At 50.7% G+C, this 143711-nt stretch overlaps 1 protein-coding gene and 1 long non-coding RNA gene across 6 annotated transcripts in view; both read right to left on the reverse strand.

The window, feature by feature from the left end:
- Positions 1–636: 636 nt before the first annotated feature.
- ADARB1 (adenosine deaminase RNA specific B1) lies at positions 637–90692 on the reverse strand. 5 transcript variants are annotated; one of them, XM_070378189.1, is made up of 13 exons: positions 90381–90692; positions 69213–69367; positions 47186–47221; positions 40680–40754; positions 40478–40516; positions 36015–36949; positions 32284–32398; positions 31411–31579; positions 30652–30800; positions 29191–29359; positions 23886–24067; positions 5500–5634; positions 637–2556 (listed from the first exon to the last, which is right to left on the reverse strand). In XM_070378189.1, exons 1-13 carry the CDS (start codon positions 90428–90430, stop codon positions 2156–2158), a joined length of 2610 nt encoding a protein of 869 aa, XP_070234290.1. In that variant the 5' UTR covers positions 90431–90692; the 3' UTR covers positions 637–2155. The 5 variants fall into 5 exon arrangements, 4 of the variants coding, with proteins under 4 accessions (XP_070234290.1, XP_070234313.1, XP_070234299.1 ...); XM_070378198.1 differs by having other exon boundaries at positions 2250–2556; positions 5456–5634; positions 90381–90677; XR_011465699.1 differs by lacking the exon at positions 637–2556 and adding an exon at positions 23314–23406 and having other exon boundaries at positions 5496–5634; positions 90381–90686.
- Positions 90693–135100: 44408 nt separating this feature from the next.
- The window catches only part of LOC138992075 (uncharacterized), an 11103-nt gene continuing 2492 nt past the window's right edge, over positions 135101–143711 (reverse strand). Inside the window, exon 3 of the long non-coding RNA XR_011467926.1 lies at positions 135101–135582. This is a non-coding gene — a long non-coding RNA (uncharacterized lncRNA). The remainder of the gene's footprint in view (positions 135583–143711) is intronic.

The following is a 143711-nucleotide window of genomic DNA, read 5'->3' on the forward strand; positions in this document are numbered from 1 at the left end:
TTAGCACTCCAGGCTCAGCCAACAAGTCAAAACAGTCCCTCCCATCCCCGCTGGTCAAGCTATCCTCAAAAATGTAAGATTTTTTTCAAAAGATCAAGTTCTTGGTTTCGTCAAATCTCTGTTTCTAAAGCCCAGATTAAGGACCCTAGATGTAAAGGACTCCTCAAGGGAACAGCTCCATGGTGACGCCATATGGGCATCTGGGAGGGGTGTGTAAGATGCTGGGCTCCCTGATTTCTTTGGGGGTTGAGGGGGTGCTTGCCCTGCTTTTCCTGCCTACAGACAGACAGACAGACACACAGATGGAGGAGACTAGCCACACTCAGGATGATAGGGCTGGAGACTTCCTGCCTATGAGCAGGGTCCAGCTGTCCTGTTACAGGAGCAGGGCTGGCCTCCTGCCCTGGCTCGACTCCCCCTGGCCTCACACAGGGGTCCTGCCCACCCAGGGCTCCCTGAACCCCTACCCCTGTGAACCTTGGCCACCTTCCCCCCAGCATCTCCCGAGGCCTGAGCACTCTTGGGGCGGGAGCCCTGTGCCAGGCCCGTGCTGCCTGGTGGCACAGATCCGCCTGGGAGAGGCAGTGGCACCCGGCTGAGGCCCTGGGGAGCCGCACATAAGGCATTCAACTATCTGGGGTGGGGGTGGGGAGGGGTCGGGCGTGCAGGGTAGCTTGTGTGTGTGCAACACCGTTCCTCTAGACTTTGTAACCAAAATCCACATATTTTTAAAAAACTAAGTCCATCTTCCACTCCCCATTAGAAAAAAATACCATCTATAGAGACGAGAATACAAACGCAGGGGCTCACAGACGTCTTTTCTGAGTGTGCAGGCCCCGCCGGCCCCTGTGCTGGCAGGGTCAGGCTAAGCCACACTCCGCAGAGGGAGGTGTGGGTCTCAAAGGACAAAGATCTGTCCTTTAACCCGGTCAGCCCGTGTGTGCACAGCACCCTCAGCATGCACCCACAGGGCACACCCTCTCACGTCTCTGTGGTGCGAGGGGACACCTGGAGGCCAGCCCTCTTCAGCCCCACCTCCCACCCTGAGCACAGGGGTCACGGCCAGGGCCACCCTGCTCCTGCTTATTAAGTCCATAGAGGACACCGCCCCCCAACACGCCCCCTGGGCACACAGTCTGACTCCTGGACTTGGCTGGGGAGTGGGGTCTGCCTTCTCACCCACAGCACCCCAAGACCAGGAACTGGCACTGACCCCACGAAGGGCGGGAAGCTCCTCCGGGGTCCTGAGTGGAAGCAGGAGGCAGTCAGTGTGGACTTTGTGCTCAGTGGGGATGGCCTCCCAAGGCCCCTCTGCCCGCCCCGACCCCAGACTCGCTGGCTCGGCCTGCCTGGGCTCGTCCCTGCACAGTGGGGTGCCGGCCCGTGTCCTGGGTGTCCCAGACGCCAGACCACCCCCTTCCCTGCCGTGACACCAACACCCAACCCCGGTCGAGACCACGTGAGCGACACGCTGTCTCGCTAGCTTTCAGCCTGAACACTTCTTATATTTCAAACACGTCTTTGATAAAGTGGGAAAGAATAATTTAAAAATATGCCCTCAGTGGCATTTTCCAAGAGTGAATATCTATGCAATTCATCCTATTTCCATCCTGCGAGGATTCTGGGATGGTCGTTCACATCCACACGATTCAGAGGAGGGACCAGAGGGAATCCTAGGCCATTTATTGTGCGGTCGGCCTGCAGACTCCTTCTGGTCCTTAAGAGTTAAACACTGCTTAAAAAACCCAAGTGAAGGGCCAGGCTCACCGGCCACGTTTGACCTGTGATTACTGAGAGGTTTTCCAGGACATGGTCCAACAAGGGGTACAGAAGCTTCTAGAAGAGGGGGCTCCTGGGCCACGGTCCCGGGGCCACCCAGCAGATCACTGTGCTGCAGATCGGCCTCTGTGGGAGGGCAGCGACTGTGGGGGAAAGGGCCACGGGCAGACAGGGACGGTTTCCTTAGGCTAGCTTCCTCGCTACTTCCTAGTGCCCTCCATATGGAAATGCCTCTTTGCACTTAAAACAATGTGGCATAAGAGTGACCTGGCATAATTATTTCTTATTTTATAAACCACATTCCTAGTTCTGAATAAATTATTCAAGAATTTCACACAAAGTAATTTCTATTTTCCTAAACTTCAGGAAGCCCTACTTAGTAGAACTCAATTTCTAAACGTAAACTGAGATTGAAAGCAGTCACTGGATGACTCAGAGGGGAAACGCTGCTGCTGAGATGCAGGTGGGGACCGGGACCCCGAGCCCACACCCACCACCCCACCCCCGCCCCGAACCGCACGCCTGCCCCCATGACGGCGCCCGCACACCCACACCGGCCCCAGCCCGGCTGTGAGGCTGGGGCTGCGCTGCACGCCGTCAGGGTGTGAGTGAGAACTGGTCCTGTTCCGTGGGCTTCTCCACCCAGGCGCCCAGCCCGGCCTTGATGAAGGCTCTGAACAGACAGGCCTTGGCAGCCTGGTACTCCTTGGCGACCAGCTTGGACTCGTGGTACACGTTGGGTTTGGTGATCTTGGAGCGCAGTAAGCTGGAGGGAACCTGTGAAAAGACAAAAAGGCAAGTGCAACTGTTCAAGCCGTAACAGGGGAAAACACAATCCAGGATGGTGTTCAAAGAGCAGCATTTCAGCCTGTGCTGCTTCTGGGGGACCCCACTGACCCCGAGGACCACATCACACAGAGCCACGCCAGACGCCCAAGTGTGCCGCGTCCTCAGCCCCAGTGGCGGCTTCGCAGTTAAACAGGCGGGCTGCTGGCGACCCACGAGCAGGGGACTCAAACGATACACCAACGCTTTCAGGTCTTGAGCAAACACCACTCTGCTGTTTGGTCACAGAGAACTCTGTGCCTCGGCCCGTGAGGCCAACACATTTCTGTGCAGCTAGGATCTGCAGGGAGGGCAGCTGCTGTGAGGCTGCCCGTGTGGTGACCCTCTTGCCACGTGGACACGGCAACTTCTGTCCATCACAGATAAAAGTTTCTGACTCGATGTAATAGGTGAAAACTGGTCACATACAGATCCACTAGAGAAGATTTTATCTGGGGAAAGGGGACCTGTTGCTGTAAAAACCCTCTAACTCCAAACCAAACCTCAAAATCAACAGGTTTAAGAGGCTTCCTGAAGGGCTGAGTGAACTCAGGGCAGCCCCAGGTTGCAGGGCCCAGGAATCTGCAGTGAGGGGGAGTGCCTGCCAGGCAGAGCTGGTGGGGGGCCAAGTGGAGGGGGTGCTGAGTCCTGGGTTCATATGGGCGTGGGGGCCGGGGGTTACGGGCTGAGCCTGCTTTGGATCTGAGGAGGCAGGGCCTGACTGCCAGCTGAGAGCAGCCCGAGGAGGCAGGAAAGGGTGGCCGCGAGTGGGTGGGGGTCTGGGCGCCTCACAGGGCAGGGTGGCCACGAGTGGGGGGTCTGGGCACCTCACAGGGCAGGGTGGCCGCGAGCGGCGGGGGTCTGGGCGCCTCACAGGGAAGGGTGGCCGCGAGCAGGGGGGTCTGGGCGCCTCACAGGGCAGGGTGGCCACGAGCGGGTGGGGGTGTGGGCGCCTCACAGAAAGGGTGGCCGCGAGCGGGTGGGGGTCTGGGCACCTCACAGGGCAGGGTGGCCATGAGCGGGTGGGGGTGTGGGCGCCTCACAGAAAGGGTGGCCGCGAGCGGGGGTCTGGGCGCCTCACAGGGCAGGGTGGCCACAAGCGGGTGGGGGTGTGGGCGCCTCACAGGGGAGGGTGGCCGCGAGCGGGATGGGTCTGGGCGCCTCACTGGGCTGGGGAGGGGGTCTGGGCACCTCACAGGGATCACAGGGCAGGGTGGTCGCGAGCGGGGTGGGTCTGGGCGCCTCACAGGGAGGGTAGCGGCGAGCAGGGGGGTCTGGGCGCCTCACAGGGCTGGGGGGGTCTGGGCGCCTCACAGGGAAGGGTGGCCACGAGCTGGGGGGTCTGGGCGCCTCACAGGAAGGGTAGCCGCGAGTGGGGTGGGGGGGTCTGGGCGCCTCACAGGGAGGGTGGCCGCAAGCGGGGGGGTCTGGGCGCCTCACAGGGAGGGTGGCCACGAGCAGGGGGGATCTGGGCCCCTCACAGGGAGGGTGGCCACGAGCGGGGGGGTCTGGGCGCCTCACAGGGAGGGTGGCCATGAGCGGGTGGGGGTCTGGGCGCCTCACAGGCTGGGGGAGGGGGTTTGGGCGCCTCACAGGGAAGGGTGGTCGCGAGCGGGACGGGGGTCTGGGTGCCTCACAGGGCTGGGGGAGGGGGTCTGGGCGCCTCACAGGGAAGGGTGGCCACAAGCGGGTGGGGTCTGAGCGCCTCACAGGGAGGGTAGCTGCGAGCGGGGGCAGTCTGGGCACCTCACAGGTAGGGTGGCCACGAGCGGGGGGATCTGGGCACCTCACAGATAGGGTGGCCACGAGCAGGGGGATCTGGGCGCCTCACAGGGGAGGGTGGCCGCGAGCGGGGGGGTCTGGGCGCCTCACAGATAGGGTGGCTGCGAGCGGGGGGATCTGGGCGCCTCACAGGGGAGGGTGGCCGCGAGCAGGGGGTCTGGGCGCCTCACAGGCAGGGTGGCCGCGAGCGGGGGGGTCTGGGCGCCTCACAGGGCGTGGGGGGAGCCGTATGGGCGCCTCATAGGGAGGGCGGCCATGAGCGGGGGGGTGGGTGGGACGTCTGGGAGCCTCACAGGGAGGGTAGCTGCGAGCGGGGGGGGGCGGGGGTGGGTCTGGGCACCTCATAGAGATCACAGGGCAGGGTGGCCGTGAGCGGGGTGGGTCTGGGTGCCTCACAGGGAGAGTGGCCAGGAGCGGGGGGTTCTGGGCACCACACAGGGCAGGGTGGCTGCGAGCGGGTGGGGATCTGGGCACCTCACAGGGAGGGTGGCCAGGGGTCTGGGGGTCACAGGAGGGTGGCCATGACAGGGCAGGGTGGCTCACAGGGAGGGAGGTGGCCGGGTGGGGGTCTGGGCACCTCACAGGGAGGGTGGGGCCAGGGGAGGGGGTGGCCACGGCTGGGGGGTCTGGGCGCCTCACAGGGAGGGTGGCCATGAGTGGGGTGTCTGGGCGCCTCACAGGGGGAGGGTGGCGCGGCGGGTGGGGGTCTGGGCGCCTCACAGGGAGGGTGGCTGCGAGCGGGTGGGGGTCTGGGCGCCTCACAGGGAGGGTGGCCACGAGCGGGGGGGTCTGGGCGCCTCACAGGGAGGGTGGCCATGAGCGGGGTGTCTGGGCGCCTCACAGGGGAGGGTGGCCACGAGCGGGTGGGGGTCTGGGCGCCTCACAGGGAGGGTGGCCGCGAGCGGGTGGGGGTCTGGGCGCCTCACAGGGGAGGGTGGCCACGAGCGGGGTGTCTGGGCGCCTCACAGGGAGGGTGGCCGTGAGCTGGGGGGTCTGGGCGTCTCACAGGGTGGGGGGGGTCTGGGCGCCTCACAGGGAGGGCGGCCGTGAGCGGGGGTCTGGGCAGTACCTTGCCGTGCACACGCATCCAGCGACAGTACAAGGCGTGCTTACACAGGCGTGAGGCGCGGCCCAGCTCGTCCTTCCCCGTGGTGGCGTTGATGACCTCGAGGGCCGAGTCGCCCACCGTCCAGTTGACGCTGAAGTTGGGGGCCTTCCCTGGCTGCCGCGCCTCCGCGTTGCTGATGCCTGGAATGGAGCGAGAGCGGGAAGGTGACGCGGGTGCTGTGGGGACAGGTCTGCGTCGTCAGCCGGGCACACCCGCCCCCCCAGCAGCTCAGTTCGGTCCATCGGGCACACCCGCCTCCCAGCAGCAGCTCGGTTCGGGTCCATCGCCCCCCAGCAGCTCCGGTCCCGGGCCAGCAGCAGCTCAGTTCGGTCCATTGGGCACACCCGCCCTCCCAGCAGCTCAGTTCGGTCCATCGGGCACACCCGCCCTCCCAGCAGCTCAGTTCGGTCCAGTGATGCAGCCCAGAAACACGCCCCTGTGGGGAGGCGAGCAGGCCACAGAAACCCCAAAACCTGAGACTTCATGCACTGAGTTCCCTTGGGGCCAAAACTGCTGACATCCAGGAGCAGATGGGCTCCGTTTCCAGGTTAATTCAGGGGCCACGTGGCTGTGCACCTCGGCATGTTTGTGCTTGGGCCCTGCCGCCGGGGCCAGGCAGGTTCACACCCCTCCCCACACTCATGACACTCAAGACCCAGCAAACTTGCCTCTTAGCGAGTGTGTCGGTGCATTCTCAGCAGGGTACAAGTCTCCTGTCTTAACCAGCCAGAGGCTTGTGCTGTGGGGCTGACAGGTGGACGCCCTCAGGTCACTGGGGACTGAATGCAGGTGCCCACTATGGGCAGAGTGACGCAACCCCATGGACCCAGACACAGGCCAGAGTGCTTGCAACAAGAGCTGGCTTACGGTTGCAGTGCCGGACCTCAGGGAGCTCCCCGGGGCTCCTCGCTCTTGGTGACCCCCTCCTCCCCCTTGCACAGAGTGTTAAAGCCAGGGCAGCAGGTCCAGGCAGCCCAAGGCTGGCACCCAGGCCTCGCTCAGAAGCCTCACTTCTTCAGGGCAAAGCAGCATGAGAAGGAACTGGGAAAATTCATGCTTACAGGCCACCAATCTCAGGGATTCATTTCAAGGGACAATATGTGTTCAATGTAAAGTCCTTGCCCCCTCCCCCAGATGTGCAGGGGAGGGGTGGGTGCCCACTGTGCCCAGCCTCCCCTTTGCCCCTCCACTGCCTGGTGGGTGCTGGCGTCTGAATCCACACTTGGATAGCACTGGGTGGAGCTTCCTGAAGACCCGGGTATTTTACACAGACCCCACAATGGAACCCCCGGGCTGGCTGCCCAGTGTGTCTTCCCCAGGTAGTCGGTGGGGGGGCGGGATTGCCACAGCAGAGGATAGGTACTGGGCACCGGAAGGGAGCTCGTGCTGGGAGCACTCCACCCTGGGTCACCTGCCCTTCTGAGGTGACTGCCAGAGTGACTTCAGGTCAGCAAGTGAACACTTGAAAAATGATGATTTGTCCCCAGGAAAGAGTACAGAATAAGAGGTGCACATCCCCTCGAGTCATCTGCCCACAGAACTGCCTGGCCCTGCTACTTGTTCTGACTCACAAGTCCTCCTGGCTACAGTGGCCACCTCTGAGGGCTTTGTCCAAGCCCCACGCAGGGGGTCCAGCTGCCTGACTGGCTGCACGCCCTCCTCCCAGAGGCAGTGAAGAGCCTCATGGGAGCGGTGAGAGCCCTCAGTGGGGCCGAGTGGAGAACCACCGCACGCACAGAGCAGAGGTGCGCTGGTCCTGGCCTCCGGTGGCTTCTCCTGCAGCCCCAGCCCGCCGACCTGCCTGTCTCCTCAGGTGTACACAGCACCCGCCTGCAGAATCCGCCCAGCAAGGCCAGTCCCCTGTGCAGGCCCCCACCGGTGCCCAGGGCTGCTGCTCCCCAGCAGCCTGCCTCCAGCTCGGCCTGGGGGACTCGACAGTCGCTAGGCAGACAGACCCAGTTCCGAGAAAATCTTCATGGTTTTTTTCAAGGTTTCTGCCTTCTCCGTGAAACTGCTGAATCGTTTTTTTTTCATTCTAAGACATGAGCCCTGAATGATTTCACTTCCCATAAATGTTTTAACTAAATTATTGGACATCTCACAGAGTGAGCAAACCCTCAATAAACTGAGCCTCTGGCCCCAGAGTCTGCCCCATCCCTGCTCCTCCGCCACGGCAGCCACCAGCAGCCCGACACCACATCACTGATCACTGCTGCCTGCCTTAGTATGTGTTACACAAGTGCTTTCCAGACCTTCGAATTAACGTGTGATCTCTGTACTTACTAAAAACACGTATTCATAAGGCTTATTCCTTACATCCTCTCTGTTCTCAGAGTTACTTTCTCTCGGTTGTGTTTTCTCATATAGATCACTCTCTTCTGTGTTTATTTTCCTCAGAAGTTTGATGGCCATTCATTCACATTTGTGAGTAAACATCTTGGTTGATGAACAGAGGCAGCTGGCATGGCCTCCTGAGCCTCTTTCTGGGAAGGGCCTGCACATACAGGGAGAGCCTGGACCCACGTCTGTCTAGACCAAGAGTCCAGAGTCCAGCTTGGCCCCTGTCTGAATGTTGGCACGGGAGGCTCACTGTGGGCAGGACTCCCACCAGGGAAGCTCTGGCTTCGTTCTGGGTGTCGCAGGGCAGCACATCCTCGACACCAACCCTCTGCCCCCAGGCTGCTTCTACCCTGCGAGCTGGGGCCGCCTCAGGCAGTTTCATCAGCTGCTGGGTCTGGGGCGGCTGTCCCGAGCACACGTGCGCAGATGCAGGTGGTTCTGCAGGTCCCCTGGCCAGCACTGGGTGCACTCAAGGCCACAGCCTCTTGAGGACAGAGTCAGGAAGAGTGGCTCGGGGAAGAAAGGCGGTCTGTCTAGGTACAACTTGTGGGGAATCTCATAATGGGACAGAATCTTCTGTGAATGAATGGATCACTTCAGTTCAGTTCAGTCGCTCACTCGTGTCCAACTCCTTGCGACCCCGTGAATCGCAGCATGCCAGGCCTCCCTGTCCATCGCCAACTCCCAGAGTTCACTCAAACTCACGTCCATCAAATCGATGATGCCATCCAGCCATCTCATCCTCTGTTGTCCCCTTCTCCTCCTGCCCCCAATCCCTCCCAGCATCAGAGTCTTTTCCAATGAGTCAACTCTTTGCATGAGGTGGCCAAAGTACTGGAGTTTCAGCCTTAGTATCATTCCTTCCAAAGAAATCCCAGGGCTGATCTCCTGTAGAATGGACTGGTTGGATCTCCTTGCAGTCCAAGGGACTCTCAAAAGTCTTCTCCAACACCACAGTTCAAAAGCATCAATTCTTCGGCACTCAGCCTTCTTCACAGTCCAACTCTCACATCCATACATGACTACTGGAAAAACCATAGCCTTGACTAGACAGACCTTTGTTGGCAAAGGAATGTCTCTGCTTTTTATTATGCTGTCTAGGTTGGTCATAACTTTCCTTGCAAGGAGTAAGCATCTTTTAATTTCATGGCTGCAGTCACCATCTGCAGTGATTTTGGAGCCCCAAAAAATAAAGTCTGACACTGTTTCCACTGTTTCCCCATCTATTTCCCATGAAGTGATGTGACCAGATGCCATGATCTTCGTTTTCTGAATGTTGAGCTTTAAGCCAACTTTTTCACTCTCCTCTTTCACTTTCATCAAGAGGCTTTTGAGTTCCTCTTCACTTTCTGCCATAAGGGTGGTATCATCTGCATATCTGAGGTTATTGATATTTCTCCCCACAATCTTGATTCCACCTTGTGCTTCTTCCAGCCCAGTGTTTCTCATGATGTACTCTGCATATAAGTTAAAGAAGCAGGGTGACAATATACAGCCTTGACGTACTCCTTTTCCTGTTTGGAACCAGTCTGTTGTTCCATGTCCACTTCTAACTGTTGCTTCCTGACCTGCATACAGGTTTCTCAAGAGGCAGGTCAGATGGTCTGGTATTCCCATCTCTTGAATACTTTTCCATAGTTTATTGTGATCCACACAAAAGCTTTGGCATAGTCAATAAAGCAGAAATAGATGTTTTTCTTGAACTCTCTTGCTTTTTCGATGATTCAGCAGATGTTGGCAATTTGATCTCTGGTTCCTCTGCCTTTTCTAAAACCAGCTTGAACAACTGGAAGTTCACAGTTCACGTATTGCTGAAGCCTGGCTTGGAGAATTTTGAGCATTACTTTACTAGTGTGTGAGATGAGTGCAATTGTGTGGTAGTTTGAGCATTCTTTGGCACTGCCTTTCTTTGGGATTGGAATGAAAACTGACCTTTTCCAGTCCTGTGGCCATTGCTGAGTTTTCCAAATTTGCTAACATATTGAGTGCAGCACTTTTACAGCATCATCTTTCAGGATTTGAAATAGCTCAACTGGAATTCCATCACTTCCACTAGCTTTGTTCGTAGTGATGCTTTCTAAGGCCCACATGACTTCACATTCCAGGATGTCTGGCTCTAGGTCAGTGATCACACCATCGTGATTATCTTGGTCATGAAGATCTTTTTTGTACAGTTCTTCTGTGTATTCTTGCCACCTCTTCTTAATATCTTCTGCTTCTGTTAGGTCCATACCATTTCTGTCCTTTGTCGAGCCCATCTTTGCATGAAATGTTCCCTTGGTATCTCTAATTTTCTTGATGAGATCTCTAGTCTTTCCCATTCTGTTGTTTTCCTCTATTTCTTTGCATTGATTGCTGTGGAAGGCTTTCTTATCTCTTCTTGCTATTCTTTGGAACTCTGCATTCAGATGCTTATATCTTTCCTTTTCTCCTTTGCTTTTCACTTCTCTTCTTTTCACAGCTATTTGTAAGGCCTCCCCAGACAGCCATTTTGCTTTTGTGCATTTCTTTTCCATGGGGATGGTCTTGATCCCTGTCTCCTGTACAATGTCACGAACCTCCGTCCATAGTTCATCAGGTACTCTATCAGATCTAGTCCCTTAAATCTATTTCTCACTTCCATTGTATAATCATAAGGGATTTGATTTAGGTCATACTGAATGATTAGTGGTTTTCCCTACTTTCTTCAATTTAAGTCTGAATTTGGCAATAAGGAGTTCATGATCTGTGCCACAATCAGCTCTCGGTCTTGTTTTTGCTTACATTATTTTCTTTGGCAATTCCATGACTCCTCGACATAAGATCAAAATCAAGGGTTACTCTTCAGTAATACTTAAACCTTAGAATTGCAACATTTTACATTAAAACTAGACATGGTCGGTTAACTAACTGTATAAATATTTTTCACATGAAAGTGCTAGTCACTCAGTCATGTCCAACTGTTTGCAATCCCATGGACTATAGCCTGCCAGGCTTCTCTGTCCATGAGATTCTCCAGGCAAGAATACTCAAGTGAGTAGCCATTTCCTCCTTCAGGGGATCATACCACCTCAGGGATTGAACCCACGTCTCCTGCATTGTAGGCAGATTGTTTACCGTCTGAGCCACCAGGGAAACTCCATAAATACTTTTCATATTCTAAGTTAAATAAACTACCATCTTTAGCAAGAATGGAGAAAATAAAGCTACAAGACAGCAGGCAGTCCAAGGTTTAGCACCAGCCATGTACTTTCTTAGGGCAGGGAGCCCACATGGGCCCAGGAGATCCTGTCTGTAAGTCTGTGGGGTCAGACACCCAGAAGGAGCTTGTGTTTCCGGGGCTGCAAAGTGAGAACTGGGGTAACGAACTAACCACAGGCTACTGTGCAGAAAACAGTAAAAGCAGCAAAAGCTTGGTGGTCCTGAGAGTGTGTCTGCTGCTGTATATCCAGCATGCTGAGTCAGAGCTTTTAGAGCAAAAGCATGAAAACTGTGAACCGGCCTAGTAACTGACACAAGGGAAACAGGAAACTTGGCTGGCGGCGCTGGTACTTCTCTTGCTTCTCTTGTAAGGGTGCTTCCTGTGCCACACACGGTGTTATCAGATGCATCACACACACAGTGAAGAGTGACGGATGCCTGGGGGACCAGGGCTCCTGTTACAGAGGCTACTGTTCACTCATTAAATGGCCAGGACAACGTGTAGTTACAATCTGGACTGAGTGTGGCCTTCATTCTGCAAACACACGAAACCCCGAGCAGAGCTAAAGGGGAAGGAAATCAAGTGCACAGCACAGTAATGGCCACTAAGTCCGTCGGCCAGGCCGTGTGTCCCGGGCCTGCAGCCCCTGGAGTGGAGCACCTGGGGATGTCCATCTCATTTCCCCTGGGCTGATGGAGGGGGTGGGAACCAATGGGAAACATGAGTCTGTGAGGGCAAGGTAGCCACACACACCCATTCTGTCATCTTCAGCTCCCCAACCCCAGACACAGATTGTGAGACTGTGGGCTCCACCTGGTGGACCTCAGGCCAAATCAGACCCCCTTCTTACACCAGCTTGGGGTGGGGGGTGTTTAAAGCACCAACTTAGGCGAAATACTGGGTGCTCCGGTCCACAAGGTGAAATGCACGCTGCTGACAACCTGGCCCAGAGGACAGGGGATCAAGCCAGCCTCATCCCAAGGACAACAGGGCTGGTGGGTGGAAGGGAAAGTGCCCCCACCCCAAGCAACACGCCCTGAGGATGAGAGGGGAGCTCCAACTGTGGTGCAGGGGGAAAAGGACATCTGGGCAGGGCAGGGCAGGGCAGCAGATCCCAGGACAGACACAGAACATGCAGCTCCACGGGACGCACCTCAGACAGGGTTCAAGTCCTCCATGTGCCATTATATCTACCGGTGTGGGCAAGAATTCCTTAGAAGAAATGGAGGACCCCTCAAAGTGAACAAGAGTCCTAAATGCAGTACTTGGGTACAATCTCAAAAATGACAGAATGAACTCAGTTCATTTCCAAGGCAACCATTCAACATCACAGTAATCCAAGTCTATGCCCCAACCACTAAAGCTGAAGAAGCTGAACAGTTCTATGAAGATCTACAAGACCTTCTAGAACTAACCAAAAAAAAAAAAAAAAAAAAAACATGTTCTTTTCATCTGAGGGGACAGGAATGCAAAGCAGGAAGTCAAAAGATACTTGGAATAACAGGCAAGTTTGGACTTGGGAGTACAAAATGAAGTGGGGCAAAAGCTAACAGTTTTGCCAAGAGGACACACTGGTCATTAGCAAACATCCTTTTCTAAGAACACAAGAGATGACTCTATACACGGATATCGCCAAATAGTCAATACCGAAATCAGACTGAGTATATTCTTTACGGCAGAAGATGAAAAAGCTCTATACAGTCAGCAAAAACAAGACCAAGAGCTGACTATGGTTCAGATAATGAGCTCCTTATTGCAAAATTCAGGCTTAAATTGAAGAAAGCAGGGAAAACTACTAGGGCATTCAGGTATGACCTAAATCAAATCCCGTATGATTATACAGTGGAAGTGAGAAATAGATTCAAGGGATTAGATCTGATAAGAGTGCCTGAAGAACTATGAACAGAGGCTCCTAACATTGTACAGGATGACCAAAATCATCCCAAAGAAACAGAAATGCAAGAGAGCAAAGTGGTTGTCTGAGGAGGCCTTACAAATAGCTGAGAAAATAAGAGAAGAAAGGCAAAGGAGAAAGGGGAAAATATGCCCAAGTGAAGGCGCAGTTCCAGAGAAGAGCAAGGACAGACGGGAACGCCTTCTTAGGTTACCAGTGCAAAGAAAGAGAGGAAACAACAGACCGGGGAAGACTAGAGATCTCTTCAAGAAAACTGGAGATACCAAAGGAACATTTCATCCAAGGATGGGCACAATAAAGGACAGAAACGGTATGGACCTAACAGAAGCAGAAGATATTAAGAGGTGGCAAGAATACACACAACTGTACAAAAAAGGTCTTAATGACCCAGATAACCTTGATGGTATGGTCACTCACCTAGAGCCATCCTGGAGGGTGAAGTCTAGTGGGCCTTTGGAAGCATCACTACAAACAAAGCTAGTTGCGGCTGCTGCTAAGTCGCTTCAGTCGTGTCCAACTCTGTGCGACCCCATAGACAGCAGCCCACCAGGCTCCCCATCCCTGGGATTCTCCAGACAAGAACACTGGAGTGGGTTGCCATTGCCTTCTCCAATGCATGAAACTGAAAAGTGAAAGGGAAGTCGCTCAGTCATGTCTGACTCTTAGCGACCCCATGGACTGCAGCCTACCAGGCTCCTCTGTCCATGGGATTTTCCAGGCAAGAGTACTGGAGTGGGGTGCCACTGCCTTCTCTGCAAAGCTAGTTGAGGGGATGGGATTTCAGCTGAGCTATTTCAACTCCTAAAAGATGATGTTGTCAAAGTGCTACACTTAATATATCAGCAAATTTGGAAAACTCAGCAGGGGCCACAGGACTGAAAAAGGTCAGTTTTCATTCCAATTGCAAAAATGGCAATGCCAAAGAATGTTCAAACTACTGTACAATTGCACTCATTTCACATGCTAGCAAGGTAATGTTAAAAATCCTTCAAGCTAGGCTTCAGTAGTACACAAACTGAGAACTTCCAGATGTACAAGCTGGATTCAGAATAGGCAAGGGAATGAGAGATTAAATAGACAACATTCAGTGGATCATTGAGAAAGCAAGGGAATTCCAGAAAACACATCTACTTTTGCTTCACAGACTATGTTAAAGCTTGACTGTGTGGATCACAAGAAACTGTGGTAAATTCTTAAAGAGGTAGGAATACCAGACCACCTTACCTGCCTCTTGAGAAATATGTATGCAGGTCAAGAATCAACAGTTAGAACCAGACTTGGAACAACAGACTGGTTCCAAATTGGGAAAGGAGTACGTCAAGGCTGTATATTGTCACCCTGTTTATTTAACTTTTATGCAGAGTATATCATGCGAAATGCCAGGCTGGATGAATCACAAGTTGGAATCAAGACTTTCGAGAGAAATATCAACAACCTCAGATATGCAGATGATACAACTCTAATGGTAGAAGGCGAAGAGGAGAGTGAAAAAGTTGGCTTGAAACTCAACATTAAAAAAACTAAGATCATAGCATCTGGTCCCATCACTTTTTGGCAAATGGATGTGGAAACAATGGAAACAGTGACAGACTTTATTTACTTGGGCTCCAAAATCACTGTGGATGGTGACTGCAGCCGTGAAATTAAAAGATGCTTGCTCCTTGGAAGGAAAGTTGTGACAAATCTAGATAGTGTATTAAAAAGCAGAGACATCTCTTTGCCAACCAAGTCAAAGCTATGGTTTTTCCAGTAATCTTGTATGGATGTAAGAGTTGGATCATAAAGAAGGCTAAGCGCCAAGAATTGATGATTTCAAATTGTGGGCATGAAGAAGACTGTTGAGTCCCTTGGACAGCAGGGAGATCAAACCAGTCAATCCTAAAGGAAATCAACCCTGAATATTCATTGGAAGGACTGTTGCTGAAGCTCCAATACTTTGGGTACCAGATGCGATGAGCTGACTCATTAGAGAAGACTCTGATGCTGGGAAAGATTGAGGACACTGCGAGAAAGAGGCAACAGAGGACAAGATGGTTGGATGGCATCACCAACTCAACGGACATGAGCTTGAGCAAACTCGGGGAGACGGTAAAGGACAGGGAAGCCTGGCATGCTGCAGTTCATGGGGTTACAAAGAATCAGATACGACTGAGCGACTCAACAACAGCAATAATAACTAGTGATTCTGGGCATCTCTTCCTGTTGACCATCCATGTCTTCTTTAGAAAAATGTCTGTTCAGGATTTCAGCCCAAATTTTGTTTGTTTTTTTAGTACTGAGTTGTATGCACTTTTTGTACACATTGGATATTAACCTCTGATCAGTTGTATCATTAGCAAATATTTTCTCCCAGTTGGTAGGTTGTCTTTTCATCTTGTTGATGGTTTCCTTTGCTATGCAAAAGCTTTTAAGTTTAATTAGGTCCCATTTGTTTAATTTTGCTTTTATTTCTTTCCTCTTCAGAGACTGATCCAAGAAAATACTGCTATGACCTTTATCAAAGAGGGTTCCACCTAGGTTCTCTTCTAGGAGTTTTATGGTTTCAGTTCTTACAATTAGGTCTTTAGAAACCATTTTGAGTTTATTTTTGGGTATGGTGTGAGGGTGTGTTCTAATTCACTGACTGCAGGCGGCTGTCCAGCTTTCCTAACACCACTTGCTGAAGAGACTGTCTTTTCTCTATTGTATATTCTTGCTTCCCTCCTCAAAGATTAATTGATTACAGGTGTGTGGGTTAGTTTCAGGGCTCTCTATTCTGTTCCACTGATCTATGCATCTCTTTTTGTGCCAATTCAACACTGTTTTGATTAACGTAGCTTTGTTGTATAGTCTGAAGTCAGGAAGCACGATTCCTCAAGTTTTATTCTTTTTTCTCAAGATTGTCTTGCCAATTCAGGGTCTTTTGTGGTTCCAGAGAATTTTAAGATTATTTGATCTAGATCTGGAAAATGTCATGGGCATTTTGATAGAGATTGCATTGTATCTGTAGCTGTCTTTGGATAGAATGGCCATTTTAATAATATTAATACTCCCAATCAAAGAGCATCACCCTCAATTTCCTTCATCAATGCTTTATAATTTTCAGGTCTTTCAGATCCTTGGTTAAGTTTATTTTTTTCTCCTTGATTTCTCCTAGAAGAAAATACTTCTAGGTATTTTATTCTTTTTGATGCATTTTAAATGGAATTCTTTTTCAATTTCCTCTTTCTGATACTTTATTATTAGTGTGTGTGCTGTGTGCTGCCAGGCTCCTCCGTCCATGGGGTTTCCAGGCAAGAAAACTGGAGTGGGTTGCCATGCCCTCCTGCAGGGGATCTTCCCAACCCGGGGACTGAAACCGCACCTCTCATGTCTCTTGCACTGACAGGTGGGCTCCTCACTACCTGCACCGCCTGGGAAGTCACTGTCAGCGGGCGCCGAAGGATCGATGCTTCTGAACTAAGGTGTTGGATAGACTCCTGAGAGTGCCTGGGCTGCGAGGAAACTGTGGTGTTGGGGAAGACTCCTGAGAGTGCCTGGACTGCAAGGAAACCGTGGTGTTGGGGAAGACTCCTGAGAGTGCCTGGGACTGCAGGGAGATCCAGCCAGTCCATTCTGAAGGAGATGGGCCCTGGGATTTCTTTGGAGGGAATGATGCTGAAGCTGAAACTCCAGTACTTTGGCCACCTCATTCGAAGAGTTGACTCATTGGAAAAGACTCTGATGCTGGGAGGGACTGGGGGCAGGAGAAGGGGACAACAGAGGATGAGATGGCTGGATGGCATCACTGACTCGATGGACGTGATTCTGAGTGAACTCCGGGAGTTGGTGATGGACAGGGAGGCCTAGCGTGCTGCGATTCATGGGGCCGCAAAGAGTGGGACACGACTGAGCAACTGAACTGAACTGATAGTAATCTTGGCTTCTGCAACCTTGCTGAATTCACTTATTAGTTATAATAGTATTTGGGTGGAGACTTTAGGGTTCTCTGTAGAGATTATCAGATCATCTGCAAACAGTGAGTTTTACCTCTTCCCTTCCAACCTAGGTACCTTCTATTTCTTTTTCTTGTCTGACTGCTGTGGCGAAGACTTCCAAAAGTGTATTAAATAGAAGTGGCAAGAGTATTTCCACTTGTGTTCTTTCTGAATTTAATAGGAAAGCTTTCAGCTTTTTACCATTATTATATTGGCTGTGGGTTTGCTGTAAATGGCCTTTATATAGTTGAGCTATGTTCCCTCTATGCTCACTTTAATGAAAGCTTTAATCATGAATGCACATTGAATTTTTTCAAATGCTTGAGTCTATTGAGATGATCATATGATTTTTATCTTTCATTTTGTTAATGTGGTATATATCACATTGACTGACATGTGAACATTAAACCATCCTTGTGACCCTAAAGTAAATCAATTTGACCATGATACATGATGGTCAAATTGCTGGATTTTAATGTATTGCTGGATTTGGCTTGCTAATATTTTGTTGGGGAATTTTCCATCTATATTCATCGAAGATATTGGCTCAAAGTTTTGTTTCTTTATAGCATCTTTGGTTTTAGCATCAGGGCAATGGTGGCCTCACAGAATCAGTTTGGGAGTGTTTCATCCTCTTCAATTTTGGGGAATAGTTTAAGAAGGATTCGTGGAAGTTCTCCTTTGTATGTTTGGTAGAATTCCCCTGTCAGGTCTTGAACTTTTGTTTGCTAGTTTTTTTTTCTAATTACAAATTCAATTTCACTTCTAGTGACTGGTCTATTCAAATTGTCTGTTTATTCTTGACTCCATCTCGCCAGGCTGTGTGCTTATAGAAATTTGTCCACTTCTTCTAGATTGTCCAATTTGTTGGCATATAACCATTCACAGTACTCTTATGATCTTTTGTATTTTTGTGGTATTTTTTGCCATTTCCCCTCTTTCACTTCACTTATCTTGTTTATTTGGATCCTCTCTCTTTTCTTCTTGATGAGTCTGACTAAAAGTTATCAACTTTGTGTGTCTGTACCAAAAAACCAGCTCTGGCTTTCATTTATCTTTTCTATTGCTTTTTAAAAACTATGTTTAAATTTCTCTCTCTGATCTTTATTACTTCCTTCCTTCTGATTTTGGGCATCATTTGTTCTTTTTCTAAATTTTTAGATGGCAGCTTAAGTTGTTTACTTGAACTTTTTCTTCCTACCTGAGGAAGGGCTGTGTTGCCATGAATTTGCCTTTAGTGCTACTTTTGCTGCATGCCATATATTTTGGAAAGTTGTGTTCCATTTTCATTTATTTTCTGATTTCCTCTTTGATTTCATCACTGACCCATTGTTTTTTTAGTAGCATGTTGTTTTGTGTCCACAGATTTGTTTTCTGTTTCTCTATCAGTAGTTGATTTCTAGTTTCATACTACTATGGGCAAAAAAAAAATCTGATATAATTTCTGCCCTCTAAGACTGCTGAAGTTCGTTGTGTGACGTAGTATGTAATCTATTCTGGAGAACATTCCATGTGCACTTAGAAGAATGCATGTTCTCCTGGTTTGGGACATAATGTCTTATAGATATCAATCAAGCCCAACCAGTCTAGTCTGTAATTTAAGACCGCCTCTGCCTCACTGATTTTCTTTCTGATCTGTCCACTGGTGTCAGTGGAAGGTTAAAGTCATCTATTATTATATTGTTGTCAGTTTGCTCCTTTACACCTGTTAGTATTTGCTTTATAAATTTAGGTGCTCCTGTATATGTTAACATATTATTGACTGGGGGTTTTTTGCAGAAACTAATTCCTGTGGCTGGCAATTTGTTATATAAGTAAATATTGAAACACTCCAGTTAATAACATTCAGGTAACAAAAGGCGTATTATCTCTAGTCAATACGTGGTTAAAGAATGTTATATCTTCCTCTGGTATTGATTTCCTTTATCACTGTATAATGCCATTCCTTGTCTTTGTAAATAGTCTTTGTTTTAAAGTCTACTTTGTTTGATATGAGTATTGCTATCTCCTTTTTCTTGTTGTCTCTATTTATATATCTTTTTCCATCCCCTTTCTGTCTGTCTGTGTTTTACCCTGAAGTGAGTCTCTTGTAGGCAGCATATTGAAGGGTCTGTTTATTATCCAATTACCACCCTATGTCCTTTAATCAGAGTATTTAGTCCATCAACACTTCAAGTAATTACTGATATGTACGTTTTTATTGCCCTTTTGTTACTAGTTTTCCAGTTGTTTTCATAGTTCTTCTACGTTCTTTTCTTCTTTTTGCTTCTCCTGTCATGCTCTGGTGATTTTCTTTAGTAGTATGGCTGCAATCCATGGGGTCACAAAAGAGTGACTAAACAAAAGCAATGCTTAGGTTCCTTTCTTTTTGATTTTTGTGAATCTATTGTAGCTTTTGGATTTGTTGTTACCTTGTTCATATGTGTTGACCCATAATCATATCTACTAGGTGTACACTGATAAGTCATTTAAGTTCAAACACACTGAAAGAGCTACATTCTACACTCTCCTTCCCCACATTTTGTGTTTTTGATATCATATTTTACATCGTCCATGCTTATCCCTTTACTGTTTTATGCTGTCAATTATGGTTGAATATTTACTATATCTGATAACAATATAAGTTGTTTTACAAATAGTTAAATCAAGATTATATATACATTAAAATGTTTGTCATTCAGACAGATATTAGGGGTTCACACTAATTTCTAATTCCTCAGAACTGACAAATGGGTGAAAAACATTAACCAAGTTTGAATAGGGGGAAATGTTCATTTCTTTGTGATTGATCTGTTTTGTTATGAATGGAAATTGTCATACTCTATGAGTTCTAAGCTGAAAAGCATGTTTGCCATTGGACAGAAATATGGGCATCATGATATATAACTCTATTCAGTGTCACTTCTTTTCCCATCAACTCGCTGTTAAAAGTTTATGAATATGCATACAAATAATATCAAAACTCACTATAAAATGCATTATTTAAGACAGTAGCATTTTAATCCATAACTTGCTATGGAAAATATAAATAAATAAGCCTCGTTTTTTTCATTTTTTTGTTTTCCTAATCAAATTACAATATTCCTGTACTTTATTTTTCACTGTTTATATAACTAAGTTACTACCTAAGGTAGAAGGCAGCACACCCTGCAAAGTCTTCACTATGTTAAGGTCAGATAATCCATTTTTTTATCCCAAAAGACACAACTAATACAGTACAGAGAATTACCACTCAATATTAGCAGCTGTTTTTGTTAAGATGAGCTTTTATGGGGAATACTACGATAATGGAGTAGGAAGGAAACAGAATTTCATGCATCTCTATCTGTGAATTCTGTGAAGCCCCACAGGTTGTTGTTTTTTTTTAACTTATCATTTATTTTTAATACACATAACACGTATCTATTCTTCTTTAAATTATTTTCCCAATTAGGCCATTACAGAATATGGAGCAGAGTTCCTTGTGCTATACAGTGGGTCCTTGTTGGTTATCCATTTTAAATGTAACAGTGTGTATACATGTCCACTCCAAACTCCCTAACTATCCTTTCCCCCCACTTCCTCCTTGGTAACCACATGTTCATTCTCAGTCTGTGAGTCTGTTTTGTAAATAAGTCCGTTTGTGTCGTTTCTTTTTGGAGTCCACAAAAGCAGTATCATATCACTTCTCCTCCTTTGTCTGGCTACTGCACTCAGATGACAATCTCTAGATCCAGCCACGTTGCTGTAAATGGCGCTATTTCATTCTTTTTACGGCTGAGTAACATTCCACCACGTCTTCTTTATCCATTCATCTGTCGATGGACATTTAGGTTGCCTCCATACCTTAGCGACTGTAAACAGTGCTGCTGTGAATGCTGGGGGTGCATGTGTCTATTTTCCTTTACGGTTTATCGTAGTCATAGTTGCTTTTATATTTTTTCGGTCATTTAATTACATACTGGATTATTTAAGTGATCGTCTTACTCCATATTTGCCTTCCTAATGGGATTTTCTCTTTCCTATATTTTCTTACTTCTTTTCCCATTTAGAGAAAGCCCTTCAATAATTCCTTTAGGGTACATTCAGTACTGCTGGAATTCTAGTTTTTGCTTGTCTGAGAAATTCTTCATCTCCTCTTCTATTCTAATCTTGCTGGGAAGCATATCCTGGGTTGTATGTTCTTCCCTTTCAGCCCTGTGAATATCCTGTGCCACTCTTTTCTGGCTGCTGATAGCCTTACCAGGAATCTCATGTAACCAACTCCTTGTTTTTCTCTTGTTGCCTTAAGAATTCTTTAGCTTTTGCCAATTTAATGATGTGTTGGTGTGGGTTTGATTGGGTTCATCTTGTTCGGGACTTTGTGTGCTTCCTGTACCTGGATATCTGTTTCCTTCTTTACGTTTGAAAAGTTTTCAGCCATAATTTCCTTGAATACACTTTTTACCCCTCCTTCTCCTTCTAGAACTCCTACAACATGAATGCTGGCACATTTGACGTTACCCCAGAGACCCCATATGTCCCACTCGTTTTTGTTTTGTTTTGTTGTCTTTCTGTCTGCTGCTCTGGTTGGGTGAGTTCCATTACTCTCTCTTGTGGACCATTTCTGTGTTCTCCTGGGTCATTCTGTCTATTATCCATGGCTTCTAGAGTGCTATTTAATTTCAGATATTGAATCATCTATTTCTGATTGGGGCTTCATTAAATTTTCCATTTCCTGTGCTTTTGTTCAGGCGGTAGGTGAGCCCCACACGCTCACCCCACCACCCTGTGCTCTTTCTCTGTGTGTTACTGTTTTGTGACACTGTTGGCAGTGAGATCGGCATAGTGGGTCTCACCCCACGACCCCGGGCATCCTGGCTGTGACCACGACAGTCAAGCCTCTTGGTCTTCCTCGCTGAGTTCTCTCAGTGTGCCTGACAGCAAGCGGGGCCAGGGAGAGACTCAGACCTGGGGGCCAGTGGAGGAGAGCCAGCAGCCAGAGCTGCCCTGCACTTGCAGGTGCTGGATTTGAAACTAATCTGAAAAGGAGAGACAAGAGCATTCAGAAGGATGGGAACGCGCATCACGCGAGTGCCCAAGGCAAAGGTTCACCTCCAGGAAGTTCTTTCTTAAACACACACTTTTCATGCTGAAATTAAAGTAAAATTCTCATTTTTAACCTCGACGGCATTTTCAAACACAGTCTGCTGATAAACCTTTTAATAAGTCCATCTAGATCTGCTCCAGTTTACAGGGAACCTCATTCAGTCACCTCAACCTTTCTCTGTGTGGCATTCAGGTCTGTTTCTCTTGCTCCCTGCAGACACTACCGTTCTCTCATGGCTGTTACACGGCTTTCTCGTTCCAACATGGGAATGACCTGCGATAAACTATGAGGTGAAAAAGAGCAACGAACAGGGCATGACCTGCTAGGCACATAGCCGTGCACCAGGTGTGCGCAGCAGGAGGACTGGGAGGGGACAGCCCAGGTGGACCTGGCCACTCACTGACTGTGGGGACTCCCCGTGAGCAAGCTGAGGGTGGTGCCATGGGCCCGTTTGAAAGGAGTGTGACCTCCTGCGTTACTGAGACACCGACACCCTCTCCTCCAGATTTCTCCTGTTTGAATCCTTTTGTCTGTGAAGATGCCCTGCGTGATGTCTGTGGGCCTCAGGGCAATACTGGGGAGGAAGAGGGAAGAACAGGTCTTCCTTATTTGTAAGTTCACGTTTCTAACAAACATACGTGGTGAAACACTGTTCTCCAGCAGGTGCTCATAGATCCAGACGCACTCTGTACACAGACGACGTGATCAAAGCACACCGGACTTCATGGGTGAGCAAGCCGGTCAGTGCCCAGGACTCCTTCAGCAGGTGGTGGAGCAACACACCCAGAGCCACCCAACTGGGCACTGGGCAGCGGTGACTCCCGAGGAGCCCCCGGCACCACGCCTCTCACATATGATGTTCTCAGTGGCTGCGAACACTCTAGACAAGTGACAGCTGATTGAATCAAAGCATGCTTGCCCCACACACAAAGCACAGACCGGACAAGGAAAACTGTTTTCTGACTCGTGTGAGATTCACACCCAAACACACATCCAAGTACACCTGCTTCACATCTACCAGTGTACGTTCAACGGGAGGGACGCTACAATTTCAACTTACCATCAGATTTTATCCGTCTACTTTTATCTTTTTTCTCCTAAGAAGATAACGGTTTACAGTAGAGAGCTGTGAAACTGAATTTGGAGCAACTTTTTCTCCATTCCCGTGTGATCCATGTGCTCTAAGAGACATGCTTTCAAACAAAGCTCCACGTTGCTTTTCTCAGTTAGAGATGGGCTAGTAGCAAGACCACAGACCACGGCAAAACACACACACCAAGAGGCATTCTAGTTCACGGTTAGGGTTTTAGTTCTAGCTTTAAAAGTAGGTAAAGCGAGATTTCCAAAGGATAAAAATACCTTAACTGTGTCCTTTTAAGTAAAGGTGAACTGAGAAGTTAGGGCCCTTGAATTCAAAAGCTCTTGTTCACTTTACTGCTAGCCACTGACATTCTAGAAGAAAAACAATAAACAACCAGTAACCCAGGGCGCACTAGGCAGGTGCACGTCCCACTGAGAGACACCACTGCCTGCCACGGGCACACAGCCCCCTTGCCGACCTCCTGCAGAGCTCGTCTCTGTGGCCGTGAATCCTCTGTGGGCTGGCCTAGCATCATCTTGGGCAGCTGAGGCCTGTGGAGCTTCACGGCTCCTGCAAGCCTCTACAGTGGACGAAGGACTCAGCAGCACGAGTACGGGTGAGAAGAAAGCCCGTAAGTGCCGCGTCTGGGCTCTAATTTCCCTGTAAATGGCGAGGTTTTCAACTGGCAAGAGAGGGGAACCTCGAGGGACCCACTTAAATGACCCATCCATTGCCTCCGCCCCTTTTGAATGGCCCAACACTCCCTGCCACCCCCCCACCTCAGTGCAGCCCCCACTGGTGTGTTACTCGTGAGACCTGCACGCTGCAGTCAGGAAGGGGGGGTACTTGCCACTGAGCAGAGGCTTGTTGAGGGTGTACAGCGGGGGCAGGTCCTCGATGTTGGAGATGCGCTGGTACATGGCCCTGGAGAGGTGGTCCCCGTGGTACAGGCTGCCCAGAATGATGCTGGAGAAGTAAATGGGCTCCACGAAGATGCTGAGCAGGGACCCCTGGATGCCCACCACATTCCACCTGGAGGCAGAGGAAGAGGCACTCAGCGTGGGGTCCCTTTGGCCTGGGCCCTCCATAGCACCATGCTCACATGGGCATACTGCTCATTCCATACAAGTGTTAACCAATTTAAAAGGCAGTTAAATAACTGACTTGGGTTCCCTGGTGGCTGAGCTGGTTAAGAATCTGCCTGCAATGCGGGAGGCCTGGGTTCGATCTCTGGGTTGGGAAGACCTGCTGGAGAAGGGAACGGCTATCCACTCCACTATTCTGGCCTAGAGAATTCCACAGACTGCATAGTCCATGGGGTCGCAAAGAGTCGGACACAACTGAACGACTTTCACTAAATAACTGACTTAGTTTAAAATTCTAAAGAGAAAAATCTACTTAATTATTTTATGCTGGAACGATCTTTTGCCTCCATGTTTCCCAAGATGACACATTTACTGAAGATTAGTTCTAAAAAGATATCGAGCCACGTTTCTTGTGAGAAAAATCAAAAGAAAAAATAAACCTTTATTTCATTACTTCTAATAAATAAAAAACGGCAGCTCCAGAAGGACGGAAACTGGTCTCTTCCTGCTCCCTGGTAGCGGCATCGACCGTTCTGACCCCGCATTTGGTGTGGGTGAGGTCACAGCACCAACCCTCCATGGCTTCGTCTCAGTGCCAACTCGAACATGGCCTCACCGCTCTGAGCCCCACAGACAGCAGGAAAGCAGCCCTCCATGGCCTCAGGGGTCCATGTCCCAGCACCCAGGGGGCAAAGCTCACTGGCTCCAGGGGTCTTCTCCCTCACACCCCTTCCCCGAGCCAGCAGCATGGGCATCCTCTGCTCCCTGCGGAGCTCCAGCCCTCAGCCAAGGGTCCCCAGTGCCCCCACCTTGGTCTGTGCAAAGTCCTTCTCTCAGCTGCCACTGGAGCCCACCAGGTGCCCTCTCTGCTGAACCCCTGCAGACCTTACCATCTGTCCCCTACCTTCTCCCATCAACAGGCTCTAAGCGGGAGGGATTCGTCTGTTTAGCATACTAAAACATCCCAGCATTTAGGGACCTGGCCTCACAGCTCAGTGTGCGCTGACTGGACAAATCCTCGGCTCCCCCAACCCTCTAAGAAGGAAATTAGAGCACAGGGTTCCTCCTATCTAGCAAGGAACAATAGGGAAGGATTCAGTGCACACAAAACCCACAGGGAGCCCTTTCTTATGTAAATCAGAGTCTTGTCAGGGGGGTTAGGCCCCATTAAGCTGAATTCAGCCTCCTGGGGCAAACTTGAAAACCCTGCTCTTGCAGAAACTTATACGAGTTACAAGTCATTAATTTTGAACACATGCTTCGCAGGCGAATCCTAGGCCCCGATTGCTCCACGGAGGCCCTGGTGGGAAGTGGTCCACCCACTCGGCTCAGCTCCCCTGGGCGAGCCTCACGGGGAACACGGAGGCGCCGACTTTACCAGCAGCAAACACTCGTGGGATGTGTGCCGTACAAGCCACCGCCCCCAGCAAACCCCTGTGAAAACTGGCTGTCCCCGTGACCCCACAGTCTCCCCACGGCAGGGGGGCTCACAGCCGATGCCCCTGGCCCCCTCTGTGTCTGGGGGAGGGGGAGGAGGCGGTGGTGGGGGACAGGGCTCTGCATGGTCGTGCACACTGCTGCCCTCAGGCAGGTGGTCTTTGCTTTCTCCCCAGCTCTGCGTGGAACACAGGCTGTGCTACCCCCTCCCATGGCCCAGTCAACAGAGTTCACTCAGAGGTGAGAGCCCCGGGGACCCCTCACCGCCACCCCCCGACTGTGGTCTCACCCGAAGCCCACCCACTGCCCTGACCCCTCTGGAACCGGAACCATCTGTGGGAGGCAGCCCTGCCCTCTGTGAGACCCAGGCCAGCCCCCCAGACCCTGTTCATGGTGACCACGTGACTGCCAGAGGCAGGGGCAGCCCTCCAGGGGCACCAAAGATCGATCAGAGGGTGGGAGCTCAGCCCTGCCCCCACTTCCGGGGTTGAGTGAATCACCAAAGACCAAGGATTTAATCATCTGCAGGGAGATTCCAGAGGACAGGGCTGGGAGTGTCCTCCATCCACGCCCTGCTGCCTTAACCACTCAGCGAGACTTTTTCACTTGATGTCAAGAGCTGTGAAAAATGATGAGATTTTGATCGAAGTTATAGATTTGGAAGAAAATTAAACTATTAGAAATAATATTGGATTTGGCATATACATGCATGTTTTAGATTAGAAGACGGCCCCCGTCATTTTGTTTCCCTTCCTGGCTTGGTCTGGGGATACGGGATGAGCTGGGGTCCTTCCCCACCTTCCTGATCTGTAGAAATGACTGTATGTATGAAGAGGATACCTCCCCAGAATGCAGAGAACTCACTCAACGGTCTCCTGCAAGAGCTGCATCCTCTTTCTCTGCAGCCACCTCTTTGATTTTCTCCAATTTATTTACTTCTTGGGAGTGAGGGCGTGATTGGTTTACTTTTTCTTAATATATTTGGAATTCCATTCAAATTTCTTACACATGCTTGACTCAATTTTAGGAACATACACATTTCTAACAAAGCTTTTATGTCATCTCGGTTTTAATGGTGTCTGTAACTCTCACTGCAGCCAGATGCGCACGTGTCCATTCCTACTAGATCCTGACACCCTTTCCTCCTCCCCTGACTTGGCTGCACCCTTTGTCTTGGTCAGACTTCCAGAGGTCTGCCAATTTTATTACCTTTTTCAAAGCAGCACTCTGGGTTTCTGACTGTTCGCTGCTCATCGCTGCTGCATCGAGTACTAATGTCTGCTCTGTGTCCTTCCCTCCCTTCTGAGAATTTGGACTTGCTCTCTTGTTCTCAGCTGTGGTGTTTTATGTCGTTCACTTACGACCATCTCTGAACTTCCCCTGCAATTTCTTCTGTGAGTTGCTGAGGCTTGATGGACACACAGTGCCCTGCCTGGTGTTAGAGCACAGAATTTGGGGAGTCCTAGCATGTAAACACCTTCCTTGATCGGGAAGATCCCCTGGAGAAGGAAATGGCAACCCACTCTAGTATTCTTGCCTGAAGAATACCATGGACAGAGAAGCCTGGAAGGCTACAGTCCATGGGGTTGCAGAGAGTCAGACACGACTTAGCAACTAAACAACAAAACCCCCACTCCCAGCTCTCTAGTCTCCTCCCCCCTTGCTCCAGGCCTTCCTCTTGCCCCTCCTGCTCTGCCCCATCCCTGGGCCACCACTGACCTGCTTCTGTCACATTCTAGAAATCTACAGCAATGGAATCACGTGGTAAGCACTCCTTTGGTTCCTGGCATGCTGCACAGTTCTTCTGTGATGTGTCCACGTACCACTGACTGAACATGACAGCTTATTCTGTCCCTTGCCTGAGCAGTGCCCCGAGGCACAGATACCCCCATTTAACCCTGTTTAAAGACTGACAGCCTTTTGAGCTGCTCCCAGACATGGAGAAGCTGCTTCAATCGCTCCAGGTGAGTCTGCATGGACAGTGCTTCCATTTCTCTCGGGAAACAGGAGTAAAGTGGAGGGAACACAGGCCAGAAACGCCTTTAACATCTAAGACACAGGTAAGCTGTCCTCACAGTTGGCTGCATCGTCTGTTCCCAGCCTGGGAGGATGACGCTCCAGGGCCTGGGGTCCCCACCGTACCCGACAGGGCTCTAACCCTGGAGTGAAGAATGTGCCCTCATAGCTCTCTGTACGTCCCCGTGATTAACGAGCTTCTCATGTGCTAATCTGACATCTTTTTTGGTGAAGTGTCCATTAAAATATTTTGCCCATTTTAAAAACTGTTTTTCCCCCTTGTTGGTTTCATAAGTCTTTGTATAGTGTGGATCTAAGTCCTTTATCAGATGTACGATGTGTAAATATTTTCTTCCAGTTGGTGACTTTATTTCTCATTCTTTTAACAGAGTCTTTCAGAGAAGCAATTTTTAATTTGATGATGTCTAACACCATTTTTTTCCTCTCAAGGAGTGTGCTTCTGGTGTTGCATCTCAGTGGCCAAGATTTTCTCCTCTTTTCTTCTATAACTTTTATGCATTTAGGTCTATGACACATTTTCAGTTAACTTTTGTATATGGTGCAAAATATGAAGTTCACTTGCTTGTTTTTACATAGGGATGTTCAGTTGTCCCAGCATCATTTGTTAAAAACACTATTCTTTCTCTACTGAACTGGCTTTGAACCTTGATCAAAAATCAGCTGTGACCAACAATGAACTTGTGGAACTTGAGTTTAAAACACAACACTGTTTAAATTAACACCTCCCAAAATTAAATACAGGTACAGATCTAACAAAAATACAAGACCTGTACATGGAAAACTATAAAACCGACAAAAGAATCAAAGAATTAAGTGAACAGAGAGATAGCCCATGTTCATGGAGAGGAAGACTCGATTCTTTCCAACCTGAGCTACAGACTCAGCACAAACCCATCAAGACTCTAGCACAGTATTCTGCAGATGCTGACAAACTGATTCCAAAGTTTACATAAGGGGCAGAAGGCCAGAAGAGCCCACACAACACAGGAGAACCAAGTTGGAGGACTCACTATCCGACCTCAAGACCTACTATGAAGCTACAGTAACTGAGCTTGTGATTTATCAGAAAAGTACAGTTGGTCACTCAGATGATCAGAAATATATTTTTCTTATATATGTTTGGTCTTCTTCTGGGGTTCCTGGCTCACAGCTCCCAGGCCCTGGGAACTCTCTAAGTGATTAACCATAAGGTGTCTATGTTAATGAGGTAGATTGTGTCACCTACCCGAGGACAGGGGCTGGTTGGCTGTGGAGCCAAATACTGATTACATACAGTGGGAACTTTCAGCCCCATCCTCTTGACCTCCCGGTAGGGGACAGCGGCTGGAGGTTGAGTTCCCATACCAACAGCCATGATTTTTAATCAATGGTGCCTTTGTAGTGAAGCTTCCGTAAGAACCCAAAAGGACCTGGCTTCAGAGCCTCTGTCCACAGAGAGCCCACCTCTCCTCTCAAGGTGGCCCTGAAGCACCTTTTAAAACCTGAGTCCTTCAGTGAATCTGTGGGACACATGCCCAGGTGTCCCTGGAAACACCCCAGGGCACCCAGGCGTGCAGGGGTGGGGACGGGCCCAGGCACGTGTCCGAGGGGACTTACCTGGCCATCTTGTCACTGCAGGACATGGTGAGCAGCCGCTCCCCCTGCAGCACCCCGTCCCACGTCTGGACGCTGGCGTTGGAGCGAACGGGGATGGTGCCCTCACCAGACTCTATCTTCGTCCGCAGCTGTCCACGGGCTTTTCGGTTCGGATGTCTGTCTGCTGGCTCTAAGACAGAGACACAAGGTTCTCTGGAGACGGTCTGCCGGTCGACCACCTATTTAACTCACCAGAAAGCATGTCTAACAACACTCTGTCAATTCAAAATATGGTTCTCACACGCACGTGTGCATGTGTTCATTCTACATGCACCCAAGACATGTGCGTATGATGCAAGCACAAAAAGTTGAACAGGAGGATACAATACAAACCAAATTCACAAAAGTGGTTTCCTTGGTGGTTGGGAGAAAAGAGGGCCTCCATTTTAACCAACTGATGTATTTCTAGGATTAGAAACTAGCTGAAGCAGACAGAACACAAGGCTGACATTTGCGAATTCTAGGTGATGGATATTAGAGTATTTGCTATATTTCTCTGCTGCATATTTAAATTTTCAAAAATAAATCTATAGGGATGTGGAAATAAATCCATAGGAAACATTCACAAACACCCAGAGGTTTTTTACATGAATACATTGATTTAAATGTTATTTTTTATGTTTTAAAAATATTCAGCAATTTCTAACAGTGCATATTTGTTACTTTAAAAAATTTTTTTTATAATTTTGTCTTTTCTTTTTAAAAATTCTTGTTTATCTGTGCTGGGTCTTCTTTGTGGAATGCAGGATCTTAGATCTTAGATCTTAGTTGCAGCACGCGGGATCTTTAATCACAGCATGTGGGATCTAGTTCCCTGACCAGGATTGAACCCAGGCCCCCTGCATTGGTATCGAGAAGTCTTAGCCAGGGTGACCCCACATGTTGCTTTTATAATCAATAAAAATAATGTAATCAAATGTTCTATTTGGAACAAATAATGCTTAAGCTTGTGAGCAGGGTTGTGGATACAAATTACTATGAAACAAGAGCACGAACAAGAATGAGAGCAACACAGAGGTCAGAGAGAGGCTGTCCTGCCCACCGACACCTGCTTCTGAGACTTAGTCACACTCTCATGATATCACAACCCACCAGAAACATGGACCACGACATGCATTTCCAATCTAGAGATGCGTGTCATCCAAATTCAAAATCTGAACACAATTTTAATATCCTCACTGTATTCTAATTTCTTGTTTGAATCCACATCTTCATTCATTAAAAATTTCAAATTACTAATTGAGAAGAAAACTTCATGTTTTTATACATCCCTATCAGATCCACAACCAAGGTGGAAATTTTTGAAGAAGAAACGATATTAAAAAAAAAAACGATATTAATACAGGTTTGTCCTTTTCTCTGTTACACACAGTCATGAACTTTCTTGGGAAGTGGCGGCTGCTGCTGAGCCTGGCATGGTACCTTCCAGGATGGGTTCATGTGGTGAGAAGATCCTGGCGTCCCCACAGGGGGAGGTGCTGATGTACAGGTGGAACTGGACATTCTCCTTCAGCTTGAAGCCGCCCCGCTCGGACTTCTCAAAGATGGATCTCTTTTGATCATCTTTGCTACTGAAAGGAGTAAGTTGCAAACATAAACCTTAAAGCTGAACACAATCAAAATTCAGTCTCTCATAGCTTATGATGATTTTCAAAGGCCAGTGTTTTCAACAGGGTAAGATAAGCTTGCACTGGGGTATTTACTTGACATGTTTATGATAATTAGCACGGTTCCTGCCTGCTCACCAATGAGACAGGTCATCAGTACACAAGTAACCCCGTTCTCTTCATTTACAACCTCAGAACAGAAAGGCTGTGAGTAGGACGTGGCCTGGAGCAGGAAGCAGTCAGACTCACAGTCAGCCGTCCGGGCATGGTGACCTCCCCAGCACTTATTCCTGTATAAAGCAAAAGCCTGGCATCTGGAGCACAGACATGACCCCTCTGACTGCACGTGTGGCGGGTATGTACATGGGCATGTGCGTTATATAACTCAGCCAACTCTACTTGACAGCCTGAGCTTCAAGGGCAAAAGGGTTCCCAACCTGTAACCCAGAAAGTTACTATGCTGAGAATTTTTCAGTGATGACAGACACAGTGAAAAGGATGCAATACACTTTGATTGGAGGAAAATTTTTTTTATGGAAAACAGCTTCCTTCCCCCATTTCCTCGGACACTCACTTTAAGTAAATCTCAAGCTGCGTGTAGAGGAACCTCAGCAGGGACCTGCGGGCTATGATCTCCGCGTGGCAGTCGTTAAGTGCGAGCCCACGGTCGCTCATGTACTCGCCGTTGATGCACTTTGTTCCCGTGGAGATGCTGATCACCTTGGCGTCTTTCACATCTGTGCCTGGAACACAGGAGAAACCGTCTCGCGATTCCTCCCAGGAATCGGCTCAGCCAGCTGGGCTGAGCGGATACTCCAAGAAGAGAGGGCCCCAAGATAGCCTCAGACCCGGCCCTCAGGAGCTGAAGGTCCTCCGGCCGCCCCAGGGACACAGGCACTGGCCATGGTTGTGGTTCCTGCTCCCAGGAGTGGTCCATGTAGACACTGCTCAGAGGGCTCACTTCTGGAAGGTGGAAGAGGACTTGGGGAGGGATCCCGTCACAGCTGGGAACTTAGGGGCAAATTTAGCTGGGTTTCTGTTGCCGTCCCGAGGGTGCTTCCCCCACGGAGTCCCTACGCTTGCGGAAGCCTTCTCTCTCGGGGAAGGGAACAGTGACGTGAACTGACACACCAGAGATGGCTACTCTCAGTGAAGTGAAAACCAACAGGTCTCCTGCATTTCCCAGACTCACTCGAGAGGATTCATGTAAGATTACTGGAATCAAATACTAATACAGGATGCTTTCTCCAAACAAAACACTCAGGTTAAACAGATGAAATGGTGGGGGAAAAAACATAAGTGCAGCTCCTCCAGTTGCACACAGCAGACATTCTGAAGGAGAACGAAAAAGTAGCCTTCTGCTCCTGTCAGAGACTTCTGTACACTGAGAGCGTGTCTTCTTCATTAAGTGTGAGAACACGTAGTGGACACACACCGACACGGTTACCTGTTGTCATGACGATTCCAGCAAGGACCTTCCTGCGCGCGTGGGGGGAGGCGAAGCTGTCTGTCAGGTCCCCAAACTTATCCAGCACCAGGCGGGCCACGGCATCGGCCAGGACCTGAGGACCAAGAGGGGATCAGCACCCTCTGGGGTTACGTTCTGGGGCCTCTTCTCTGAGCCACACGGTAGGTCTGGCAAATGAGCATGTGAGTGTGTGCGTGTGCGCGGGCACGCACACGTGTGCATGTGCAGTTTTGCCTCCAAGACATTTCTTGGAACCAGGCACCCAAGGGGCATACGAGGGTCTCTAGGACAGGATGGCAGGAGCCCAGCCATGTGGGAGCTGCATACAGCAGCTAAGGCGTCCCATCCCAGCCCTGTCTCCAGGGGAACCCAGGCCCAGGGAGGCAAGATCACTTCCCTGCCTCCCTCTGTGGCTTGGAGCCAGAGCTCTGAGTCCTGCAGCCACACTCCCCAAGCAATAGGGCTTCTGGAGGAAGTAAGAGCACAGGAGGGAGGCCAGAACGGCCCTGCAGGGGCCACTCAAGATGGAAAGGGGAGTCAGAAGGGAAACCGTATCTCAGCACCTCCCTCCCAAGGCACCAGTCCACCTGCGCCTGTTACCTCCACATCTGAGACCAGACAGCAGCACTGCTCAGAGCCCCACAGGCGAGGGCTCTGTCCCCTAGCTGGGACGACAGGGGAGGGCTGCAAGGCTACTTGCGCACAGCGCTGGTCGCATCTGGGGGGTGCGCAGCACTGCACTTGGGGGCAAACGGCTTCGAGAGTGTGGACCTGGTCCTCCTTCTACAGCATGGACTGAGGGACCCCCCTGTGTTCTGGGAACAATGCCTGATGGGAAGGGTTCAAGGAGTCACGTGGGACCCACGTCCCAGCAGCTCACACCTGTCTCGAGTCCCCAGCTAAGCCCTCAATGAAACACTCCTGAATAGGCAGAAGAGCCATCATCCTCAATGGCAGCTTATCTGGAAAGAACAGTCGTCAGGTCACTGCCCCATCCTCACACCAGCAACGAGCCCCAGAAGATGGTGCTCACGGCCAAGTAGGAGGGGAACAGGAGAGTGGGGACAGGGCCAGGACCCCACCCTGCACCCTCGGAAAAGGAGCAAGGCTATGGGTGAGCGCAAGAAAGGCAGCAAGACCTCGGACAGGACAGGACGTGGAGGGAATGTGAGCGAGAGGAGACAGCGGCCCCCCTACAGGGTGAGGAGCTCCAGACAGGCGGACGCAGAGTCTGGGCTCCTGCCACGCCTCTGCCTGGGCAGTCCCCCACCCACCATCCCCCTCACACACTGGCATGAAGCCCCTCCCTCCAGCTTTGGGGCGGACAAGGTCACACAGCAAGCACGCTCTCACGGTCAGTGGGGACTGGGTGGGCTCCTGGGACACCTTGCTTGGGCCACGTCCATCAGGTTCATGGGTAGCCCTGTGCTCACCACGTGGGCAGCACCATCTGACTTTATAAACTCTCAATGCCCCATGAAGGCAACATGGAAGCAACAAGTCCCTGGGACCAGGGACGGCACCCCCACATCCTTCAGGGTGACCCCAGGAAGCCAGCAAGACACCTCACTCCCAGAGTGTATGTCTGGAAAAGGCCATTGAGTCCAGAATTGACGCTAAGAGGACTGACTCTGAAGGCCGCCCACAGGTCCTCCCAGGAGGGCATGACTGCATCCTTGGGTACCGCTTGAGGGCAGGGAGCCACCGTGGGGCCCCTGGAAGCAGTGGGGGCTTGGGGGGAGACAGTTCACCTCACCAGACCCAGCTGGCCTGGGCCACAGAGGCAGCTGGGCAGGGCTGAGGAGGCCCCTCCCAAGCCAGCAGCTCTAGTCACTGCTCCCCACAGCTGTCACGGCCAGGACAGAAGCAGGCTGCCAGTGCACATGCACGTACGCATGCACACGCATCCCTCCCTCCACAGGTGACTCCATGCAGCTTCCAACGACCCCAGTCTCCCTACACGACTGCCGACACTAGAGGACGGCGCACGTCACGAGTCGCCGCGACCACAGCGTGGAGGAAGCTTGGCTGGAAAGACTGCATCAAATGCTCAACTGGAAAAGAAAGTCCCTCGGGAGCTGGTGCCCCTGATGTGTGCAATGACGAATGGACCAATAGTCTTTATAAATCATATAACAAGAGGCTAATACAGGAAGCAGTTACTTGGCTCATTTTTAAAAAAAAACAGTAATATACTTTGAATATATTACTTTACATTGAGGCTGTATTGGTTGTTTTCAGCAAAAATAAATAAATAAAGTTCCTCCTTTCACAGCTGAGAACTACTGGTCCTCAAGAGTCCCCCAAAGGCTGGATGGGGGTGGGTTTTCCTGAGGGAGTGCAGGCTTCCTGTCAACCTGGGCTCCTCCATACCTTCTCATCACATCAATGTGTATTTTATCCTCAAACTGAATCATATGATAGAAAGCATTAGAGAACAGGGTGAGACTTTCTCCCTGAAATAAACATCTTCACAATAGACCAGAAAGATGTTGAATTTCCATGAAAAGCAGCAATAAATAACCAAACAGTTCTAGGGTGTTGAGATAACTAAGTATTTCTCCTTCATTCTCCTCAGAGCCCCCCGTGATATGTCCCCTCTTCACTCTGAGATGACCCCTCACCTTCTTGTGAGATGACATCACCCTTCACAATGAAATGTCCCTTCTCTTCACGCTGAAATGTCCCCTCCCCTCACCCTGAGATGACCCTCCTTCACCAAGATGACCCCTCCCTCACCAAGATGACCCCTCCTCACCCTGAGATGACCCTCCCTCACCCTGAGATGACCCCTCCTCATCCTGAGATGACCCCTCCTCACCCTGAGATGACCCCTCCCTCACCTTGAGATGACCCCTCCATCACCCTGAGATGACCCTCCCTCACCAAGATGACCCCTCCCTCACCCTGAGATGACCCTCCCTCACCCTGAGATGACCCCTCCCTCACCCTGAGATGTCCCTCCTTCACCAAGATGACCCCTCCCTCACTCTGAGACAACCCCTCCCTCACCAAGATGACCCTCCTTCACCCTGAGATGACCCCTCCCCTCTTCTAATTTTCCTGCTTCGTGCCCTGTCCAAGAGCAAACTAAGAGCAGTGCCCACCTGTGGCTGAGCAGGCAGAGCTCTAGGGACCCCACGGGGACTCCAGGTGCAGAGACCCCTGGGACCCTGGGGCTCTGGATCTCTCGTGGAAGCCCAACACCCCAGGCCTTGTGACACATGCTCACCACTGTGGAGGCTTGGCCTCTGCCTGGACACGCTCCACAAGGCCCTGGTACCTTGACCCCAACTTGGGTTTCAGCGGCTGACCAGCCAGCCTCACCTGTCCTGCACCCGGGGTTCCATGTGAGAGGTGGAGGGAGGAGACCGCTGAACTGTGACCCGTGCAGGGCTCCGGTCCCTCTCCTGCCTTCCCACTGCTCTGAGACAGGCCCTGCGGGGTGTGGTCGCCACAGGGTGGGCAACAAGGTGAGGGCGCCTTGGCCTGCCTGCCGTGGGCACCACTGGCCACAGAGCACATGTTGGCGCTGGCTTCGGCTGGGCTCCCACGCCCACACAAGCAGCACAGTAGAGGGAAGGCCACCGGCAGCCTGGCTTGCAGGAGCTCTCTCTCTCCTGGGGACAGGGCGGGCGGAGAAACTGACCCCGACCCCCGCACCTGGTCTAAGAGCGTTAGCCACACACGGCGTTCAGCGGCTCTCTCACCTGCGGCAGGTGCAGCTGCAGGCCCTCGCTGGGGATGGGCTGGCGAGACGGGGTTTGATCCAAGTGCAAGTTAAAGATAGTCGCCAGGGCAGACTGTGCGGCCCGGGCCTTGGCCAGCTTTTTGTTCCTCCCAGAGCCTTCAAAGAACTGGCCGTCCACGACCACGGACATGACGAAGTTCTTGGCGTGGCTCTCCCCACTCTCTGAGAGGAAATCGTACTTGAGTCCCGGGCGCAGCTCGTTCAAGATCATCACAGGGTTCTTCCCGCTGGGCGGCGGGAAAGGCGGGGGCCCAGGCAGGGGCGGCTGGGCCAGGCCGGCGGGCACCGGAGACGCAGCCAGGCTGAGGTCCCCGCTGGAGCTGAAGGAATCATCGCCATTGGAGCCCAGGTAGAAGGGCACCTCCGACCTGTCGGGCGTCTCGAAGCCGTTGAAGAGCGCATCAGGGAAGTCAGCCTGGTCAGACGTGAAGTCCGCGTTGGTGGACAGGCTGCGGCCCATGGCCAGGTGGGCCTCGGAGGCGTTGGGGAACTGGACGAATGAGCGCAGGGCCTTCTCGGCCGCGTGCAGCTTGGCCTTCTTCTTCGTGGGGCCGGAGCCCTCGAACACCTGTCCGTTGACCTCGACGGACATGAGGAAGAGGGGCGCGTGTACTGGCCCCGTCTGCGACAGCAGCGTGTACTGCAGGCCGGGCTTGATCTCGTTCAGCTGCATCAGTGCGTTCTTGGGCAGTGCTGGGCCCGGCGCCCTCCTCCGCTTCTTCAGGCGGAACTTGGCATGGCCGTTGCTGCCCTCGTCCAGGGCCCGCTTCCTGCTGGTGCCCCCGCCGCCCCCGTTGGAGAGCGGGGCACCCTCGCCAGGCCCTGGGGCGCTGCCGTCCTTGGGGGGCGCGCCGTCCAGATTGCAGTTTTCCTTAACATCTGTGCTGCTCGAACCTGCGGTGCCCAGAAAGAGTAACTTACAACGCCTTCGTTGCAGGATCTTGTAAATGCAAAATTTATAGATTCCTTTATCTCTCTTTGTAACTGGTTAAGTGATGTGTGCTTATATATCTTATTCCTGGCTGCACTTTTAACCACAGAACTATCCGCCTACACTGGAACAAGCAATTTGATGTTCTGCTAAATAATGGCTAATCCTGTTTCTATTTAGTATCAACGACTGCTTTTGCATCAAAAGGTGAATCTTCAAGTCATCTTTTTCTATGAGAATATTCTGAAGCATCTAAAGGTATCTATTCAAGCTTATCAAAATGTGGAATAAACGAATCCAAGAAGACCTTACATTAATAATCTAACACCAGTATCAACAAAGCGCCTTTTATTCTAGCATTTCCTTCTTTTCAAGGCTGTTTCTCATCCTATACCTGTACTGGGCTTTCAACTGCAGCCTTTCCAGAAGAGAAAACATGATTTAAAATACACATTCACAAGTCACTTAGTTTTTCTGGTTTAAAATATTCAATTAATATGTGCAGTTGTTTGATTTGGTTCATGGATAAGTCTTAGAAAACTGTTTATGTAAAGTGTTCTGGCCTTTTAGAAATTATTTTGAAGGACACAGCTTCACTTCTGGTGCTCAGTTAACATTTTTTCAATATGTTATGGGGGCCGATTTGTCTCTGAATCCTTAATACACCCCATGATACAAAAAAACATATAAGGCCAGACATGAAGACTGACACGCTGGTGGTGGCCACGGCTTCCCAACTTCCTGAGGGTGGCAATGTGCTCCTTTTTAGAAAAACAAATATTTGATGAAATTACAAAATAATTTGGTTATACTACCTTTTAAAGGTAGTTTATTTTTACAACTAATAAAAATAATTTCTAGAACTCTAAAAGTTCATGGCAAAATAAACATGATTTTAACTTCAAAAAAATGGGAATAAAAAAGCACTCACTCTTCTCTTTAAGTTTATCAAGCTTTTTGGAAAAGAGAAAAAGCAGTAACTTCTTGTTTTCCTAGTTAGCTTGCATAGGCCACTGGCTGCAGGAAGCACATGGTTAATGACCACTGGGCTTTACAATACTGTTGATGTGAGTGTATTTAAAGCCCTACTGCTAACTTTTGAGAATCCACAAGTGTTTTCAGCAACGGAATATTGCTCACAATCATAAGCTGGTTTACAGGTGCCCCATTAGGTGGCCCCCGCTCCATCTCTATTACTTAACGTGAAAGAAGATTCTGACTATGCTAAGGAGGCCATTTCTATTACTTAACGTGAAAGTAGATTCTGACCATGCTAAGGAGGCTGAGGATAGCCATAAAGACCTTCCAGCTGGACCCATGGGAGGCACTTAACGTGGCAGCAAGTCTGGGTCCCCGGCTGCCAGTGCCCACAGTTCAAGTTCCTGGGCTCCGGGCTGCCATCCTCACTGAGATGCAAGAATGGTGCTCATGTAAACAGCCACAGGGAGACTGGCTCTATCTCTGCTATGGCTGAGATTAGGACACTGCTAAGCCTTCCCTGGTGGCTCAGACAGTAAAGCATCTGCCTGTAGTATGGGAGACCAGGGTTCGATCCCTGGGTCAGGAAGATCCCCTGGAGAAGGAAACAGCGACCCACTCCAATATTCTTGCCTGGAGAATCCCATGGGCGGAGGAGCCTGGCAGGCTGCAGTCCATGGGGTCGCAAAGAGTGGGACACAACTGAGAGACTTCACTTTCACGCCTTCCTGGGACTCACTGCCTCCCAGGTACACCTGACACACACACCACTTTCCCAGTTGACAAAGTTGACGGAATGGACACTAAATTTTCATTTATAACATCCTCCAGCAAAAGCTCAATAGGTTACTCCTTTCGGTGCTCCAAGGAAACAGAAGGTTAGAGAGGGCAGAGCGAGACAGAGTTTAGGTTAACAAGTGAGCGAGAGCACGGCACACCGCATGGCTGCGTACATTCTCATGTTACTGCCAAACAATTATCAGTAAAGAAGTCAAGTCATGGTAAACATTCTGACATGCATTTAATCAAATGTTCATACTCTCTGAAACCAATGCTTTCCTTTAAGAAATAAAAATAGTGTTGATTATAGAAAAATACACTTTCTACAAGAGAGTTCACATGAATTCTACATTCTTCTGTGCTTCAGTTCACGTGGCTTCTACGTTCTCATGTACTTCAGAAGCTCGGAAATGCTACTCATGCTCTACTTTCCTAAAAACGCCTCTACATAAAGGCAAATAAAACGCCAGAATTGCAAGAAGACATCCCACCCTCACAACTCTTCTTAAATAGATGCTTTCTATTTCCATATCATGCTATTTTATTTCATAAATGTGAATACTAATCATGATAAAAATGATCATTGCTTTCAAAATGACAGAAAAATATGGGACTGGCATTTCAGTTTCAGCACTAGAACCAGCAGCTTATCTTTCCAGAAAACGTATTCAGAAGGACTCTTTATCTAGTAACTGACCCCCAGAGCAGTCTGGGGACAGTTACATAACCTACAGCATTGTGAAGCTTCCTCCCAAACCCGACGGCCAGCACCGTGGACAACAGCTCACAGTCCTGACAGCAGGGGGAGGGCTGCATGGGTGACAGTGGGCGTGGGGAGTGGGTTGGCCCCAAAGCCCCCCGAGAGTGACCGCTGCGGCAGTGGCCTGGAGAAAGCACGGGCAGCCAGAGGCCGCACCCACGCCGCCATGTGGCCCGAAACCGCACCTGGTCACGTCTTCTCATGCCAGCGTCCTGGGGGTGGCCTCCCACACGAGGGCACACAACTGCAGGGTCACCTGGCAGAGACCCAGCAACCCACGGTACCCACTACCCTCGGGGACAGAAGCCTGGATTCTGTGAGCAGACAAACTAACCCCAACGCCTCAGCTATAGGCTCTGGGTGAGGCCGCAGGACGCTAGGCTGAAGTGTGTCCTCATCCCGAGTGACCGTTCATCCCTTACACCCATGGGTTCTTCCAGGGACACCTCAACACACACAGGTAACAGGAAGGGCACATATCACACACACCAGAACTCTCAGGTCTCTGCTGTGACCTCCCTACAGAACACGCCCAGCCTCTGTGGGAACCTGTAACCTTATCTAACTGCTCTGCTACCTGGGATCAGCAACAAACAGAACAGAGAAGTGTGTCTACTGACTCTTTATAGGGAACAGGGTCAAGGGTGGAGCCAAAGCCAGGGAGGGCAGTGAGGAGGGGCTTCAGCCAACTCCAGCCCTGAGGCTCATCAAACAAGACCAAGAGACTCGTGTGAGCCCTTCCCTCAAAGTGTAGGACAGCCCACTGCACCTGAAGGTTCTAGGCACCTACACGGCCAATCTCAAAGGCCACCTTAGATTTACACAGATGGAAATCACGGCCATTGTTACGAGAAGCACATAGGGACACGAAGCATGCGGCTTTATGGCGTGTGTGCCTGGAGGCTGGGCCCCTCCTTTCAGCCATGTGCGCTGGGGCCCCAGGGCGAAAACAAGAATAAAAATTCAGACAAACCGCTATAAGGAAAACGCCCACAGCAGACTCCGAGACCTACTGTAGAGAATATATGAAAATTAAACACATGCCACTGTGAACAGGCTGTATCGAAGGAAAAAAATAACCCTCCCCAAATCGGTCCCATTGCATAAATTTACAACACTAAGATTTTAATAGAAAAATGAGCCACTTGACACTACAGGATAGGCCTGGATCTTACTCATGTTTTCTTCATCTTCTATATCCATGGCAAAATACTTCTGAGGGTTTCTTGACTGGCGGAGGCTGTTTCTGTCTGAAAGACATCAAGAAGACCACACTGAGTGTACAAGTAATGTAAGTCTCCTCTGTGGGAAAATGGCAAAACAGGATGGTTAGGTCTGCCCTCTGGACAGCATTCTGATGCTCCCACATCCTGAGCACATACCAGGAACCCCAGGGTCCCGGCCAGGACTCTGCAGCTGGGGTGGGGGTGGGGCAAATTTCAGGCCACGTTGCAAAGGGCAGCCTGGATTCTGGGGTCAGGACCATGGAGAGCTCCAAGCCAGGGCAGGGTGAGGACCTATGCATCCCAGACTCATCAAGACAGACCCCAGACAGACTTCAGGCCCAGCTGCCACGTGATCTCTGCTCTGGGGAGACTTCAGTTTTTGGGTCATAAGATAAAGCTGTGGAGCAAGAACAAACATGCCTCAGCATTCACCCCACCAGTCCCCTCTCATCTTGAGCAGCATCGCATGGATGACATTAAAAAGCAAGCAATTCCTCAAATCTGACCTAATTTCTTAACTATGTATAATTTATTATTTTGTTGGCAGGAGAAACCACAAGAAATCCTCAAAGAACAATTATTCCAATTATATAATTTTTAACAAATTCAAGAGTTTCCTCTTCCTAAATATTTTGGCTGTACTTTGCAGGATCATACTAATGTGTTTGCTGCTGTTTGGTTGCTAAGTCGTGCCCTCTGCTTGGTCCGATTCTTTGTGGACCCGATGGACTGCAGCATGCCAGGCTTCTCTGTCCTCCACTATCTCATGAAGTTTCTCAAATTCATGTCTATTAAGTCGGTGATGCCATCCAACCATCTCATCCTCTGCCACCCACTTCTCCTCCTGCCCTCAATCTTTTCCAGCATCACGGTCTTTTCCAATGAGTTGGCTCTTCCCATCAGGTGGCCAAAGTATTGGAACTTCAGCATCAGCCCTTTCAACGAGTATTCAGGGTTGATTTCCTTTAGGATTGACTGGTTTGATCTCCTTGCTGTTGAAGGGACTCTCAAGAGTCTTCTCCAGCACCACAATTTGAAAGCATCAATTCTTCGGCACTCAGCCTTCTTTATGGTCCAACTTTCACATCGTACATAACTGCTGGAAAAACCATAGCTTTGACTGTGGTGGCAAACTGATATCTCTGGTTTTTAATATGCTGTCTACATGCGACATAGCTTTTCTTCCAGGGAGCAAGTATCTTAAATTTCATGGTTACAATCACTGTCCAAATCTTGGAGCCCAAGAAAATAAAATCTGTCACTGTTTCTACTTTTTCCCTTTCTATTTCCAATGAAGTGATGGGATCGGATGCCATGATCTTTGTTTTTTGAATGTTGCATTTCAAAATAGCTTTTTCATTCTTCTCTTTCACCCTCATCAAGAGGCTCTTTAGCTCTCCTTCACATTCTAGAGTGGTATCATCTGCATATCTGAGGGTGCTGATATTTCTCCCAACAGTCTTAATTCCAGCTTGTGCTTCATCCAGTCCAGCATTTTTCATGATGTACTCTGCATATAAGTTAAAAAAGCAGGATGACAATATATAGCCTTGATGTATTTCTTTCCCAATTTTGAACCAGTTAGTTGTTCCACGTCCGGTTATAACTGTTGCTTCTTGTCCTGCATACAGGTTTCTCAGGAGACAGGTAAGGTGTTCTGGTATCCCACTCTTGAAGAATTTTCCATAGTTTCTTGTGATCCACACAGTCAAAGGCTTTAGCAATGAAGCAGAAGCAGATAATTTTCTGGAATTTCCCTGCTTTCTCTATGATCCAAATGACGTTGGCAATTGGATCCCTGATTCCTTTGCCTTTTCTAAACCCATAATAAAGAATCCCATCAAATTGCCATTGAGGAAAAAAGAGATTGGCAAATTTTGTAGTAACATGTTGCTTTGTATACAAATTAAATTGTAAATCAGTAAAAGGCAAATTTACTGCTTTTAAGAAAATGGTGACGAAAATGAGCTCAATCATGCTTGTATCTTATACATCTCTCTCATATAACACATATATAAAATAGTTTCCATGACAATCATTTGTTAATAACACTAACCCTTACTGTGTATCTGGCAAATACAGTTAAATGAGTTAAAACTTAAATGGGTTTCTGTTTCTTGGCTGTGCCATGCAGCATGTGGAATCATAGTTCCCCAAGCAGGGGTCGAACCTGGGCCCCTGCAGTGGAAGCAGAGTGTTAACCGCTGGGTCACCAGAAGCCCCTCTGAGTTTCTATTTAGACTCCTTTATTCAACAAAGTGTTTCAGATAGTCTTTAAAGTATTAATATTTTATATTCATGAATTACTTCAACATATATGTTTCTGAAAATGTACTATAGGAAAAGCACAGTACTGGATACTATAAGAACCTAAAATGAATCAGACGGACTCTGCAACTGAGAAAATTAAATAAAAATATTGTCTGGATAGCTGACTATATTAAGGAATTACTTTTGATCATTTTAGGTGTGGAAATAGTGTTTTTATCTTTTGTGATATATACTGAAATCTTACAGATGAAATGGCACCTGGGATTTATTATAAAAGATGACCCAGTGCAGTGGGGCAAGTAGATACAGATGAAACTGGGGAGCTGGCAGTGCTGGTGCTGCCAGGGTGAGGGCTCAGGCTGCGGTTCTGTGTTGGTGTGTAACCTTCCCACTATGGAGGCTGTTAAAAGTAATGCCCTTGAGATCTAGCGTGGACATGAGTACCCCGGGTGAGGCATGGGTGCTCTGAGGAGCCTCGTGCGGTGGCTGTGCTGAGCCTGGAGGGGAGGGGCCTTTGGGAAGCACAGAGGCTGAGTGAGAAAGGACTTACTGCTGAGAGACTCGAAGACCAGTCTTGGAAGCAACCACACAAGCCGTCCAAGCACCCTGCTCTCTCTGGCTGAGAGCTGGACTCGAAGCGGGCAGAGGGGCTCATGTGGTGGCAGGTCAGAGGGCACGTCCGTCCCCTCCCCTTCAGCCCGACTGGAAACCCCAGACGGCGCAGCACAGCACACAAGAAGGCTTGGGCAAGGGGTGGGGGAGAAGATGGCAGACAGCTGGGACCCGAGGATGGTGTGGCTGCAAGTCCCCTAGTCTTCTGCTTGCATCGCCACCCCAGACTTGGAGCTGAAGACACCAGCAATCTGGAAGCCCCACTGGGCAGACCCAAACTCCCAGCAAAACTGTCTCTCTGGCCAAGGGCCCAGGAGAGGCCCTCCCAGCAGGACAGGAGACTGACAGACTGAACTGCCCATTCCAGCCAGACCCCAGCCTCCCACCCAGCAGGAATACGGGGTGGGGGAGCCTTGAGTCCCATGCCCTCTGGGCTGTGACGACCCCTCCCACCCTGCCTGCGATGCAGTCAGGGAGAAGGGGTGGGAGCCTGGGCTGCCCCCACCCTGTGGCACCCAGGTGCTTGCCCCTTCCTTGCTGGGGTGGCGCAGGAGGCCCCACCCAGCAGTGCCAGTGGAGGCCAGGAAGCCCAGACGTGCACTCCCACTGGCAGCAATGAGGCAGATCTCACCTCTGTTACAGAGGCCACGAGAGAAAGCAGCTGAAACAGAGATTCAAGCAGGATTCGGATCAGGGAACATAATATGTCCAGGTTGCACTTGAAGTCACTCACCAGACTGAGAACCTCAAACTGAATGAACGAAGGCAAGAGATGCCTACCCCAGGACGTCAGCATTATCTGAGAAGGGCTTTCAAGCAGCAATCAAAACAGAAGTGGGAGGGATCAGTAACCAATCTCAACACAGCCTATACAGCCCGCATCACCAAGAGAGACAGGCAGACCACACAGAACAGGACAGGGGACTTGGAGACCAGCCCGCACAGCAAACCTGCTCACTGTTGACAAAGGCAGACAAGCCACGGGGTGAGGGGAAGACGGCCTTGCCCACAGACAGCGCTGGGTCAACCAGCCATCTTAGCTCACACCCCACACAGGTCCTCGGAATGAACCACAGGCTTAATACAAAGCATAAAACTAGAAAATTTTCACAAAAATCATACCCCAAAACCAGGACTGGGCGAAGAGTTTGCAGACTAGCCATCAAATCCATAAAAGAAGAAAATGATAAACTGGAATCCATCAAAATTTATGGCTTTTGCTCTGCTAACAACCCCGTTAAGAAGAGGAAAAGACCAGCTATGGACTGTGAGCAGATATGTGAAAACCACGCATGCAACTCTCAAGAACAGAACACACACTCACATGAGGAAGAGACATTTCACCAAAGAGTGCACGCAGACAGAGACACACAGGAAATGACGTCCATCGGCATCAGCCACAAGTGAAAGGGACTGAGAGCCACATGCATCCTCCACACACCTACGAGAATGGCTGAAGCAGAGGGCCGACGACCCCAAGGCCAGTGGGCTCAAGGCGAACTGGATCACCACACAGCCACCTGGGAACCAGTCTGGTGGGTTCTTAAAACTAAACACAGACATCGATCCCAGAGAAATGAAGACTTACATTCACATTAAAACAAACAGTGTGGGCGAATGTTTACAGCAACTTTTTTCATAACAGCCCCGACCCAGAGACAACCCAGATGCCCTTCTGCAGGGGCCCGGCTGGACACACTGTCGGCCGTCCACACCAGGAGCGCCACAGGCAATAAGAAGGAACAAACCGTCAACACACCACAACCTGGATGAGTCTCCAGAGGACTCAGCTGAGTGGAAAGGCCAACCCAAAGGTCATATATGTTACACCTATTTACACACTGGGAGCCTCGGGCAAGGCAGGCTTGAACTGCGTGGGTCACTCAGACACAGATTCCTCTCACTAAACGCATACTGCCCACTGCACATCCCAAGGCCAGCTGAAGCCAAGGACAAAGGACACAGAAGGCCGACGACCCATTACATGGGTTTTTGATGGCAGCTCTGGTCAACACTCAACCCTGCGCAGTTCAAGGGTCAACTTTTAAGGGTTCCTAAAATGAGAAAATCATAGAAATAGGGAGCAGAGCAGTGGCTGTGGGGGTCAGGGAGGATGTGGGCGTGGCTACAAAGCACAAGGGGGTGGGGGTCCTGGTGACAACAGATGCTCTGGACCTCTCCCTGGGGTCTGCCTCCCACTGAGACTGCATACCGTGTAAAGGGAACACAATTCCCCTGTATTCACAGCTGCTTGTGAATGTGGGTTCTCTCAAAATAAAAATGTCGATTTAAAAGTAGGCAGAAGGTACACAGCATATTCATATGTAACTAATCAGTGACTGGTGTGCTGAGAGGCTGGCTTCGCTGGGGTCTAGGACGAGGGGAACACACGCCGGCAGTGACCATGACGGGCAGTCTGAGCCACAGGAGGAGTCCTGTGGCCCCAGAGTTCACTCGGTCTATAGGATGTGCCTTGTTTTCCTGCTCTTTCATACCCAAGTCCTAAAAAAGGACAGGGAAAATGTCTCACAGTAGAAAATAGTCAGGCTGTGCACCGTGCCGCTGAGTACGTGTGTAACAGAATGGAAGCCGGAGACCTCTTGCAGGGCAGAAGCTGGCACTTCCAGCTTGCACAAATGCCAGCTTTCATACTGAAGGTTATAAAACAAAGCAAAATAGCAAATACAAGCACTTCAGAGCATTTTACATAACCATTTTTCTTTCATTCTGAAAAGCACCTTATAGGGCCTGGACCACAAACACCGAGGAATGAAAACCCCATCAAAAATCCCATATGAACAAAATTCCAGCAACTGCCAGTGAAAGAAAAGCTCTGTTTGATAGCAACATTCGAATAATTTCTTCATTTTGCAGGATTCCCCTAAAGCGTTAAGAAGTAGGCAGTGAGGTAGGAAAGACGATTAACCTCGGCATCAAAAGACCTGGGATTTCAATTTAACTTGGCTCCAGTTATAATCTCAACTCTCCTTTTTTACAGTAGAACTGGACACACTGATGCTAAAGTTTATGTGGAGAAATAATCAGATTTGAATAATTAGGGAAACTCTGAACTGAGGAGCAACGAGGTGGGGCTGGTCCTCCCGGACTGGAAAGGATGGAGCCCCAGAATGTGCTCACGGCTCATGGATGCAGAGCAGAGAGACAGACTCAGGACAGAAGGGCTTCCCCAGCACTGACCAGTGCCCTTTATAACAAGTGGGGCCAGACCCTGGGTGACCCCTGGAGGAAGAGGAGGCTGGAGCCGCCAGGGCCCTCAGTCAGTGTCGGCGTCAGCTCCCTGTGGGTTTGCGTCTGACTTCCCATAACGCCACCCAATGGCAAAGCTTTACTTTCTAAGCGGCTGGTGGGTAGATGGTCATCTGTTGTGTGATTCCTTACATACTTGTAGGTGTTTCTGATGTAAGATAAAGTATAAATAAATACGTAAACTATAGCATTTCTCTCTGCATCTTATCTCTCACTGTGGAAACACCAACCTGCACACATGCCTCCCCTCCCTTGGTGAAAAGAAGGGTTTCTGGAATAAAATACGAAGAACAGGACTTACTCACATTCAAGATGCATCAGAACATGAATTCTCTGTTGTGCTGGTAAAAAAAAAAAAAAAAAAAGCTATCCTGAGGAATTCACTAAAAATTTTAAAAATGTTAAGAGAGACAGTAAACTTGACAAAACTTACTAGTAATTATTACTCATTTTAATCTACCTTATGCTCTGAAAAGGATGGTTTTGAAAAGGTTTTACATATTCTTAGTGACTGTTATGGGTTTCAGTTAGGAGCCATACACTACAAAATTTTAAACAGAGAATTGTTAAAATGAAGATTCTTCATGTTAATTCTTTTTACTATAAATCAATCAACTTGTTAAGGGGCTTCCCTGGTGGCTCAGATGGTAAAGAATCTGCCTGCAATGTGGGAGACCTGGGTTCAATCCCTGGATTGGGAAGATCCCCTGGAAGAGGGCATGGCAACCCACTCCAGTATTCTTGCCTTGGAGAATCCCAAGGACAGAGGACCCTTGGCGGGCTACAGTCCATGGGGTCACAAAGAATAGGACACGACTAAGCACAGCATAGACTAATTTTGCAGCTATGGGAAAAAAATTGAAGGCTGATTCAATTATTTATTTAACAAAGGTGATTGAAGTTTAAATAATCTCAAATTCAACAACTTAATCATGCATGTTTAGAAAATGCATTCATGACTTGTATTTTGCTTCCAATATTTTGCTTTCTAAACAAAGTAGTATCACTAAAATATTCAAAACAATCAACTTATAATACTTTACAATGAAATATTTTCCTTTCTAGGAAACCACCCACATACTAGATGCTCAGTTCAGTTTCCCTTTAGAGACTCGGTACGCACTGGACACGGTTAGGCAGACCGTGTACAACAAACAAGGCTCAAGCACTACTTTCCGAAAATGAAAGTGAAACGCAACAGAGAATAATTAAAATACGCACAGCAACCGACAGGAAGACTCTTGGAGGCAGTTGTATCAAGCTTGCAGAATGCGAAGTTAACACACAAAGACAGCTGCTTTCCTACATGCGAGCAATGAACTAGAATTTGACATAAAAAACAATACTGCTTACATTAGTATCACTCCCCCCAATGAAATAAATTTAACAAAATATGTAAAAGATCCATATGAGGAAAAGTACAAAACTCTGATGAACAAAACCAAAGAACTAAATAGTGGAGATATAATCCAGAAAGACTCAACAATGTCGGTATCGGCTCTTCTCAACTTCACTTATAGATTCAACAAAATCCCAATAAAATCCCAGCAAGGTGTCCTGTGGAAACCAACTGACTTGTTCCCATGTTCATATGGAGAGGCGAACACCCAGAGCAGCCAACATAATATGAAGGAGAAGAACAGAGGGGCCCTGGCAGTCTGTGACTTCAAGACTCACTGTGTATACAGCTATAGGAATCAAGACAGATCTGAACAAAGATGGTGGAATAGAAGGACATGTGCTCATCTCTTCCTGCAAGAGCACCAAAATCACAACTAGCTGTTAAACCACCATCGACGGAAGGACACCGGAACCCACCAAAAAAAGATACTACATCCAAAGACAAAGAAGAGGTGTACAACCACAGTAAAATCAAACCCCATACCCATCGGGTGGGTGACCCACAAGCTACAGAACAATAATACCAAAGAAGTTCCCCTGCTGTTGTGAAGGTTCTGAGCCCCACATCAGGCTTCCCAGCCTGGGGATCCAACAAAGGGACTGGGAGTGCCCAGGGAATCGGGCCGAATGAACTTTTGGGCCAACCCAATACAGTCCACTGGAGAAGGCAATGGCATCCCACTCCAGTACTCTTGCCTGGAAAATCCCATGGATGGAGGAGCCTGGTAGGCTGCAGTCCATGGGGTCGCTAAGAGTCGGACATGACTGAGCAACTTCACTTTCACTTTTCACTTTCATGCATTAGAGGAGGAAATGGCAACCCACTCCAGTGTTCTTGCCTGGATAATCCCAGGGGCGGGGGAGCCTGGTGGGCTGCCGTCTATGAGGTCACACAGAGTTGGACACGACTGAAGCCACTTAGCAGCAGTAGTAGCAGTACAGTCCACAGACCTAACCCCACGTTTGTTTTAGAATTTCAACTATCAGGTGAGGGTGGCTCTGTCCACCCCAAAGGTCCCCCACTGGAGGAGCTCCTCCCCAGGGAGCCTGGTCCCCACTCATGCTGGGAAGCCCAGTAGTACAAGTACAGTAACATGCACCCACACATATGTCACGGTCAATTCTGGGAGCCTCGGGCCCTCTGTCTACTACTGCTGCTCATCAGCGGTCAGCAACTTCCCCTCCCTGTATCCTCTCCTGGCAGACATGGCGTCACCTACTCTTGCCAGAGACGGGCTCAGATCCTTCCTTCCTGAGGCAGACATGGAACTCCTCTCTCTTCACCCACCAAAGGGCACTTCAGGTGGCCCGCTGCAGAGCGGTGTCCAGGCCTACCATCCTATCACCCATGCCTGCACACACAGGCCCCAATCCTGGTGCTGGCACTTGAGGGCGCCAATAGCTACTTGTTGCATGAAAGGATGCCTGGGTGGGTGGGTGGGTGGGGGGATGAGTGAGTGGACTGGATGAATGAGTGGATGGGCGGGTGAATGAATGGATGGATGGAAGGATAGATGGGTGGGTGGGAGGGTGGGTGGTAGGATGAGTGGATGGACTAGATCAATGAGTGGATGAACAAATGGATGGATGGAAGGATGGATGGATGGGTGGGTGGATAAATGCTCTTCTTCCCTATGCCTCCAGCTGGCACAGTGCTCCACCCCTCACAAGGAGGTGTTCTCTCAGCAAGGCGGAAGCAGGGAAGGAGCCCGAAGCCTCAGGCACTGTCTGTATCTCCTCCATCTATGAGGGGAAGTTGGCCCAGTCTCTGCTGCCCTGTCCTCTGGTGGTGCTCAGAGGAGGCTCACTGCTGTGGGTCTGGGCTTCCATTTCTACAACAGGCCCCATGCCCATCCACTTCTCCATTCTGGAAAGATGGGGGTGCCCAGATGGCCTGAGCACAGGACAGTGACCATCACAGAGCACACAGATAAGGGTGCTGTAACACTCAGGACCCAGCACTCACTAGGGAAGCCCGTAACCCCAAAACACAGGAGCCTGTTCACATGGGGTTCCCCCACCTGTTCTCAGCAGCAGGCCAGGAGTGGAGGAGGTCACAGTGGAGCTGGCGGCACTCCTCGGGGCCCTGGGGAGGCTGGGGTGTGCTCCACTGTCCCCGGGTGTGACCCGGGCTCCAGCCCACCTTGGGCCTTGGGCACAGTGCCCACCAGGGCAGCAGCGTCTGCCTCACAGGTCCTGGTTGGTGGTTGGTAATTAAACTGCACATCACTCTCTTCTAACTGCCATTCATTTCCTGACGACTGAGTTAATCCCCAGAGTCTCATCCACAGCCACAGCTAACATCTGCCTTGTGGAGGGGGTGACCACAGGGATAATTCAGGATTGGTGAAAAACCACTGAGACTCCATCACTACTGAGAGCAAGTCACCTGCTGCTATGCTATACTGACAACTAATGACATTCGAAAAGCCACGTCACACCAGGCTTTACATGTGACTGGGAGCACTTTAAAATTACACAATAGTAAAGACTACATTTCAAATTCTGTAAAATTCATCCCATAAATGGGATGGCCAGTCCTAATAACACTCATAAATTCGAAAGGCATTCTTATTAGTTTCAAACATAGGGTGTGTGGTAAACAGCAGCAGGCATTCACGTGTGCCCCACTCATCAGCGGTGTCCACAATGAGCGTGCACGCACAGCAACCACCATGAGCGTGCACGTACAGTGTCCACCATGAGCGTGCACACACAGTGTCCACCACGAGTGTGCACACATGGCGATGTGCAGTGAGCACTGCTACATCTCATCACGCTCAGCCTCCCAAGATGCTGGTCTGAAAATGCCAACAGCTTTCCTACTGCAGAAAAAGATTCCAGCACGAGTGAAGACATTCAGAATTTGTGTACGGTGGGGCTAACACAAACCACGTGAGTCACAGCAAGTTCCAAATGATGACACAACTGTTCTTACGCTTCTCAAAACTTTCTCCAATTTAAATGTCTAGTGATGAAGGACCATGGGGAAAAAGGTGGCAAGTCTAAATTTAGGGTCTTTGGATGAGAATTCTTGCAGTTGGGCTCCTGCCTTTGTCTCAGTTCCCTGCTGCTTGTCTTCTGCCATCTTGCTCTCCCACGCCTGACTGATGCTGTCACCCAGATGCGGGGTGGGAGCAGCAGGGACACACTGAGGCAGCACCCGGTGCCCTCGGACCCTGGACAAGCACGTGGGCACGGCACCCCCGGAGGCCTCACACTGTGAGCCAGCCCTACTGCTCCCACTAGCGTGATTGTCTGTGGTGTCGAAAGACTGCCAGTATCAAGGTGGGTTTCCTCTTCCTCCTCTCGGGACATGCACTAAAAACAAGCTCATTCTATTTCCTGGAGAGGTCACTGTCTCCTGCTGCAGAAGACCCCAAAGATGCGGTGCTCCTGAAAGACCCATTCCAGCCCTGTCGGCTGCTGGGTAACGAGGTGGCCCCCAGAAAACACCTGGCTTTTCCCTCAGTAGGGGCGTCTTTGCACTGATGATGTTTTCTGTTAGTTCACGCACGTTACATGGAAACAGCAAACTCTCAACATCTGTTAAAGCAGCGATTTGCCCCAAGGCCAGGAGTGTGCGATTTTTATAGTCAAGGGCAACTTCTGAATCTGGTGTTAAGAAAAAAATAATGATTTTAACATCTTAACACATTAAATTGAATTAAAAACCGAAATCATCTGAAGTGGTGAATGGAACGCTCTCCGCGTTTTTAAAAAGGCAAACACGTAACAGTGGCAAACAGCATGAAGAGCAGTTTTAAGGTTGGAAAAGTCAGTGAGAAAGCGTGGCAGCAGAAGGGGAATCACAGAGCGCCCGTCTCTAGAGGGAGAATCCCCCAGGACTCCAAGCCGCACACTTCTGAGATTCCATAAACGTCTTTGCAAACAATACTTTAAACCTGGAAGCCAAAGGGATTTCTAGACATGTTTCTAGACATGTTCTTTAAATCTGCCTTTGTAAGCTGGCCCCTCACTGACATTCTATGAAGTGCCAACAGAGAAAAAGAGGAGGGCTTTAAATGGAGAGCTGGAATCACTGGCATCAATAAGATGAATTCACAGCACCACAAGTCAGAACACATTCCCACAGCGCATTTGCATCCAGGATCTGCATTTCAGAATAAAAGAGGACGACTCACCTTTCCTCTCGGAGCGTCTCCTGCGCCTCCTCTTACACCGGCGGCCCCTGATGCTGAGGACGGTCCCCATAGCCTGTGTCCCCGTGATGAGCGAGCCAGCCCGGGGCAGCCCGGCCCTAGTCTGGCCCTGCAGCTACTGGGGTGGACGCTCAGCCAACCCTTGGAGCTGCACAGCTGCGACGGCCGCCGGGGACACGTGGGAGGGCGGCTCCTCCCCCGCCCCAGGCTCACTCATCAGAGGCAGACGGAGGGGCCACCAGCTGGAGGGTGGCCCGGGACCCTCAGCCCTGAAACACAAGCAGGGACATGACCCTGAAAGGGAGGAGAGACATGCTCTCCCCAGCAAACAGAATCTGACCTGAAAAAGCCCAGCATCTTCAAAACACACAGAACCCTCAAGTAATGAAGCAGAACTGCCAGGAGGCCAGTTCACAAAACACACTGCACAAAGTAACGCGGCCAGGGAGAACACACAGGGGCCAGGACCCCGTCTGGGGACACTGCTGCCAACCTGCATGTGGGCAGCCAGGCCAGGCAGTGCCACTCGCCCCTTCCCATGCATCCAGGTGCACAGGCACACGCGCGCGCACACACACACACAGAGTTATACACCCGCACACACACACACAGAGGCACATCTCGGGGCATGGGACGCCCGCACTCGGGCTGGCCCAGCACAACCCACGCCCTTGGCCCCCCTCATCCAGACAGGCGGTGTCGACGCTCTCCCACGTCTAGGGGGGCCTGTCCTCCAAACAAAAGGCAGCTGCAGCCGGGAGGACGTGAATGGCACAGTCCTTCAGCCAAAGAAAAGTCAATCAATGTGTCAAACTCTTCTTTACAACATGACTGACTGTGTCTTGCAAAAAAAAAAATAGTTTCTTTCCCAGTAATGCCAGCATCCCTTTTACAATTTAGTATTCCAAAGGTGTACATGAATTAACACCGGATTCACCAACTGTACGCAGAGCTGAGCCATGTCTTGTCACGTCGAGCAGCTCCTATTACCTTAGGCTTGTGGGTGTGCCCATCCAAATGTGCCCCACAGAAGAGGTTGCCCTGCACAGCCCCCTCCCCAAGGCTCCAGGCAGTGGGCACGAGGGGAACAGAATCCACCCCTGGCCTGGGGTTGGGGTGGGGCGGGGGATTAGAGCGCAAACCCAAGCGGTGGGCCGGCTTGGTGGGCAGAGCCCAGGGACTGTCCCCAGCCCCAGGCCCAGCCGTTCATGCGGCTGATGGAGGCGGTCACGCTAACTCTGATTTTCTGGACTCTGTCCAGTATTTTTCCATGTGGCATCCATACATCACACAGCACATTATTTTCTTTTTGTTGATGCTCTGGCACAGGGAGAGGCCTTGCTGACCCCAAGAGAGACTGCCCCCTCCCAATGAGCCAATTCCCAGAGACAGCAGAGGGCTCAGCCAGGAGCAGTGCAAACCCCAGTGCCCACCACCATCCAACCTCTCCCCAGACCCCTCTGCCTCATCCTGAGGCCCTCAGGCAGGGACCAGGCCAGCAGAAGTCACCACTCCAGCCTGGAGCCTGTCAGCACGACCCACACCGACCAGTCCTGTGTGGCTGACTCTGCCCCACCTCGCTGTTCCCATGCTGTTACTCAGTTGCTAACACAACAAAGTCATGTCCGACTCTGCAACCCCACAGACTGCAGCACGCCAGGCTTCCCTGTCCTTCACTACCTCCCGGAGTTTGCTCAAATTCATGTCCACTGAGTCAGTGATGCCATCCAACCATTTCATCCTGTGTCATCCCCTTCTGCCTTCAATCCTTTGCAGCATCAGGGTTTTTCCCAGTGAGTCGGCTCTTCGCATCAGGTGGCCAAAGTACTGGAGCTTCAGCTTCAGCATCAGTCCTCCCAATGAATATGAAGGGTTGATTTCTTTTGGGATTGACAGCTTTGATCTCCTTGCTGTCCAAGGGACTCTCAAGAGTCTTCTCCAACACCACAGTTCAAAAGCATCAATTCTTTGGTGCTCAGCCTTCTTTATGATCCAACTCTCGCATCCATACACGACTACTGGAAAAACCATAATTTCAACTATATGGAACTTCGTAGGCAAAGTGATGTTGCTGTTTTCTAATATGCTATCTAGGACTGTCACAGCTTTTCTTTCAACAAGCAAGTGTCTTTTAATTTCATAGCTGCAGTCACTGTCCGTAGCAATTTTGGAGCCCAAGAAAAGAAAATCTGTCACTGTATCCATTTCTCCCCCATCTATTAGGCATGAGGTGATGGGACAGGATGTCATGATTTTATTTTTTTGAATGTTGAGTTTTAAGCTCTTTCACCCTCATCAAGAAGTTATTTAGTTCTTCTTCCCTTTCTGCTATTAGAGTAATATCATTTGCATACCTGAGGTTGTTATTTTTCCTGGCAATCTTGATTCCAGCTTGTGATTCATCCAGCATGGTATTTCACATGATGTACTCTTGTGGCTCAGCTGGTAAAGAATCTGCCTGCAATGTGGGAGACCTGGGTTCGGAAGATCCCCTGGAGAAGGAACGGCTACCCACTCCAATATTCTGGCCTTGAGAATTCCATGGACTCTATAGTCCATGGGGTCGCAAAGAGTTGGACACAACTCAGCAACTTTCACTCACTCACTCTGCATAGAAGTTAAATAATCAGGGTGACAATGTACAGCCTTGACGTACATACACTTTTCCCAATGTGGAACCAGTCCGTTGTTCCATGTCTGGTTCTAACTGCTGTTTTTTGACCTGCACACAAATTTCTCAGGAGACAAGTAAGATGGTCTAGTATTATATCTCTTTAAGAATTTTCCACAGTTTGTTGTGATCCACACAGTCAAAGGCTTTAGCATAGTCAATGAAACAGAAGTAGATGTTTTTTTGAATTCTCTTGCTTTTTCTATGATCCAACACATGTTGGCAATTAGATCTTGGTTCCTTTGCCTTTTCTAAATCCAGCTTGTACATCTAGAAGTTCTTGGCTCACATACTATTGAACTGTAACTTGAAGGATTCTGAGCATTACCTTGCTAGCATGTGAAATGAGTGCAACTGTGCAGTAGTTTGAGCATTCTTTGGCATTCCCTTTCTTCGCAATTGGAATGAAAACTGACCTTTTCCCTTCCTGGGGCTCTATTGCTGAATTTTCCAAATCTGCTGGCATATTGAGTGCAGCACTTTAACAGCATCATCTTTTAGGATTTGAAATAGCTCAGCTGGAATTCCATCACCTCCACTAGCTTTGTTTGTAGTGATGCCTCCTAAGACCCACTTGACATTTACTCCAGGATGTCTGGCTCGAGGTCCGTGATCACACCATTATGGTTATCTGGGTCATTAAGATCTTTTTTGTATAGTTCTTCTATGTATTCTGGTCACTTCCTCTTAATATCTTCTGCTTCTGTTAGCTGTCCCCATGCAAACTCCCCAAAAGGCCTTCTCACTGCCTTATCCCTCCAGACCCCAGTGGGTGCTACCATGTTCTGCAGGGCATGTGTGCAGCCCGCTTCTCTAGGGCACCCACTGCTCACGATGATCCCGTGGGTGCAAGAGGACACAGTTTGGTTCTCAAGACACTTGGTGTGATGACACTGAGTCCATTTAGGTTCCTTTCAACTAAAGGGCACGTAACAGTCCATGAGACACAAGGGCAAGTTAGCTTCCTACAAGCATGTGCACAAGCCCACTTCACACCCGCTCTACATTCTTATCAAGAGGCAGGCAAAGCGGCAGTTACAAGCATACAGCCTTCACTTCATAAACTGACAGCTTGCTTTTCTCATCAAATGACATGACCCAATGCACAATGAATCTTCATCAAGTAATGAATGCCATATTCTCAAGAGTAAGCGTGAGGCAGAATCCACCAGAATGACAAGGCAAGTGGGGCCCTGACCATGCTGAGCCTGTGGCTGTGGTCAGGCGGCGCCCTCAAGGAGCACCATGCTTCTCTCTTCGTCTTAATTTATCTCAGAGCCACTCCACACGGAGTCCCCAGAGGTGAAGTAATGACCTCTCTCTGCATCTATCATAGTCTTCTTTCTTCCCACTTCCTCCTTCCACCTTTAGGATTATTTAAGAGAAGTGTAAAAATAGAATTCCCATGTTCATGAGAATCAAGAGATTCACAGCAGAATGGCAATGATTTGCTGTTTCAGATAGGGATTCCAGAACCATTAAATTGACAGTTTATAATCTAAAAAAATACTTCAAAGCTCTTTTTCTAATTTAAAAATACATCAATTTTGGACTTCAGCTGTCACATCTTTGCAAGTTAATAACTACTGAATTCCAAGAAAAAGTCATAAATAGTCAGACACCATTTAGCATCTGACATTCCTGGTACCTAATTAACTTTATTTTTATCCAGGTCTTAGAGTAAAGACACCAAAATTTAATGCTCCTAGACTATTAATCTAGAATAAGACTCTTGAAAACTATTTTTCTACTCTTACAAGAAGGAAAAAAAAAGTTTATTCTATTAGAATTCTAAACCCTTTAAATGAGTCAGTTATTCATTAGTTACTCATATATAATCAACACATGGGAGATTGTAACAGTACTTGATTTAATATTAACATTATGGCACCTGAGAAATATCTCTTAATAAGAAAAGCAGCACTCGCTCACTCACTCGTCCGGCCATCCTCTGGGGAGGAGTGGGTGCGGGGCAGGGCTGAGGCGGCAGACAGGGCAGGAGGCCAGTGCTAACAGCCCCAGCGGCTCGGAGCCCACCAGTGGCGAGGTGAGAAACAGCCAGACTCCACAGTGGAGTGGAGCAGCGCAGCAGGCAGGCCGGCCTCGTGGCTCGGGTCTGGGGCAAGAGAGAAAGGATGCCTAGCTTTCAGCCTGAGAGCCCAGAAGGACGGAGCCGCTGAGCTCAGAGGCCTGTGGGGGATGGGGGCAGGTCATTGGGAGTTCACTCTGATGTGCCAAGCTGGAGATGAGGTAGTCCCCCAGAAGATGCGGGGGGACCCAGGGTCTGAGTACAGAGAGCAAGAGAAAGGTCTGGGCTGGAGACTCAAGTGTGGGACTCACCTACACAAAGAGGAGGCGAGAGTCTTGAGTGTGGATGCGACACACGCTGCTGCTGGGCGGTTGGGAGAGGGAGCAGCCACGAGGTGGTGTGCTGGTGTGCGTAGGACAGGTTTATCCACTGACCATCGCCTGTCGGTCACTGCCCGTGCTTTAGCTCACTTGAACATCACCAAATCTCAGTAAAGAAGACTGCAATGACTGCACGAGGGGCAGCCTGGACACAACACCAGCTGTTTCACGGCCAGAAGGGATGCCAGTCAAGCCTCTGTGAGGGGAGTGGTGCAGTGCAGCCTGATTACATCACAGGGGCCTCCGGGCTGAAGCCCTGCTCCACCTCCTCCTGGCCTGGGGCCACAGGAACTTCTCACCCTCCTGGCTCCCCGGTGACGGTGAAGGTTCCCTCCGGCTTGCTGGGGAGACCACATGAGGACAGTGCGCAGGGAGGGCGGGGACCCTCAGCTGTAGCTGCTCCTGCATTAGCAGCATCGCTTTACAGAGGAGCCTGCCAGCTGGAGAAACTAAGTGACCTGTCCACAGTTACAACTGGGCAGGCAGCAGGGCCCTGTTCAGAATCCAGGACATGCCCAGCTCAGACCCAGCGCTTCAACCTCTGCAACACAGCCAACATAGCAAAAGCACAGCTACTCAAGTTTACTTTTTTAGTGTATTAAGATTCTACAGTATTGTCAAAATGACACGCCCATATTTCTTTAACATTGCACGTTTCTACCTTCTCTGATAGAACAGTTTCCAGCAGACTAAGGTGAGCGTAGTTGTCAGTCTACTTGCAACATTGCTCCACTCAGTTAAGATCACGGATTCAAGCAAGCTTTTTCCATTTTCTTTTAAAGTGACTTTACCAAGGAACTTTGGATTAAAATAAGAATCTACACAGCTCAAATAGGTAAAGCAGGTGTTGAATCTGAAAAAAAAAAAAAAAAAAGTGGGGAGACACTTGAATTGAAATTAGGCCCTGAAATTAGTTCCAATAGCCAATCATGGGGACAGTAACTACAGCCATGATATTAAAAGATGCTTGCTTCTTGGAAGAAAAGCTATGACAAACAGGCAGCATATTTAAAAATGGAGACATCACTTGGCCAACAAAGGTCCTTATAGTCAAGGCTATGGTTTTTCCAGCAGTCATACATGAATGTGAGAGTTGGACCATAAAGAAGGCTGAGCACTAAAGAATTGATGCTTTTGAACTGTAGTGCTAGAGAAAACTCTTGAGTCCCTTGCACTACAAGATCAAACCAGTCAATCCTAAAGGAAATCAATCCTGAATATTAATTGGAAGGACTGATGCTGAAGCTGAAGCTCCAATACTTTGGCCACCTGAAGGGAAGAGTCGACTCTTTGGAAAAGACCCTAATTCTGGCAAAGACTGAGGGCAGAAGGTGGTGATAGATGAGATGGTTGGATGGCATCACTGACTCAGTGGACATGAGTTTGAGCAAGACAGTGCTCAAGATCCAGGAGACAGTGGAGGACAGGAGCCTGGCGTGCTGCCATTCATGGGGTTGCAAAGGGTTGGACACAACTGAGCAACTGAACAAAGTCAGGCAAGGAAGTAGCCACAGATGGTGGTAGGCAGATGGCTCAAGTGTTCCATGGATGACAGAGGTGATCCACAAGTGGCCATGGTGGCCCGTGGATGAGTGCCCGCAGCAGAGGCCTCTCAAACCCAAGAGGCCTGGGCTGTGGGGAGGGCTCAGACACCTAGCTAAAGATGAAAAGAAAGTCTGAAATAAACACTGCCATCAAGTCTGAACATAAATTTGAAGCTAAACTGAGTACACAATTGATAGTCATGATTGGATAGGTATTTTTCCTCTACTGTATATATTTTTAAATTTATTTATTTTTTAATTGAAGGATAATTGCTTTACAGAATTTTGTTGTTTTCTCTCAAACATCAACATGAATCAGTCATAGATATACATATATGTATGTTTTTCTTTAAACATTAGTTTTTGAAGTATCCTTTAAAATGCTTTAGCTATTACTCATTATTAATAACAAATTAGAACATAAACTTTTTGAAATACAAAGTAAATCTGGCTGGTTCTTCAAAGAAGACAGAGTGACTTTGCTCAATCTAGAGTAGAAAACCTCTGGCCTAGTTGCTCTATTTATAAATGATTCCAGGGTTGTCGTTTTTTAACTGGGTATGCGTAGGTGAAAGAGCTGATGTGAACGTATGTATGTACAAGGAAGGTTCAGTTCAGTTCAGTTGCTCAGCTGTGTCTGACTCTTTGTGACCCATGGACTGCAGCATGCCAGGCTTCCCTGTCCATCACCAACTCCCAGAGCTTGCTCTAACTCAGGTCCATTGACTTGGTGATGCCATCCAACCACCTCATCCTCTGTCATCCCCTTCGCCTTCTACCTTCAATCTTGCCCAGCATCAGGGTCTCTTCCAGTGAGTCAGTTCTTCGCATCAAGTGGCCAAAGTATTGGAGCTTCAGCTTCACCATCAGTCCTTCCAAAGAATATTCAGGATTGATTTCCTCTAGGATAGATTGGTTTGATCTCCATGCAGTCCAAGGAACTCTCAACAGTCTTCAACACCACAGGACAAAAGCATCAATTCTTTGGCACTCAGCTTTCTTTATGGTCCAATTCTTACATCCACACATAACTACTGGAAAAACCAGAGCTTTGACTAGATGGACCTTTGCTGGCAAAGTCTCTGCTGTTTAATATGCTGCCTAGGTTGGTCACAGCTTTTCTTCCAAGGAGCAAGTATCCTTTAATTTCATGGCTGCAGTCACCATTTGCAGTGATTCTGGAGCCCAAGAGGACAAAAGTGACCAGATTTGACTAAAAACATCAGCAAGACTGAAGGGGAAGAAACAACTTGAAAAGAGACCAGAGGTGTGAAAGCCTGGACCGCAGGTGGCACCTGAGGCATGCAATTCATAAGCCTGAGGAACAGACACACGAGGGGCACACTCAGAGCTGCAAGAGGGGAAACATCTCAGGGTGTGAAGATCCGAATCTACCACCAAATGGATGCCAAGCGCAAGGAGACGGCAATAAAAGGCAACAACGAAAACCCACATCTTTGTCACTGAAATCCATGACTAGAGAGCACCAACGGAGTCGAGACCAAAGCAGTCTGGTTACTGAGGCAATGAAGATGGGCTGGAGGGCAGTGGCAGGGTGTCACCCAGTCTGAGAGGGGGTGACCCATCTCAGGTCCCTCAAGCTGATCACCTACAAAGGTGGGAGCCTAAGAGACCCCGAGTTCCAGGGTGGGGCAGCCCACAGGCCTCACCCCACCTGCAGATCTGTATCCCCAAACTGCCAGGAGGCCCTCAGGAGATGTGAGTGTCATCCTGGGACGGACGTTCACAGGGAGGTGTGGGAACAGGTCCCTTACTCACTCTGGCCCGCAGGGATCTCTACTGGCTGGAGTATGCCTTCATCCCCAAAGTCTAGCACCCTGGGATCTCATAGGCAGAATCTGAGCCACGACTTGGAGGCCCTGGATTACACCATGGACCCAGGCTACTGCCTGGCCAGACCTGACCCCCCGCCCCCCGCCCCCTGCCCTCCCTGGTGCACAGTGCTGCAAGGTCAGCCTCAGCAGAGCAAGTGAGGGTGGGGACAGGACAACAGAGTGGGCGTGGCTTCAACACAGCCGTAGGGCTGCAAGACACGGGTTTATGGAAGAGGAATTTTAAACCTTAAGCAGTCACATTATTTTTTCACTTAGTGAAGAGTTGTCTTCACAACAGATCAAACACACACATACAAATTTTGGTTAGTCTTATTAAAATCAGCAATCTGTTACCACACATTTAGAACTTGAGAGTAGAGACTGGGATTTTTTTTTTCTTTTGCATTTTTTCTTAATTATTGCCTATGTGAAATATTAAGCTAAAACAGTAGAACTACAGAATTATGTTACACATAAATAAGCAAAGCAATACTTTTTTAAAGATGAGAACAAATTATGCAACTGTGCTTTCCAAGTCTGTAACACAGACTCAATTTATTAGTATAGTTAAACATAAATTATTTGATAAAATGTATAAATCAGGTCATTCAGTAAACTAAACCAGCCATAAGTATTCCATGCCATTGTCTCCTGGCTCCTTTAAAACGGTTGAAACAAAGCCAGTGAACCGAAACTTTCCCGCAGACTTCCCACAGGAAGTTGGTATCTGGGTTCAGGATGGGAAACAGGCTTCTCTCGTTATCTCGGCACGACCCCACAGCGCCACCTACTGTCTGAAGGCGTCCACCTGGAGCTCTGGGCATGCTGGACAGTGCGGTCCGCCCTCTCCACTGCTACGTCCTGGCTCTCTGTCCGTGGCAGGCAATGGCATAGAATACCACCAACAGACAAGGCCACTCTGCGATGAGGGTGGATGGGGACATCTGAGCGGGCCAGAGGGCACCTCTGGGAGGAAGGAGACACGGCGGTGCTGTGCTAAGTGCACACACTGTCAGCACACGTCTAACTGCTCACAGAAAAGTGATTTTTATTGCCTGTCAACTATATCTCAATAAAGTCAGCTTTTAAAAAAAAAAATCCCAGGAAAAAAAACACAAATTATATGAGAAAGTTACCGTTCAATTTGAAATAAAAGGTATGTGGATTTCAAGAAGGAATGCATGGATTCCAAACACAGAATGAATCAGTTGGAAAAGACTGGAAAGCACGGTTTCTCTCATCAGGACAGCAGAGGACGGTGCCACCAGCTCTCACTGCTACGGGTGACATATCACTCAAGGAGACCGGGCTGGGAAGCCGGCAAACTGCCTCAAGCACAGAGCTGTGTTATGGAGGCCGAAGTCCAAACTGGACTGGAGCCACTTCTCACTGCCCGCTCCACCACCCCAGACAATGCAAGAATGCAGGGAGAAGAGGATAACACTGAACAAAAAAGGCACGACCCAATGATAAGGCTAAAGTGCCCTCCATGCCCCCACCCCAACAGCTGCAGCCCACTTGGGCCCACTAGGCTGCTGGGATCCTCTCCTGTCCCCAATCCCCTGCTCCGTGCCCATGTCCCCGTACCATCTGCTTGGAAAATACACAATGTTCAGGACTCCCCACCCCCATGAAGCCTGCAGCCCTGCCTAGAGTGCAGGTCGCCGGCCTCTGCCCCCACTCTCGTCTCAGCAGCAGCAGACACCACTGTCATCACTTGCTTCCTACCCACCCCCAGCCACGCCCGTCCTCCAGGGCCTGCCTGCGCAGCACTGCAGAGGCCTGAGGACCCCCAGGAACCAAGAGACCCGCCCTGTCCTCTAAGCGGCTCTGGGCTTTGTTCTTCCAGAATTGGGCCCATGGAGCTCTCATCACTGCTGCCAGTTGCCACCTGACAAACTCCTGGGAGTGATGAGAGACCACATGGAATGTCCCAGTTCACGTTCAAAACGTGGACCACAAACCCAGCAGCAGTCCACAACGTCCTGGGCACAGCCAAGAGTGCATTCATAAGATGGTCAGGAAACATCAATCTTCTAGAATTCTCCATGTGCACAGGAGGGCCAGGGGGTCTCATAGATTCAGCCTTTCAGATTTTAGAGTGGTGACTACGTAATAAACCCATCCACAAGAGGGCGATGCTAGTATTTCTAAAACTCCCTCCATGAGGACACAGGAAAGGACACCAGATTTTCCTGTATCTACAATGATCGAGCCACAGAGGCTGGGATGGTTGGATGGCATCATTGACTCAATGGACATAATCTGATTAAACTCCAGGAGATACTGGAGGACAGAGGAAACTGGTGAGCTGTAGTCCATGAGGTCACAAAGACGTGGACACAACTTAGCGACTAAACAATATAAATGAATCTCTTAATTTTTCTTTTACACATCAGTCTTAAGTGTCTGATTCTATTATCTAGTATTGAGTCTAGTATTGACTAGAGCTCAAAACAGCTAGAAAAAAATCACCAATTAATCTCCAAGAACAACAGATGCAACGGCACACAACACTGCAAAGGCAACTGGATTTTTATTTGCCGAGTCATATTTTTGAGTTTCGCTGGGCTTAGCTGCTCAGTTGTGTCTGACTCTTTGCAAACCCATGGAATGCAGCCCACAAGACTCCTCTGTCCATGGGATTCTCCAGGCAAGAAAACTGGACTGGGTTGCCATGCCATCCTCCAGGGGAATCTTCCCAACCCAGGGATCAAACCCAGGTCTCCCACGTTGCAGGCAGATTATTTACTGTCTGAGCCCCCAGGGAAGCCCACTCGTGAGGTTAACTGAGCACTACTTTGCCTGCAGCCACCCTCAGCCAGGGATATGCAGAGAAGGCACATGGGGTCCCCTCCTGGGTCCTTGCTGGGATGCTGCCCCCTGGGAGAGGTCCCACCCCTGGCCTGCAGGTCCCCCTCACAGTCAGCACTTCCTGGTGGCAACCATGACTCCTCTGCTTCCAGGTCCCAAGGGCCTCCATTAGTGCCTGCCCACAGGTGGAAGGCACGTATCTGCTAGATAAATGACAGACTGGGTCCAGAGTGCAACAGAGATCTTCCTTGAACACTGCTGCAGGTGCTAAGAAGCTTCACTCAGACATTCCCTGCCATCTGAGCCCCTACCTGAGGCCCTGGAGCTGAGAAAGAAGGCGCGTTAGGGGCCCAGGACATTGAAGGGGGCACCCCCAATTATGCAAGATCAGCCAGGACATCATGAACCCAGTGCCTGGTCCGCGCCATCACCCACCATGAGGGGTGGGGAGGAGGCCGGAGCTGGACCGCGGCAGGGGCGACAGCCTGGGGACAGCCCTCCCAGAAGGTGAAGTCCAGGTGGGGGGAGAAGATGGAGTTCTTCCCTCCCCCTAGCTCCAGGCCCTGGTCCACTCATCCCAGCCTCGCCCCAACCCCAAGCCCCCCAGAAGTCCATCTGCAGCACCCTCCATGCACCTGACCACTTAGCAGGCCCCCATCCTTCCCAGCCTGTCTGATGGGCAGTGAGGCGCAGAAGCAGGCCAGCAGTTTCAGAATGACTTCCTGGCTCTGCTGATGAGCCCATAAGGTCTCCCTGTGAGTATGCTCACAGCAGCTTCTAACTGTCTATCCTGCACTGAGTGCTGAGACAACAGCTGCGGTAACACCCTCAGGGCTTCCTTGGGCACCGGGAGTGCCAAGCAGCAGGAATGGGGAGAGGGTGAGCAGGGGAGGATTCCCCAGGAACCAGCTCTCCACTCTGGCTTCAAGTCCACGTACACAGACTCAGTCAAGGGCTGCTGCCAGGGTCTCAGTCTCTAGGCTGCACATATCTTGGAACAGGCCCCAGAAGTAGAATGCCAGGCCCACCTGGGGCCCAGGTGCCCACCTTGGGGATGGTTCCGGGAGGATCCCCAGGTGGCTTTCGGGCTGGTGCTGGCCCAACCTCCAGACATGCTGGGTTTCGCTGCCAGTGGGCACTGCTTCATATGTTCACTGGCCACCCCTATTTCATTTCTGGTGCCAAACCTGTGCAAGCTTTCCTGCCCTTTTTTCCCCACTGTCTTGTCCATATTGGTTTGCAGGGGCCTGTATGCATTATGTGCTTAGAGAGCACGCAGGCCTCTGCCTGTCTGGTACACACCGATCAGATACACATCCTGAGAGGCACACACACCTCAGACACACACCTCAACCACGTGCGGGTGCAGTAAGTTCTTCCCCGTCAGTGGCGCCACACTTCATTCCACACCTTGCTTCTCCCTTCCCCTTGATGGTGGCAGAGCTGCAGACATGACGGGCCTACTGCCACAGGAGGCATGGGGAAGGGATGTGCAGATACGATGAAGGTCCCGAATCAGCTGGCTTCCCTGGGTGGGCTCACCCAATTAGGGTGGAGGAAAGAATGGGGTTGGGGCCAAAGGCCTGCATCCTGCAACCACAAGTAACTCCGTGGGTTGGGTAGGGCCCCTGGGCCTCTAAACTCTGGACCAGGTGAAAGCGGGAGCAAGGAATCTGGCCCTGACCCTGAGACAGCTGGAGGACATTTGCTGCGGTTTCTTTCAGTGACAAGAAGTTAGTCCATGGGCATGCTGACCACCGATGCTTCCAAGGACAGAACTGGGTTCACACTCCGCACTGAGCCGGCGGGTGACCTGTGGTGGCCGGGGAAGTATGGCTTGCCTGACGCTAGCCACACCAACTGCGCCAACCACGCCCACGACACCAGCCACGCCAGCCACGCCAGCCACGCCCACGACCTGGGCTCTCTGGACCCTGCGCGCGTCTCCTCCACATGGCCTGGGGAAGCAGGCCCTCGCCGCCCCAGGAGGCAGGACACAAGCTTCCCAGTGAGTGATGACTGGACCACCAAGGTTCACATGCAGAAGCCTCCAGGAGAAGAGCATGGTCCCCGGCAGTATCCATTTCCCGCTCGGCTTCCTGGTTCCCAAGCAGAAGAGTGAACACTGGCAGACCTGAGCTGGGCAGACCTCGGATCCCTGGGCAGCACCGGGGTCCCACAGGGCCAGTCTCTGCCCCTGGCTGCCCGAGACCCGTGACCTCACAAACAGGGACGCTTCTGCCTGGACGCCCCTTGTTGAGCTGACGCTGGTGAGTCAGGCAGGCCACACAAGGACACCTTCTCGGCAGCAGTGACTCATGCCAGAAGCACACTGAGACACTCTTCATTCTCAGCCAAACTTTTCTTTAGTTCACTGACCTTCAGAAATGTTTGTAAACTGAAGTGTCATCTGTGTTAAACAGATTCTGTTCGCCAATAAATCACAGTGAGGGGGGAAAGTCAAGTTTCTACCCCAATATGTGAGGATTTAGCCACCTGCCTGAGCACTAGGTGCCCTCGCAGTGCTGCCTCCTGCTTCCCCCACTGGGGTTAGTCAGGAGCACCCGGGGTCACCTGCACCTGCCAGGGCCTGCCTGATGCCCCAGGGGACCCTCCCAGGCCCACAGCTACCAGCTTTCAGGACTCCCAGCAGGCCTCTGAGGATCTGGAGGCCACCCTCCTTGCCACTTTCTTCTCTCTGCCAAGGCTCCTATCAGTGGTACCCACGTGTGGACGTGGTCCGGTCGTCACAGGGCTGGGGCGCTCGGGCACCATATAGGGAGAGGGAATGTGTGAGACAAGCAGGACCATCCCAGAAATAACTGTCCTGCCCGAAGGACTGACACGCAGGTGACAAAGAGCTTCATGGGGACACAAGACCAGGCCTGTTTCAATACAGTCACAACTCCCCACACACCCAGCGTCCAGAGTATAACTGCTGTGTGAAGGCAGAGAGGGCCGCATCCTGCAGCTCTGAGAGCCAGTCCACGAGCTGAGGGCCACCCCACTCCAGTAGGCACCGCAGTCCCACGTCAGCATCGCAGCGCCTGCAGCTCTGCGTCCACAGGCGTGTGGGCAGCACAGGACATTCACAGGTCCACATGAGAGCCGTTCATCGTGCGTCCTCAATTTCTCTTTTACTACATTTGGATATGGTCATAAGTTTAATGATTTCATTTCAGAATTAGAGGGGGAGTCTATACATATTTGTCATAAGCAGACTGCGGGGATTGGTGGCAATGAGACACTGAGGAAAGCCTCAGTGTCTGAGCAGAGCCAGGCCTCCCTGGGACCCCCTCAAATTAACCCCCTGAGGGAGCCTAAGGGTTTCCCAGGTGGCACTAGTGGTAAAGAGCCCGCCTGCCAATGTAGGAGATGTAAGAGACTCGGCTCGATCCTTGGGTTGGGAAGATCCCCTGGAGAAGGGAACGGCAACCCACTCCAGTATTCTTGCCTGGAGAATCCCATGGACAGAGGAGCCTGATGGGCTACAGTCCATAGGGTCGCAAAGAATCAGACATGATTGAAGCAACTTGGCCCGCACAGCACACGGGCCCTTAAACTCTGCAGGGGCTCCACAGCACAACCTCAAGAGGCCCCAGCCTCAGAAGGTGTTCTCACCTGTGAGGCACAGGAAGCAACTTCAGCCTGTTTAAGGAGCAAGAGAGGTGGCAGCAGGGACTGGCCTGGAGCTAAAAATACAGGCTGCCTGCAGCGCTCCCGCCAGACAGCAAATGAGGCTACCAAGCAGGAGCGCGTCAGCCAAGAGATACTTTATCCAGCCAGAAACTTGCGTGCTTTTTTCTTTTTCAAATCACTGTGAAAAAAAGATTAATACACGGGATTACGGTTGCTAGAATTAGCTCTCATTTTATGAAACAAATGTGAAGTGTCCACTCTGCAGGTACCACATATCAGCACAGACTCAGCAGAAGACCTGATTCCTGACTCCGGGCGTCTGACCATCCCGCTCTCCGTTCTGCTTCGGATGCCACCTTTTGTCCTTGCTTTTTCTCCCGTGCCTTCAGGGACAACTGACTTGTGCACAGGATTGAAAACAATTCGCTTCTTCAGTGCGTGCTTACGTCACATTCAAAAACACTTTCCAATTCACTTCAACAGCATAATTAAAATGATAGTTCACATCACATTATGATTGGCTCTGTGGCTTAGCTGTGAAAGCACCTGTCCAGTAAACAGGAGATCTTGGGTTTGAATCCCAGATGGGCCTAAGAGGGCAATGTTTTGGGGGCTTCCCTGATGGCGCAGTGGGAAAGAATCCACCTGCCAGTGCAGGAGATACAGGTTCAATCCCTGGGTCAGGAAGATCCCCTAGAGAAGGAAATAGCAACCCACTCCGGGATTCTTGACTGGGAAGTCTCATGGACAGAGGAGCCTGGTGACCCACAGTCCGTGGGGTCATAAAGAGTCAGACACGACTGGGCGACTAAACAAAAGCGTTGCACCTACAGCACCCTGGATGGAGGTGGCTGTAAACCCCAGCTCACTTGCAGTGCTGAAGCATGGTCTCAGTCTGGGCTTTTTACCATCTCCCAATCAACTCTGGCTACAGAGAAACTGGTTTAAGATCACTAATTGAACTAAAAGATGAGTTGTGGTTAAAAATACAACTCCATCCTACTGGCACAAGCAGTGGTAAAAGTAACCATGGTTTGCCCTCTCCGTACACTTGCTGGCTATGTACAAGAGGGAAAAAAAAGACAACAGAAAGAAAGCACCAGTTGAAGATTAGACAAAACCTCTTTTAAAGGTTTCCCTGGAAACCAGGGACCTGATGTTCCTGATGTCTAAGGACACAGAAATGACAGGTGGGGCTTTCCAGGTACAATTCCAGGGCCCTGTGGTCAGGCATGGCACATCTCCTGCCCCTAAGCAACCCCATGGGCTCCACGCCCACCACGGCCCAGTGGGGGCTGTGTCCTGGCTGACACGCCTCAGCCCCCAGCAAGGGAGTGGACGAACACAGAACGCCTTCTTTCTGCAAGCAGCAGCCCCTGGCAGCCACTTCCTATAATACTTCTTCCCCAAGAAAAAAACCTATGTGAAAGTTCAGTGCTCGACCTTCCTGACTCAGTCACTCTGCAGGCCACAAACTAACCTTACGTCATACTAACTACCGGGATTAGCTATCGTCTCAGCTTCCCTCAAGAGCAGACGCTGAATCATGTAATAGTCACCAACAATAAGTACCGAAGAAATGTTCTTTTAATTACCTCAAAGAAAGTAACCTGCGGTAAAGGCTTTACAGCGAGTCCCCAGTAATGCCCAGCCCTTGGCCACCCGCGGCGGCCACTGGGGGGCAGCAGAGCACCAGCTGAGAGGCTGTGAGGACAGGAACAGACCATCTGTAGGAAGCTCCTAACAAAATGCATTTTAAACGGCCAGCCAAAAGGCTTAACTAATGAGTTTACGTGGGGCCAGAGGTATTTTTTATGAGTCGAAAGTTAGCAAAGGTTTACAGGTTCCACTCTTACCGTGACTCCCTCGTGTTCCTGTGCCGCCTGGGCCCTGCAGAGTGGGTGGAGCTGAGATGATCCGAGCGTGGCGCTGGCTCGGCAAGCTTCCTTCAGGCCCTTGTCTTCCTTCAGGCCCTTGTCCAGCTCTCCATGCCGACCGGAAAGCTTTCCCCCTGCAACAGACGGTTCCCGTGCTTCATGTTAACTTTAATCCAACAATAAAGCCTTTCCACCATTGCAGAAGTCAAAGTGAAAAAGTAAAGTCACTCAGTTGTGTCCGACTCTTTGCAACCCTGTGGACTGTAGCCCACCAGGCTCCTCCGTCCATGGGATTTCCCAGGCAAGAATACTGGAGTGGGTTGCACATTTCCTTCTCCAGGGTATCTTCCCCACCCAGGGATCAAACTCAGGTCTCCTGCATTGCAGGCAGATGCTTTAACCTCTGAGCCACCAGGGAAAACAACTCCATAACACATGCTGCTCATGAAAAGTCCTCTCCCAGGGAACTGACCCTGCAGGCTGCACAGCACAGCACAGCCCCCCCAAAAACCAGTCCTCTCTTGAATATGGGGGCTTCCCTGGTGGCTCAGTGGTAAAGAATCTGCCTGCCAATGCAGAAGATGCAGGCTCAATCCTTGGGTCGGGAAGAACCCCTGGAGAAGAAAATGGCAACCCACTCCAGTATTCTTGCCTGGAGAATCCCATGAACAGGGCAGCCTGGCGGGCTACAGTCCATGGGGTCACAAAGAGTCAGACACAACTGAGCGACTGAACAACTCCTAGATATGTTTCACTTACTCTTAACGTGTTCTTGGTTTTTAAAGCAGATGCCCCATGATAACTTCCACCTTCACCCCCTGCCATGACAGAGGCATGCGTGACACACACCATCAGATCTCCACTCGCCAACAGGCCAGCGCAAACAAGCACCAACCACACGCCAAGGAATGAGGCCTCGGGCAGAGTCCTGTCCGGACCCATCTTCTGAGAGAGCAGATGCCACCTTCGCAGGCCTGTGCACACGTGTGTGAGTCCAGACAGACCTGGAGTTGCGGGCTCGGCATCCCCCCGCCCCTTCCCGCCCCAGTCAGCGCCAACAGCCCGCCCTGTGTCTGGAGCGGAGCCCAGGAAACAACTCTTCAGATCACTTCCTCCTGACCAGTGGGACGATGGAACTTGCTGATATACCTATGAGACCTGACAATGGAGCACCCGTATTTTCTTTCTGAAAAACAAACTGATATCCAAACGACACTGCTTCTCCAGTGCAGACCTACCGGCCCACGTCTGTGGGGAGAGCGGCAGGTCTCAGAGGGGCAGTGGCAAGACCGGGCGGGCAGTGCATCTGACCACAGCGCGGCCAAGCTGTGCAGACCCCATCCCCAGCCACCAGGACCCTCCCTCTACATAGCCACAGCTGCAGGTCCTCAGGCTCCGCCACAACTCTTTGCTGTGACTGGCTCAGATGCCCCTAGAACGTGTCAGTGAGGACAGGGCACATGGCGTCCCCATCTCCTTTCCAGCATCACCAGGTGTGACGGGCACTCGCTGCAGAGCCCCTCAGGCCTGGGGTTACGGTCACACAGCCATCTTGTCCAGCACAAAGGTTCTGAGCCGAGTGCCCAGAGCCGTGCCCAGCGTTGCCCAACCATCATCACCCAGCTGCGTGAGGTGCCACCCCATGCCACTCACGAAGCCTCCTTGGGCAGGACACTAAGAACCAATGAACCTAGGCATCAGCCTAAATGATGGCTCCAGACACATGGCCAACCTCCAGATATTTGGGCGAGCCCAGCTGAGATCCCCATCACTGCAGAGCACAGACAGGCCATCCACACACGCCCTGCAAATCCCTGACCCATGAAGACACAAGCAGAACAACATCGTGACTGTTCTCTGAAGCTGAGTCTTGGGTGTGTAAGTTAAGCAGCAAGAGACCCCCCAGAATGGAGCTGCTCCAAAAACCTTGTAAACTTAGGTAAAATGAGCAAATTCCAAGAAAAATGCAACTCATCAAAGCTGACTCAGGAAGAAATGGAAAATCTGACTAGACTACCAACATTACAGAAGTACAATCAAGAGAGAAAAAAAATCACTGTACGAACAACAGTCCATGCCCGGGTGGCTCCCCCAGGAAGTTCGCCCAACACTCAGCAGGAACACATCTGCCAAGTGCGAGGAGGAAGGAAGAGGTGTCAGCCGAACCACTCCCAGGGACAGACGTAAACACCCGCGACAAAACATCAGCGAGTGCAGTCCTGACTAATCCTGCGTGATCCGGCTGGATTTGTGCTGGGAACACGAGAACGACTGCATGCGTGGACATCTATTGATGTGATCCTCCGTGCTAATAAACCTAGAGGGCCACACGAGGACATCCCATGACCCCACTACTGGCAGCTCAGTAGCAGGCACAGTTGAGCTGGATTCCAAGGGACACAGGCTTCCGTGCTGATGTAGAGAGAACGGCAAGCACAGTGCTATTTTGAAACCTGGGACAGCGGCCATGTCCACATGGGGAGGGGCTGTGGTCAAGGAGGAGCTCGAGGGAGACTGAGACACATCTGCTTTTACCCTAGGGAAGGCAGAGGATGGACGTGTCATCAGAACCGCTCTCCTGACCCTCATGCCTCTGTAGGAGTCACACAGCTTATAATACAGATGTAGGAGAAAATTACAAGGCACAGAAGACAAACCCGCCATGGTGCCCACGGTGTTAGGGAGCACTGTCACTAACGATGGAGCCCAGCACAGCTGAACTGAGAATGACCCGGAAACGACACGGCCATGCGTGGTGCCCCGAGTGCCCAGGTCCTGTGTCCTCGGGTAGCGCAGTGCTGTAGAACTACTACTGACGGAAAGGCGACCCATTCACACCCAAGCTGGGCCAGGGCCAGCCATACCTGCTGCACTGTGAACCAGACGAGACCAGTGACAGCGGCACTGACTGCAGCAGCAAAGAGAGCCGAGGAGCCTGGGCGTAAAGGGCAGCAGGACCTCAGGGAAGGCCAGGAGAGGCAGCTGGAACGCTCCTGCCAGTGAAAGTGCATGCGTCAGTCGCTCACTTGTGGCTCACTCTTTGTGACCCCATGGACTGCAGCCTGCCAGGCTCCTCTGTCCATGGGATTCTATAGGCAGGAATACTGGAGTGGGCTGCTATTCCCTTCTCCAGGGGTTCTTCCTGGGATCCAAACCTGGGTTCAAACCTGGGTTTCCTACATTGTCGGCAGATTCTTTACCATCTGAACCATCAGGGAGGTTTCCTATTTCTTGCAAAAGAGAAGAGAGACCCTGTGGGAGAAGAGGCGCGCAGGGAGCCAGGCTGCAGGGATAGGAGGCCAGCTGATGGCACAGGGTCAGGAGCCAGATCCTGCCGGGCTTGATACACCCGGCACGCCACAGGAGAAGGGCAGGGCCTGGGCACCCTGAAACTCCGGAAGGGGTGGACAGGGTGGGACATGGAGGAGCCCTGTCAGCTGGAGGCTCCATGGTCTCCAGTCCCTGACACACCCAGGCGCCACCGCCACCACCTCCCGGAGCCCTCTCCTGGTGGCTGCGCCTGGCTCAGGACACCCTCCTCTGACAGCAGCGTGACCACTCATTAGTCAGGCTGCAAGGGTTTCTGCAGGGCTTCACCATTCTGCTGACAAATGGAGCTCAGATGCCACAGCAGTGCTGGTGGAACAGGGTCAGGTGGGGCTGAGCTCGTGGGCACTAACTGCAAACACAGAACTAGTCCCATTACACGAACGCGTTGCTCGGCACCCGATGGACTGCTGTGCCCTTGGGAACCTTGCTGACTGAATGAAGCTCTCGAATTCCCTTGAGAAGTGGTATTTATCGTTACAGTTTTACTTGACTGGAAATCAAGGCTTCACTCTGCCCCCAAATAAGTATCTCACATTCTACCTTTCAGACGCGTAGCACCATTCGTAAGTGTGCAGATACACAAAGCAGACACCCACTCCAGTATTCCCGGGCTTCCCTTGTTCAGCTGGTAAAGAATCCACCTGCAGTGCGGGAGATCTAGGTTCGATCCCTGGGCTAGGAAGACCTGGAGAAGGAGAAGGCTACTCACTCCAGTATTCTGGCCTGGAGAATCCCATGGACTGCACGGGGTCACAGAGTCGGACATTTACTTGCTCACTCTGCCCCGACATTCTACCTTGCAGGTGTGTAGCGCCGTTTGTGAGTATGCAGTTACACACACCAGATTCCCTGATGTTAGAGATGCCGACTGTCTGAGACACAAGGCTTCACAGGCTCAAGGCAGGGGACGAAAACGGTCAGCAGAGGGATGCTGCCACACAGGGGTGCTTCCGCATCACTGCTGCCACCACCGCTTCAAGTGCTTAACTAGTCCTGCCATCTTCCACCAAAGGAGGCACCGGAGGAGGGCCACGGGGGCCGGTACTGGAGGAGGGGTCGTGGGGGGGCCCCCCGAGTCACTGAGCGGGCAGGGAGGGCACCACAAGGGACCATGGAGAAGGCACCAGGAGGAGGGGCCATGGGGGGCCACCAGGAGGAGAGGCTGGGAAGGGGGCACCAGGAGGTGGGATCACGGGGAGGGGCACCAGAGGGGACCCCAAGTCACTGAGCAGGCAGGGAGGGCGCTGCAAGGGACCATGGGGGAGGCACCAGAGGAGGGGCCGTTGGGGAGGGCACCAGAGAAGGGACTGCAGGGGGTGGTACTGGAGGAGGGGTCGCAGGGGGGGCCCCCTGAGTCACTGAGCGGGCAGGGAGGGCACCAGGAGGGGCCACAGGGGAGGCACCAGGAAGAGCAGCCATGGGGGGCCACCAGGAGGAGAGGCTGGGAGAGGGGGCACCAGGAGGTGGGATCACAGGGGAGCACCAGACGAGGGACTGCAAGGGGGACCCCAAGTCACTGAGCCAGGAGGGGCCCCCCAAGTCACTGAGCCAGGCAGGGGGTGCAGATGCCCCTCAGCTGAGGCTGAGACTGAAGGCAGGAGTCCCCCCTCAGGATGCCTTTGGTAGGGGAGGGGCTCTCGGCAGAAGCTGGTGTGAGATAGAGGAATCTGGGATGTGTTTTCTGAAAGATCAGGCTGATAGCTCTGTGAGCAATGCCAGGGGTAAGGCCGGGACAGCTGGGGGCAGAAGGATGACAGAGATGGAAACGTCAGGCTTCTCACTGGGAGGCTCAGTGGCCGGGCCCCGGGGATGAGGCCTATGGGTGGAGGAGACCATAGAAGCCGAGTGAGTCAGGATCCTCACTCGGAGGATCCTGCCTCCACCCAGAGGGCAGAGCGGCTCTTCAACAACTAGCATGAGAAAATGCAAAGGAAGTTCTAGAAGACAGGTGTCTTCAACTGTTCTGAACTAGGGAAACCTCTGAGCATTGATATTGCAGCTCCGATATGACAGAAGCTTCCCTGGCTGATTTCAGAAGAATCAAGTCGATCCTGGTATGTGACCATTGTGGAGACAAGCAGCAGCTTCATGTGGTAAAACTACAATAAGCACTTAAATGTAAAAACATCCCGAGGAAGGGGACACCCAAGGAAGGGAAGTGGGCGGGGGGCACTGGCCCTCACTTCCTCTGGGAAGTCTATGAAGAAAGACTTGCCCGAGGAAATGATTCTCTAGTCCAGAGGCCTTGGTTTGATTTCATCTCTTTTTGTATTACTTACATTCCACTTGGAAGTCCCTGGCAGTCCAGTGGTTAGGACTCGGCACTTCCACTGCCAGGATCCAGGTTCAAATTCTGGTTGGGGATCCAAGACCCTGCACGGCGAGGAAACGCTCCGGACAGTGCATTTATTCCACGACACCCGAGAACCACCCTCGACATTGCTCCCAAGCAGGGCCCACTCCAGTCTGAGCCAGGGGGACGGGGTCCAGGGGAGAGCACTGGATCTGCCTGGTCCTGAAGGCTCAGCCAGATACAGGTTCTCACGTGACCTTGGGACCGCCCAGCAGGGCCTCAATTCACCAGCCTTTCATTCCCCCCACTTTTGGGGCTTAATAGCCCCAGTCGAAGTGGACTTTGTTCTCCTCAGTGAATTAGATCTACCCCACCTTCTGAGCAAGCAAGAGTACTGTCCTTTCCCTCATAAGAAAGATTCCTTTGGGATGAAGCACTGACAGTTTCAACAACACGCTGGGTCTCTGAGTCATCGCGCTGAGTGAAATGAGCCAGACAGAGAGGGACGCATGGCCTGGTCCCATCCACGTGAGCCAGGAGCTGCACAGGATCCACCGTGACAGGACAGGGCAGGGTGGGGGCGTTCACCACCTTCACAGGGCGAGGTCCCTTGGGGCTCAACACTCAGCCAGCTGCTCCCGTTACACGTGCAGGTTCCGGGCATACGTCAACCGCACCCCAAAAAGGCTGCCGTCAAAAAAAAGACTACTTTGTTTTGTATTTTAAAACCCCACTTATTTTTTAAAGTGAACTGATGAACGTTATTGGAAATATTTTTATGACCTGAAGGAAATGTTATTTTTTTTCAAACTTTCAACAATCAAATGCTTCATGGGCAATTAAAGCATGTTGCAAATATTAAAACAATTCATTAAGTAGGTGGGAGGCTGCCCCCTGTCTGGATATATTTTATTGTTTTATGATCGTTTTTAGAGAAACCCAATGTTCCCAACACTAGGAATGAGCCCTGGGTCTCCACTGGAAGACAGCAGAGATGGAGTGGAAGAGAGAGAGAGAGAGAGAGAGACCCAGAAAGGGAAAGACACACAGAGAGAGACACACACCCAAAGAGAAGGAGAGGCGCACAGAGGGAAGAGAGGCAGCGAGAGAGGGCCAGAGAGGCTGGTAGGAACAGAGCGAGCCGTCACCCAGCGCCCAAGGCCCGGCCTCCCCTGCCCTTCCACACTCGGGCCCAGGACAGTTGATGCTGACATGGGCTGCGGGCAGCACTGGCATCACCAGCCCCGAGCAGGAGTGACTCCATCCTGGGCACAGGGCAGAGGCCTGGTCACCAGAACAGCAGGTACAGCAGATGGGGAGGGACAGGCATTCTGAGCCCGCCCTGTCCTCGGCCCCTGCACCCTTCAGGACAAACCAGCGAGACCAATGGGTGAGCAGAGGAGGTGTCTTTGCCAAGGGGACCCCAAAGGCACACTGGCCTAGAGTGGAGCCTCGCACCCCATCACAGCCGACAAACAACAGGACCCAGAGCAGCAGGTGAGGGGGACCTGCCCCAGAGGATGCCTGCCTGCCCCTAGTCTGCAGCCGCTGCCCACAGACACCAGGAAACCCACAAGGAAGGCCCTGCCACTCCCCCAAGAAACCCGGACTGGATCATGAACTGAACAACTGGAGAAAACAAAACGCTCTCCAGACTGAAATGCACAAGCCAAGTATGGAAGGCAGAGTGACAGGAAGAATTAACACGCAGAGCAAAACTCAGAAGCTTCCTGTAACTGAAAGAAAGAACAAGACTCTGAGACCCGTACAGACCAGAGCGGACAAGCAGAGATGCTGGGGCAGCAGCCCTGGCAGGGAGTGCAGGGATCCACCATTCACTGCAAGGTCTAAAAATACCAATAATGCGGAAACTGCCCTAAGGACGCATGTCCCTGAGTGACAGCAGCGCCAGCTTCCACCGTCACGTCCCTGTGTTACATAAACCTGGGCCAGCCATCAACCTCTTGGATCCGATTCATGTGTCAAACTAACACATTCTCAGACGCTCTTAATTAAAGCCCAAACAAATGTGATCTCTGTATTTCTTAAGTAATGTTATAATTTTAAAAGCCGTCAGTAAGGTTATGTATCAAATACTGAAAATTAATATATCCTATTATCCATTGCAGGAAGATGAGCTGTCTAGACAAGAAAAACCTTTAATCATTTTTGATAGAAAGTTCTCAAATCTGTCTCCCTGCTCTTACATAAGATGAACTAAATGTAAGTTTTTAACCAGAAAATGGTCTTTGGTTAGAGATCAGAAAAGAGAAGGGGGAAGGTCACTAGAAGGAGGGAAGAGCCAGGTGGCTGGGGGGTGCGGGACCAGCCCAGTCACTCCAGATGAATAAACGAAGCTATTCAAAACTATGAGCTTAGACCCCAGAGAGCCCAGGCCTGGAGAGGGGGTGGTGAGACCCCCACAAGCAAGAGACATGGGCAGTAGCCCTTCCACAGTGAGGAAAGCCAAGAGGCCCAGACGGGCGCCTGGGGCCCCCCGCAGCCGGGTGCAGTAGTCATCTCAGCAGGACGAGGTGAGGTGGAGGACGGGCAGGATGAAGATGAGGCGGGCAGCCTGAGGGCCTCCCAGACCCTCAGAGGAGGGAAGAGGGCGCACTTCCCAATGCTCCTCATGGCCGCCACGACCTCGGCTGGAAGCCTCTTGAGGACATCAGTTACAGGAATTAAAACCTAATGGCCAACTTCTCTTAGAGACAGAGAGACAAAAACCATAACGAAAATACAAGCAAATTCAAACCCTGGCACGTGTGACAACATGTCACCATCAGCTCCTTGTGTTCATACCCAGAGGGCACGGTGGGCTGGATCTGAAAACACATCAGTCCCCACGTCACCAGCGACAAGGCTCCCCAGTGATCCAAATGGTGTTCTCCTGACTGTGCACTAGTGTGGCGAGCCTGGTGCTCGTCCCCAAAACCACCCTCTATTACGGAAAAGAACTCAAAACAGGGCAAGGAGAAATAAAGAAGCCAAGAGAATGAAAGTCTGCGTCCTCGCAAATCGCAAAGATGCAAACCAAGCACACAGAAGCCTCCCGGCCCCGTCCTTCCTTTGGGAGGAGGAGGGCCGCAGGGCTCGGTGTCCTCGGAAGACTCTGGGTCTTCCGTCAGGAAGTTGTGAGAGCCGCAGGCTGTGGCAGGAGGGGGCAGCGGCCTGTGGGCCCTCTGTCCTTTGCTTCCATGCGTGACGCCTCCCGCCCGGTGGGTGCTGGGCAGAGGGAAACAGTGGCCCCACCACCTTATCTAGAGAAGGGGTGCATGGAGGGGTCCTCGAGTCTGTGGAAACATAAAATTAGACACATAACGGTGTGTGTGTGTGTCCAGACACACCTTCCTAGGACAGATGAACAGAGCTGCAGTCAGACGCCCAGAGACCCTCTGGCCTGCACCCTGCTTCAGGCATGTCTAACCACAGGTTGTGGCTGACCTCAAACCCAGTCTCTTTTATTTTTTTAATGATTTTCAGCCTCTTTTATTTGCTCGTTTATCTGGGGGTCTTTGTTGCTGCACATGGGCGTTCTCTAGCCGTGGCAAGCAGGAGCTACTCTTCGTTGCCCTGCGTGGACTTCTCACTGTGGTGGCTTCTCTTGTGGAGCAACGGGCTGTAGGCATGTGGGCTTCGTGGGCGTCAGCAGTTATGGCACGTAGGCTCAGGAGTTTGGTGCATGGGCTTAGTTGGTCTGGGGCATGTGGAATCTTCCCAGAGAAGGAATCAAACCTGCATCCCCTGCACTGGCAGGCAGAGTCTTATCCACTGGACCGCCAGGGCAGCCCCCATTCCTCTCTTTGGCACTTAACCAACAAGATGTTACAGCCTTTCTTTTTTTGATATAACTATCACTCGATGGTAACCTATAAAGTGAATCATTAAGGAAAACTAAAAGTTGTAATTCATAACCCAAACCTGGGGTGTTCTCAAGTTTGCAGAGGGCCATGCACTCCCAAGTTCAGAAAGAACAGTTCTTTCATCAATAATGGCTTTAATTTATCATGGACTCCAATGGCTAACTATTGTTTTTTTAATCATTATAACATTACCTTTGCTTTATCATTCCATAGTAGTTTAATATGGGCTATCTGGGTACAGAGGGAGGAAATTTGGTCAGTTTTCCCGGACCATAATTTTTCAATAACTAAACTTTCAGTATCATAAATGATCTCCAACCTTATGGCTAAACACGTGTATAGAGCCCCTCTGAATTGTGATCCAGTAGAGACGTTTATCCGGAGAAGGCGATGGCACCCCACTCCAGTACTCTTGCCTGGAAAATCCCATGAATGGAGGAGCCTGGTGGGCTGCAGTCCATGGGGTTGCTAAGAGTCAGACACGACTGAGTGACTTCACGTTCACTTTTCACTTTCATGCACTGGAGAAGGAAATGGCAACCCACTCCAGTGTTCTTGCCTGGAGAATCCCAGGGACGGGGGAGCCTGGTGGGCTGCAATCTATGGGGTCACACAGAGTCAGACATGACTGAAGCGACTTAGCAACAGCAGCAGCAGCAGAGACGTTTATCAGGAAACCACATGCTGACTCTGAGTCTGTGAAATTTAACTAACATGCAACACAGTATCTAGGTAAATGTAACAATATTACCCAGCTATTTTTAAGTTTATAGGGCACACTTACATAATACAAAATGACAAGTATATGCTGCTGACAAATTTACTGGAATGGGCTCATTTAATTTCTTCCCAATTCTTTGATAATGTTAGGCAGTTCTTCCAGTGGAAAGAAAGAACCCCGACTGTTGGAGATGTTCAAGAACCTTGCCACTCACAGTGGTCTAAAAAGGCTTTTAATTGAAAACAGTGATAAAGTCCACACCTTCCTTCCTTCCTTCCCAAGGCCCTGTCAAAGGGTCAGAAAAGGTACATTCTGGAGGTGAATGAGCCGAAATAGTGCTGAGAAGTCACCAAGGGGGCCCAGCAGTGGAGGAAGCTGGGACAGGCATCATGGCAGAAGGCAGGTGGACCCAGCCTGACTCATGTGAGTGGAAGGAGCCATGTGTAGGATGGCAGGGCAGGGGTTCCAAGACCAAGGAACCAAGAGCAGGACTTGAGAATGACTGTCAAAAGACAGGCCAAGAGTCTGAAGGAGGCCCAAGCATGGGACTGGAGGAGAAGCAGAGGGGAGCAGAGGGCAATCCTAAGTCAGATAAATAGCACTCAAGGCCACGCAGGGATGTGACGGGACAGCAGGAGATCTACCTGCAGAAGAACGAGCATCGCCGTCCTGACTTCCCATCAGTGACACCAGACCCTGGAAGATACTAGAGAATACTTGCCAAGTTCTAAAGGAAAGTGACACGGACCAAGAATTCTAGACCCAGCCAATTATCGATTGAGTTCAGGAACAAAAAAAAAAACCACATTTGAAGACTGTGTGCAGGAACCCAGGAAGTCTCTCAGCTGTGCATTCCATAAGGAAGTGGATGAAGGAGGTGCACCAGCAAAAGAGAAATGGAATCTAAGAAATGAACATCATGGGGTATGAGGACCCACAGCAGCTGGAGCAGCCAGAGGCAGTACAGAAGCCCCACAAGAGGGCAGAAGGTGCCGTCTGAATGTCCTCTTTGCTGGGCAGGAGCTCTGTGATTCGGAATTGCATTTTCTGCTACTTGGCTCTGCAGTGAAATACATTTATATGATCATAGTACTATACACGCCGCTTTCCTTCTGTTAACGTTCCTGGACTAACGCTGTAGAAAAAGCACAGAAAGCCTAAAATAATGGTAGATGAGAAACAGACTACAAATGTTTAGAGCTTAGTCAATATAAATCTAAAAATGTAACTCGTAAAAGTCAAGCACTGGAGAGGCGCTGCTTGCTGGCTCTGCACAGAAACAGAAGAGAGACGAAGCGATGACGGTCAGGACCAGAAGGATGGGGAAGCAGAGGAGCCACACACTCTCAACTGCTCACCTCGGGGAGCACCGAGGGCAGAAGGGGACGGGTGACTTCGTTCTGAATGCATGCTCACAGCACTCTGGGCTTTTAAACAGTTAAACTGCAAGGGCACCCTCACCCATCAGGGCATACTGAACGACTGCAGTCCATCTGCAGGACAGAAGGACAGGCTGTCCTGGTAAATATGGCAAAATGAGCCCGATAACAAGGTTATGAGCGTGGTATTAGTTACACAAAATCAGAAGGCTTCTGAAACTATTTTTAACTGTGGAAGCAAACATGTACCAGATAAAATGTATCAGCTCTAAGAAGAGGGAGGTCCCTGTGCACTAACACGCCCACAAGGTAATGGAAAAGGTGTTACAACTGTACAGAGAGTAAGCCAGTATCTAATGGAGAAAGCCCGCACATACGTCATGTATGTGTATACGCTTGCTATACGATGTGGACATAGATCTCAGGAATCTCATGTGCACAACACAAGTCCCATACATACCACAGAAATGCCACAGAGACAACAGAAACCCCACACATGTCACAGGAAGCCCACGGACATGACAACAGACCCAAACCCAGCACGGAAGGAAGTCAGGGCTACAAGCACATTTATCCTGCACGTACACTCGCACACTCACACACCCCACACGCCGGCCGGGAGAGTGAACAGACATCATGGGAAGATGCCGGAGTGCTTGGAGACGGCCTCCCTGGAAACTCAGGCGGGCAGCAGGCACAGCATCCTGGAGGAGAGAGAGGCCAGGGCAGTGCCCAGGGCTGCTCCTCTGCTGCGCCACCGTCCTCAGAGGAAGAAACCCCAGATGCACAACAGTGCCATCCACTCCACGTGAGACCTGCAGCAAAGTCCTACTAAACGACACTGTACAGTGAAAACGAAATACAAACCATTCTTCCAGTCGCTGCTGCTAATCTGTAGCACATGTTGCTCCGATGACATGAGAGACCCGCAGAAATACGCAGAGGAACAGCAGTCTCTTGAATGTGTTTAGGGAAAAATAAAACATGTCCGTATGAAAGAAGACTCAGAGGACACAGACAAATGCTATCAGCAGAGCTGCCATCAGGCAGAGGGATCACTGCACCTCCCTGCTCCTAGTTTGCATCCCTGCAGAGTACACGGTTCACAACAATATTTTGTTTCTGAATAAAACATAAAATCTCACTCAAACTCAGCAGTGCGAGGAGTGCTCTGCAGAGGCCGCAGTTGAGGCAAAGGGCACACGTGGTGGGACAGTGGGGCCAGAGGGCACAACCCTGTCCCGCCAGCCCCGCCCGGGCAAGGTGGTTCCCAGACTGACCCTGCTCGTAAGACAAACCTGGCTCAAAGGAGGACCAGGGGGACACGCTGACCAACCAGCGTCCCTGGAAGCACTCACCACCCCCGCCCCATTACCTGCCCTAATGAGCGGGCAGAGTCTCCATGGTGGAGATGCAGCACACGGGCCCCGCGTGGTGGCAACCAAGGAGAGGTCACTGAGCTAACAGGTGTCTGTCTCCCCAGCTTCTGTCTGTGCAGAAGATGACAAAGCAAGCTCCTTTCTGGACAAGTCCGCGTTCCAAACACTAACTTAGGGGGATGACCTCACCCCACAGTTCAGGGGATGAGGCCTGGCTCTGGCAACCCCACGTGTTACACAACAGGACGCAGACCCCACAAGGGCATTCAGAGCAAATGAGTCACCCTCACCTTCCAGACAACCTCAACGACTTCTGCAAGAATCCTCAGGTTTCATCAACACAAGTAAAGAAAGACATCTCAGCTCTTAAACATGTGAAGTTCAAAACCCAAGACTTCAGGAGAAGGGGGAGGGTGCTGAAGCCAGAGGCATGCACAACCAGGAGATCACCCCTCATCACAACGCAACCCGGGAACGAGAACTCTGGAGAGGGCACTGGCAGGGTGAGGGGTGCCGTGGCGTTCTGAGCTCCGCGTGCCTGGTGAACCCTGCCTGCGGGGCGGCCCTGGGGGATAGGGGTGGGGAGGGCCAGCAGGGCTCGCTCCCAGTGCTCGGCGTCCTGCTCTGTGACAGCCCATGGGGCTGCATGTCTCTGTTCTGTGCATGTGATGCCTCTCAACAACAGTTCAAACACGAACTGTTTTAAGTCACTGCTGAGTCAGAACAGGTGAGACAGGAAGTGCACGAGGGTTCCTGAGAGAGTCGAGCACCCTCACCTCCCACGAGGGCCTCCACCGAGGAACAAGTTCTCGCAGGGCCAATGGCTGTCCTCTCCGGAAGAGCCAAACCGGACAGAGATGCATGGCGAGCTTTTACAAGGCAGGACAGGAGTCTGTGCAACACTTTCCATGAGATTCAACGTGTTTGTTTATTACTTTTAACAATGGCTAAAGATTCATCACCTGTTCAAAACAAAATGAATCCTGCTGGAAGCTAACTAGAAAGGTCAAAGGTGCTATAAATGCTAGCAAGTCCTCCACTGTGAGACGCTCCAAAGGGACAGAGGCTTAAACGCATCAGGCTGACCCCTCCCATGGCCACCAGTGAGGGATTCACTCTCTGAGGAATTAAAATACATTCCTGCCAGTGACTATTATTTAGTTTAATTCCTGTAGGAAAACATAAATAAACACCAAACAGTAAGCAGATCCACCGCACACTCGCCTCATCTGGCTCTCTGACAGAACGGCCCTCATGTGCGGCCACCCCAAGACCCTCTGCCCTGGGACTCTGCCGGACTGCCTGGAAAACACAACCACCACTCAGGCAGGTCTGTGCTGTTCTCCAACTTGCTGAGAAAGAATTAACAACTGCTTCATAGAGTAAACGGATTAACATTTTAAAGTGTGCTTCATGAACGGAAAATGAACATGCTACCCTGAGGTTAATCCCACCACTTTCGGAGCATCTCATGCTGAAAGTGGCTTCTTGTCAAGACACAAAATTATGCAGAGAAAAGAATCACACATTTTCTCCTCAAACTCTGGAAGTGAAAAGGCCAAGTAAAAATAAATACAAAGCAAACTGACTAATCTGGGCTTCTCTCCTCCCTGCACTGGCTAATAGAGCAGAAAGCTAAAGTTAGAAAGCAAAGCGGTCTGAGCTTTCTGGAGAAAGGCTGAGGATATAAATACACACTCACATCTGACTCGGGGCTGAGTCGTGACTGCGGAGCAGCCCTGCGCCCGACCCGCACGTTTCCATGAGCAGCAGGAGAGGAAACTCCTCACCTCGCGGCTGGCGAGCGGCTGTGCACTGGGAATGATCCGCTCGCGGCAGGACCCCAAAGGGAACTTCAGGGGTAGATTAACTATGTTTGTTGAAAATCAGATCGAACTGGCTTCTCTATCCTTTCAGCTGAAAGCACACTAAGAGCCGCAGCAAACACTGGTTAAACAACAAACCTGGCGGCAAGCAAAAAGCACACCAGGATTAAAATACTGGGGTACCCAGCCACTCTCCAACAAGCGAGGGGCCCAGGCCCCCAGAGGCAGGTGCTGGGGAGGGGCTGAGAAGGAGCACACACCAGCTCCAGAGGAAGGGGCGCGGAGGGACACCACTGGCCACGGGAGCACTCACACACAGAAACGGGTGCTTGAGAAGCCAGCGGTGCCACGACCTCAGGTGTGAGCCCACACAGATAGGCACGCATGTTTGGGCGTGGCTATACAGTGACACACATGTGAGCCCAAAGCTAAGCCCCCAGGCAGCTGCTTGGTCCCCCTCGGCTCCCTGATTTGTGATGAGAGCAGAGAGGCCGGACCCCATGTCCCCTTGGCCACTGACACGCCAGGGGGACTTGGGTCCTAGGCACACCCACCCGTGCGCCCACATGTGTCCACGAGGAGGCACCACCCCAGATGGTCACTGCAGTCCCCTCTGGGTGGCAAGATGACGTCTTTTGCTTTCTTCTGCTCATCTCTGCAGTCTGAATTTTCTACAGCAAAGCAAACGATTCTCACAAGAGAAAAACTCCAGCGGTGAGAGGGGCAAGCCCCACAGGAGAGGAGGTGGCTGAGCCCTGGCTGCCCCTGTGCCTGAGACCCATGGCTGGGCTCTGGGCTGGGCTTGGTGCCCCACACCACTGTCCCTGCTGTCCCCCACTCAGGCCCTCAGCATCCATTGCATCTGAGCAGACCAACTTCTGTCTCTATTTAATTTAAATGCAAACCAGCATGGCAGGCGGCACTGCTGTCAGGGTCCCTGCAAGTCCTAATGGCCACTTGGGGAGGCAGCTCCTGTGCCTCCCTCCCAGGCCCTCTTCATGGTGAGGCATCTCTCCTCCTCTCCAGCCGGTCCCCAAGATGAAACGAAGCTTCAAGGCCTGGCACGCAGAGCAGGAAGATGCCAGGGACGGAAGCTCCCAATGTGGCGGGCGATGCCTGAGCAGCCTGTAAAGGATGGGGCACCCGCTGTGTGTGGGGGGGAGTGAGGGACAGAGGGGGATGTGCGCCTGCCAGACCTCTCACCCACTGCCCACTGTCTCTCCTGCAGACACAGAGGCCAGGCCAGGCTGCAGCCACAGAGGAGGACTGCGAGTGTCTGCTGGGAGGGCAGGGAGCAAGCCTCCAGCCAGCCATTCTCCTGGCCCCACCATGGGGCGGACCCGTCACACTCTCCCACTGCTGACCCTGGTGTGGTGGTGGGGGTTTGTCTCAATGTGAGCGACAGGGTGGCTGCTGAAGCCGGCCGGGGCCAAGCTGGATCCCCAGCGAGAAGCAGGCCTCAGCCTCAGAGGCGGCTGGCAGGATGGACAACACTCCCCCATGTTGTCACCCGCATGGAATGGGGGCACGGCTCCTAGCCTGGAAGAGGCCTTGGCCTGGCTTCCCACCCCACCCTGGGTGAATGCTCACTCCCACACACGCACACACACTGGGCACAGCAGGGCCGGAAGCAGCCCTGAAATTCAGTCAGACCTTTGAGGCTGCATTCCCTGTGTGCAAGGCTGTGGGCTCGTAGGTCCACACGAGGGACACAAAATCAAAACAATTTGGCCTTTAACCAGAACCCAGGAGCAGAGAAGGCTGTCCAGTGTCTGCAGAGGCTGTCAGTGGTGAGACAGCGGCCTGAGAGCCAGGATGGGAGGGCCCGGCACAGCCCAGGCTGCAGGTCTGACCTCTCCTCTGGCCTCTCCTCCTCCCTGTCTCCCTTCTTCGCATAAAGTTCCCGAGACAGATGCCAGCGGAGCGAGGCTAACACTCTCCACACTGACTGCACGGGGCTGTCTCGTGCCCAGAGACCAGCCCCTAGGGTGAGCCGGCTCGAGGACGGATGAAGGGGCACCCACATGGCCTACACGGACGAGGCGTTACCCTTCCCCCTAAATCCACACACACATCGCAGACACCTTCCCGCCAAGCAGAGCATGAAATCCATGTGAGCACAGAGCTACCTACAGCAAAGGGCAGCAGAGCAGCAGCTCCTAAACTTCAGGCGTGGGGAGAGGGAAGGACAAACAGCCCGAGGGACCCATGGGACCCAGGATGGGGCCCGGGGCCCAGCAGCTCACACACACAGCTTCCCAAACACTCGCTCTATGCTCAGAACCTACAAACAATGAAAACAAGGGCAGGGTTGTCACTTCCATCATAAAGTCCATTTCAAGGCCAGTTGCAGGTCAGCTCAGAGTCAACCACTGTGAACGCAGCCTCTTGGTGGAACCAAGAGGCCCCTTCATCCACTGACTGTCTTCTCCCACTAAGCACATACACAGTGACAGCTTGCCAAAGGGCTTTGGAATTTCTGCCCATCTGATGTGTGAGAAACAGTACCTCCAAGAAGCTGAAGGGCCGTTTTTATATGTGTGTGCAAACACATGTATACATATGTGCACATGTGTATGCATGCACATGTGTGCATACATGCATACAGTGTGTGTGCATGATCGTGTGCACTGCGCAGGTGTGTGCATATACGTAGACATGCATGCGTGCCTGCATGTGCTCATGTGCTTGAGCATGTACGCATAGGCCTGTGTGCAGGTGTGTGTGTACGCACGCATGCACATGTGCACGTGTGATATGTTGCGGAGATGTTTCTCACAGCTGACCTTTCTGACTTCTGACCTCATGTACAGTGCTATTGCCGCTGTTTGAATCCTCGTCAGAAGTTCTTCATCGGTGGAGGACTGTAATGTCATAAGATTCTCCCTCTCCTGGTTGACTCTCAACTCTGAGTCATGTTTTAAAAGCCCTTCCCAGCACTGAGATTATACTGGCCGGTGTTTCTAACACCAGAATAGTCTCCTCGGATCCATTTGGTGCTTATCCTCGTACATGGTCTAAGGCATAAACCTAATGTTGTCTTTTACAAAATGGTGTCAGACTGTCCAAAAATCACTTACTGAAAGTTCATCCTGACCCAGCACTCTGAGATGCCGTCTTCGTCAGACCCGAGGCTTCCGTCTGTACCTGCTTCTTCCTGCACTTCTGTCTGCTGGGCTGTCTGTTACTCATGTTTGTCCTGCTCCGTCATCACCTTATCTTACTTAGAGGATGAGTTAATGTCTGGCAGGGCTCTTCTCCTTGGCCCTTTCTCTTCTGAGTTTTCTAGGTGGTCACACATGTTCTTCTGTTAACGACACAATCAAAATGTCCAGCCCCAGGGGAAAAAAAAAAACCTGATGTAGAGAGAGCGGCCATCTCACTGGTGCTGCAACAACCAAATCAGGAAAAAGGCCTGTCCTTCTGTCTGCCAAAGGCTACCTGTGTGTCTTTCTGGAGAACTTTTAGAATGTTCTTCCTTAGGTTTTGAACAATTCTTATTCCATTTACTCCTAAGGACTTTATTTTGCTATTGTAAAGGGGGCTGTCTTCTCCCTGGTATCTTCTAATTGGTTAATTCTGTGAATGTGAAAGGCACTAGGAACATCTGCATATTAACTTTGTATTCCCACTACCTTGGCAAATTCTTTCATTACCTGAGTTGCTCTCATCACCGATTCTCTGAGTGGTGGCCTCTGCATGGACAGCCCAGGTGTGAGGAGCCCCGCCGCCACCACAGAAAGTTCTGCTGGACAGCACTGCCCGGGTTTGTTGCCAAGAGGGGCCACTCACCTCCTCTGGTCCAAACCCCACTTGTGTTCTGTTCTTTCCTCAGCCTGGCTTGGAGGAACACTGTGATCAGTCGTCATACTACACACCTGTGTTTGGTGCAGCCCCTGCCTCCTGCCCTCCCTTTCGTCCACAGCCAGGTCAACGTCTCTGAGGGGAGCACAGGGGATGGAAGGAGGATCAATTAGCGCCTAAAATTTATTTTTCAGTAAAACCTTCTTTACTTTTCTGACTCTTATTTAAACCTCTGATAAGACTTTTTCAGACAGAAAAACAAAACTTTCATCTGGGACAAACTGAATGATTGACACCTGTGGACCTGAAAAAGAGATCTTTAAGATTTCTAAAGGTTACGTTCACTAGAATTTGAAACAAATAGAACACATGTTTCTGCCTCCCTTTCCATGAGTGCAGCATCCAATGATCACGTGCCTCACAGACCCCATGCTCAGGCCCGGGCAGCGCGCTCACACAGGGACGTGGGATTCCTTGCATCCTGCTGCTCAGGGTCTTTCACTGGGAGGACCCGAGGCCACCGCAGATGCAGTAACACGGTTTGTAAAAGTGACGTGGGCTGAACTTCTTTATGTTGCTGGGAAAATTCATTTTTTATTAATTTGTTGTTCTAATTCCCAAGTCATTCATTATTAGAGAGGAAGAAAAAAGGGGTCAGCAAACACGCCACAGGCCAGCGGCCTCCCGTGTTCTCGCAAGGGTTACTGTGGAGACCACACCCAGGAAGCAGGCACCACAGTGGTCAGGCCTAGGCAAGTTCATGTGGTGGGACGGTGGTGCAGAAACGATCGTGGAAACAGAAGTATGAGTTAGCTGACAGACCACGTGTGTACTGAATATACTAGTCTAGGCTACAACACGGAGCAGGCCCGCCTCCTGCCCTGAACACAGAGAGCTCTGTTGGACCCAGAAAAGGGCTTTAAACTCAGCAGGCATCATGGAGAGAGGGACCTATAAAAACCTCCAGAGGAATTTAATAAGCCTGGTTTTACAGGATACAATTGCAACAAAAACAAAGAAAGGTATTACCACTGCTGTGAAGAAGGAAAAAAAAAAAAGCAGCTTTGAAAGCCTGAACCCTATTGACAGCGCTTGAAAACCTAAGAACAGCTTTGTAAACAAGCTGAGAAGAATCTTAAGACTCGAAATGGCATCAAGGTGCTTTCTCTTCAGGAGAGAAGGGACCCCGGGTTCTTGACATTCCCCCACAGCTGTTCCACTGGACAGAAGCAACGGTGTCGCGAGCAAAACAGTCTGAAAAAGCAAAGAAGCTGAGTTCAGCCCCAGTTCCTAGACAGAGACCTGTTATGAAAAGAGCACAGAGCCGACGGGTCCAGAAAGCCCAGCCAGGGTGAGGGAGTCATTGCTTCTGAGGCCGGTGAACCCCACGCAGTCCGTCCCACATCCCCCCATGGCCTCTGGTGCACCTTCATGAAAGAGGCCAGTTCCTGAAATAAACCCCCTTACCAAGTCTCTAGATAGCAGGTGTACCGGAGAGCCAGAACCAACACTTCTGGGTGCTTTCGTCTGTACAGTGCTCAAATACTTCCCTGCTTGCTTACAGCCGGCTCTCGGGGGCTGTCTCCTTTAGGGTACGTGTATGTGTGAGTGCTCAGTTTCTGACTCTTTGAGACCCCATGGACTGTGGCCCACCAGCTTCTCTGTCCATGGAATTCCCAGCCAAGATTACTGGAGTGGGTTCCCATTCCCTTCTTCAGGAGATCTTCTTTACCCAGGGAACTCACATCCACTGCAACTCCACTGGCAGATGGGTTCTTTACCAGCTGAGCCACCAGGAATACATTCCACTACTTATCCTCTGAGAATGACCAACACAAGAGACCTGGCCTTGCCCCTCGGTTATCACACGAAGGGCCAAAAAGAACCCAAATGTTCCTCTAAAAACACAAACGCCACAGTCAAAAAGTGAAAATCAAAGGCTCAGTGATGCATCTGAGGCAGCAGAAGAGCCTTGGAGGAGGTAAGCCAGCCAGCTCACACGCCCCCAGCACTGTCACCCTGAGTGGGAGGTGAGTTTCTTCCACTAAACCCTGCCCTTCATTTGGGAGGGTGTCCTTTTGGGGAAAACAGAGATTGGTATTAAGGTCATAAAACCCAAGACCCTCCCCAGCCAGCCAGCAGGAGCGTGCGCAGAGGTAACACTGGAGCAGGGCTCCCAGGCCAGCAGGCAGGGGGCTCACAGGGCTGCCACCCACTGCAGGGCAGAGGCCCCGCTCCCCAAGGCCACAGGGCATAGGCCCCACTTCCCAAGGCCGCATGGCGTCCCACTGAGAAAAACAGGCATCTCAACTCTGCCGGAGGCACCGCTGACAAGCAGGGCAGTTTCTGCTCACAACCCTCACTAGTGACCGGACCTTTTCCCCTTGAGCAGGGTCTACACTGGCAAACTCACGAGAGACACTGACCAGGGCAACACACCAACGTGATATCTATGAGAACCAAGTGGACAGCTGTCACCTAAGTCGGACTTTAGCTAATGAAACCAGGAAGTCACAGTCTGTTCAGACTCCTCAGTTTCCCCTACTGACCTTCTGCTGCCCCAGGGCTCCAGCCAGGTCCCCACGTGACACGCAGCCATCGTGTCCCCTTCAGAGCTCCTCTGGGCTGTGACAGTCTCTCAGACCTTCCTGTCTTTAACGACCTTGACGGTTTGGAGGAGCCAGGCGTTTTTCAGGACGCCCCTCAGGGAAGACCACAGAGGGGAGGGGCCCTTCTCACCACGTCCCGTCAGGGTGCGTGCCGTCACATGACCTTCATGGTGGACGCTGACCGTGGTCGCCCGGCTCAGGCGAGTCTGGCAGGTGTCTCCACTGTGCTGCCACCACCTCCCACCGTCCTCTGGAAGGAGGTCACTGTGCCCACCCCCCACCCGAGGAGGGGCGCTCCCCTCTCTGAGGACGGGACAGCTGCAGAGCCACGTGGATCCTCCTGGTTTCCTTCTCTGTCACTTGTTTATGTCAGGCTGGCCCTGAGGGTATTTATTTATTTTATGCTTTGGGCCATGATCCAGGACGACTCTGTTCTGCTGCTGAACCTGTTCCAGCGCTGGCCCTCGGGAGTTCCTCGGTTGGCTCCGCTGTCCCCTGACACGCCCATCCATGGGGGCTGGCTTTTTGTTTTGTTTTTAGCACTTCTGTACTTTCTGGCACTACCAGGGGCTCCAGGTCATCTTGGGTATTTCCTGCACAGTCTCAGAAAGAAACCCTCACTATTTTTCACATGCTCATTTATGGAGCATGCAGTTACATGTTAAAAAAACACGAGTGGCAGACAGCTAGCTTTGCCTACCTTGCAAAGGTAGGCATCTTCCTCCTGGGAACAGCACCTAGACCTTGTTCAGAAGTAATGACTTTCTCCCACTGGACATGACTGGGTGGTCCTCTGGAAAGGGTTACCTGCAGGGAGTAAGATGGCGGAGGAAGCCCAAACTTTTCATTTTAAATTGCTTGCATAACTTTTTCCGAGGATGTGTATTATTTCCACAAATTTTTCAAAATGTAAAAAATTAATTTAAACCCTTGTGTTGTCAGTAAGTACAAACCAAATCTAAGAAAGAGAGAGAATAGTAACAATTCTGATTTTGAATAAAAATGAACACAAAGCATGCTCACTTCAGAATGGACTGAGTCTAGCAAAGCACACACCACCTGTCTAGTGTCCACTCTTTTTCTTACACAATTTTACATTGCTCTTTCAATCATTTAACAATCAGCAGAGACTCTGGTTAACTAACATGAACAGCATTCAAAGTATTCAAATGCTTTTGCTGAATACACAGTATTTAGAAACTTTTACAAAACGCTTTGCTTGAGAAGTTTTATAGGTGCAAAGATGGTGGGGTTCACCATAACTCCCCAAAGCGAAAGCATTCTTAACCTACTTGAGAAGTTCAGTTCAGTCGCTCAGTCGTGTCGGACTCTTTGCGACCCCATGAATCGCAGCATGCCAGGCCTCCCTGTCCATCACCAACTCCTGGAGTTCACTCAGACTCACGTCCATCGAGTCAGTGATGCCATCCAGCCATCTCATCCTCTGTCGTCCCCTTCTCCTCCTGCCCCCAATCCCTCCCAGCATTAGTCTTTTCCAATGAGTCAACTCTTCGCATGAGGTGGCAGATACCCCTTAAACTCCAGGACAGGAAATAAATGTTGTACATTAGCAAAAGAGAAAAATTAGCCAAAAAATGTTTTAGTGACATCACAGGTATACTTAAGAAAAAGTATAATTTATAATTTCAAGGTTTCTAAAACCAAATCTCTGTGTGCATACTTTAGGAGGCAAGGTTTTCCGACGTCCCCTAAAATATCCGCACCTGGGGATCTACGGAATCGGGTGGGGCTGGCGGCGGATGGAAGTGGGAGGGGGAGACCCAGAGCAGGCGGCTCGCTAACCCCTGACCCAAAGCTGGGCGCGCGCACCTCGGCTCCCGAGAGTGCGAGGGCGCAGGCGCGCGGCCAGCCCAGAGCCGACCGTTAACAGTAGCGGACGCGAGTTCATAGCGGGCAGCCTCCCAGACCTCGCCCGAAAGGACCCCGAAAGGTCTCTGCAGACTCACCGGGCACTGACGCGTCCCGCTGGCCTGACTGGGAGGTGCCTGAGCTCACGGCCATGGCGACCCCGCCCATGACGGTGCTGCTGCTGCTGCTGCTGGCGCTGCTCTTGCCCACGCAGACCTGCACGGAGTCCACGAACAGCGCGCCCACCCCGACCGCGACCCTGACCCCGGAGGGCAACATCTCGGAGAGCCGGGCCTTGCCCGGCATCGAGCTCAGAGCCCGCGGCTCGAGCCCCGTCCCTGGCCCACTCGCCCTGCTGGCCCCGCTTGCCCTGTGGCTGGTCCTCGGGTAGGGACGCTGCATCAGGCCTGCCCAGCGTGGACACTGCACCAGCACCTCGCCGGCCTCCACGTCTCGACCTCACGGACAGAAACAGGTCCAGAAAGCAGAACCCCACCACCACCCCGTGTGCCGTCAGTGATTGTCAAGGTCACACCTCCCAGCGACTCCCTGAACAGCCTGAAAGGAGATGCCACATCCCAGCGAACTGAAGACAGGGCTCAGGAAATCTGGGTACCAGGAAACCAGAAGATAGTTTATCTCTACTTTGATTCATTAAATTATAAAGCCAAACAATGGCTGGGTGGTGTCTCTGAAAAACGGCAAAGCATGTCTCTGAAGCATGGGCCATCGGCAGCAGCCAGGCCTCCCACCAGGGCAGCTCGTAAGCTGCAGTTCTCTTAGGAGCTGGTGGCCACATTTGACCTGGGGACAGTAAGTGACAGGGGCCTACACAGTGATGGTAGATGGTCCCCAAATCCAGACCTCGTGAGTCACTTGTGCACCCCGCTTCCCCACACACCCTACCCTGACCCAGAGAGAGACGCACACAACCTCCCTGAACTGTAGACGCTGCTGCTTTCTTTCTTTATGTTCAATAATTTTTACAATTTAAAGGTGAGGGTTTTTTTTTAACATATTTAAAAATCTTGAACATAAGGTTTGGGTAAAAAGGTAAATTGAGCATTTGGAAAGGGAAGATTGGAACTTGCCTAGGTTGAGTTCACACAGATTTCATGCTCTTTTTATAAGGTGTGTTTTCTCTTTACAAATCCACACCTGGACTGCTTGCTATCAGTGTTTTCAGATAGTATCTGGGGCAAAGCCTAAAATAGATTCCAGAGGTAACTCTAATACAGCCAGTGATGCACAGACACCCCCTCTAGAGTCTGTGGTTCACAGCTGCACGTGGACATTCCGGCACCCAGAGGCTACAGGCCTTCATAACCAAACATGTGCCAGCCTTAGAGGGCATTCCAGAAACACCGGGGCCAGAGATCGGGAGGACAGCACGTGTGAACACTGCGTATGTCCTGCATCACACGCTGTGTTTAGTGTATAATTATGCTTTGATTTACATAAAATGATAAAGTATTTGCACTGAACATAAGTGGTAGTTTTTTTAAGCTTATAGAGCAATTGAAAGAAAAAGATCCTAATTTAACAGCTAGGTTTTACTCTGCAGTAAAGAATGGTGACCAATAACAGCTTTATTTCACTTAAAATGATGATGAAAATGCTGCTCTCCCACAGGAAACATTTTCTTGGCCACCAATCCTACAAAACCCATTTCTCAAGGAGTGGTGCTGAATTAACACCCCTTAAGAGAAGATATGGGAATTCCTTTCAATCTCCAGCATCTATTAGATTTCACCTCTGAAGGCTGGAGCAGCCCTTGCCAGCTCCACTCCTGCTGGCATCAGGTGTCCGTTCTGTTGGGGGAACTGTGTTCCTGTCCTGTGGTCAGCCACGGCTGCTCTGCAGGGAACGTGCTCACTCTGGTCTACCAGATTGAAATACTAAGAAAAGCCTGGCCATGTGTCCAATCCCAAAGCAAGGCAGTAGGGCTCAAAGGTAAGGAGACCAGTTCCTGACTGCCTGCGCGGCCACTCTCTGCAGGGCACTCTGCCAGGTGTTCCGTCCAGTTCTTCCCAGTACCTGCTGTCCACACACACACTGTCACAAATGCCTCACATGACCATTTAATCCTCATCTTGCAGATGGGGAAACTGAGGCCCAGAAGGTTAAATGTCAAGGTCACACAGTAAGAGGCAAGGTCAGCATGACTCAAACCCAGTTTGGTTCCAGAGACCAGGCCCATGACCATATCCCGAAGCCACCTCCCAACAGAACATCAGAAGACACCCCCACGAACAGGTGCGCCAGGCCCACCTCAGTGGCAGTCTCCTGATGGAGAAGAGCCCAGGGAAAGCCAGGAGGTGGGAACAACTGAAGCACCTACACGGGCTGGGAGGCTGGGGCGGACCAGGCAGATGGGGGCGGGCGCCCGAGTGGTCAGAAGCGGGAGGCTAGGGCCGACCAGGCACAAGGCTGGGGTGGACCAGGCATAAGGAAACAGTGGTCAGAGGGAAGCCGGGGCCAGCTGGAGGCCAGGGAAAGCAGGGCGCTGGTAGCTAAGAATTAAGTCAGGGTTCTCTGCAGATGCAAAGGCACGTCAGGAAAGACTGAAAGCGCAAGGTGAGACGGTCTGACCGCCACTACCTTGCGGAGCACTCGGAGAGACAAGGTAAGACTCAGGGCCCAGTGGGATGCCTCTGTCAAGGCCAAAGGAGAGACAGCAGCGGCCTGCAGGCTGCAGGGAGCGGGGGGGGGGGCGGGGACGGGAAGCAGGCATCCAGGAGGAGATGAACGCAGGGACAGCAGTGATACAATGTGAGAGAGGCTGGAGGTGACAGCAGGGAAAGTCTAGGATACCTGCCGGTTTCTAGCAGGACACCCGGGGGTGTTGGGACACGGACTGGGGGGGAAGGGTAGAAAATTTAGGAAAAGAGAGGGATTGGTTCCAGACGTTCAGTTTGGGGCCTGTGGCTCGTCAGCGTGGCGCGGGGGGGTGTACCGTGCTCCTGGCAGGCCCAGGCCCAGAGCCACGCGTGGGAGCTGGAGATGGAAACGCAAACCTCCCTCACAGCCAAGTGTGTGCGTGCAGAACAGACCTGCTGCTCCAGGCCTCTCACTGCTACAGCTGCCTCCCAGCAAGCTCTGTTCAGGCAAAGGCACCCCTTCGCCCCACACGCAGCCCCAACACGCCTGAGCTCTCCTCCTGCCCTAATTCTCAGAGCAGACACAACCGCCTGCCGCCCACAGACCCTCCGCCAGCCTCCTCTCCTGCAACCCAGGCTTCCAGCAAAGCTCTGCTCCATCCCCATTGACTAACAAAGAGAAGGTACAGGGCCTACCTGGTGGTGAGTGACTCTTTCTGAAGAACCGAAGGGGCTGTCTACCTGCTCTCGCCACCCCTCTCTGGGGCTGCAGAGGAAACCCAGACCCTTCCCTGCAGGATACAAGGGGGTGGGGGGTGGGGGGATGCCAGGGGAACACTGCTACCAAATCCCAGAAGGGTGCCCCCAGAGGTGCCCCTTGACTGTCAGGACTGTGGAATCAACCTTTGGGAGGGTTCTCCTCAGAAGCCACAAAGAGGCAGCAAGAAGGGGGCAAGGATCAGCAGGGCCCCCGGGGGGTCACAGAGGTAGCAGAGGGGCTCATCAGGGGCTGTGTGAGGACAGGGCCACCATCCCTGAGGCCGACCCATGTCAGGCTGCCCCCACTGGAGATGGCCAATCCCACGGCAAATGAGGAGGCTGCCTTTTGGCTCCTGTTGCCCTGAGGGGAGAAGCCAGCTCATCCTCAAGGAGGGAGGAGGCAGCAATGATGGTCTGGGGGAGGGTGGCCCACCCCTGAGACCGGCCCCTCAAGTCACTGTGCAGGAGGGGCTGGTCCCTGTCGAGGTCACCTGCCTGGCCATGCTCGACACTAGGGGCGTCAGTCTGACTAATCTGAGATGAAAGAGGAGCAGCCTGTAGGCTAATGATAATGTCGTCCCATAGGGCTGGACCGCCTCTGTTCTCCACAAGCCCATCCATGGGTATGGGGGCTGTCCCCACAGAGGAACCACAAGCCCGTCCATGGGGCGTGGGGCCCTCCCCATGGAGGAACTTGAGCCAAGAAGAGTGGGCGCAGGTGACAGGAGGCCATACCCGTTAGCCCTGCCAGGCCTCCCCAGACTATCTCCCTGCTCCTTGCAGAGCCTGACTCCAGAGACACCCTCCCAGCCAGCGGGGTGGCGGCAGGGCTCCTGAAAGAGATCGGTCCCTTGCTTCCCCTCAGAGCAGCCTCCCCGAGGCCAAGGAGCCAGCGGAACAGTGGCACAGCAGAGAGGAGAGACAGAGGGTACCGGCCCCTGACAGGAGCCAGTGGTCTGCTACTTGCTGCCAAACCACCCCCAAGCCAAACACAGGCCCGGGAGAAAGCCCCCAGTGACCCAGGACCGCCTCTGGTTTCCAAAAGCTCACATGCCAGGGCAGGGGACAGACAGCACACGTGCCTCCAAGCAAATGGGGCACCTTGAGTGCTCACAATAGGGGTGGGAAGACCAGGGGGCCAGCGCGGATGGCTGAACAGGGAGCAGCAGCAGCCCCGTGAACACCAGGAGACAGCCATCGCCCACGGGAGGAAAAGCAGACACTGCCGCCCTGGGGGGTGGGGGGAGGGCGGCTCTGCGCCAGAGCAGCATACAGGGCAACGGAGGGAAGCAGGCTCAGGGAAGACTGTGAACTCCTGCCGACAGAGCGCCCCCCTGGTGTGATGGGAAGTCACCAGGAAGGCTCCCGGGCAGGATGTGCCCCCAGAGAGATGCCTGCAGAGGCCAGATGAAGGGTGGGCTTCTCGAGAGCAAGTCCAGACCCAGGAAGCAGAGGAGGAGCACCCACGGCCCGGAGCGAGGCTCAAGCGGGAGACGGGAACTGGGAGGAGAGGATGACAGCCAGGCTGAGACACAGCAAAGCTGAGAAGGGGGCTGAGCACATGGCCAGCTGGTGGGGAGCAGGGGTGGGCAGGAGAGGCCCCAACTCCAGAGCAGGAGGGAGGGTGGTCTCGGGCTGAGGGTGGACAGGAAGATAGGCTGGCATGGGCCACTGTCCTCAACAAAGACAGGTCCCCAGGGGCTGGAAGAGCCACGTGCAGGGATGGCGAGGCCACCTGACCACAATAGCCCAGGAGATGCTGACAGCGGGGCCAGGAGGCGGGAGGCACCTGTGCAGAGGGCCCCCAGGCTGGCACTTGAGGGACCTGCGTTCACCTGGGCTGGGGTGAGGGGACAGGCCCCACCAAAGCAGACACGCTGGGGCTGCTTCTCCGGGCAGGGGGTGTCCCGACCAGTGACCACACCAGCCCAGACGGCAGTGGGGCACTTGGCGGCAGTGGAGGCGAACCATCCAAAGCAGGTTATCCGCCCAACCCACAACTCCAAAGCACCCTGGGGAACGAAGCCTAAGCTTTCCAAACTTTACCGAAAGATTTCCCACCCTAAAGGTGATTTCAGCACTAAACCAGCACTGGCTCCAAAGGAGGCTACAGCCTTTGGGAAGCCCCGCCCTCGATAAAGACAGGCAAGCGGCCCTGCACTGGCTGCTCTCCTGGGCCTTTAATGAGACACATTAAAGACTGTGTTTAAACCCAGCTGCTCTCAGAGTTGTGAAACCTACTTCTGGACATTTCTGAACAAATCATTTGATTTATTCCATTTCGGAAAAGAGCCTCACTTTTTATACAAAATTTATACAAATTTATACAAAATCACCAGAAACTCATCTTAACAAAAAAGACATTATATGCTAAAAACAAGGCACCACCTCTAAGAATGCTTTGAATAAAAGCGTTGCAATCACATTGAGCAATACAAATACTCAGATGAGTCACAAGTTGAGAAGGCAACTAAAAAGATTGTCCTATGAAACGCCGGAAGGCAAATTATTTCATCAGATTGTATCAAACCTCTTCTGGGCACCGTGTACAGCGGGGACACGAAGCCCAGCCCCAAGGTGCCCAGCAGGAAGGACATGGAGGAAGGAGGTTCCGGACTGTGACTGAGAAATCCAGGAGGCCTGCCTGTACCCTGCATTCCCCAACTAGGCCTGTACCTCCCCAGGCCCCGGGCCCCAGGGCCTCCTCCCAGGGGTGGCTGTGCCCTCGCAGTGAGACCGCAGCCCTGAGCTTGCCCACCGAGCCTCCCCGTGGAGGGCAAGGCTGGTCCCAGGGCTGCAGAGTCAGAGGACAGAGAGGGGGGCTCCAAAGGTGGCACCGTGAGAGGTCCCGCTTCTCTCTCTCCCAACTGATAGTCAGGGATGCCAGTGCGTCTGGAAAATGGCCAACCGGAGGGGAGCTGCCCCGGGACAGCAGCGCCCAGGGTGTAAGAGGGCCCCACAGCCCAGGTCCAGCTCTGGAGCTGCCCGGGAAGTGGGAAGGAGGCCAGCCTCCAGCGGCTGCCCCCACCTCCGTGCCCAGCGCCCAGCAGCCAGGGTCTCGAGGTCCTTCTTGGCCAGAGTCACGTGCGGGTGGGTGTGACCGCACAGGGTGTCGGGAGCCAAGCTTCCTTCCTCCCAAAGACCTTACTTATCTCAGAGCCTCGGTTTCCTGGTTTTCATTGTGCCTATTGTGTAAACACAGGGGTGGGGGCAATCTGAGACTCCCCAGAAGGGTGTCACAGGCCTGGAACAGACCACCTCGTGGACTCTAGGAAGCAGGACAAAGATTCCCTCAGCTTTAGGAAACTCAGTGACGGTGGTTTCGGCATCTCCAGGACCCTGGATCCAGCTTCGGGAAAAAGAACCAAGAATACAAATGTGTAGTGATGAATGACTGCCACTTCACAGTAGGGAGAGGCTCTACTCACTAAGACACATTAAATAAGGACACAAGAGTTAGGTTTGAGCCATTGGAGCCTCATCGATCTCCCCCACCTCATCTGCTGTGTCTGGTACAACCTCTAACTCGTCCATTCTTCTGGTATCTACAGAAGGATGTTTTGTTTTCATATTCTGTGATACTATTAGTATCTGACTTATACGTTTAAGTACAGATAAATAAGATGTATCCATTTAAAAATCCAATAGGACCACAACAGTGGAAAATTATTTCTGACAAGGGTTCTTGAATTCTGATTCTAAGATTTAAAGGTAGTCTGTGAGGATTCAACCTTCAGATTAAGCCTGCACCCCCAGAATTGTTACTTTCAAAGACTAAATTCCAAGGTGTAGCTATACCCCCACCAAAATATATTTAATCCCATGAAAAACACTTTCCGTCACATCCATTTTTATAGTAAATCCTCTTCATAAGCCAGCTGCAATACAGTCAGAAGAGAAAGGAGAGCCAGCTCGCGGAGCGTTTACTAATGGTCACAAGTCACCCATGGCAGAAGGCTCTCAGAGGTTCTGTCCATCCTTGACACTGAGGGCCAGACCACACCTCTAGACCAACAGCTGGCAGCAGAGTGACCCGTCCTTTCTTGGAAGGTTCTTCTGTGCAGACGGACAGTCAGGGGCCAGGAGCCAAGGCCTACCCATGCTGTTCTTTCACACATCTGACTTCCTCATATCCTCCCGGAGAGGCAGCAAAGTTGATCTCTGAGGTCTTTTAAGATCCTGAATAAATAAACTACAACTGATTGTTCTTATTAAAATGAAATACTGACTTTTCAATTAAAGACAAACTAATTGTGCAAAGGATTGAAAAACAGAAATCACAATCAGCTTAGCAGAGACGGGGAGGTAAACTGGCAAGGCCCGCCGGCTGCACCCTAATTTTCCAGCTGCCCCCAGGCCGGCTGCTCACAATCAAGGTCTTCTCGCTCCTCCTCCCCACAGAAGCCTCCTCTCTCCTGGCCTGTGGCCCATGGGCACAGGGACCTGGCCGCCACCTCCTCCACCTCGCCTGGTTCCAGAGCTCCCAGTGAATGTCTAACAAGGATCGGTGGCTGGGCTCCCACACTCAGAGCAGCCGAGCTGCCAGGGCACAGCCCCACACACCCTGATGCTGTCCAGAGTGAGATGAGACCACGGTGCTGGGGAGCAGCCCGTGGACGCCTGTGCCCCCAACCAGAACTGTAGTGGAAGACCACCAGCTCATCCCCGGTTCCTCCTCGGACAACAGGCCATAAAGAACGTCATTTCACTAAACTTCTTCAATTAGTCTACTGACCGAACCCTTTAAAAACACTGATCTTTCCTAACGTAAAAGTCACCAGATGCAATTCTTTCCCTTTTCCTGGTGAGATTTTGGTAAAAGTAGAAACTGCTGTATAAGTAGTTAAGGTAATGTCAACTAGCATTGAAGCAGGGGATTTCAAAACTGGAGCAGTGGAAGGAATTGGACTAATTTAGGGTTGATTTAAGATAACACCAGCGGCAAAGACAAGTGGATGTCTAAGGAGAAAACTCACAAGGATGATCAGATCAGAAAAACACACAACTTAAAGGTATATCAGAACTTGGGCTCTATGAAGAAAGAGCGCGTGCGTGCTCAGTTGCTCAGTCATGTCCAACTCTGCGGCCCCATGGACCGTAGCCTGCCAGGCTCCTCTGTCCGTGAGATTCTCCAGGCAAGAATACTAGAGTGGGTTGCCGTGCCCTCCTCCAGGGGATCCTCCTGACCCAGGGATCGAACCCGCATCTCATGGCTCCTGAATGCAGGCAGATTCTTTACCAACTGTGCCACTGGTGAAGCCCACTATGAAGATAGAGACTGAGTCTTTTATTACTGCTATACCTTTGGCACCCAAATACCTGACACTGGTGGATGTTCATTAAATGCCGACTGAATGACTGAACAAATAAATGAAGGGAAAAGGCCCTAATTAATACTAAGGAAGATGAAAAGCTGCATGATTATAACAATGCTAGCAACCCCTCAGATTTAAAGAAAGTCACTATCCGAGAACCCTCACTGTTTTCTAGTAAAGTTAGTGCCACAATAGTAATCATGAGTCCAATGTTCAATTCTTCAACAGAGCTCACTGTGACCCAATGTCTTACCTTTTCTATACGAGGTGGCCGGTGGGAGAGAGGAGCTGTGAACACAGGAAAGAATGCCAGGGCTCCAGACGGGGCAAGGACCCTGGGTGACTAAGGTTAGACCTAGGGCGTGGCTGCCAGTGGACGGCCAGGAAGCACAGAGGATGTCTGAGATGGTCCCATGAGCCACATGGGTGTGGCCATCAGTCAGCAGGCTGCCCACCAAACTTGGCAGCTGGGCCAGCTCCTACCAGCTCAAGAGGACTGTTATATCTCAGGACCATCAGCCAATAGCTCATCAGTATCCTGAAATAGGTGATGGTGAGAAGATTTACACTGCGGAAATTGGCAAATGCTACAAATCAGGGCTTTTTACACCAGCACCAGCACCAAAGAAAACCATCTGTTAAACATCAATCAGCACAGCCCTGCAGGTACCTCACAGTATGCACACCATGTCTCAAAGGCACACAGGACAAGGGGGAGAGAAGAGACACATTCTAAGAGAGAGAAAACATTAAAATAAATAGCAAGTTAAATAGCAAATTAAATAAATTTAGTCAGGATACAATGACTAATACAATACTAAATACATTTCTGAACACTGGGCAAAAGGCAGAGCAAGCAACAACTGAGGCAACTGGCTAGCCAACCAGAAAAAATATTAGATCCTGGCCTCAAACGGTACAGAAGCAGATTTCACGTGGATTAACAGGCTGTGTGGAAAACAACAGAAAACTGCTGGAAGAAGAATGACTCCTGAAACAGGACAGTGTTCTCAGGCAGATTCAAAACCAAGTCATAAAGGAAAAGACTGGCAAATCTGAACATTTAAAATTTTTAAATTTCTCTTTGGGCTTCCCTTGTGGCTCAGCTGGTAAAGAATCCGCCTGCAATGCAGGAGACCTGGGTTCGATCTCTGGGTTGGGAAGATCCCATGGGGAAGGGAAAGGCTACCCACTCCAGTATTCTGATCTGGAGAATCCCATGGACTGTATAGTCCATGGGGTCACAAAGAGTCGGACATGACTGAGCGACTTTCACTTCACTTTGGAAAAAATAATAAAATCAAAAGATCAAGAACAATCCAGGACAACCCTCCTGCTGCTGAGAAGTCCCTACCTGTGCCTCTGGAGGTCACTGCCTCTGGGTCACAGGGTCTCTGCCCACTGGGTCCAGGCCACCCCGATGCTCCCACTTTGGAAAGAGCCATGCCCCTCTGCCGAGGGTGCAGGTCACACGTCTCCAGAATGCTCCATGCCTGGTCCAGATGGCCAGAACTTCTGGTAAGAAGGCATGAGTTTCTCGTTGAGACGACACTGACCCTCCCCTGGGACAGAGTTAGGACCATACACACGCTTCCCTGTCTCCTTAGGCCCCTCCAGGCCGAGACCCCCTCAATTGCCTGGTCTCTCGGGATGTGGACATGTGAAGGGCCTGGCCTGGTGTTTTGGGGACGTCCTCTGTGGGGCGGGCCTGCACTGTGCCCGTGCCCAAGCAGGAGGGAGGGCACGAGGGTGACCTGTCTTATCACAGGTGACACTGCCCAGATCATTGCGTGGGGTGGTGTCTTGCTGGCTCTCTCCACTCTAAAGTTACTGCTTTTCCCTTTTCAATAAATAAGTAACTTGGGGAACAGATACTTTGAGACGAGACAAATATCCTGTTTCTCCTCAAACTCTCACTAATTTAGCATGAGTCCCGAGCCCTGCCTAAAGTAATTATTACCCTGGTGTCTGCCTCTCGGTGATCCTGTGTCTTCATTCCTTCCCCGTTGCTTAGCTGGAACTCTTTGGTTCCCCTCTCCTTGCTTACTGACTGCTGCTTACGTGCACCAGCATGGAGTGATGGGCTTTACTTTATTCTACAGGTTATGAGCCACGCCATCGCCATGAAGGTCCTCGCTCAGACCCACCAGCTCTGCCCCACCCCCTCCGTGTGGGCCGGTCCCTTCCGGGCTCCTCCTTGCTTCCTGCACCTAGGGCTTTCAGTTGCATCTTCTTAGAGGAGCCCTGCTTCTCTGATCGGAAGAGCCCCTGACTGTCCTTGGGGGATTGGCTGAGGAGCTGAGTGGCCTGGGCTCTGACTTTATTCTCTCTGCCCATCTGTGCACACTGACACCTGCTTCCAGCCCAGTGCCCAGGTTCCTCTGTCCCCTCCCCTCGTCCGCACCTTCCTTCCGGATCCTGTCCCTACCACACACTGGCTGTCCCACCTTTGTGAACACTGCACCACTAACCTGGCGCTGGGAGAGATAGAGAGACAGATGGTGTGCAGCCCTTACAGAACCCAGAAAAGTTTGTTTTCCAAAATCCAGCTAATCCCTCCCCACCCCCACTGTAGCTCCATGACTGTCTGTCCTACACGGAGCTTTGGTTCTGTCTGTGTTCCATTCTGGGTCCCGCACATCCTGGCTGACGCTCATTTATTTTGTCTTGGGGTCTGTGGTTCCCAGACTTGGGCTGTACTGACAGTGTCGCTCAGAGAAGCCCCAGCCAGCCCTCTACCCTCCTGTGTCCCCGCTCCTTCCCACCGGCCGGGGCCCCACCCCACTCGCCCTGGCTTTCCTTTTTGGTGTCCCTTCCGCACGAAGGCACAGATACACGTTTGCTCACTTCAAGGGTGCTCACTGGCCACGCTCCAGTGCTTGGCCCAACTCCCTTCCTGTATGTTCTGGAAATCGCCTCAGATCAGAGACCAACACCTCCACATAGCTCGTTATGGTGTGGTCACCCAGAGCCCATCTGCCTGCCCCTGACTGCACAGTTAGGTCACTTCCATCTGTATTTCCATCTTATTAGCGGTGTGTCCTCGGGCTGAATTCCTAGAAGAGGACTGCAGTGTCAAAGCATGAAGCCCATGGTGTCTGCAGGCAGGGTGTGGATTTTAACAAACCTCAGAGTTCCTCCTAGACGGCTTCTGATGAATGAAAGGAAAAGCCAGACGAACACTGGGAAGGGCTCCTTGGCCCAACACTCGGCCCCGAGGGCGCCATCACATCACAGTACTTCATCCCAGAATTAACGGGTCCACACTGCTCCGGACGCGCAGTGCCCCTCGCAGCGACAGGCCTGAGTGTCCCTGGGGTCCCGAGAGCGGCTGTGCCATCATCCCAACCCCACCCGAGAGCCGGTTCCCACAGAGATGCACCCGCTAACACTCAGAGCACACTGTTCACAGAGGCAAGAGGCAGAACGCATCCAAACGCCCGTCCCTGGTGGAGGGTAATACAGGCATGTGCCCCTCACACAGCAGAGTCCTAGTCGACCACTAAAAGGGACAAACCACTGATCCACTTACAGCACAGGCGAACCCAAAAAAAGTCACGTGAGGCGAAAGAAGCCTGATTCAAAAGACTCCAGGCTGCACGATTCTATTTACGTGAAATGCTCAGAAAAGGCACACTTAGATAAACAGAAAGCGGATCAGTGGTTGCCCACGGCTGGAGGTGGAAACAGGAATTGACCACAGACACAAGGGGCACTTTGGGGTGACGGCGACGTTTTAAAACTGGACTGTGGTACTAGCTGCACAACTCAGAATTCATGAAAAGCGCTGACTTGTCCACTTACCGGGGGTGAAGCTCACGCTAGCTTTTAAAGCAAGAAAGCAAAGCTTCCCCAGGCCCTGCCAGTCCCTGTACTTCCTGCCCACGACCTCCAAGCAGGCCACAGCCTGGACACGCAGGCCACAGGCTGACGGTGTGCACCATCTGTCCATCTGTGTGGCTTCTCTCCCCCTCCAGTGAGGCTGGGTGGGCTCCTGGGGTTTGTGCCCGTGAATAGCACACGCCGGCCATGCAGCACTTCCCTCCCCAGCTGCTCCCAGCAGAGCTCTGGCCCCACGAGTCCTGAGCACCTTACCCAGCTACACGGCTAGTGTGTGGCTCAAAGCCCTGGTGACCTGAAGGGAAAGCCCTGCTTTTCCTACAGTGAGGCTTTCAGAGAGAAATGCTGAAAGCCATCAAGCGCCTCCTTCCCAGCTGTGCTCAGGGAGAACTCGAGGGGCACTGGCCGGGTCACACAGCACCTGCTTTTCCTGTGGAAATGTCATCAATACCCTTGGTTTCACTGGAGGGTAAAATTAAAGAGTAGAAAGCGTCACTGTGAAAACCTGAAAACCCAATCCTCACCCAATTTAATTCAACAACTAATACAGTCTCGTCCCCAGAGACTGAGAAAATAGAGAGAGGGCTCATCTGGACTCCCCAGCACTCCAGTATCCTTGCCTGGAGAATCCATGGACAGACGAGCCTGGAGGACTATGGGCCTTGGTGTCACAGAGTCAGATGTGACAGAGTACAATCCAGTCTCGTCCCCAGAGACTGAGAAAACAAGAGACGGGGTCATCGGGATGTCCCAGAGACCAGTCCTGTGTCCTGAAGCCCTCCTCGCCCTCCTTCAGGAAAGCTGTGGGTCCGGGAGGTGACAGGACGCCTCATGCCGAGCCCAGGCTCTTGTGCATGCACAGTCACTGGGTGACTGGCACCCCGTGCTATCCTCACAGGGCTGTTGTTGACAAACACTTGTTGACAGCTGACTGAGAGCTGTCAACTCTCAGAGCACTCAGAATTTGTCACCTGACTCCCAGGTACAACAGCTTTCTAGGAATAGCGTGACCTTGGACATCGCCAGCTCGACCACCCTTTACACTCAAGGACCTGCGGAGGAGACGCGGGAGGAGCCCACCACGTGGCAGTGGGGCTGGACCAAGTGCCAGCGCCCCATTCCGGTACCCCCTACCACTGGCCCCCCTGCCAAACAGCTCTTACATGACGTTCCTTCCAACCTTTAAACCCTTTGAGCCTCCACCGTGAATCTACTTCATTTTATTTGGCTGCTTTTCTGAAATCTCCCAGAATTATTCAAAGTATCCTCACTTTCATCAAGATGTAGTTAGGAATATCACTTCTCTACAACGGATACTGTTAGTTCTTATGAGAATGTATTTCAATCCGCCACCTGAAAGGGGTTAGCAGAACAGAGCTATTTTTTTTTCAAGTTGAGAACTCTGTGTTTAACTGCTATATTGCACTTGATAGTTTCAGAACAAGTTTGAATGTTTTGTAAATGTTTCTGTTCTACAGAGAAAAGCACAGAAATCTGGAGATAACACAGACATATGGGCCGTAAATATATGACTGATTCACCAAGTACAATGGGACCCATTGGTGGGGGGAGGGCAGCTGGGGGTGCAGTATGCTCGGGTGGAAAAAAATATATTTTCAGAGGCAGACAGCCTTGTTTCGGATTCTACTATCTACATTGCAAGTGAGAAAAACTTATTCATTCATTCAGCAAACTGTGATTAGTGCCTCTATCTGCCAGGCACTGTTCTGGGCCCTTAGGATAAAGGCAGAATTAAGATCCCTGCCTTCCTGAGGCCTCCACTCTGCCAGGCAGGCTGGTAAAAGGAGGGGGTAGGGGGGAGGGCAGATGAACAGAACAGACTGAAGGGCCCACAGCAGGGGAGAGGGGGAGGCAAGGGCATGGAGGAGTGAAGCCATGGGACAGCTGGAGGGGATGGCCAGAGGGGAGGGCAGGAGAGGAGGCCTGAGGTGGGGGCAGGTACAGGGCTCTAGTACAGGCTTGAATCTGGCTGCTGGTCAAGAACGGACAGGGAGAAGGGAGAAGTGGGTAGGGCAGGGGGGAATGGAGCGGAGGCTGTAAGGTAGCTACTCAGGTGAGCCAGGTAAAAGGGGACAACCATGGTTCCATAGAACAGGAACCTTCTGAAATTACCTTCAGGAGTAAACGAGATTAAACTGGTTCCACCACACCTGACACATAGCAGGAACTTAATAAATGTCAGCTAAATATTATTAAGTTATTAATAATAATAATAATAAAATTAAATTATTCCGCTTTCCCAGGAAGTTACTGAGCCTCTTCTGCCAGTTCCTGATTTGAAAAATAGGGGCAATGAAACATCTACTGTGAGGAAAGGCTGATGGAAGCAAAGTCCTGCCCCACAGAAGTGTAAGCACACACGTGCCTGCCTTTCACAAACAATGCATGTTATGTCTACAGATCACACCTAAGTATGTACAAAGAAATACTCTGCACACCTCACAGCAGGGGGAAGTGAGGTGCAGACTCAAACCAAACCCACCATAAGCTGACGTCCATGACTGAGATTCCCCACCTCGGACCCTCTGGCCTCAGCGGCATCGGATCCACAGCTCCAAGAACCCTTCTTAACCCTCCTGGACCCCGCCCCCCAGACCCCCTGCGTCACCAAACCCTGCTGACTCCGCGGACATCTCTGCCCCTCCTCCCCAGCGGCCCCACACGGCTCCAGCCAGGTCTGTCCTCCACCACGGCCCCCTGTCCTGCTCCAGGGCCCCTCGCCCCTCTCTGCAGGCCCTTCCCAGGCCCAGGAGAGCCCCCACAGCTGGCATCACCACACATAACCCGATGGAGGCTGCTGGCCTCCCTCAGTCACTCTGATAAGTGGCCACCACGTTGGGGCAGGGTGTCTGCCCCCCACCTCCACCTGGCTGGGTCGTCCCACAGGAAGGCTGGCTCCCAGAGGCAGAGAGTGTCCCCCTCCACGAGTCTGGCCAGAGAATGTCCCCAGCCAAACCTCCACGTCCACAGAGGGCAGGGGGACATGACCAGCTCCCCCTCGGCTCCCCCACGGCCTGAGGACAAGGGGTCGGGGGGACTCGTGTGTTTCATCCTATTGACTGAACCACTGAGAAGGCTGACATTTTGGAACTCCAAAACCTAAAAACCCCAAATAACCACACAGAGTACAAATCAACACACAGGGCAGATGTTCTACCATTTCACCAGGCAACTGGAAGTGAACACTGCTGCCTCAGGGGAGCTTCAGCCCACACGGCCCAAAGCAACAGTGCCAGCCTCCGGGCGGTGGGGGCAGCCAGCTCCGACGCACCTCCCTCGAGAGCTTTCAGACAAATAAAGGGCAAACCAGAAGCCAAGTCTGGTTAGCCCTCTGCGCAGGACTGGATTTGGTGAATAAAGGTGCCAGCACTTCTAGTTGAGTTAATGGTACTTCTAGAGACAAGTGAATATTTTTAATAAAGAAAAATGCCATTTCCACATGTATCTTTCTGTAAGGATACCCCAAGGTATGTTTGGCACCACAAGCTAATAAGAAACTAGATCCTAAGTCCTACAGCACAGTTCCCAAGGTTCCTGGACTGAGCACAAAATTTTATTTTATTTTATGCCCTCCTTTCAAAGGGGCAGTGTGTCTCTTAGCAATATTCTCGGAGGCTCCCACGCACAGAAGTCCCGCCTCGCTCCGGGGTGGTGGGGTGGGGGGGCTGTACTGCCCTGCCGCTCCACCCTGGCCGCTTCCCCTCTTGCTAGAAATCTGTCATATCAGCCCCAGGACACACAACAATCACTCTACCTGAAAATTAACAGTAAAAGCTCCCTGAGCCCACAACCCTCCAGTCACTGTCCCATTACTCTGGCCCCTCCTGGGGGTCCTCCACACCTGATGCTCTCCACCCACCACAGGGCACCGCCTCTTATTAAACCCCAAACCCTCCTCCTCTGTGGACCCAAAGCCCCCAGGCTCAGTCCTCACCCTGTCTACACCCAGGGCCCAGCCTATAGTCTCAAACACCAGCAATATACAAATGACCCCGAGCCTCTCCTTGAACCCAACCCTAAAATTCTGCGCAGACCCACACACCTCCACTCAATGACTGATCACAAAGATAACAAGCAGAGTAAACCCTCCTAAATTCCGTCAGTGAAATACTGTTTCAGGCCCTTTACATCAGCTTGGCTATCGACCCACGGGCCATGGAGGACCAGGTGTTGCCATTCCTCCTAATCTACAGAAGAGAAAACTGCAGCGCTGGACGGCGGCAGAGGGAGCACAGGCTGACACAGCTGGTGGGCCAGGGTCAGAGACAGCTCCGCTGGCTGGCTGCTCTGCCAGCCAGCACCTGGGGGCGTTTCTGGGCTGTTCCACCTCAGAGTCTGCCAGCAATCCCCACCAGCAAATATGCCAGGGCTTCTGGGCCCTAAGACCCGAGTTTTCCCTCATTATCGCGACTTTGAGGTGGGGTGGGGGCTGAGCAGTCACTCAAGCCCAGCAGTTCCGAGGAGGCATGACTGAAGGAGCTCCCTACCCTGTGAGCTCCCTACCCCGTCAACGGGTCAGTCCACAAACCATTCGAGGACCGGAAACCTCTCCTTAACACCTGCTGGTAGGACAGAAAGCTCCCAGCCTCTGGGATCGTGTGTCCCGAAGCTTGGACGCGCCCCAGAGACGGCAGCGGGACAGTCAAGAAGGGCTCTTCTCTCAACAGATGGTGACAGCACAGCGCACCCAGCCACGGCGCCAACTCGGAGGAACTGAATGCTAAAGGTGAAACACAATTTTATAATCACCTTATTTCACTTTCATTTTCCTTCTACATCAAATGAGACTGGGATGGTTTTAAAAGTCTATTCGTAAAGTCTGAAAGCTATCTCAGTGGGTGTAAGTGAGCACACGCACACAAGTGACAGGAAAGCACTGTGTCACAGGCACATGGGCAGCATTTTCTGATTCAGTACAAAATGATGCCGAAATCGGTGACCCAGCAGGTCACCATGGCCGGGCTGCTCCCCTCCAGCCCCAGGCAGGGACGGGGGAGTCCGCCCTTGGCCCCTGATCTGTGGTCTCCCTGCACCGAGCTTTACGTACACATAATGTGGGAGACCGGAGAAGGCGATGGCGCAACTCCAGTACTCCTGCTTGGAAAATCCCATGGACGGAGGAGCCTGATAGGCTGCAGTCCATGGGGTCGCAAAGAGTTGGACACGACTGAAGTGACTTAGCAGCAGCAGCAATGTGGGAGACTGAGAGTACTGCATGCCTTACAGATGATCACAAGAATTTAATTAATATATGTGAAGTGCTTAAATGGCCTGGCACACCACAAGCTCCCAATAAACACTGCTACATAATGGCCAGAGCAATTCTTTTCAAAGAGAAAGCAGATCGTGTCATCTGTTGTCCAAAACTGTGACGCCAACGGGGACTGCAAGCAGGCAGGCAGGCAGCCCCAGCAAGGCTGAGACTACCGTCTAAATTCCACACCCCAAGCCAGGTTCCGCAAGCCACAGCCAGCCGCCAGGCTCTGGGCTCACTTCCTGCCTCCCTCCCTCCCTCCCTCCCTCCAGGCCACACTGGGCTCCTGGCTATCGTCAGCACAGGACAGGAAGCTGGGACGATGGGGCCAACCTGTGAGTCCAGAACCTCCTTCACCAGCGCCCAGCCAGGCGGCGCCCAGCTCCCTCCACCCTGAGCTCTCCCCATAGACCTCCCGGCCTGCTAGCCCCATCCCCATCCCAGCAGGGCACTCAGGACTTTGTAAATTTTACATTGGAATATAGTTAATTTACAAAGATATGTTAATATCAGATGTACAGCAAAGTGATTCACTCATACATAAGCATACATCTATTCTTTTTCAGATTCTTTTCCCATATAGGTGATTACAGAACATTGAGAAGAGTTCCCTGTGCCCTACAGTAAGTAGGCCCTTGTTGGTTATCTATTTTATATACAGCAGCGTGTGTGTTAATCCCAAACTGCTAATCTATCCCTCCCCCTACTTTTCCCCTTTAGTAACCAGCCATAGTTTTGTTTTCTATGTCTGGCCATCCATTTCTGCTTTGTAAATAAGTTCATTTGTATCGCTCTTTTTAACTACACATATAAGGGATACCATGCAATATCTGTTTTTCTCTGCCTGACAGTTCACTTGATATGATAATCTCTAGGTCCATCCATGGTGCCGCAAATGACATTATTTCGTTCCTTCTGATGGCTGAGTAACATTCCCTTGTATTCGTGTACCACATCTTTCCGTCCATTCCTCTGTCCACGGACACTTAGGCTGCTCCCATGTCTTGGCTACTGTAAATTATGCTGCAGTGAACACTGGGGTGCACGTATCATTTCGAATTGTGCTTTTCTCTGGCCAGGACTTAGGGCTGGAGCTGGGGTTTACGATCCTTGTCTCCTCCAGAATGTGAACCCCTGAGGGCAGGGATTACCCTTCCGTGTTTACCGCTCTGTCTCCAGCACCTAGAACAGGACCTGGCACGTGGTAAACACTTGTGGGATGAGCATGGGAATGAAGCGAAACTGCCCTCCATGCAAACAGAGCATCACTGCACTCTCCGAAAGAATACCAGGCCCTCTCAGCTACTTCCCCCAACTCCCTGCCCTGTCTTCATTTTAAATCCACCACAAACACAAACTGAAAACCAAACTCGTTTTTTGGTACACTCCTAGAACACAACACACACATACAGGAGAGCAGCTGGCAGTACTAATCAGACGACCAAGAATACAGCAAGGCCAGGTGAACACCTCTGTCCACACTCCAAGCAAAACATAACCTCGGAAAGAAAAGTCACTCTCGGAACAAGAAAATCTTAATGACTTCAACTTACAATTTTTAAATGAAATTGTCTTTCCTACCTCACATATTAGGAACACACTTTTTAAAGGTTTTTTTCTGTTTTTTCTTTTTTTCAACAGCAGCATTACCAGGGGCGCTAGTGGTAAAGAACTTGCCTGCCGATGCAGGAGACATAAGAGATGCAGGTTCCAGCCCTGGGTTGGAAAGATCCCCTGGAGGAGGGCATGGTAACCCACTCTGGTATCCTTGCCTGGAGCATCCCACGGACATGAGAGCCTGGTGGGCTATAGTCCATGGGGTCACAAAGAGTCAAACATGACTGAAGTGACTTAGTACACACAGGCATTTCTATCACACCAAATTTCAGATTCGGAAATTTGTGTTTAGAAATCTGACACAAAAAAACATCAAGTTTTCCAATAAAATCTGACCTCTCTAAGCTCTTCAGTTTCATATGAAGATTGACTTTTTTTTTTTTTGCTCCACCACTCGTATAGCAGGATCTTAGTTCCCTGACCAGGGATCAAACTCAGGGCCTCAGCAGTGGGATGGAGAAGACAATGGCGCCCCACTCCAGTACTCTTGCCTGGAAAATCCCATGGACGGAGGAGCCTGGAAGGCTGCAGTCCATGGGGTCGCTGAGGGTCGGACACAACTGAGCGACTTCACTTTCATTTTTCACTTTCCTGCATTGGAGAAGGAAATGGCAATCCACTCCAGTGTTCTTGCCTGGAGAATCCCAGGGACGGGGGAGCCTGGTGGGCTGCCGTCTCTGGGGTCGCACAGAGTCGGACACGACTGAAGCGACTTAGCAGCAGCAGCAGCAGTGGAAGCACCAAGTCCTAACCACTGACACCTCCAGGGAATTCCTCCAACAATTTTTCTTAAACAAGTTTTTTATAGGCTGGATAACTTCACCTATTAATCTTGAAAATGTACTTTCTAACTATCTCCAACCTAAATATTTAAATAAATTCCTTGGTGCTAAGTACTTACATAGCTCATCACAGCATTCAAGGGAATACAAACCAGCTCTTAAATAAACCTTACAGCTAAGGAATTTTGACAATTAATAAAAAATGATTAGTGGATTTTGTTTGCACACTAATATATAAAAAAAATTCACTGCAGTACTTTTAGCAGATATTAAAAATTATATTAAAACATACACATAATCATGAATATTTTGACTACTGCTGGGACAATCCACAGTCAAATGACCACAGCAGTGGCAGGGACCCGAGTGGCTGGGGTGGAGTGGAATGGGGTTTTCTTATGTGTTTATACCTTTGTGCATATGCATGCTCATACTTTCACATCTATAAATAAAAATTTCAATAGTATACATTTTAAAATTTTATAACTAAAAGTACAGATGTAACTTTTAAAATGTAATACTATAACACAGTTTAGTAAAACAAACTGCCAGCTTTCAAGCTTTTTTGAACTCTGCCTCATTTGTTCAGCACTGTATCGAAGGAGCCTAAAACAGTGAGCAGCACGACACAGATAAGTACCTGCCAAGTGAATCAGTCTGCTTCATTCGTTCACCAGATAAATATAAATTTAAAGAATGTTCCTACTCCAACCTAAAAGCAGTTGAGATACTTTTACAACCTGTAAATTTACGGAGGACTGGATTCGCCTATAGGCTGAGAAGTTTCTTGAGGAAGCTGTTACTAGCTAACTGTCCGTCCTTCACCTCCCAGGTCAGAACTGACCTCATGAGCATGCTGCATCTCCAGAGCCATGTGTCATCACTTTCTCAGAGCTGGACCAATTTTCTTTTCACCACTGCCCCCTGCAGAAAGCCTTTTTTTTTTCCCCTTCCACTTACAGCTTCAATTTTTGTTGAAGATGTCCCTGAATACACTCAGTCTCAGGAACATTCAGATGTCAAACAGGATGCCACTCAGAGATAAAGTTCTCCCTGCAAAGCAGGGGTCAGTCCCTGCCTCCACCCCAGAAGGGCGGGCTCACCACCCAGCTGAGCCACTCTCAACCAATACTTTACAGGCCCTGCTGTGGGTGGCATGGGGAGGGGACCCTGTCCCTGGAGGGACCCTGCAGGGAGGACAGCAACTTCTCACACCCAAGAGGAAGGGTACCAGCCAACCTTTGCATTTTCCTTCTCCCTTTCCCCTCAGGGAAACCCTCAGCAAGCAGGTAAAGGAATCTCAGCCTCAGAGAAACCACGGTATCAAAAGACACTGCTGGAACTGCTCCTAACACATCCCAGGTTTTGGAAACTGTAGCTCTAGGTGGCACCTTTTGAAGGAATAAAATATACTGTAAATTTAGGAGAGATTAAAGAGAGGTAAATAAATATTCCTATTCTCAAAACTTAACTGATCATCATCTCAATTAGGGCACTAAGAGTAGAAAAGTAAGTCTGACAACCAAGCCAGTTTTCCTTATACTTAGAGGGCTGAATGCTAACCACTATTGCTTGTGTTGGGGAAAAAAATAAATAAATAAACGCCCTTATCATTAGTAACAACCCAAACCTGCTGGCTAAAAATATGAACTGCGAACCAAACACGGCGCTGTGGGTCTCGCATATATAAATCGGTATTAGAACACATTTCAGGTTCTCCAGTCTGTATACTGGGACTCCCACCCGTTGTAGCGTCCACAGCCCATCTTGACACCTTCCCCCAGACCCGTTCACAGCTCGGTGATTTTCCTACTGCAGACCTGAGCACGACAGAATTCACCTCGAGCCCCCAGTCGCCTCAGACGCCGGGCACCAGCGGGAACTTCCCCGCCCCGCGACGCCCGCGGCGAAAAGCATCCCACGCGGACACTGCGCCCTAGCGAGGGGACGCGGGCCGCCCTGGCGCAGCCTCCCTTTCCCCGGGGGCGCAACCTCCCCCGGGGGTGCCTCTCCCCTCTGCGCAGCGCAGGGCACCCCGCGCGGACACGGCGCTCTCCCGAAGGGGACCCGGGGGCCGTCCCGGGAGCAGCCTTCCCTCCCTAGGGCGCAGCGCATCCGGAGCAGAAACAGCACCCCCGGGGAGGGGACAGGGTTGTCCCCGGGGGCGCAGGCTCCCCTCCATCCCGGGTTCGGTGTACACGCGCCGGGGCGCAGCTTCACTCTGGGAACGCAGCCTCCCTCCATCCCGCGGCGCGGCGCGGCGCAGCGCAGCGCATCCCGCGCTTATGCGGCGCCCGGGGAGGAGACGCGGGGCCGTCCTAGGCGAAGCCTCCCCTGGCGGGCGGCCGCGGCCCCTCCGGACAGGGCTCGGGGCAGCACGGGTCCCGCTCGAGCCGCACGCCCGGCGCGGCCTCACCACCTGCCCGGCGGCGCTTACATAAACGCGGTCGCGGCGCTGCCCAGCGCTGCCCGGCAGCGTGGTCGGGCCGTGGTGTCCGCCCGCGGTGTCCGAGCCCCGCCGTCCCCCCCAGACCCCGCCGCCCTGCCGCCCCCGCCAGCGCGCCTCACCTCAGCCGCGGGCCGCTCAGCTCCGCGCAGCTCAACGCCTGGGCTCGGACAGCGAGTCCGCGGGACTCTGCTCGGGCGCCGGGGGCTGCGGCGCGCTGGCCGTGGCCTGGCGCGGCCCCGAGCGCGCTCCCGAGCGCGCCCCCGAGCGCGGCCAGACCGGCCGCCGCCTCAGCCGTCGCCTCAGCCTTTGCCTCAGCCTCCGCCCTCCGCCCCCAGCATCGGCTCCGCCCTCCCACCGCCCCCGCCGCCGGCCGCGCGCACGCCGGGGAGCGACGCCAAGACGCAGGAGGGCGCGCGCACGCATGCCCCGCAGAACCCTGCCGGTAGTACGCGGAGGATCGGGAGGACGCGGCGCCAGGGTGGGGATGGGCTCCGGGGACCCGGGTGGGACGCGAGAAGCGGAAAACCCGGCGGGGCCCGCACCACGACACCCCGCCCTAAAGCATGAAGCCCTGGACAAAGCGAGCCGGTCCACACAATCCCCGCACTGGAGGGCGCGCCGGGAGCGGGACGCGAAGGTGCATCCGGCCTGTGCGGGGTCTGGTCGGGACGAGTTGGGAGGAGGAGGAGGTGGGGTCACGGCCCCAGGGGCGCCCTGGATGCGAGCAGAAGCGAGTCCAGATGAGCGGTTGGGGGTGGTGGTCGGTGGGTTTGCCGTGAGGCAGTGAAAGCTTCTTGCAGCCGGGCAGTACGCGGACTCTTGTCTGTATCCACTGGCTCCTGAACAGCTACACCAAGAACGTTTGCACCCCGGACGGCAAGCATTTGTAGAAGTGCCACGTCCCGAAGCGGAATAAGCAACTCGAAGCAGCACGTCTACTCAACACACAATAGTTGGGTAGGGAAAACTAATTCTTGAAGGCACTTGGGCCACTGGTCGTCCGCCAGGGCAGCTGGGCAAGCCTGGGGCCTCCACCTGCGCAAGGCCGGTGACCGCAAGACTCCGAGGTCAAGTGCCACTGCCGCCCTCCTCAGCTGTGAGGCCAGGAGGTCTCTCCGGACCTCTGCCTGTTTTCTCCTGTTAAAATGGGGGAGAAAAGTCAAATGTGGGGACAGAGGCTAGCGCAGCGCTCCATGATGGTTCCCTCTTGCAGCTATTCCTTGTCATCAGACAGAACTGAGCTTCCCTGAGACTCAGTGGCTTGGAGCATAATTTAACCACAGGGGAAAGTGCAGCAGCCGGCCAGTTATCTGTTTCAGGTTGCTGTCTGATGGAAAGGAAAACCTGCCTTCGGGGCCAGCCAGCCACCAGGCAAGCCCAACACCCTCCTGAGGGCTAAGTGCCAGCACAGGGTTCAAAGGGGTGCTTGTGAGGGCTTGGAGAAGTCAAGACTCCTGTAATGCCTCCTAGGAGTTCATCCTTAATGAACAAAAACCACCTGAAAACTAAGTGACTTGAAGCATTCCTTTATTTGCTCATGATGCTGAGGGCCAGCAGGTGGGACAGCTCATCTCTGCTTCTTGGGGTGCAGCCCGTATTAGCTGGGACTCCCATGGGCCACTCCCCTCCCATGGTTTGTGGCCTGGGACCCGCTGTGGCCCTGGCTGTTGCTTGCACTGGCATGACTCAGTCACCTGCAAGAGACGCGGCCAGCAGAGCTCGGTCACAGGGCTTCTCAGCCACTGCACAGTGTTTGCTAACATCCTCTTGGCAGAAGCCAGGCAAAGGGCCCAGCCGGAGCCCGTATCCAGGGGGGCTGTGTGTGCCCTGGAAGCCATGGCCTCCTATGTGTCCTGCAAGGAAACATGAGCCTCCCTCCTGTCGAAGCGGGTGGTGTGAACCTCAGCAGCAGGATCGAGAGTGGTGCCTCCGTGACCAAGGCCTGCATGCTGCTCCTGCTGGGTGGTCAGCCTCACGACAGCTGTAGAACCTGAGGTCACCCCTGACTGTTGTACTCTAACCTCTGCCTCCGTCGTCTCCAGAGAGGGGTTTATGGTGGAGGTCTCCCGACCTGGGGGCATGACACACAGAGCTTGCCAGTACACGTGGACATGGGAGACAGCGACTTTCAGGCCCCAGGGCCAAGACGGGTGCACCAAACAGGGAGGGTCCTGCAGGTGCCTGAGAGGTCAGGTTCCTTGAGGTGGGATCCCACAGCCCCCTGAGGAAAGCCGGTCCTTCTCCCCTTCACTCTGTGTCAGACCCATGGCCGTCCAGGAAGGGGCCCCAGCCTCCACAGAGGTGCTGGCAGCTGTGATCGCACAGCCTTCAGTGCAAAGAGCAGCAGCCAGAGCACCACCACCACCCAGACACCATTCTGTTTACCTCCCTGTGCAACTGTGAAAGTGAAGGTTGTCCAAGGAAATGCAGGTGATGCCTAGAAATGTGCTTGTAGGGATCTGGCTGTCCCCTCTCTACCCCAGGAGTTGGGGGATAGGATCCACGTGAGTGCATGAAGCCTCTGCTGGGAGCACTGGCTGCCTTGCTGCTTCTCACCAGCTGAACCAGACAGCCTGACCATGCAGCAGAACAAGGACTTCTCCGGTTGCCACATGTAGGACAGAATGGTGCAGAAGGACTTGTCAGGGACAAAGAACAAAGACCTCGCCTGCTCTGGGGCAGGTGTGTGACTGGTTTCAGCTTGTAGCTCAGGGCTGTTTGGGAAAGCTGGAAGGAGGGGTGAGGGGCTCAGGCCAATGGCCAGGAGCTGCTCGCTGAGCGTTCACATCCTGACTCTCAGGACGGCTTTCCACAGAATGCTGTGTCCCAGGTGTAGAAACCACTGTCTTGTCCAACAATCCAGCGAAGTGTGGTAGTCCAGCAGCCCTGAGAAGGGCCAACTGTCAGCCTGGCTCCCTGACCCTCTGTTCTAGCCTGGGGGCCGCCCGTCCTGCTCACATGGGGCAAGCTGACCCGAGTGACCCAGTCCCTGTCCCCCGCTGGCCGAGCATGGTCCAGGCTGGTCCTGCTGAGACCGCCACCCGCCACAGCCACAGTTCACTCAGGCCTTGCTGCACCTCAGGGAGTGTTGGTTTCGGTCACTTGATGGTGGGGAAGGACCACATTTAATTGTTCTTTGGAAGCCACTTTGTCGTCCCTGTGAAATGTTTGTGTGTGTGTGTTTGTGTTAGAAGCTCAGTCATGTCCCAGTCTTTGTGGCCCCATGGACTGTATAGCCCGCCAGGCTCCTCTGTCCATGGAATTCTCCAGGCAAGAATACTGAGTGGGTAGCCATTCCCTTCTCCAGGGAATGGCTTCCCTTCTCCAGACTGGGGATCAAACCCAGGTCTTCTGTGTTGCAGGTGGATTCTTTACTGTCTGAGCCACCAGGGTAGCCCAGATGATAGTCTAAAAGTAAGTTACTGATTTCTTGGTTTCTGAAAATGTCAGGAAGCTAAAACTGCTAATGAGTGGTAACCAGTATACTGTCTTATATTTATTTGAGACATATTTTTTTGCCCTATTTTTTTTAAAAAAGCATGAGACTAGAGTGATAAAAATCAGATGCTACTAAAGCTTCAGCCAGCTCCTCTCAGGAGTGGACACGTAGCTTGGCATCTGTTCAGCTCCTGATGAACCTCCTCTTCTGGGCCCCCAGCCCCCTCCATTAATCCTACATGGGCATGGGATGGGCCCAGAGCAGCCTCAGCTTTGCTGGGAACACACACTCACCGCCCACCCCCATCTCCAGGACCAGAGGAGGAGTTCTGACCCAGGGTGGTTACACTGGGAACCTGGGGCTAGCACTGACTCAGCCAGGGCCCATCTGTGTACCAAGTCCTGAAATGTTTAAACCCAGAGGTGGTCAGGCTGGTTCTTATCGCCTGCCACATACCCCTACCAGGAAGGCGGCCTGAGGTGAGTTCCAGGGCGCCAGGCAGACCGGCAGGACACTGAGGACCTTCAGATGGTGTTTCGGTGCCTCGGGCCATGTGTCCTGTGCACACTGGGAAATGAACTTGCTGTGACGTTGTCCATAGTCTGGAGCTGGGGGCAGAGTGGGAGGGAAGGTAGGGGGAGGGGAGGGGTCTTCAGGGCTGTGCCAGCCTGGTGTGAGGGGCACAGGCTGGGCTGGACAGGTTCACCCCACCCTACCCCTCACTATCCTGTGACTCAGACATCATCTGGCTGCTCAGAACCTGCTCCTCATCCATGACGCCCATGTCCCAGGCCAGCCCAAGGCCCCACGTGCAGAGAGGCTCAAAGTCAGGGCATGGGCCCTGCGTGCCGAGATGTTTTCATCCCAGGAGCTTCAGGTGATCAGAGCAAGCTTCCCTGTGATGCCACAGCCTTGAGCAGAGCCCCTGAGGACCAGGAGGCCTTGGGAATGAGGCTGCCCAGGCAGGGGGGTGCTCCATCAGCACGTGATCTGAGAGTCGTGCTGACTGGGCCCCCTGAGTCCTCTGCCCTTCCCAGGCCACCAGTGGTCACACTAGAGGCCCACCCGTGAGTCCTGGGGACAGGCCTGTGGCCTGTGTCTGTATCGTCTACAAGCTTGGGATGACTTGTGCATTCATAAAGTGCTGGGAGGGGGAATAAAGAACAGACACACATGTGACCTGAAAAGCCTGAGCTAGGTACTGTTAGGTAGTTAGAATAGGAAATAGGAGTCCAAAAAGGCAGTGGCTAAAAGACAAGGAAGGGAAAAGCCTGCAAAAATAGAACAAAGGAAGGTCCGAGGACCAGAGTGAGGACTTCAGGTAGAACAAACAGCACTCCTGGCTAGCCCAATTTGCATAGGGCAGGCCCAGGGGGAGGGAAAAACGTATGAAAAGAGGAGCCAAAGGGCTTGCTGAGCTCTCGCTGTCTCTCTCTCTCCCCCCCCACCCCCACCCCCGCCCACCTCTCACTGGAGCGCTCCTCCACTCTCTTCACATCTTTGGGTTGGCATGCCCTCACGCTTCGAGGATGGATTCTCTTGCTATCTTCTAAATAAAATAGAGCTGTAACACTGATTTGTCTAAGAGCTATAACACAGTTTGTCCAAGACCCAAGAGCTGTGACGTGATGAGGGCTTTAATGTCCATAGCTCCAAATCTTTGTTGTGACAAGACAGAACCAAGGAGCATACACTCGCCTGACAGTACCATCTGAACCTTTAAAGAAAAGGCGTGTCCCCCTCGACACCACCCCCCACCCCCAGCCCCAGGTTCTAGCCGAGTAGGGCCTGCCCCTGAGCTTGGAGCTGGCCTGCTCCATCAGCGCACAGAGCCTGCCTGGGAGTCAATCAGTTCAGTTGCTCAGTTGCGTCTGACTCTTTGCGACCCCATGGACTGCAGCATGCCAGGCTTCCCTGTCCATCACCAACTCCCAGAGCCTGCTCAGACTCCACAGATGGAGACTGTGATGCCATCCAACCATCTCATCCTCTGTTGTCCTCTTCTCCTGCCTCAGTCTTGCCCAGCATCAGGGTCTTTTCCAACGAGTCAGTTCTTCCTGTCAGGTGGCCAAAGTGTTGGGAGTTTCAGCTTCAGCATCAATCCTTCCAATGATATTCAGGACTGATTTCCCTTAGGATTGACTGGTTGGATCTCCTTGCAGTCCAAGGGACTCTCAAGAGTCTTCTCCAACATCACAGTTTGAAAGCATCAATTCTTCGGCACTCAGCTTTCTTTCGGAGAAGGCAATGGCACCCCACTCCAGTACTCTTGCCTGGAAAATCCATGGACAGAGGAGCCTGGTAGGCTGCAGTTCATGGGGTCACTAAGAGTTGGACACAACTGAGCGACTTCACTTTCACTTTTTACTTTCATGCATTGGAAAAGGAAATGGCAGTCCACTCCAGTGTTCTTGCCTGGAGAATCCCAGGGGTGGGGAAGCCTGGTGGGCTGCCATCTATGGGGTCATACAGGGTCAGACGTGACTGAAGCGACTTAGCAGGAGCAGCAGCTTTCTTTATAGTCCAACTCTCACATCCATTCATGACCACTGGAAAAACCATAGCTCTGACTAGACGGACATTTGTCGTCAAAGTAATGTCTCTGCTTTTTAATATGCTGTCTAGGTTCATCATAGCTTTTCTTCCAAGGAGCAAGCATGTTTTAATTTTATGGCTGCAGTCACCATCTGCAGTGATTTTGGAGCCCAACCAAATACCTTACAGTGAAAGTGACAAATAGATTCAAGGGATTAAATCTGATAGACAAAGTACCTAAAGAACTATGGGTGGAGGTTCGTGACATTGTACAGGAGGCAGTGATCAAGACCCTCCTCAAGAAAAAGAAATGAAAAAGGCAAAATGGTTGTCTGAGGAGGCCTTCCAAATAGCTGAGAAAAAAGAAGCTAAAGGCAAAGGAGAAAAGGAAAGATATACCCATCTGAATGCAGAGTTCCAAAGAACAGCAGGAGAGAAAGCCTTTCTCAGTCATCAGTGCCTGGGAGGAGTGAGATGCAAACCCAAGCCAGGGCACGTTAAGAAGGGGAGGTGGCTGTGAGACACCCACTGGGGTCTGCCCCAGCGCTAATGCGTGTTCCCAGGTGGACTGCTGATGGCGTCCACCAGGGACAGTGGAGGGAGTAGGAAGGGGTCAGACATGCTGGGAGGGGCACTTGGTGTGCTTGCTGGAAACGGACCTGGTGGAGTGTTGGGTACAGGGTGTGCAAAGGGTTGTGGCCGTGTGGGTTGGAGCAGGTGACCAGTGATGTGCTTTGTACTGAAGGTAGGGGTCTTCCTTCATAGCTCAGTGGGTAAAGAATCTGCCTGAAAGGCAGGAGACCTGGGTTCAATTCCTGGATCAGGAAGATCCCCTGGAGAAGGCAATGGCAACCCACTCCAGTGTTCTTGCTTGGAGAATCCCATGGACAGAGGACCCTGGCAGGCTACAGTCCATGGGGTAGAAAGAGTCGGACACGACTGCATGACTACACCATCACCACCACTGAAAGTAGAGCCTGGGAAGAGCTGAGGTCCTTCTGGCTGTGCTTGTATGCAGCCCTAGGAGATGTCCCGGTGGACATCTGTGTTCAGTGGAAGATGGGGATCCAGAAAAGGGGGCTGTGCTGGGGACACACACCTGGGGGTCTGGGAGGTGGAAGCAGCCACCCAGAGAGAGAGCACGGGGAAGAGAGCCTGGGCCACCCCTGAGGAGCCTCCGCCGTCAGCCTGGGGTACAGGGGAGCAGGCAGGCTGAGAACCCGGGAAGCCAAACGGGGTGGTGCTTCAAGAAGAAAAGATAGTGCAAATGAGGACGGAAAATCTACTGAAGGTCATAGTGACCTTGAAAACTTCAAGAGAGTGCTGGGGACAGAACTGCCTAGAAAGGGGAAACACCCCTCCCACATGAGGCCTGCCTAATCTTGACCCCAAAAGCTAAACAGGATGACTAGTGCGGAAAAGCATGGGCCAACTTCACTCATGAACAAAGTCTAAGTAAGTTATCGGCACATCCTAGACAGAACACTTAGCAAACCAAAATCCAGTAATATGTACAATGAAAACAAAGATGTCATAAACAACTTGGGTTTACCCAAGAATATAACTGATTTAACGCTTAGAAATCTATCGCTGTAAATCACTGCATCAGGACTTCAGAGAACCCCCGGATAATCAACACGGCAGGTGCAGAAAAGGCTGTTAATAAATGAGCAGGCTCTGGGAGTTGATGATGGACAGGGAAGCCGGGTGTGCTACAGTCCATGGGGTCGCAAAGGGTCAGATGCGACTGAGAAACTGAACTGAAACCCAGCATCACTCACACCGAGGAAGACAAACTCTCAGAGAACTAGGACTAGAAGGGAAACTCCTTAACCTGATGAGGGAACCGACACACAGCAGGCCCACTGGTACAGGTGTTCCCTGGTGGTTCAGAGGCTAAGACTACGCGCTCCCAATGCAGGGGGCCTGAGTTCCATCCCTGGTCAGGGAACTAGATCCCACATGCCACAGCTAAAAGTCCCACTTGTTGCAACTAAAGATCTCGCATGCCACAGCAAAGATTGAAGATCCTGTGTTCTGCAACTAAGACCTGTTGCAGCCAAATAAATAAATACTAAAAAAAAAAAAAAAAAAAAGTGGTGAAGTGTGAGGAGCATTCTCTCTAAACCAGGGACAAAGCAAGGGTGATGGGTCTCGCCACTGCCATTCAGCATTGTAATGGAGTGTAAACAACAGCACAGACGTGGCCGAGGAACGAGATGCATAAAGAAAGCAAGCAGTCACACGTAATATGATTCCATATACAGAAAAGTAAAAATAATCCGCAGTTAAATTATTAGACTTAATAAAATCCTGCAAGATTACTGGGTATAGAATCAATGCACATCCAGAAAGCCAATTTCTGTACATCAGCAATGAGCAACCTGTAATTGAGAAAAATGATTCTGTTTGTAGTCAAGTGTGAATTACAAATGAATCTAACAAAAAAGTGTATGATCTTTAAGGAGAAAAATGTTTTAAAAAGTTATTGAAAGAGCAAGTGAATGTAGAGACCTGCTATTTTAACAGATAAAGATAAAAATATCTCTTTCCCCTAAATCACCTATACAGTCAATGGAATTCTTGTAACTGTCCCAACATGGATCTTCATTCAACTTGACTGATTCTAAAATATGTAACAGGAAGGCAAAGGGTCCAGAATGGTCAAGACAGTCTTTAGAAGGGGGCAGGGGATTTGCACCAGCAAATGTCAAGGTATACTATTAAGTTTTAGTCAACCAAGCGCTGTTATTGGCCCACAGATGGGCAACTTGACCATTGAAACAAAAGAGAAATCCAGAAACAGACCCCCATTTATCTTGACATATGACTGAAGAGGCTTTGCAGATCAGTGGGGGAAGCAGTGACTTCAATAAATGATGCTTGGACATGTGTTTGCCCATTTGAGTAATAACTAGAATTAGGAATGTACCTTACGCCTGACCCCAAACTCAGTTCCAGATGGATTAAGGAAAACACAACTTTAAAAATTCTAAAATATAGGTGAATGTCTTTATAACCTTGAAGAAAGTAGAATTTCATAAGGTACAAAAAGAGCTAACCTTCAAAGGGTAAGACTGATAAATCTGATCATAACTAAAATTAAGAATGACTTCTCATCAGAAGATGCAATGACGGGAAAAAAAAGTACACAGCAAGTAGGAAGAAAATGTTTGCAACACATATAACTGTGAGAGGATTTGTATCCAGGACATAAAAAGAACTAAATGTCCAATGAGCAAAGGCACACAACTTAACTAAAAATGGGAAAAAGACCGGACAGACATGGACAGAGAGGGTCTGTGCGGCCACAACACACATAAATAAATGTTCAGACGCATCGGTAAGACAAATACAGATTCTTGGCCCCAGAAGTGCAAGTTCACAGCCACCATATTGGCAGAACTTCTACAGGCTGACAACAAATATCAGGTGTTAGAGGAGACGTGGATCACCAGAATTCTGGATCATTGCTATGGGAGGATGGTTTGCAACCATTTGGGGAAACACTGGTCTCTTAAAATTGAATATTTATGTACCCCACTGGCCAAGGACCTCACTCCTGAGTGTCCCCGGGAAGAGTCCTTCCTTGTGTGGTCAGGAGACAGGCAGCAGGCCGTGCTCACGATAGCCCACTGTCCGTTTCCTGGGGAAGATGAGCTGCAGCGGGACTGATCCACACATGGCACACACATGGTAAAGCCATTCAGTGAGTCAGCAATGGTGGCACCCACTGTGGGCGAATCTTGGAAATTAGATGCTGGCTGAAAAGCATGCCGTTTTCTAGAGCCTAAAAAACGAGGGACACTAATCATCAAGGGTTTAGGCTTAGGCATGCACGTGGCACATTTGTGTTTAGAGTACTATGTATACATAAGACCTGTTATGTGTACATGTGTGTGTATGTACACACACATGCATGTGTGCACATGGTGAGTGGCCTAGCAAGGGAGTGAGGCACATGAAGCTCTGGGGGGAGGTTGCCTCCAGCAGGAAGACAACAGGGAGCAGGTTTGGAAAAGAGCAGGTGGGGGCATGAGCTCCTAGAAATAGTGATGCTCTTGGGTTGTGTGGTAGATGAGAGCTCGGATTTGATACTTTTTAACTTCCATATGTGCTACATACAACATTTGGTCAATCAAATAGCATATTAAGAATATTCCAATGCATGGAAACAATATAAATATCCATCAACAGATGAATGGATCAGGAAGATGTGGTGCTATAGACAAGAGAATATTACTCAGCCATAAAAAAGGAATGAAATAATGACATTTGCGGCAACACAGATGGACCTAGGTATTGTCATACTAATCAAAGTAAGCCAGAAAGAGAAAGACAATGTGTAATCTTAAAAAAAAAGATGTAAATGAATTTATCTATAAATGTAATATAGAGAACCAACAGGACCTATTATATAGCACAAGGAACTCTACTCAATATCTTGTAACAACCTTTGTGGGGAAAGAACTGAAAATAGATACAGATATAGATAAAACTGAATCACTGTGTATACACCTGGAACTAATGCAACATTGTAAATCATCTATACTTCAATTTTTAAAGTTTTTAAGAATATTTTAAACTGTAAATTTTAGGAGAAGGGGAAGGCTGGGCAAGAGAAGGATCAGGCAGGGAAAAGCCCTGCCCCCGCCCAGGCACCCCGCCAGGTGTCAAGGTGGATAATAAAACTAGTCCTGGCACAAAGGCTCCTCAAAAGTGGACCAGGGAACAGAGTGATCAATTAATCTGGAAATCTGGAATGGTCTTGCAAAGACACATTCATTCCCCCGAGAATCTGCAGGCCCTCTCCTAAGCACACACCCTCAGGAAGCTTGCACCTGTTTCCGGAGAGATGTATCACATCAGAGTTCGTGATGTCAGTTCAGTTCAGTCGCACAATCGTGTCCGACTCTTTGCGACCCCATGAACCGCAGCACGCCAGGCCTCCCTGTCCATCACCAACTCCTGGAGTCCACCCAAACCCATGTCCATCGAGTCGGTGATGCCATCCAACCATCTCATCTTCTGTCGTCCCCTCCTCCTCCTGCCCTCAATCTTTCCCAGCATCAGGATCTTTTCCAATGAGTCAGCTCTTCGCATCAGGTAGCCAAAGTGTTGGAGTTTCAGCTTCAACATCAGTCCTTCCAATGAACACCCAGGACTGAACTCCTTTAGAATGGACTGGTTGGATCTCCTTGCAGTCCAGGGACTCTCAAGAGTCTGTTCCAAAAACACAATTCAAAAGCATCAATTCTTCCATGCTCAGCTTCCTGTATAATCCAACTCTCACATCCATACATGACCACTGGAAAAACCATAGCCTTGACTAGACGGACCTTTGTTGGCAAAGTAATGCTCTGCTTTTTAATATGCTGTCTAGGTTGGTCCTAACTTTCCTTCCAAGGAGTATGTGTCTTTTAATTTCATGGCTGCAGTCACCATCTGCAGTGATTTCGGAGCCCAGGGGAAAAAAAGTCAGCCACTGTTTCCACTGTTTCCCCATCTAATTGCCATGAAGTGATGGGACCAGATGCCATGATCTTTGTTTTCTGAATGTTGAGCTTTAAGCCAACTTTTTCACTCTCCTCTTTCACTTTCATCAAGAGGCTCTTTAGTTCCTCTTCACTTTCTGCCATAAGGGTTGTGTCATCTGCATATCTGAGGTTATTTATATTTCTCCCGGCAATCTTGATTCCAGCTTGTGCTTCTTCCAGCCCAGAGTTTCTCATGATGTACTCTGCATATAAGTTAAAGAAGCAGGGTGACAATATACAGCCTTGACATATTCCTTTTACTATTTGGAACCAGTCTGTTGTTCCATGTCCAGTTCTAACTGTTGCTTCCTGACCTGCATACAGATTTCTCAAGAGGCAGATCAGGTGGTCTGGTATTCCCATCTTTTTCAAAATTTTCCACAGTTTATTGTGATCCACACAGTCAAAGGCTTTGGCATAGTCAATAAAGCAGAAATAGATGTTTTTCTGGAACTCTCTTGCTTTTTTGACGATCCAGTGGATGTTGGCATTTGATCTCTGGTTCCTCTGCCTTTTCTAAAACCAGCTTGAACATCTGGAAGTTCACGGTTCATGTATTGCTGAAGCCTGGCTTGGAGAATTTTAAGCATTACTTTACTAGTGTGTGAGATGAGTGCAATTGTGCAGTAGTTTGAGCATTCTTTGGCATTGCCTTTCTTTGGAATTGGAATGAAAACTGACCATGAACAGTATGAAAGGCAAAAAGATAGGACACTGAAAGAGGAACTCCCCAGGTCGGTAGGTGCCCAACGTGCTACTGGGGATCAGTGGAGAAATAACTCCAGAAAGAATGAAGGGATGGAGCCAAAGCAAAAACAACACCCAGTTGTGAATGGGACCAGTAATGGAAGCAGGGTTCAATGCTGTAAAGAGCAGTATTGCACAGGAACCTGGAATGTTAGGTCCATGAATCAAGGCAAATTGGAGTGGTCAAACAGGAGATGGCAAGAGTGAACATCGACATTCTAGGAATCAGTGAACTAAGATGGACTGGAATGGGTGAATTTAACTCAGATGACCATTATATCTACTACTGTGGGCAGGAATCCCTTAGAAGAAATGGAGTAGCCATCATAGTCAACAAAAGAGTCTGAAATGCAGTACTTGGATGCAATCTCAAAAATGACAGAATGATCTCTGTTTGTTTCTAAGGCAAACCATTCAATATTACAGTAATCCAAGGCTATGCCCCGACCAGTAACACTGAAGAAGCTGAAGTTGAACAGTTCTATGAAGACCTACAAGACCTTCTAGAACGAACACCCAAAAAAGGTGTCCTTTTCATTATAGGGGACTGGAATGCAAAAGTAGGAAGTCAAGAAACACCTGGAGTAACAGGCAAATTTGGCCTTGGAGTACAGAATAAGCAGGGCAAAGGCTGATAGAGTTCTGCCAAGAGAACACACTGGTCATAGCAAACACACTCTTCCAACAACACAAGAGAAGACTGTACACATTGACATCACCAGTTGGTCCACACCAAAATCAGACTGATTCTATTCTTTGCAGCCAAAGATGGAGAAGCTCTATACGGTCAGCAAAAACAAGACTGGGAGCTAACGGTGGCTCAGATCATGAACTCCTTATTGCCAAATTCAGACTGAAATTGAAGTGGAGAAAACCACTAGACCATTCAGGTATGACCTAAATCAAATCCCTTATGACTATACAGTAGAAGTGAGAAATAGATTTAAGGGACTAGATCTGATAGACAGAGTGCCTCATGAACTATGGATGGAGGTTTGTGACATTGTACAGGAGACAGGAATCCAGACCATCCCCAAGAAAAAGAAATGCAAAAAAGCAAAATGGCTGTCTGAGGAGGCCTTACAAATAGCTGTGAAAAGAAGGGAAGCGAAAAACAAAGAAGAAAAGGAAAGATATACCCATTTGAATGCAGAGTTCCAAAGAATAGCAAGGAGAGAGAAGAAAGCCTTCCTCAGCGATCAATGCAAAGAAATAGAGGAAAACAATAGAATGGGAAAGACTAGAGATCTCTTCAAGAAAATTAGAGATTCCAAGGGAACATTTCATGCAAAGATGGGCACAATAAAGGATAGAAATGTCAGGGAACTAACAGAAGCAGAAGATATTAAGAAGAGGTGATAAGAATACACAGAAGAACTGTACAAAAAAGATCTTCACCACCCAGATAATCATGATGGTGTGATCACTCACCTGGAGCCAGACATCCTGGAATGTGAAGTCAAGTGGGCCTTAGGAAGCATCACTACGAACAAAGCTAGTGGAGGTGATGGAATACCAGTTGAGCTAATTCAAATCATGATGTCAAAACCTGGGCAAACTCAGCACATTCTCCACGAAGGCTTAGGGTGCGTGCAGATTCCCCAGGACAGCGTGTGGGAGGACACGGGTTCTCCACGGTGACATTGGGGTGGTAACACCACACCTGACTGTGAGGACTACATACAGCAGACTGCTCTGTGGATGCTAAGGGACTCTAAATGCAAAGGATGAATACTGCCAAACACCTCACATTCCTTGTGGGACAAAATGGGTGCAAAGAAATACATAAATCAGACAGAATTAGTACCTGCACCCACTTCTTCTGCATGGTAGTAGTTTGGGGTATTTTTTTATAAATCAGATGCAAACACAGTATGGCTTCTGGTACATACTATTCTAAGATCATGGACTAGTACTGGTAAAAGGAACTTTTCTTTTTTCTTTCTTTTTTTCTTTCTTGCTGAGTTACCTCTTAATTATTATGTTAGCAGTCATTCTTGAGAAGCTGAAAGGCAACTAAGAACTGAAGCTGGGCAAGGGAGAGAGGGGTAGAGGGGTCGTGGGAGGGACCCTGCCCCCTTCTCCCTTCCTGGCAGAGCCCTTCTGGGGGGTCTGGAGGCTGAGCCAGTGCCTGATGAAAGTTGGTTAATGACAGTTCAGATGGTTGTGCAGTTATTTAAAGCCTTCTCTCCAGGGGACTTCAGCTCCCACGCAGTCAGCTCTTGAGGGTCACAGCTTTAGACTTGAATTCTAGGGATTCCAGCTGATTATTACACATATTACTTGGTAACACAGTGGCTGGGAGTGGTGCCATGAAAAGGGACAATCACACATGCATTTCTAAATGTTTTGTTGAAGGATAATATCATGTAGAAAAATATCCATCTTACAAGGGTGCAGCTTGACAAATTAACCCAAAGTGGATGCATGGTGGAACCTCTGCTCAGGAAATAGAATCTGGTCACCACCAGAGGCTCCTTCACACCTGCTCCCTCCAAGCTCCCAGAGAACTTCTGCCCTGGCTTCCAGCGCCATGGGTTGGCTGTGCCTGTTTTTTACTTGGCACAAGTAAAATCATACAACTCAAACTCGTCAGGGTCTTGCTTCTTCCACTGGATGCCACGTTTGGGAAAGCCATCATGCTGTGTCCGAGCATTGTCCCGAGTACATTAATCGTCCAGAATGTTAGTTCCACAATATATTGATTCATTCTACTGTCAATGCAGATCTGAAAAGTGAGAGTGTTAGTCTCTCAGTCTCATCCGACTGTTTGCAACCCTATGGACTGTAACCCACCCAGGCTCCTCTGTTCATGCGACCTCCCAGGCAAGAACACTGGCATGGGTTGCCATTTCCTCCTCCAGCGGATGTTCCCAACCCAGAAATTGAACGCAGGTCTCCTGCATTGCTGGCAGATTCTTCACCACTGAGCCACCAGGGAAGTGCATGGATATCTGGATTGCTTCCTGATCCTTTCTCTGTGCATAATGCCCCAGTGAACACTCTCATATGTGCCTTTCAGCACACATGTGTACATGTTTATTTTGGATGCCTACCACATCGCAGGTGACACGTATGTCCCACTCGTTAGGTAGCACCAGTTTTATATAATGTTGAGCCACATTCCACTCCCGCCAGCACCTGTGAGAGCTCCAGCTGCTCTCATCCTCAGCAGTACTTGATGCTGGTGGTCCTCTTCTTAGGGGCCCTTCTGGAGAGTGTGTGGGTCTCATGTGGCCCATGGGCTGAGCATCTTTGCAGGAGCTGGTGATCCCTGTGCATGCCCTGTTGGTGAGGAAACTGCTCCAGTGTTTTCTCATTTGCTTATAGAAATTCTTTGTGTATTCTGGACACAAAGAATTCTGGTCTGTTGTATTTCAGATATTTTCTCACTCTCAGTACTGTGCCTTTCCACAAACAGGCATTCTTAATTTCAGTGTGATCCAATTCTTCAACCTTTTCACTATGGTTAATGCTCTCTGTGCCCTGTTTAGAAAACCTTGACTAAACTCCCTGCTCATGAAGACATGCCCCGTTACCTTCTGTAACATTTTTTGTTCCAATTTTCTTTTAAAAAATATTTATTTTATTTATTTGAATGTGGCTGGGTCTCAGTTGCAGCATGGGGGATCTAGTTCCCTGACCAGGGATCAAATCTGGGTCCCCTGCATTGGGAGCCTGGAGTCTTAGCCACTGGACCATCGTGGAAGTCCCCCAACTTTATTTTTCAGAGCAGTAGTCCACCTGGAATTGTTTTTTCTGGTCGGCGTGAGGTAGGGGGTGGGATTCATCCTGCTGTTGCTGTTTGTATGTGGTATCCACTGACCCAGCACTGATAGGGAGACTGCCCTTTGCCCTGCTGTTCTTCAACGCTGCCTTTGTCATAAACCTAGAACCCACATAAGCAAGACTCGTGTTCATATGAGACTCCCTTACACCAACACTTACTGTCTTAATCACTGGAGTAGATCACAGTCTCACTATCTGGTAGAGTCATCTTCAGTTGTGTTCATCTTCAGAATTTTCTCCTAAACATGTTCCTTTACACTTCCATATAACTTCTTGGATTGGCTTTTCAATTTCCCCAAAAGTCCTGCCAGAATAATGATAATTGTGGAGAACCTATAGATCAGTTGGGTGAGAATGAATGTTCTCACAGTATTGCTGCCCTGCTATTGTTTATTCTGACATTCATTTAAGGATTCTTCAATTTCCCTCATTAATTTATTAGAGTCTTCTGTGTGTACGGTTCACACATATTTTGTTAGGTTCATCCCTGGGTATTTGCTGCTTTGATGATATTTGATGATATTTTATTTTGTAACCACTGGTTACTAGTTTACAGAAAATGCAGATGATTTTTGTGTGTCGACCTAGTATCCAGCCATCTTTCCAGATTCACTTAATAATTTTATCAAGAGTTATCTGTGGGTTCTGTTGGATTTTCTATGCACGTAATCATTTTGCCTGTGAAGGCTGACTTTTTAATTTCTCCCTCTCCAAACATCGTTCCTCACTGCCTTGTTCTTGGCTCGCTTCACTTCTGGTCTGACTACAAGTGTCCATAGCAAATGTTCTTATCTTGGTCCTGACCTCAGAGGGAAAACATTCCCTGTTTACCAGTGAGTGTGATATTTGTTGTAGGAATGTCGTTTACATAGATGCCTTCTATCAGATTAAGGAAATTCCCTTTTATTCCTACTTCACTATGAGTTTCTTTTCATGAATGCATGTTGAATTTTATTGAATGTTTTCTTCCTCACCTATTGAGATGATAGTATGATTTTTCTGATTTGTTCTGTCAACATGAGGAACTAGATTGAAGTTCAAATTTTAAACAAATCTTATATGTCTGGAATAAGCCCAATTTGGTTGCAATGTGCTATCTTTTTTGTATATTATTGGATTTCGTTCACTCATATATTGGTTAGGACCTTTGCATCTATACTTAAGCGGGAAATAAGCTATACTTTTCTCTTTCTTTATAATGTCCTGATCAGATTTTAGTATCAAAGTTTATATTAGACTTCATAAAATTAGTTAAGAAGTGTTCCCTTTTTTGTTCTTCTCTGGAAAAGTTTAATATAAGACATGTGTAATTCTTTATTAACCTTCATTGAATTCAGAAGCCTTGGGGGAAAGCTTGCAGCTTACTTTGTGAGACAGTTTATAATTACAGATTCCATTTCTTTTCTGGCCATCAGACCATCAAGTTTCTATTTCTTCTCAATTGCGCAAAAGTCAGAGTCTGGTCTTGCCAAACCCGATCTCTGCTGCCCTGAGGAGGATGGCTGGGTGGGAGAGGGCAGCCGAGCCACTCACCTGCCTCGGCATGACGTTCCCTTTGGAAGAAACGCCGGCCTCACATGCATTAAGAATTGAAAAGCGACTTAAATCTTGTGCAAGTGATCCGAGGATACCGCAGCAGAGGCGCCGTGTGCCCACACACAGAATGGCCCCTGCAGACCTTCCTGCCCTCTGCCTCCCCTGGGAAGTCCGCTGTCCCCGAACCCCAGACCTCACCGTGCCCAGCTGTTTTGGCTTCCGTGGCTTCCTCTCGGGGAGCCTCCGCCCTGCCCTCACCTTGCCCAGCAGCCTTGGCTTCTGTGGATTCCTCTCCGGGGGCAGAGTCCGGGGGCCTCTGCCCCACCCCTTTGTTGTGATTGCTTAAAGCCCCTCTCGTCTCTTTATTCCCCATTTGCTCCCGATCTTCGTGGAATCCAGCCAGCAGGTGTGGAGGGAAGAAGACAACTCAATGTTTCGGTTGAAGAGTATGGCTGGATGAGTCAGCTGAGTTGTCCTCCAAGCGTGGCCTCCACACTGGCCACCCTACAGTCTCTGGGGCTGCTCCTGCCTCCCACCACCGGCAGCAGAGCCCCCGGCCGGCCCAGGAACCTGATTCAGTGGCAGCTATGGGGGCGTTAAGTGTCACTGAGAAGCTGTTGTTTGCTGTCTCAGGCTGGTTGGCCCATGACCCGTTGAGGACTGATGGGGGCTCTGGGAAGTGACTTTATGATGGCAGGACCCCCCAGAGTGCTGACAGCCTGACCATTGCCCAAGGCCTGGTGCCACCTGCTCCCTGTGCCTCTGAGGTGGCGTGCCCAGTGCTTCTGGGATTCCCATGACATGCCAGCATCCATCCAGGGCCCCCTCACCTTGCGCCTCTCCCCCAGCCTGAGTGATTTAAGGCAATGCCTGGGAAAGCTCGGGCCTCAGGCCTCCTGCTGGCCTTGCTGAGCCTTGCCCGCCTGTGAACTGCATCCTAACCCCCGACTCAGCTTGGCAAGGGGGATGCCCTTGGGAGAAGGCAGCCTGGCCCGTGCAGGATGGGCCACTGTGCTGGTGGACAGATCACTCCTTGGGCGGGCCACAGGCCTCTCTGGGCCTGTCCTCAGAGAGGTTGTCTTAAATGATGTATCATTGAAGTAAACAGCTGATATTATAGTAAAGTGTGTAAAACAAAATGTAAGCTAAACATAAATATTATATAAAGTTTACATCGTAGGTGGCACTAGTGGGAAAGAACCCGCCTACCAACACGGGAGACACAAGATACACCGGTTCGATCCCTGGGTTGGGAAGATCCCCTGGAGAAGGGCATGGCAACCCACTCCAGCATTCTTGTCTGGAGAATCCCATGGATGGGGGAGCTGGCAGGCTATAGTCCATAGGGCCGCAAAGAGTCAGACACAACTGAAGCGAGTTAGCACGCAGGCACATTCAGGTGTAACTCAATGTTTCTGCCTTTGGGGGCGGGGTGGGTATGCAAAGAACCCCACCACCATGAGATGGGCATGGCTATCAGAATTTTAAACCACTGAGGGTCCTAACAGGAAAATATTACTACCCGTCCAGTGCCAGCCACCACGGGGACTTGTGACTGCATAGCCAGCCAGCAAGGCTGGCCTGTGAGTGATGTAGACTCCTGAGGCCCGAGTGGCCCCGAGGGGCGGGGCCTGCCGGGGGAGGGTTCAAGGGGGCCGAGCTGGTGCCGCCCCTGAGCTGGTCCGCAGCCTCGTGGAAACGCAGGCCCACATTCCACGGAGATGACAGCACTGCTGGCTGCGCAGACGCGCTTGAGCTGCACACACGGAGAAGCCCACCTATTTTTGCTTTCTAGAATTCCACTTCTATTTTTGGTGGAATAGAAAAGCTTTGACTATTTCCCAGAGTGGAAAAACACATTTTCTGCCTTGAGTGTCTTACAGCTCACGGTTGCCCTTGAGTGCACCCTTCTAGTCTGGATGGGCTCTGTGCCCGCCTGACCCCTGAGCAGGAGGCGACTGTGCACACCCTGCCTTCTCTTTGTTTGCTTGTGGTTTTCATGCCTCAGTTTGTAACCCATATCCCGGTAGGTGGATTTGAATAAGGGTGTTAGCTGTGCCCACTGCTCCATAATTGAGGATTCCAGGTCTCAGGTCTCAAATCTGCCCCCTGGGAGGGGAGAGGGGAGAGGGGGACTGGGAGAGAGAGGCCCTCTCATCATGTTGCCCTAAAGTTGTGTGTGGTGGGCGCTGGTGCTCTTGCTATGAACAGAACTGGGGAATTTCACTGGCTATTTCAGGAAAGCCTCAGCTCTCTCAGGCTGGTGTGACAAGAACACGCCCAGCTCGGCTCAGTCCCACCAGCCATCAGTCTCCATCACAACTGGTTAATTGGCAGGAGGATTTCAGCTTCATTATTAGACATTTCTAGAAAGTAACAGAAACTTAACACATTTGTTCAAGTAGTAATCTACATTCCCCATCCCCTGCTGCCCTAAAAAGAGCCTGCAGTGGCTCTACCAGAAACATGAGCCTCCCCCCCTAGCCCCCCGCAACCTCAACAATGCCCCATGGGAGCCCGCCCTGGCCCACTGCACCAAGACACAGTTCGCATGCTTAAGGGCCTCAGTCTCACGGTGGGACGACCAGCAACAGAGGTTTAATCACATGAGAGCAACCATCCCCCGGAGAGTCCCTTTCAAGTTAAGCCATCCTTCTTCTCCGACCCAAAGCGGGTCTGGTTCTGGACTCTGTTCTGTCCCGCTGGTCTGAGCGTCGTCACCACCACCAGTCTCCATGCTGCCTGTAGCTCTGCCCTGAAGGAGCTGTGTCCACCCCTAGACCCTGCCAGGACCCCTGGGTCCACTCGAGTTCACTGCATCTCCATCGCGCTTGTGGAATCAGCTGGCTCTTGGTTTCCACACAGAAGCCTGCTGGGGTTTGGTGAGGATGGCTGGATCGGTCATCTGGGGGAGAGTGGGCCTTCCTGCTGAGTCTTCCCTCCATGGTCATGGTCAGTGCCTGGTCACTTAGCCACTCTTCTTTCTCTGGGCAGCATTTTGGAGTTTTCCAGGTAGAAGTCCCACGTGTTTTTTTTTTTTTTTCAATTAATTACTAAAAGTGAAAGTGAAAATTTAGTTGCTCAGTCCTGTCTGACTCTTTGAGACCCCATGAGGAGCCTACCAGGCTCCTTAGTCCACAGGATTTTCCAGGCAAGAGTACTGGACTGGGTTGCCATTCCCTTCTCCAGAGGATCTTTCTGACCCAGGGATCAAACCCAGGTCTCCCACATTGTAGGCAAACGCCTTACTGTCTGAGCCACCGGGGAAGTCCTAATTACTAGGCACTTCATGGTTTTTTGGAGAAGGCAATGGCACCCCACTCCAGTACTCTTGCTTGGAAAATCCCATGGATGGAGGAGCCTGGTAGGCTGCAGTCCATGGTTTTTGCTGTTGCTGTAAATGTACGTTAAATCTGATTTTCCTGCTCTCCCTTGCTAGCATGTAGAAATACTACCGATTTACTGTGTTACATTGTATTCCTTGGCCTTGCTGTGTTGGCTAATTTCAGTCTTGTTTTGTAGGTTCTTTAGAATTGTCTATATCTACATGCAGACAGTGACTGCAGCCGTGAAAAGATGCTTGCTTCTTGGAGGAAAACCTATGACAAACCTAGACAGTATACTAAAAAGCAGAGACATCACTTTGCCAACAAAGGTCCATCTAGTCAAAACTATGGTTTTTCCAGTAGTCATGTACGGATGAGAGGGTTGGACCATAAAGAAGGCTGAGTGCCGAAGAACTGATGCTTTCAAACTGTGGTGCTGGAGGAGATTCTTGAGAGTCCCTTGGACAGCAAGGAGATCAAACCAGTTAGTCCTAAAGGAAATCAACCCTGAATATTCATTGGAAGGACTGGTGCTAAAGCTGAAACACCAGTACTTCAGCCACCTGATGCAAAGAGCCAACTCATTGGAAAAGACCCTGATGCTGGGAAAGATAGAAGGCAGGAGGAGAAGGGGACAACAGAGGATGAGATGGTTGGATGACATTACTGACTCAATGGACATGAGTTTGAGAAAATTCCAGGAGATGGTGGAGGACAGGACAGCCTGGCATGCTGCAGTCCATGGGATCTCAAACAGTCAGATATGACTAATCGATGAAACAATGTCTACATCCAAGTCATGTTGCCTAGAAGTAAATGCAGATTTATTCTATTTCTTTTTCCTGCCTTGTTGCACTGGCCAGAGCTGAGATGCAGCATTGCTTAAAGCACTTGCTGGGCCCACAACTGCACTGGTAGGGGACACAGGAATCTCAGGTCCCAGGAAACACAAGAGAACACTTCATATTGTGTAAAGTTTGAGAGCCTGACTGGCTATGTAATTTTCAAGGCTCATTGGAAAAAAAAATTTTTTTAATGTGTTTTAGTTGTTTTTAGTTCATTGTTTTTTCGCTCTGCAATTTTTTTTATTCTCATACTTTTCAATTTTTTCTTTGTATCATCATTTTTTTGTTTGTTTTTTGGGTCTCTTTGGCAATGCCATGCAGCATGCAAGATCCTCGTTCCCCGACGAAGGATTGAACCCATGCCCCCTTCAGTGGAAACACAGAGTCCTGACTACTGGACTGCCAGGGAAGTCTCTCTTTGTGTCCTCATTGGAAAGAACTTCTCATCCAGGTGAGAGTGGACCTCACCACATCATCATGTAGTACTCGTGTGGTTTCTTGCTTCACACCAGGTCCCCTCCACCAGAAGTCCATTCCTGGGTCTGGTGTGAAGAGTGGGTCTATTTTGGAGGGAAGGGGTGTCTACTATAAAAGAGGAATGGTGGGAAAAACCACCGTATCGTTTCAATTACCGCCTTCTCAATCCTTACTGCTTTCCCTCTGTTTCCTCAAAGGTGGGGATGGGATTTGCATGAGTGGAATGTGCACATGCGCTATGTCACCTGTGTGAAGAGGACCCTCTGCTCTGCTCACCACGTGCTGGAGAGTCCTCTTGTCAGCTGGTCATCCCTCCTTCCTAACCCTCTCCTCCCCGCCTCCCCCAACCCCTGCCTTTCCCAAGTCCCGCCTCGACCAGTGGTAGCTTTGTTTGTCCACTGCAGCCAAATACCTGAGAGTCACCCCCGATTCTTTCCCTGAGTGCCCACATTCTATCAGCCGTCAAGTTATATTCATCCTTCTCTCTTATAGCTGCTCAAACCCGCGCCTTTTCAAGCCCCCACGCCACTGCTGTTGCCTGAGTTCACACTCTGCCCGTCTTTCATCTTTCCCCAGAATTTTCACATGGGCTTGTGTTCTTCCTCCCTGCACCCTCTCACTCCCACCTCCAACATTTTTTTCTAACTATTAAGTGTTTTACCTTTTCCCTCTAATATGATTAGTTATTTTCTCCCTATATGTCTCCCTAGGAGATTGGGTATAGAAAGGCTATTTTAAATTTTTTTTATATATATATATATATATGTATTTTAAGGATCTATTTGATATTTGCTTATTTGCTTTACATCAGATGTGGCCTTGGAGATGAAGAGTGACGAGCAATCCTTAGGTTTTCCCTAAATTTCTCATCAGACACTTGCACTTACCTTATATGGAAAAAGACTGGACCTTGTGACTTCCAAAGATATTCCCTGAGACTTTCCTTTCTTCTGGGAAGCTTAGCTGTATTTCTTTTTTCTGTCTCCGTTTTTTCCTTGTACCTTTTGATCCCCTTCACCTATTTCTCCTACCACCAGCCCCCTTACCCTGCCCAGGTGTGTCTACTTTAATCTTTCTCCCAAAGGCTGTCCCATGGGACCCACCATTTATTAGAAGTCCACTTGGGGCTTCCCTGGTGGTCTGAGTGGTTAAGAATCTGCTTGCCAATGCAGGGGTTAGATCCATGGTCTGGGAAGCACTCATAGGCTGAGCCCTTGGGCAACTAAGCCCAAGCAGCACAACTACTGAGCCTGTGCTCCAGGGCCCGTGCTCCACAGTAAGAGAAGCCACTGCATTGCGAAGCCCAAGCACCGCAACAAGAGAGGGCCCCACCTGCCGTAACCAGAGAAGGCCTGCGCGCAGGAGCAAAGACCCAGGACAGCCGTAGTGATAATAAATAAATAAACAAATCTTTTTAAAGAGAGTCCACTTTGCCCAGGGATGTGCGAGCCTCCTCGGCCACGTGCTGACTTCCTGATGCGTGTGGGCCTTTCCTCGGCTCCTCCTCTCTCCTGGGCCTGCTGCGTGTCCACACATCTGACAGGGTTGCTGTGTGGGACCGAAGCCTGGTCCCAGCCTGGCGCCTTCTATTCGGGGCATTTCTGGCTCTCTTTGCAGGGTCTTTCAGAGATGATTTCTCGTGACAAAGATTAATCTATGTGAAGTTTACAGCCTTCAATTGTGCTCAATTTCTTTTTTCTTTTTTCCTGTTAAAATCAAGGAGGATCCTTACTCTCTTTCCCTCTGCCTATCCACGCACGAGATGCAGCAGCCGCTCTGCTGACGGTCTGCCGGGGCCTGCCTCCACTGATGAGGACGGGGTATTTCTGGCCTCGGGGCCGGCAGTGAATGCTTTGTTTGTTGTTGCTGTCTCTCTTCTAACTTTTGGAATCGTTGGACTCTTTACAATGTGCATGCCTCCCTCCTATAAAAACAACCACATCACTACTCTCAGAAAGAATTGTAAACGGTCACTCAGATGACCTTGGGTAGAAGAGGGGGAAGGGGGTGGCCGTCTGCAAATTAGCGCTGAGTGCCTTGATCTTTCCTAAAACTGTGTCTCATTTACATCTCTGACAAGCACATGTTTCATGGGAAAACCACTTTCCTTTCAGGATTTCTGGGGCAGCCGTTGGCCCTGCTCTGCCGCCGCTGCCTGCTGTCCTGCGTTTCCTGTCATTCTGAGGCAGCACGATCCTGGCCTTCCACGAATAGAGGAAGCCAAACGGAGCAGGAAGGGAGATAAATGCCCACGAGTGGAGCTGTCTCTGCCCCGCAGGTCAGCTTTGGGGTTTTGTCTCCCGCTTCACAACCAAGGAATGGGCTTTTGTTTTGCTCTTCTCATGGTTAATTTGAGATCCTGGTTATTCAAGGAGCCCCGAGGTGGGAGAGGGTGATTCAAGTCCTCAGTGGAGAGGGATCCTACACCAGACGGCTCAACATGTGGGAGCACCAGCCCCAGCCTTGCTGTTTTCAAAGCGGGATTCCCGTGCCAGGGGTGGCACTCAGCTCAGGGCACTCGGCTGAGAATCTAACGTGACTGTCCCCGTCCAGCAGTTCTAGTTCAGGAAAACCAGCAGAGCCTTTGGTTGACAGCATCCAGCTAAGGCAGGCTGGGCACCACCGTGAGGCGGATGCGCCGTCCCCTACTCCGACACCGCAGGGCCCCCACTCTGCGCTCCCCATCAGCAGGTGTTGGGAGAGGCAGACAAACAGGCTCTATTTCTGAGATGCTGAGTGTTTCCGTCCCAAAGGCTTGCAGAGATGGCCCAGGTCAGCCACCCTTGGGTCCCCACATTTCTGCTTCCCTACTGCAGCCCAGGACCCCTGGTCCATCTCCTGTCTCTCAGGTGGCTGTTCTTCCTCGTCTGAGCCCATGAACAGTTGATTCATGTATTTTGTCTCTCTTGGGTCCTTTTTGTTTCAAGCAGAAGCTTAACTTGGTCCCTGTTCCTCTGTCATGGCAGGAATTAATTCTCTTACTTGAATTGTCTTACGTCCTCATTCCTCTTTAGCTTGTTGGTCCAACATTATTTCAAGTGTTTCTGGACGAGGTTAACATCTAAGTCCATGGACTAAGAGATTGCCCTCTGCCATGTGGGTGGGCCTCATCCAATCAGATTGATCTCCCCCAAGTTAGAAAGACTTCTCTTGCCTAACGTCATTTTAAATAAGGTATGGACCCCTTTCTGCCCTTCAACAAACCCACCAGCCCTTGTGAGTCCAGCCTGCCCACAGGTCCTGGGTCTTGTCAGCCTCCCTGATGGTCATGTGAACCAATCCTTGCATTAATGCTTTCTCTGTACACACATCCCACTGCCTGTCTCCCTGCGGAGCCCTGACCAGTGCAGCTGTGCCCACGGAACTTTCAGAGGGAGGTGTGGGTGGATTGCCTTGGACAAAGCTGGTCCCCGCGGGAGGGCTGCAGGCGAGTGAAGGGAGAAGAGAGGTCAGCTCGGGCCGGGGGGCAGGAGGGCGGCCAGCCAGATGAGCAGGGCCGGGATCCGCTGGCGTCCCTGGCGGGCACCCAGCAGTGCTGTCCGTCCTGGTCACAGCCTGGCTGTTGTCTCCCGTCCTTCTTCCACAGACAGCGTGGCAGTTACCCGGGACCCGTGCCATTTGTATCTCTGCCAAAGCGGGCCTGCAGGACTGAAGGACTCACCTGCTCATCCCCTGGCAGTACATGGACTCGCTCCCTCCAGCCCAAGTGAGAGTTCAGGGCATCGTCTCCAGGCAATAAATTGAGGGAAGTCTCTGACCCACACCCCCAAGATCTGCCCGTGTCTGCCCGGCCCATAAGCCGTGGCCGTATTAAGCTTCTGGTTACCAGCCTGTTTGGTTACATGGCTGATGCTGCAGGCTCTCTGCAGCATCCAGGCTATGGAGGCAAGCTGGCATCTGGAGGATGTTTCTCTGTTTAATGGATAGTCTCTGGGGACTCTGGTCTTCCCTCTAGGCTTACCCTCCCAGGGACACTGTCTGCCAGTCATTTTCCTGCTGTGAGGTCCTCGGGGTCCCCAGGCAGCTGCAGCTCAGACCATCCTCTCTTAAGTAACCCGCAACCCAGGTCCAAGTTGTCACTCTTGGAGGACTGGAATTAACCTGTGATTGTATGTAATGAAGTAATCATATAGCTACTTAACGTTAAGGCTAAACTCCACAGCAGCATTTCTATTACTATCCCACTTAGGGTGGGTGGATTTACGTATCCAGGAGGCAAGTCTCTTCAAGGGTCCAGCAGCCAGGGATGGGGGTGAGTAGGCTCTGGTCCCATCTTGGCAGCCCCAGCATGCATACCTGCCTTGCAGGAAGGAAGTGTGGGGTCTCCCTAACATCTACCAGCTTCTGAGAATCCCTCACATGTCCCATGGGAAAGAGTATTCACTTCATATCATGCACCAGAAAAATGTCCCACATTTAAAGAGCTGAGTGTAAAAATCAAACACAGATACACACAGAAAATAACTTACACCCTTATTATAACAATTGAGGGTAAAGGCATAAGTCAAGTGGGAAGGAAAACTGATAGATTGAAAAAAACAACAACAAAAACCCAAACAAAGTTTAAAGGCATATGACAAACTGGGAGAAATATTTGTGGCAAGTATAGCAAACAAGGGTTTAATGTCACGCTATTTAAAGAACATCTATGCCTCAATTTGCTGGCATGTTGAGTGCAGCACTTTAACAGCAACATCTTTTATGATTTGAAATAGCTTAGTTGGAATTCCATCACCTCTACTACCTTTGCCAACAAAGGTCCATCTAGTCAAAGCTATGGTTTTTCCAGTAGTCATGTACAGATGTGAGAGTTGGACCACAAAGAAGGTTGAGCACCCAAGAATTGATACTTTCGAACTGTGGTGCTGGAGAAGACTCTTGAGAGTTGCTTGGACTGCAAGGAGATCAAACCATTCAATCCTAAAGGAAATCAACCCTGAATATTCACTGGAAGGACTGATGCTGAAACTGAAGCTCCAATACTTTGGCCACCTGATGCAAAGAGCCAATTCATTGGAAAAGACCCTGATGCTGTGAAAGTTTGAGGGCAGGAGGAAAAGGGGACGACAGAGGATGAGATGGTTGGATGGCATCACAGACTTAATGGACATGAGTTTCAGCACTCAGGGAGATAGTGATGGACAGAGAAGCCTGGCGTGCTGCGGTTCTTGGGGTCTCAAAGAGTTGGACCTGACAGTGACTGAACAACAAATGCATCAATTTAAAAAAGACAAACGAAGAAAGAACTGATGAAAAGGCAACAGGCAGTTAACAAGAGGAACGGCAAGTGGTCAATTACATGAAAACAGATCAACACCACAGGTAAAACTGTAAATTAAAAGAATAACAGTGCTTCCCTGATGGCAAAGAATCTGCCTGCCATCGCAGGAGACATGAGTTCCATCCCTGATCCAGGAAGATCCCAAATGCCAGCAAGCAGCTAGGCCCATGTGCCACAACTACTGAGCCTGTGCTCTGGAGCCTGGGAGCCTCAACCCCTGAGCCCACCTGTCGCAGCTGCTGAAGCCCAAGTGCCTTAGACCCCATGCTCCACAACAAGAGGAGCCACCACAGTGAGAAACCCACATACCACAACCAGAGAGTAAGCCCTGCTCTCCACAGCTAGAGCAAAGCCCACGCGCCACCCAAGACCTCACACAGCCAAAAATAAATAAATAAAATTATATTTAAAAAAAAGAATAAAGATATACTACGTTTCAGTGATCTGATTAGCAGATATTAAAAAGAATGGGCTTCCCAGGTGGCTCAGTGGTAAAGAATCCACCTGTATTGCAGGAGATGCAAATTCAGTCCCTAGGTTGAAGAGATCCCCTGGAGGAGGAAATGACAACTCACGCCAGTATTCTTGTCTGGGGAATCCCATGGACAGAGGAGCCTGGCCGGCTACAGTCCATGGGATCACAAAGAGTCGAACACGACTTAGTGGCTAAAACAACAAAAAATGATGTCATTCTTAGTGTGGAGGGGATGTGGAGGACGCTGGAATTTCGGCCACTTATTTCTGTGGGATACACTGATAACACCCACCAGAAACATGGACAGCTTCTTAGAATTAACCCTGAGATGTAATAAGAGACCTGCCCCCAAATATATGCCCAACAATGTTTTCACAGCATTCTCATAATAGCTAAACTTGAAATAAGTAGCTGGTCAACAGTAAAGGCTCCAATTTTATTTATTTAAAGCAATGTCATTCTTGCCACTGTTACAATGACCCAGGAGATCTACATCATTGATCTTGAAAATGCTAGCAGTATAGTTACTCCATAAAAATTGTGTAGGACAGAGCGTATGCAGCATCCCCAGCCATCTGTAGGACAGCGAGCATAGTTCTGTGTGTTCACAGAGACGTCACTTGTTGGTGTGATGGAGCTGTGTCTCTTTCTTCTTTTTGTTTATGATTAACTCTATGTATTTATGTGATGGTATGTATGGCTTATAGACTTTGCTGGTGGCTCAATGGTAAAAAAAAAAAAAATTCACCTGCCAGTGCAAGAGATATGGGTTCAATCC

Source organism: Bos mutus, chromosome 1, assembly GCF_027580195.1.
Source record: "Bos mutus isolate GX-2022 chromosome 1, NWIPB_WYAK_1.1, whole genome shotgun sequence".
Classification (NCBI taxonomy): domain Eukaryota; kingdom Metazoa; phylum Chordata; class Mammalia; order Artiodactyla; family Bovidae; genus Bos; species Bos mutus.

Coding starts and splice junctions, on each gene's coding strand:
- ADARB1 (XM_070378189.1), bottom strand. CDS start 90,430: ATGGCTGCGTGTCACGTGGGGACCTGGCTGGAGCCCTGGGGCAGCAGA. Junction 40,755..47,185: donor TGTTCTGATGCATCTTGAAT/GTGAGTAAGTCC, acceptor GATGTCTTTCAG/ACAGAAACAGCCTCCGCCAG. Junction 30,801..31,410: donor CAGCTTGAGATTTACTTAAA/GTGAGTGTCCGA, acceptor TACTCCTTTCAG/TAGCAAAGATGATCAAAAGA.